This window comes from Oncorhynchus mykiss, chromosome 1 (assembly GCF_013265735.2).
Source record: "Oncorhynchus mykiss isolate Arlee chromosome 1, USDA_OmykA_1.1, whole genome shotgun sequence".
Taxonomy (NCBI): domain Eukaryota; kingdom Metazoa; phylum Chordata; class Actinopteri; order Salmoniformes; family Salmonidae; genus Oncorhynchus; species Oncorhynchus mykiss.
This window is the reverse complement of record NC_048565.1, coordinates 83386552-83530730: the sequence shown is the minus strand read 5'-3', so window position 1 is coordinate 83530730 and position 144179 is coordinate 83386552. Positions and strand designations below refer to the sequence as shown.

The 144179-nt window shown below is 42.9% G+C and overlaps 4 protein-coding genes across 19 annotated transcripts in view; 1 reads left to right on the top strand and 3 right to left on the bottom strand.

The window, feature by feature from the left end:
• LOC110530763 (E3 ubiquitin-protein ligase MARCHF8) overlaps nucleotides 1-19614 on the bottom strand; it is a 156555-nt gene extending 136941 nt beyond the window's left edge. For 3 of the 4 annotated variants that reach the window (XM_036987107.1, XM_036987108.1, XM_036987085.1), the window contains exon 1: nucleotides 19497-19614. The gene's annotated coding sequence lies outside the window, so the exon portion shown is untranslated. Of the gene's footprint in view, nucleotides 1-19224 lie in introns of all 4 variants that reach the window. The other variant, XM_036987094.1, reaches the window with a different exon arrangement.
• Nucleotides 19615-46719: 27105 nt separating this feature from the next.
• On the bottom strand, nucleotides 46720-78483 carry LOC110530741 (AN1-type zinc finger protein 4). Of its 7 annotated transcripts, none has more exons than XM_036987073.1 (10): nucleotides 77958-78393; nucleotides 76515-76824; nucleotides 67842-67917; nucleotides 66810-66877; nucleotides 61526-61715; nucleotides 60934-61087; nucleotides 57972-59234; nucleotides 57650-57701; nucleotides 50817-50934; nucleotides 46720-47570 (listed from the first exon to the last, which is right to left on the bottom strand). In XM_036987073.1, exons 2-10 carry the CDS (start codon nucleotides 76696-76698, stop codon nucleotides 47435-47437), a joined length of 2241 nt encoding a protein of 746 aa, XP_036842968.1. In that variant the 5' UTR covers nucleotides 76699-76824; nucleotides 77958-78393; the 3' UTR covers nucleotides 46720-47434. The 7 variants fall into 7 exon arrangements, with proteins under 7 accessions (XP_036842968.1, XP_036842937.1, XP_036842944.1 ...); XM_036987042.1 differs by lacking the exon at nucleotides 46720-47570 and adding an exon at nucleotides 78400-78483 and having other exon boundaries at nucleotides 49254-50934; nucleotides 77958-78043; XM_036987049.1 differs by lacking the exon at nucleotides 46720-47570 and adding an exon at nucleotides 78400-78446 and having other exon boundaries at nucleotides 49254-50934; nucleotides 77958-78039.
• Nucleotides 78484-88599: 10116 nt separating this feature from the next.
• On the bottom strand, nucleotides 88600-123080 carry LOC110530670 (WASH complex subunit 2). 5 transcript variants are annotated; one of them, XM_036986972.1, is made up of 28 exons: nucleotides 122904-123080; nucleotides 109261-109404; nucleotides 108809-108973; nucleotides 108294-108365; nucleotides 108018-108188; nucleotides 107617-107710; nucleotides 107384-107445; nucleotides 107189-107245; nucleotides 106791-106874; nucleotides 106433-106517; nucleotides 104506-104621; nucleotides 104233-104287; nucleotides 103934-103987; nucleotides 103250-103429; nucleotides 102899-102996; nucleotides 99267-99359; nucleotides 99072-99173; nucleotides 96410-96567; nucleotides 96154-96277; nucleotides 94266-94499; nucleotides 93891-94073; nucleotides 93667-93798; nucleotides 93354-93482; nucleotides 93186-93269; nucleotides 92275-92427; nucleotides 91505-92179; nucleotides 89538-89697; nucleotides 88600-89362 (listed from the first exon to the last, which is right to left on the bottom strand). In XM_036986972.1, the coding sequence occupies exons 1-28, from the start codon at nucleotides 123063-123065 to the stop codon at nucleotides 89214-89216; spliced, it is 3975 nt and encodes a 1324-aa protein (XP_036842867.1). In that variant the 5' UTR covers nucleotides 123066-123080; the 3' UTR covers nucleotides 88600-89213. The 5 variants fall into 5 exon arrangements, with proteins under 5 accessions (XP_036842867.1, XP_036842891.1, XP_021469647.2 ...); XM_036986996.1 differs by lacking the exon at nucleotides 122904-123080 and adding an exon at nucleotides 109851-110219 and having other exon boundaries at nucleotides 106433-106535; XM_021613972.2 differs by lacking the exon at nucleotides 93354-93482 and having other exon boundaries at nucleotides 106433-106535.
• On the top strand, nucleotides 121431-143734 carry LOC110530724 (annexin A11). Of its 3 annotated transcripts, none has more exons than XM_021613980.2 (15): nucleotides 121432-121584; nucleotides 124651-124934; nucleotides 125650-125738; nucleotides 126260-126604; nucleotides 126878-126965; nucleotides 130029-130123; nucleotides 132446-132559; nucleotides 132826-132916; nucleotides 133042-133121; nucleotides 133235-133291; nucleotides 133497-133590; nucleotides 133797-133892; nucleotides 141919-141977; nucleotides 142196-142318; nucleotides 142635-143734. In XM_021613980.2, exons 2-15 carry the CDS (start codon nucleotides 124661-124663, stop codon nucleotides 142692-142694), a joined length of 1665 nt encoding a protein of 554 aa, XP_021469655.1. In that variant the 5' UTR covers nucleotides 121432-121584; nucleotides 124651-124660; the 3' UTR covers nucleotides 142695-143734. The 3 variants fall into 3 exon arrangements, with proteins under 3 accessions (XP_036842919.1, XP_021469655.1, XP_021469663.1); XM_021613988.2 differs by lacking the exon at nucleotides 121432-121584 and adding an exon at nucleotides 121646-122016; XM_036987024.1 differs by lacking the exon at nucleotides 142635-143734 and having other exon boundaries at nucleotides 121431-121584; nucleotides 142152-142293.
• Nucleotides 143735-144179: the final 445 nt, after the last annotated feature.

Genomic DNA, 144179 nt, shown 5'->3' with positions numbered 1-144179 from the left:
CATTTTTAGAATATGTCTGTAACGTAACAAAATGTGTAAAAAGTCAAGAGGTCTGAATACTTTCCCAAGGCCCTGTACACAGTCAGACAGTGCAGAGTTCAAAAATTAGATAAAGGGCTTAGCATGTCCCAGATAGAAATGCGATATAGTCCTCCATAAATGCGTTGAAAAATGCAAGAATTATACTTTTATCTGTGGCTTAACAAAGCCCTGTAGCAATTTGTATTCCTGTTAGAGAGAGAATGAGGAAGTAGCCTACTGCTTGCAAAGTTAGCTGCCCTGACTTGCAAAGAAATGTCACTTTTTCTTTCAAGTGAAACCAGAAAAAAAATGTCATTCTTCTGTACCCTTTATGCTATATTTCATATCACGTCTTAGACAAGCATTTTCTTCTAGCCTTTAAGCTGTGTTTCTTTTCAAAGAAAAGTGTTAAAGACTCAGTACTGGTACAGAAGCCATAAGCTGGTAAAGCTGGCTCAGATAGAGAGACAGATGGTGAGGATTCCAGAACCTTCTTTGACATGTCAAGTCAAGAGGGTTCCTAATGAAGTCACTCCACCCCTCTTCCTCTCTTCCTTCTCTCTCATCCCTCCCCTCATCATTTCCAAGACAACAGAACTGATTAATAAAGAGCGATGTGTGGCAGGGGTTGTTTGAACCACATCCTTATCTCACTGTAGTCAACAAACCTAGCAAATACATTTGTTTAATATCATCATTGACACAGGTCTGTATTGAAGTACAGTAAAATACTTTATAATCACACACGTCTTTCATTATATGTTTCCAAAGATAACTAACTCCTGCTGTACATGTGTATCAGCCTGTAAACCTCATTGATGGTCAAACACAAGCTGGCATGCTTCTGTGTGCTGTGTAACAGGACACACTGTTCAGTTAAGACCATCTTCAGAAAACACACTAAAGCAATAAGGAATGATGATGATCGCTGTTCACACAGAATACCATCTCTGTTTACACTCATAAAGTCACCTTGTGTGCATGCGTGTTATGCTTTGCAGTCCTTTGTACTTTCCTCATTATGGGAATGTTTTTCCGTAGAGGCCTGTAAGAATGGACTTCTGGACGCCGTATAAAGGTCTTTATCGGCAGTAGTTCCAGTCCACATTTCAAAGTTCTGTATGAAGCTCTTTATCTGCAGTAGTTCCAGTCCACAGTGATTTCAAAGTTCTGTATAAAGCTCTTTATCTGCAGTAGTTCCAGTCCACAGTGATTTCAAAGTTCTGTATGAAGCTCTTTATCTGCAGTAGTTCCAGTCCACAGTGATTTCAAAGTTCTGTATAAAGCTCTTTATCTGCAGTAGTTCCAGTCCACAGTGATTTCAAAGTTCTGTATAAAGCTCTTTATCTGCAGTAGTTCCAGTCCACAGTGATTTCAAAGTTCTGTATAAAGCTCTTTATCTGCAGTAGTTCCAGTCCACAGTGATTTCAAATTTCTGTATAAAGCTCTTTATCTGCAGTAGTTCCAGTCCACAGTGATTTCAAATTTCTGTATAAAGCTCTTTATCTGCAGTAGTTCCAGTCCACAGGGATTTCAAAGTTCTGTATAAAGCTCTTTATCTGCAGTAGTTCCAGTCCACAGGGATTTCAAAGTTCTGTATAAAGCTCTTTATCTGCAGTAGTTCCAGTCCACAGGGATTTCAAAGTTCTGTATGAAGCTCTTTATCTGCAGTAGTTCCAGTCCACAGGGATTTCAAAGTTCTGTATAAAGCTCTTTATCTGCAGTAGTTCCAGTCCACAGTGATTTCAAAGTTCTGTATAAAGCTCTTTATCTGCAGTAGTTCCAGTCCACAGTGATTTCAAAGTTCTGTATAAAGCTCTTTATCTGCAGTAGTTCCAGTCCACAGTGATTTCACAGTTCTGTATAAAGCTCTTTATCTGCAGTAGTTCCAGTCCACAGTGATTTCAAAGTTCTGTATAAAGCTCTTTATCTGCAGTAGTTCCAGTCCACAGTGATTTCAAAGTTCTGTATAAAGCTCTTTATCTGCAGTAGTTCCAGTCCACAGTGATTTCAAAGTTCTGCCTAAAGCTCTTTATCTGCAGTAGTTCCAGTCCACAGTGATTTCAAAGTTCTGCCTAAAGCTTTTCCCCATGGATTTAAATTCAAAGGCACAGTACTATGCTGTTTATCAAGTCTACCAGGTCAGTTGTGAAACATTTTAAATAGATTTAATCATTGTATTGTAATGAGGCCAATCTGGATGAATTAAAGTTCAATCAAATAAAGTGTCCACCTATGAATTTACCTTTCAAAACGCAAGTGATGTGTGTTAATCAAATCTTTAAAAAAAAGTGCTATCTAGAACCAAATGGATTTCTTCGGCTGTCCCCATAGGAGAACCCTTCGAAGAATCCCTTTTGGGTTCATGTAGAACCCTTTTGGATACAGGTAAAACCCTTTTGCGTTCCATGTAGAACCTTTTCCATGGAGGGTTTTACAGGGAACCAATAAGGGTTCTCCAATGGGGACAGCCACAGAACCCTTTTGGAACCCTTTTTTCTAAGAGTGTATACATCCACAATGAATGAAAAGGCCTCTGTGTAAAGCAGAACGGCTATTTTCAGGGCCACAAAACCGAAAGCCTGAAACCTTGAAGGAGCACAACGACCATAATGACATCATCATCCAGAGACAGGTAATGTACAGTGCATAATCAAAAAAGAGAGGTAATGTATCACTACTCCCCATCCATTCTAGCTGAGCCAGCACTTCTGCCCAGGTAATCTATGGGGCCTTCAACTTTTTCCAGTTTCATTGCGTACCATTACCATTTCTCTCTCCTCTCAGCTACCATGGCCCATGTTTGGTGAGCATTCTGTCCACCACGCATCACCCAGGTGGTTGCCACACATCGGTAGTGGAATGGGATGAATTATCCCCCATATAGGCATAATGCGAAGTGTTTTCGGGCTTTGTCAAAAGCGCTATATAAATGCAGCCCACTACTGCTAATCACCTCCTGCCTAGCTCCTATCAGTGTGATTCGGGGGGCTGTGCAAACCGCCTTTACGAAAACATTCAGGGACAAAAACTGTTGTCCTACATTCCAACCACCACAGAGTTCTTTCCACTGCAGGTGCTCTAGGGATGCTAGGATAGCGGTTGGGGGTCTGACATCATCCATAGAAAGAGAGAAGCTATTAGAGAGGATCAATATTCACTGTTAGACAGACATAGTAGAGCACAGCAGGGGTAGATTGAGTTACTGTAGAGAACAGTAGACAGGCAGACATAGTGGAGCACAGAGCAGGGCCGGGGATGATTGAGTTACTGTAGAGAACAGTAGACAAGGCAGACATAGTGGAGCACAGAGCAGGGCAGGGGAAGATTGAGTTACTTTAGAGAACAGTACACAGGCAGATATAGTGGAGCACAGAGCAGGGCAGGGGAAGATTGAGTTACTTTAGAGAACAGTACACAGGCAGACATAGTGGAGCACAGAGCAGGGCCGGGGAAGATTGAGTTACTTTAGAGAACAGTACACAAGCATGACATAGTGGAGCACAGAGCAGGGCAGGGGAAGATTGAGTTACTTTAGAGAACAGTACACAGGCAGACATAGTGGAGCACAGAACAGGGCCGGGGAAGATTTAGTTACTTTAGAGAACAGTACACAGGCAGACATAGTGGAGCACAGAGCAGGGCAGAGGAAGATTGAGTTACTTTAGAGAACAGTACACAGGCAGACATAGTGGAGCACAGAGCAGGGCAGGGGAAGATTTAGTTACTTTAGAGAACAGTACACAGGCAGACATAGTGGAGCACAGAACAGGGCCGGGGAAGATTTAGTTACTTTAGAGAACAGTACACAGGCAGACATAGTGGAGCACAGAGCAGGGCAGAGGAAGATTGAGTTACTTTAGAGAACAGTACACAGGCAGACATAGTGGAGCACAGAGCAGGGCAGGGGAAGATTTAGTTACTTTAGAGAACAGTACACAGGCAGACATAGTGGAGCACAGAGCAGGGCAGGGGAAGATTGAGTTACTTTAGAGAACAGTACACAGGCAGACATAGAGGAGCACAGAGCAGGGCAGGGGAAGATTGAGTTACTTTAGAGAACAGTACACAGGCAGACATAGTGGAGCACAGAACAGGGCCGGGGAAGATTGAGTTACTTTAGAGAACAGTACACAGGCAGACATAGTGGAGCACAGAACAGGGCCGGGGAAGATTGAGTTACTTTAGAGAACAGTACACAGGCAGACATAGTGGAGCACAGAGCAGGGCAGAGGAAGATTGAGTTACTTTAGAGAACAGTACACAGGCAGACATAGTGGAGCACAGAGCAGGGCAGGGGAAGATTGAGTTACTTCAGAGAACAGTACACAGGCAGACATAGAGGAGCACAGAGCAGGGCAGGGGAAGATTGAGTTACTTTAGAGAACAGTACACAGGCAGACATAGTGGAGCACAGAACAGGGCCGGGGAAGATTGAGTTACTTTAGAGAACAGTACACAGGCAGACATAGTGGAGCACAGAGCAGGGCCGGGGAAGATTGAGTTACTTTAGAGGAAAATACTGGCAACACCAAAGTTGCCAACACGCACTCACACACACACATACACACACACACACAGAGCGGTTTACAGGCTTTTCTATTGGCTAGCTTTGCTTCCTCACAGTCATCCTGCATACTGAAAGCTACAGTATGTGAATTAATCTGTATAAAAGCACACTGCTTACTTTAGTCAGTTTTGACTCATCTAATGAACTCTTATCACATTATTTTGCCATTTCCAAAATTGCTGAAAACTGTAACAATAGCTGCAAAGAGCCCTAACATACCTAATAGCCCTAACCTAACCCTGAAATGGAAAGAACCCAAACTTAACCCTAACCTGGAAGGAGCCCTAACCTAACCCTAACCTGGAAAGAGCCCTAACCTAACCCTAACCTGGAAAGATCCCTATAACCTAACCCAAACCTGAAAATAGCCCTAACCCTAACTTGGAAAGAGCCCTAACCTAATCGGGAAAGAGCCCTAACCTAATCGGGAAAGAGCCCTAACCTAATCGGGAAAGAGCCCTAACCTAATCTGGAAAGAGCCCTAACCTAATCTGGAAAGAGCCCTAACCTAATCGGGAAAGAGCCCTAACCTAATCGGGAAAGAGCCCTAACCTAATCTGGAAAGAGCCCTAACCTAATCTGGAAAGAGCCCTAACCTAATCGGGAAAGAGCCCTAACCTAATCGGGAAAGAGCCCTAACCTAATCTGGAAAGAGCCCTAACCTAATCTGGAAAGAACCCTAACCTAATCTGGAAAGAGCCCTAACCTAATCGGGAAAGAGCCCTAACCTAATCTGGAAAGAGCCCTAACCTAACCTGGAAAGAGCCCTAACCTAATCGGGAAAGAGCCCTAACCTAACCTGAAAAGAGCCCTAACCCTAACCTGGAAAGAGCCCTAACCTAACCTGAAAAGAGCCCTAACCCTAACCTGGAAAGAGCCCTAACCTAATCGGGAAAGAGCCCTAACCTAACCTGGAAAGAGCCCTAACCTAATCGGGAAAGAGCCCTAACCTAATCGGGAAAGAGCCCTAACCTAATCTGGAAAGAGCAGATATGTTTCAAAGAGAATACTTCATTTCCCAGCTAGACAGAGAGAGAGAGAGAGAGCAAGAGAGACAGAGAGTGAGACAGACTAGACATACCTTGGCCTAAACATCAGCGCCACAGGTAACTTCCACAAAGCTGTGAATGATCTGAGAGACAAGGCAAGAAGGTCCTTCTGTGCTATCAAAAGGAACATAACATTTGACATACCAATTAGGATCTGGCTAAAAATACTTGAAACAGTTATAGAACCCATTGCCCTTTATGGTTGTAAGATCTGGAGTCCGCTCACCAACCAAGAATTCACAAACACCAAATTGAGACTCTGCATGCAGAATTCTGCATAAAATCCTATGCGTACAATGTAAAACACCAAATAATGCATGCAAGGCAGAATTAGGCCGAATCCCGCTAATTATCAAAATCCAGAAAAGAGCAGTTAAGTTCTACAACCACCTAAAAGGAAGCAATTCCCAAACCTTCCATAACAAAGCCATAACCTACCGAGAGATTAACCTAGAGAAGTCCCCTAAGCAGGCTGGTCCTGGGGCTCTGCTCACAAACATAAACAGACCCAACAGAACCCCAGAGCACCAACACAATTAGAACCAACCAAATCATTAGAAAACAAAAAGATAATTACTTGACATATTGGAAAGAATTTACAAAAAAACAGAGCAAACTAGAATGCTATTTGGCCCTAAACAGAGAGTACACAATGGCAGAATACCTGACCACTGTGACTGAACCAAAATGAAGGAACACTTGGACTATGTACAGACAAAGCCTTGTTATTGAGCAAGGTCAACCGTAGAGGGAAAGGGGATACCTAGTCAGCTGTACAACTGAATGCCTTCAATTGAAATGTGTCTTCCACATCTAATCCAGCCCCTCTGAATCATAACTATAGAGAACATACAAAAATGCTATGGTAATACAAAATGCAAGTTTACACACTCCCAGGAATGTCATACATGATGCATCATTAGCTTATACACTAACTTTCACACATCTAGATGGCCGGGCGGGGTGGGTGTGGAGCCAGAGACAGCAGTGGGGTCAAACTGTAGACACCAGTTCCTACATTTGAACATAAAAATGTATTTTATCAAATAAAACTATGCTACATTTTATCTCTGGGACCCTCATGTTGACAAATCAGAGCAAGATTACTTAATGTAAGTACATTGTTCACCTTCAGAGGTGAATGTATCAAACCGGTTGCAGTGATTAGTGTTTTGTTGTCATGCACTCTCCATGGTATTTCACTTTAATAGCTACTGTTAATTGGACATTGCAGTTAGATGAACAATAATTTAAGGTTTCTGCCCGTAGAAGACATGTCTATGTCCCGGACAGTTAGCTGTTGTATACAACGTCACTCTGGTCACATTAACACACGTTAGCAACAACCGTCCCGGTTTAGGGACACCTATCCCGTAGAGCAGGGGTGTCAAAGTCAAATGGACGGAGGGCCAAATAAAAAAATCAGCTACAAGACGAGGGCCGGACTGTTCGAATGTTCATTGAAAAATTTTTAAATGACGCATATAGTCTAGTGAACCTAATTGAACCTACTGAAAACCTAACAAATATATTACAATATGATCAGATAAATAAAGCAATATTTTCTTATGGCTCTGTCAGTAATCTTTAATTTTCAACAGACACAAAAGACAAATTTCCTTTATATAAATATCCCCATAACATGAACATTAAATGAAAGAAACCGGTATTCAAGGCACCATCAGTAGACTATATTTTCTATTTTAGCAAAAGTGGGCTAAATTTACTTCAAAGAAAAAACAATAATAGCAATTTTCTATCATCCACTCAACTGAAATATTTTTAAAATATAATTGGATTGAAATACAAAAAAATAAAGTGCAACAATCTATTAATCAAAAACAACACTTTGTTTAAGGAGAAGTAACATGCAGTGAAAACAAATATTAAATTTTAACTTTTAAACTTGAACTGAGTAAAAACTCTAAATATGTGATTGCACAGTAATGTTCACTTGTTTGAGGTTGAGGGTGATACTTGGTGGTGTCCCATCTTTTCCACAAGTTCATCAATGTTCGGGGTAAGGCTCTGAGCTGAAGAAATCCTCAGAATTGAGTGGAGGTGTTCAGCAGTAAGTCGACTTCTGTGTGATGTTTTGTTCAGGTTCATCAAAGAAAACAGTTGTTCACACAGGTATGTGCTGCCAAACATAGACAACGTTTGAGCAGCCTGGATGCGCAGCTGGGGCATTGTGCCGGGGAGGAAACGGGCGAACTCCGCAGCACCCACTGCCGCATATTTTGCCCTCAGTGCATCATTGCATTGGAGGTCAATCAACTCCATTTGGAGGTTTGGTGGTGAGCTTTCCACGTCAACAGCAAATGGGTTACCGAGCAGTTCCAACCTGCTTTTTTGTGCTTCAAAGTCAGCAAATCGGCGTCGAAAGTCAGCGGCAAGCATACCTATTTTATCAGCCAACTGTGTGCTCGGGAACGCACTGGTAGAGAGCTTCTCTTTCATGGTCTGGCAGCTGGGAAAGTGGCTCAAATTTTCTTTCCGCATCTGCGTCTCCCACAGAGTCAGTTTGGTTTTAAATGCCTTCACTGTACTGTACATATCAGAGATGACACGATCCCGACCCTGCAGCTGCAAGTTTATTGCATTCAGATGACTCGTAATGTCACACAGAAAAGCCATTTCACACAGAAACATTTCGTCTCGGAGTTGTGTTGTGTCTTTCCCTTTGCTGTCCAAGAACAGACAAATCTCCTCACGAAGCTCGAAACATCTTTGAAGCACCTTTCCCTGGCTTAGCCATCGCACCTCTGTGTGATAAGGCAAATCACCATGCTCCGTTTCTAACTCCGTCAGAAATGCCTTGAACTGGCGGTGACTCAAACCTTTGGCTCTGATAAAGTTAACTGTGCGCGTGATGATGCTCATTACATGCTCCATTTTCAAGGCTTTACCGCACAACGCTTCCTGGTGTATGATACAATGATAAGCTGTCAGCTCACCTGTCGCGTTTTCCTCTTGCATCTTTTCCCGTATCTTCGCCACCAGTCCGCTCCTGTGTCCACACATCGCAGGTGCTCCGTCGGTTGTCAAACCCACGAGTTTTTCCCAAGGCAGCTCCATCTCATTTACACATCTTGACACCTCTTCATACAAATCATGCCCCGTAGTTGTGCCATGCATAGGACGTAAAGCCAAAAACTCCTCTGTCACGCTTAGGTTGGAGTCCACTCCGCGGATGAAAATTGACAACTGGGCAATGTCAGAAATGTCGGTGCTCTCATCCACAGCCAAGGAATATGCAATAAAATCTTTTCCCTTTTTCACAAGCTGCTCTTTTAGATTGATGGACAACTGGTCTACTCTCTCGGCAATGGTGTTTCTGCTCAGACTCACATTTAAAAAGAGTTGCCTTTTTTCTGGGCAAACTTCGTCACAAACTTTAATCATGCAGTTTTTGATGAAATCCCCCTCCGTAAATGGCCGGGCTGATTTAGCGATCTCTTTTTTGAACAGAGCCTGTCGAGATTTGAGGCCTCGTTTTAATTCCTCTGCCTTTTGTAGCCTTTGTTCCATGTCCATATTCTTGTTTTTGTCCGCGTGTTTCGTTTCATAATGTCGTCTCAGATTATACTCTTTCAGTACCGCCACACTTTCTCCACACAGAAGACACACAGGTTTTCCAGCTACCTTCGTGAACATATACTCCGACTCCCACCTTGTTTGAAACCCCCGGTTCTCAGTATCCACCTTCCGTTTTGCCATTTTTGATGGGTATCTGAAAGTTAATTTTACTGTGATGCTGACGACTGCTGTGCCAATAAATATTGAAATGAAGCAGCCTACTGCTCGGTGCGTCACCTTTGCATTGTGGGAAATGTAGTATTGGTGCGTGTAAAAGATCTGCGGGCTGCCGGCTTGCTGCGGGCCGGTTCTAATAATAAATCAAGATCATCCCAGGGGCCGTAAAAAACCTTCTTGCGGGCCGGATGTGGCCCGCGGGCCTTGACTCTGACATATGTGCCGTAGAGGATATTATTGCTGCCGCCTCATAGTTAATGCTGCCGCCTCATAGTTAATGCTGCTGCCAGTCTGATCATAGTGGAGAAAAAATAACACATAGCAAATGTCTCTTCATAAAAGCAGTGACATAATCACAGTGAAGACACAGGTTGCATCCAAATAATATCTCCTTTCTCCTGAAGTTTGCACTCGTTCACTACTCCCCAAAAATGTCAAGGATTTAGATTGGTGTAGGCATGGGCTAGAGGGAGTTCCCACCATATTTCTTACATAGTACCAGTCATTTCCTTTCAAATCCATGAAGGGAAGTGAACAAGTGCACACTTCGGGAGATTATCGGGACACAACCACACAGAGGGGTAAGAAGCTGTGTGTGTGTGTGTGTGTGTCTGAGTCAATATTTCTCTCATTGTCTCCCTAAATGAAATCATGGGAGGGGACTGTGGATCGGTCTTTGTTTGACTCACGATATTTCAGACAGCACTGGCCTGATTTTGACGAAACTTGGGTGAAATATGTCTCTTGCCATAGAGATCCGGCATTTACTAAATTACATTGATTGGACAGAGGTGTGACCTATAGTAATTTACTGAAATGTGTGAGTCACACCAGAGAGGAAGAGGCAAAGCAGCAGGTGGCGTTTTTTTCGCTCACCAAGCAAGGAGTTTTTATGGAGGTCAATGAAGTGTCGAATTTGATTAACAAAAAATGTAAATGGCTTATTTGCTACGTGTGGCTTATTTGATTGAATAGAAGTTTCTTGCTTAAGTTGTTTTGAGTGTACTGATGAGTAGGACACGTGACATCAAGGCAACTTTGACAAAAAACACTATATCGGACTTGTGCCTGTTGTTCACAAGCGTACAGTTGAAGTCGAAGTTTACATACACCTTAGCAAAATACATTTAAATTCAGTTTTTCACAATTCCTGACATTTAATCCAAGTAGAAATGCCCTGTCTTAGGTCAGTTAGGATCACCACTTTATTTTAAGAATGTGAAATGTCAGAATAATAGTAGAGAGAATAATTTATTTCAGCTTTTATTTCTTTCATCACATTCCCAGTGGGTCAGAAGCTTACATACACTCAATTAGTAGTTGGTAACATTGCTTTTAAATTGTTTCACTTGGGTCAAACATTTCAGGTAGCCTTCCACAAGCTTCCCACAATAAGTTAGGTGAATTTTGTCCCATTCCTCCTGACAGAGCTGGTGTAACTGAGTCAGGTTTGAAGGCCTCCTTGGTCGCAAACGCTTTTTCAGTTCTGCCCACACATTTTCTATGGGATTGAGGTCAGGGCTTTGTGATGGCCACTCCAATACCTTGACTTTGTTGTCCTTAAGCCATTTTGCCACAACTTTGGAAGTATGCTTGGGGTCATTGTCCATTTGGAAGATCCATTTGCGACCAAGATTTAACTTCCTGACTGATGTCTTGAGATGTTGCTTCAATATATCCACCTAAATTTTCCTCCCTCATGATGCCATCTATTTTGTGAAGTGCACCAGTCCCTCCTGAGCAAAGCACCCCCACAACATGATGCTGCCACCCCCGTGCTTCACAGTTGGGATGGTGTTCCTCGGCTTGCAACCCTCCCCCTTTTTTCTCCAAACATAACGATGGTCATTATGGCCAAACAGTTCTATTTTTGTTTCATCAGTCCAGAGGACATTTCTCCAAAAAGTACAATATTCATCCCCATGTGCAGATGCAAACCATAGATTGGCTTTTTCATGGCAGTTTTGGAGCAGTGGCTTCTTCCGAACTGAGCGGACTTTCAGGTTATGTCGATATAGGACTCGTTTTACTGTGGATATAGATAATTTTTAACCTGTTTCCTCAAGCATCTTCACAAGATCCTTTGCTGTTATTCTGGGATTGATTTGCACATTTCGCACCAAAGTACGTTCATCTCTAGGAGACAGAACGTGTCTCCTTCCTGAGCAGTATGGCGGTTGCGTGGTCCCATGGTGTTTATACTTGCGTACTATTGTTTGTACAGATGAACGTGGTACCTTCAGGCATTTGGAAATTGCTCCCAATGATGAACCAGACTTGTGGAGGTCTACAATTTTTTTTCTGAGGTCTTGGCTGATTTCTTCTGATTTTCCCATGATGTCAAGCAAATAGACACTGCGTTTGAAGGTAGGCCCTTCTTTGGACACTGTGTTAACTAACCTCCAGACGAGCATCAATGACATACAACTCTCCTTCCGTGGCCTCCAACTGCTCTTAAATGCAAGTAAAACTAAATGCATGCTCTTCAACCGATCTCTGCCCGCACCTGCCCGCCCGTCCAGCATCATTACTCTGGACGGTTCTGACTTAGAATATGTGGACAATTACAAATACCTAGGTGTCTGGTTAGACTGTAAACTCTCCTTCCAGACTCATATTAAGTAACTCCATTCCAAAATTAAATCTAGAATCAGCTTCCTATTTCGCAACAAAGCATCCTTCACTCATGCTGCCAAACATACCCTGGTAAATCTAACTATCCTACCGATCCTTATCTTCGGCGATGTCATTTACAAAATAGCCTCCAACACTCTACTCAGCAAATTGGATGCAGTCTATCACAGTGCCATCCGTTTTGTCACCAAAGCCCCATATACTACCCACCACTGTGACCTGTATGCTCTCGTTGGCTGGCACTCGCTTCATATTTGTCGCCAAACCCACTGGCTCCAGGTCATCTATAAGTCTTTGCTAGGTAAAGCCCCACCTTATCTCAGCTCACTGGTTACCATAGCAGCACCCACCCGTAGCACGCGCTCCAGCAGGTATATTTCACTGGTCACACCCAAAGCCTATTCCTCCTTTGGTCGCCTTTCCTTCCAGTTCTCTGCTGCCAATGACTGGAATGAATTGCAAAAATCACTGAAGCTGGAGACTCATATCTCCCTCACTAATTTTAAGCATCAGCTGTCAGAGCAGCTCACAGGTCACTGCACCTGTACATAGCCCATCTGTAAATAGACCATCCAACTACCTCATCCCCATATTGATTTAGTTTTTTTTGCTCCTTTGCACCCCAGTATCTCTACTTGCACATTAATCTTCTGCACATCTATCACTCCAGTGTTTAATTGCTAAATTGTAATTACTTCGCCACTACAGCCTATTTATTGCCTTAACTCCCTTATCTTACCTCATTTGCACACACTGTTTATAGATTTTTTCTGTTGTGTTACTGACTGTATGTTTGTTTATTCCATGTGTAACTCTGTGTTGTTGTTTGTGTCGCACTGCTTTGCTTTATCTTGGCCAGGTCGCAGTTGTAAATGAGAACTTGTTCTCAACTGGCCTCCCTGGTGAAATAAAGGTGAAATAAATACATTTTTTTTTAAATGCATCCACAGGTACACCTCCAATTTTTTTATGTGGTCTTGCCTGATTTCTTTAGATTTTCCCATGATGTCAAGCAAAGAGGCACAAGCAAAGAGTTTGAAGGTAGGCCTTGAAACACATCCACAGGTACACCTCCAATTGACTCAAATGATGTCAATTGGCCTATCAGAAGATTCTAAAGCCATGACATAATTTTTTGGAATTTTCCAAGCTGTTTAAAGGCACAGTCAACTCAGTGTATATAAACTTCTGACCCACTGGAATTGTGATTCAGTAAATTATAAGTGAAATAATCTGTCTGTAAACAATTGTTGGAAAAATGACTTGTGCCATGCAAAGTAGATGTCCTAACCGACTTGCCAAAACTATAGTTTGTTAACAAGAAATTTGTGGAGTGGCTGAAGAACGGGTTTTAATGACTCCAACCTAAGTGTATGTAAACTTCTGACTTCAACTGTATCTGCCCTCTCATTGGCTAGAAAGGTCCCACCTGATCTTGCCTCCTCACAAATGCCTTCCAGTCTGAGCACCAGTCTCTTTATCTAACATTCCAGTCCTTAGCACTTCTTGTCATTGCCTTTCACACTTGATATGGAGTACAGGGAGTGGATTAGCTAAAGAGACTGGTACCCAGGCAAACTGACTTTCAATTCAGAATAGATCTATTATTATTATTATTTTAAATGTTAGAGTAGCCACTTGAGTATCTGGTCAATATAATGGATACTCTGGTCACACGATGGGGTGTCACACGATTGTTTCAATCTACATATTTTTCATGAACAATCAAAAAGGACTGGCTTGAAAGACTAACAGGAGGAATTTGCCCTTGTGTGCACAACTAAGCTTCTTTAGACTGGTGATGAGACACCAGTCTACAGAAAGATGGACAGTGAGAGAGAACAAGGAGAGATACATAAAGAGAATGACTTTGAAAGTGGAAAATGAGGAGAGAGAGAGAGAGAGAGAGAGAACACCCACACAGTAAAACATCTTGTTAACTCAGTTATAAAGACTCATTGACTTTATTAGAGCCTCAGAAAACCCACTGGAAAGTTTTATAGTGTACAACATCCTGCCCTGGCCATGACTTCTGATAAGAGTAAATTCTCTTGATTCGACACAAATTTCATCAGAGCCTTTGAAACCCCTGGAATGTTCCATAAACAATCCTCTCCTGACTAGAGAGGATATTATATAGTCTTCACCTGACTACATTTAATACAGTCCTCTCCTGACTACATTTTATACAGTCCTCTCCTCACTACATTTTATACAGTCCTCTCCTGACTACATTTTATACAGTCCTCTCCTGACTACATTTTATACAGTCCTCTCCTGACTACATTTTATACAGTCCTCTCCTGACTACATTTTATACAGTCCTCTCCTGACTACATTTTATACAGTCCTCTCCTGACTACATTTTATACAGTCCTCTCCTGACTACATTTTATACAGTCCTCTCCTGACTACATTTTATACAGTCCTCTCCTGACTACATTTTATACAGTCCTCTCCTGACCACATTTTATACAGTCCTCTCCTGACCACATTTTATACAGTCCTCTCCTGACCACATTTAATACAGTCCTCTCCTGACCACATTTTATACAGTCCTCTCCTGACCACATTTTATACCGTCCTCTCCTGACCACATTTTATACAGTCCTCTCCTGACTACATTTTATACAGTCCTCTCCTGACCACATTTTATACAGTCCTCTCCTGACCACATTTTATAGTCCTCTCCTGACCACATTTTATACAGTCCTCTCCTGACCACATTTTATACAGTCCTCTCCTGACCACATTTTATACAGTCCTCTCCTGACCACATTTTATACAGTCCTCTCCTGACCACATTTTATACAGTCCTCTCCTGACCACATTTGATACAGTCCTCTCCTGACCACATTTTATACAGTCCTCTCCTGACCACATTTTATACAGTCCTCTCCTGACCACATTTTATACAGTCCTCTCCTGACTACATTTTATACAGTCCTCTCCTGACTACATTTTATACAGTCCTCTCCTGACTACATTTTATACAGTCCTCTCCTGACTACATTTTATACAGTCCTCTCCTGACTACATTTTATACAGTCCTCTCCTGACTACATTTTATACAGTCCTCTCCTGACCACATTTTATACAGTCCTCTCCTGACTACATTTTATACAGTCCTCTCCTGACTACATTTTATACAGTCCTCTCCTGACTACATTTTATACAGTCCTCTCCTGAACATGAGTTCTCATAAGAGGAAATGCTCTTCTACAGACACAAACTAATGTTGAAGATGATGAGGATGAAAAGGAGATTAGGGAGAGATAGGTCAGTATTTAGTGTGTATTGTGATGCCTTATTCCTGAACAATTTAAAAATAAAACATGTTTGGAATCACACTTGAAAAATGACAGTTGACATACATACTCGCTATACACTCCAGACAGAAACACAAGTGGGCATTTTGAAAGACAGCCATAGTTTGACGTTGATTAAATATGACAAGCCAAATATGATTGAAGCCAAAAGAGCTGCAAATGTATGTTGCACCTGGTAAAAATCCATATAAAGATGATTATTATTGAGTGCATTTCCTGAAAAGGCAAGGGCTTTCTAGGAAATAGTCTACTTGTCCTCACTACCCACAATTAATTTGGTTTAAAAACCTACTTCTATTTAAATGAACACAATAGGGAATGAGTGATAACTGACAAATACATCTACTGCTACTCCAAACTCACTTTTAACTGCAAGGACATTCTTAAGAATCACCACCATACTGTGTCACACCTAGGGCTGTGATGGTCATGGAATTTTGGATAAAGGTAATTGGCCATTTTTCCTCTTCTTTCCTCCGCTCCTGACTGCCTGTGCCATAGAAATAGAATGAATAGAACGGGCATCCTCATTCAAGTCAATGATGGAGTAATGGGTGAACTGGCAGCCATTGCGAGGAGGAAGCAGGAAGTAAAAGCATGAAGTGTACCCATCAATATGTGTTGTAATTTGTTGATTCAATGCAACTGACTACAAAAACTACAGTGCATTGCATGACCACATCAGTTAACATAATTTGAATGATCATTCTACATTAACATTGAAATGTTTGCATTATAATACCAGGCAGCCATTTCAAGTGTACCACCATGAGTTTACCAGTCAAATTGCCATACAAATGCCCGGCTGTCCCATCTTCAGTCAGCTATTCATTTTTGTATGATTTCTTTTAACCATTACGATATTTTTGTTTTTTTCATGACATTATTCATCCATAACTATCAGTTACACAGTTATATGGTAACCCTAGTGACAGAGTAAAAAAAAAGGAAGATTAATAGTTAATTGGATAAAATTACTCTCCTCAAAACGCACCTCTAAGAGAACGAATTATGAATTGATTTCATAGCAAACAGTAGAAAGTCGCTTGGCTTTCTCTCTTCTCCCCTGTCGTTTTTTCACCACGTTCATTGACAGATGTGACAGGGCTTTCTCCTGATTTAGCTTCTTAATTGGGAAGCTTAAATATAATTTCTCTCTCTGTCTCTTGACAGGTCTCTCTCCTCTTACGTTTGTAAGGAGGTCTGACAGGTTTAACAAAGATAATCAATTACCAAGATGTCTACCCAATGGAAACCCCTCTGTGATCACACAAGTGTCATGGCAGCTGCACTCATGGACAAACTCATGGACAAACTGCTGCCTAAATTCAAACAAATACAATACAACACAACTGCCTGAGTTTACTTTACTCTGTTTCTTATGGAAGTACTGGCTTGTTGGACCTCTTGGTTTGACTTAAAACCCCTCTGACTATACGGACTGTTGACAATCATCCCAGGATAGATTAGCTTTAACACAACGACAGCAAGCTGATACTGTATGGAGAGAACACACAGCTGAAGAGAACAGCAGAGCAAAGCCAGGCCAGATGGGCTGTTCGCCACCCTTTAAGACCAATGGAATAGTCTCAAATAAATAATGCTATGACCCATTATATAACCATATGCTTTCTGTAAATAGACACAGGACTACATATCCCCACTGCACATTCACACATTTGGTCAAATACATATTTTTAACCAACAGAAAGCAATCAGAAACTCCACAGTGACGGTGTCCACAGTGTTTTGAGAAAGCCAACTACAGTATAGCAGGTATTCCCATGATGACAGATGACAGATAGCAGCAGTATTCGTTCCAGTAAGGCCCCACCACAGGAGACATTGTGTTATGCAGGTGTATGCCTGCATGCTACTCAAGATACAAGAGAGCAATAAGAAAAAGAAAGAGGATTGACACCCACCATCTCAGATTGTTCTGAAATCATTTCTGTAGCTAGAAACAGATCGGATTAACATTCCTGAAACATTTATTTGTTGAAATGTAATTTGATCTCAGAGAGATTAAGATAATTGATTGCACTCAAATTCACCCTTTAAATGTTTAGGATTCACATAATATTCAATAAATATAGTACCCAACATCCGATATTGGCCAAACGTCTTCCTACCATTGAGTAAGAGGAATCCAATAAAATGATCAAAGCCACGGACCCCCACATCAACCCCACCCCAACAACCAGTATACACTATCAGCTCTGTTTGACAAGTAGTATGGAGCTGTGGCTTATAGTATTGCTTCTTCATCATTTGCAATCTATTCCCTGTGAATCTGGTGATGTTTTCCCCCATTCAGAGATATTAGCCATTGAAGTCGCTTGCATTATTTTACCATAAATTAGTGTGAAAGTACCACGGTTTTCCCACTAGATGCCGCTGTTCCTGTTACTGCCGTCACGATGTAACCTGTTGCTGGTGTGATGTAACACACACATACCCTGCTTGTTAAAGTACTGGACTATACTGTACACAGAACACATCAGGCTTGTTCATTAGCCTGTTGCAGTACTGTACACAAAACACAGCGCACACAAGATTGCCCACTCGCACACACTTACACATGACATTCACATTTAAGTAATTTAGTAGATGCTCTTATACAGAGCAGCGACTTACACAGGCACGCATTCACACATGGATGCATAGCCTACACGCGAGCAAACACACCCACCTATCTAAAATACAAGGAGTCTGAGAAATTTGTACAAGAATAAGGATCCAATTGAGGTTGATGAAGTCCAAAGCACTGCAGTAAATGCATTGGTGGGAAATTGAGTTTAGTGGCAGCAAAGAAGAAAAACGGATCCAACCGTTCATCATGATGAAGTGATACTGAAGTAAAAAGGAAAGAAAACTTGAGAGAGAAGATGAGTTCATTTGAGGACATACAGAGAGAAAGAAAGATCTGCTCAGAATAATGATGCCAGATCATAAATGTATCTACAACATTCACTATTTCCTCTCTCACCATTATCGCTCAAATGAAACCACAAGCTAGTTCCTAAACCTGCCCATTCTGCATAAATACTTATCAATGCAATCCAATAGGCTCCTAGGATGTCTAGCAATCCACACACAAATCAAATCACTCTGTGCCCATGAGTCAAGATGGGCTACTACAGCTGCACCCTATCGATCGCATCTCTCTCTCCCTGTTCATTACCTACCGGGGACCCGCTCTCTGTTTATTACCTACTGGGGACCGGGCAGTTTCGAAAGAGACCGGATGGTGACCGGAATGTCTATGCTGGAACCACATGACCAAGAAAAGAAACACACTCATTAGGCTTTTGTCTATTAACTACATAAGGTACACGATTCGCAATAAACATAATAATTGGAGATATGCTAGGTAAAACGTCAGATCTATACAATGAAACAAACCTTCCCTTTGTAGGCTTGGCTATCGCGATCGCGCAACAGCAGCGCAGTTTAGGCTCGCGCAGTTTGTGAAGGTTTGATTACAGATAATGAAATATGAAAATGAAAGCTACATTCTCATCCCTTCACCGTCCCATAGTTGATCTAATATACTTGATGATAGACTAAAGAACAGCGCAATATGATTCATGTTCTCCTATCCTAGAATATTTCATCTGGATTATCTCACGTTTTCACAAATAAAACATTATTCATGTCAACACTGGAATACCTAGTGGTTGCATTCCCAAAGAGGAAATGAATGTGTGACGGAAATATTGTGCAAATTAAATGAAAAACAGCAAGAATACCTATGTAGCCTGGCGCTAGTTGAAATTAATAGCCTATTATGCAGAATAAAGCAGCTGATTCGCTCTGCGTCCACATTTCGCTCATATAATATTTTAAGTAATATCACACCCACCGTATTTGTAATACTTCCGTATGTTGTAGAATTGCTGACAGTTATGTATTTCTGTAGGCTACAGCAGCGGTCGTGAAATGCAGATATTAACACAATTGTATGGTCCAAACTAGTCCATCAAGCCACGCGTCGTCTCAGGAAGAATTATTTTATAAAAGACGCAGCAGTTACAATGTAGCCAGATAATTTACTGAGGTGCTCCGCGGTGATGAAATGCTCAAATCCCAGTTCAAAATGTACGCAACGTGCAGAACAAAACAATGAACACTCACCGCCGCTTTCTCCCGACCTAAATGGCGATGATGTTTTGTTTATTTCATAGCCCCCATCTGCATCTGAATGTACAGTAGACTATATGCGTCACTGACTTCCGCGTTAAAATGGAGTGAAAAAAATGTGACGGGTAGAAAAAAACGTCGTTAAAGGGCAGGCGCTTCAGCAGAGAAGGCGTCAACTCATGTTGCATTGATTGATAAGGGCTGGTCATATTAATGTTGAGATATTTTCATGATGATGATGATAAGGATGATTTTCGTTGACTGTTAAAATGTACATACACCTGAAAACTATCCACACTGACTAAGCAAGATATTATGTATTCATCATACAGGATGTTTCTTCTTCTAAGACATAATGAATACAGACCATGACTAACCTGACAATATCACATCTTATTGTAAACCTATCCACCTAAAGAGAGTAGCTATACTGAATAGTGAGTGAATAACCCTCATCTAAAACTTTATCCCCTGTTGACAGAGAGCTCTTGCTCCATCTCTGTGAGGCCTGTCACTGTGTTTGATGTGATTACTGATTCCCAGTCTGTCTCTGTGTGGTTGGGGGCTGGGGCAGGACAACAGGGCCTCTGTGTGTGTCTGGAGTGTGTGGGCACCTCACGGGGACCGGCGGATGCCAAAGGGAAGCGCGTGTCTGGGCCACTGAGTGAGTGTGTGTGTACGTGTGGAGTGTGTGTGTGTGTGTGTGTGTGTGTGTGTGTGTGTGTGTGTGTGTGTGTGTGTGTGTGTGTGTGTGTGTGTGTGGAGTGAGTGTGAGAGAGAGAGCTTGAGGGAGAGGGGGGAATAGAGAGAGAAGGAGAGAGGGAAAATGAGGGTGAGCGAGTGAGAGTGAGAGAGCGTCATAATGACAGAGAGAATGAGAAGGAGAGACAGCATGATTAAAAACAGTTATTGTTAAGGACAGAAACAGTGAAATCCAAAGATTTATTTCAACAAGCTATCTTTCCATTGAGGGCCTCTTACCTCTCGCTCTCTCTCTCTCTCTCTCTCTCTCTCTCTCTCTCTCTCTCTCTCTCAGACCAATTGAATGACTGCTGTGGCATTTCAAACTGTTGTGGTACACAGTATGACTGTGGTATGCCAATGCTCTTATGTGCTTATAAATCCAGTGCACTTTGAGATGGACTGAGGCATGGATTCTTCTGAGTGTTTCCTTGTATTTCCCTGTTGAATGAATCTGGCAGAGGCATAACACAGTCATGTGTACCACAACAGTTTGATATGCCACAGCAGTCATCCATTTGGTCTGAAGGGCAATGGGGGAGAGAGGGAACAGGAGAGGGACAGGGGGAATGAGAGGGGGAGAGAGGGAGAGGGGGAGAGGGAAAGAGGGAGCGATAACAGTTTGAAATAGGAGTATATACTCTATATACTATAGTCTCTTGTGATTATGTTGAGTTGTCAACCATCTACACACACATCTACACACGTCTACCCACCCATCTACACACACACACACATCTAAACACACATCTACACACACATCTAGACACACATCTACACACACGTATCTACACACACGGAAACCTTCACTTTGTCTTTGGGTATTGTTGTGATGTGGTTAGGCTAGGATAAACCTGTCAGACAGGTTGTGCTTAATCATCTTGTTGTCGTCCCCAGCCCCCCTCCCCCTCCCTCACGTTTCACTTCCTCCTCACGTTAATATTTGACTCAGCAGAGCATGGCACATTCATTCCACAGAGACACATTATCAGTGTGACACACACACTGCCACATTATCCCGGTGTCATTGTACATTTCTAATTCACCGTTAAAAGAAAGGAATACAGCTTTTACAGTCTTTGTGTGTTCCGTCTGTTCCAGCCAGTTAAGAAGAACTTGGCACAGTCATACGGTTGAACAATTCAGAAACAGAAACTAGAATCAAACAAATTCCTGTGTGTCAGTAAATAAACACTGCATTTCTCAGGCGTGGGTCAGCAGCAGGGGACTCTGGGAATGTTGATACATAAAGGGAGACTCATTGACAGTATTTTGTCTTTTGGCACTTGGACGAGTTAAATCAATTATGGCTGTCCGTGGCCTACTCCAGCCCAGCACTCCTATCTGCCTGGCCGTGCACTTCTCTTGACTTCAATTCTCTTGACTTCATTTAGCTGGCTATTGACTTGATGTCAAACAATGCATGTATTGCTTTATTCTCAGGAATAGATTTCTATCAAACTTGTTGGTCTTTTGAGAGGTATGATCAATACACTACGTTGGAGGAAATTTTTGACTGTGATTGTTCAATTTTCTCCAAAAGTTGGAGGGAATTTGAAAGTGTGATGATATAATTACAGAATTCTACTGAACAATAGTAGTAACCAGAACACCAATTGTCAACACTATACTGAAAGCCTGCAGGTATAATGCATTATAATGCAGATACATTATAAGTCTTTCATGAGCCTTTTATAATGTCTTATTACCATCTGATAATGATCCTTTTTTACACAATTGATAAAGTAAAGTCACCCCCACAGAATGTTCTCTATGCAGGCGGAAGGGGCCAAGAAATAGGTAGAGGGAATAGGATGAGGGGTAGGGAGGGACAGTTGTCTCAAATTCCAGCTGCCCTGTTTGAGGATATGTGATTCAACACATTAAAGATTCTGAGTGTCGGAACGAGGCGCTAAATGAGGAAAATAGGACAGCAAATTCTAATGTTATGGCTGAATTACCCATTTCAAGTCCCCGGCCAGAGTTGAGCTCTTCATACAGGAGGCGGATGTTAGGCAGGGACAAGAGATTGGTGTCCGTCCGTCCGTCCGTCCGTCCGTCCGTGTGTGTGTGATGTGTGATGTGTGATGTGTGTGTGTGTGTGTGTGTGTGTGTGTGTGCGTGTGTGTGTGCATGCAAGGGACAAGAAGGAGAGACTGTGGTCCATTGTCACTGCTGATGCCTCTTAAAGGCCACTGATTCTGAGGTCCAATACTAATGAGCACCTCACTTTCTTCCTGCTGGAGCTGGTTCTGTGAACTACGCTGGTTCTGTGAACTACGCTGGGATGGTGAGTAACCTTTGTTCCACACCTGAACATTGTGTTGCTCATGTTAGCTCCCACTCAGAGCTGACATCTAGGTTTTAGCTCAGTGGGCTAGCATGATCTTGAATTCTGCAGAAAACCTTGGCCAAAATGGAGAAACAATTGAATTGTCCAGATCTTTCATATCAGTGTGGATGAAAGGGAATAGACAATAGGAGACTAGAGGAAACAAGCAGAGGAGACAAACAGAGGAGATGAGGATTGGAGACAATAAGAGGAGATGAGTAGAGGAGACAATGAGAGGAGATGAGAAGATGAGGAGAGGAGATAATGAGATTAGATGAGTAGAGGACATAATGAGAGGAGATAAGGAGAGGAGACAATAAAATTACATGAAGAAAGGAGATGAGGCGAGCTGACAAAGAGAGGAGATGAGGAGAGGAGACAATGAAAGGAGATGAGGAGAGGAGCTGAGGAGAGTAGACAATGAGAGGAAATGAGGAGAGGAAATGAGGAGAGTAGACAATGAGAGGAGATGAGGAGATAATGAGAGGAGATGAGGAGAGGAGACAATGAAAGGAAAGGCCTAGAGGAGGCAAATCATTGCTTCTCGACTGCCAAGGCAGTATGTTAACAGTGAAGTGAATGCACTTGTGCTCCACTTCTCCTTTCCTGGTGTGTTCTAATATGACTCATTACAACACAGACAATATACCAGAGAATAGTCTAGTTTAATAATTCTAGTCACCCTATAAAAGGTAGATAACTGGCTGTTAGAATGTAACAAATAAAAGGATTTTCTAAATTAACATAAAATGAAGAAAAGTAGCCTACTCACTCACATAACAAATGAGGTACCTACCTTATGTGCATACCGTGGTACATCCTCAAACAGATTGTCTATCTGTGAGAAGCTACCCAGGAAAGGGCTCAAAATAGCCCATATTAAAATATTGTATGTAGCCTTAGACTCAATAACTTGTTAACATCAGATAATATTCATATATTAGCCATTTCTGAGACTCACTAAGATAATTCCTTTGATGATACAGCAGTAGCAATACAAGGATATAGCATCTATAGAAGAGACAGAAATGCTTATGGGGGAGGTGTTGCTATTGTCGTGTCTTTGGCTATGCCGGATTATGTGATATGACTTGCTATTCTATAAAATAATTTCTCCGTAATTAATATCACCTGATTGAGCTAATCATGTAAATGTTATTGACTAGAGAGTTGGGGCACCACAAAATAATATTTATAGAGCTGATATCTTCCAAATAAACTCTTAAAGACCTAGTAATATTTTACATCCATAGCAGTCAACATTAATCTTCATCTTACTTCAGTCTCATCTGAAAGTTGTAAATTCTTGGTTATCTGCAAGAACCCTGGCTAACAATTTGAATCAGCAATACAAAATTGGGATTAATAATGTATTTACTAAATACCTAACTAATCACACAGAATTACACATACACATAATTAAATCATCACTTGATTACAAATTGCGTCATAAAGTAAAACATCCCTAGTAGGTGGAACAGATATGACAGCTTGTTACACAAAAGAAAAGGGCTGGGTTTGAGTGAAAGAGCGGGAAGACTGAGTAACAAAGGGAGAAGCTGTGCTATCGTAAATACAGTCTCTTGTGCATTCTAAATTACCGCCCATTTGGAAAAGGAAAATGCAATAAATATTTACTCTGAGCTGCACTTCAGTAGGTTGGTGGTAGATGGAAGGCCGTGTTGCCAAACCGAGTCCTTTGAAGAATGCCTCTGGTTGTCAATTGGATACGTTGTAGTTGGATACGTTGTAGTATCAACAACATCGTTCTGCGATAGACGGCATACTATGTCTGTTCCTTCCTAACCTGCATTTGCAGCTGCGGTCGCTAACTCAACAGCTAGGAGCTATCACTTCTGCAGTGAATAAGAGTTCAAAGTTCATACCATTCGCAACCAAAGCTCATGCTGATGTTGGCTTCGTTCTGAACCATTTTGACATAGGATCGTCATCCTACCTCATCGGAACAGGAAGTTCTATTGTCGTCAAGGCTTTATATAGGAAGGGAGAATAGGGCGTGTTTGAAAAGTTTTTTCGCCCATGTCTCTTCACAGAGGGGGGCCACTGAGTGAACAGCCCTAACTTATGAAAACCCACATCTCACATTTTAGAAACTAAAATCACATTTCATCCCATCACAAATAATTTCATATTCAAACATTTAAATTGAACAACAATTCCATGTGAATCTGATAACTCTGATGTGTAGACTTTCCACTGTAGAGTTTATGTCATCTTATCATTGATGAGAATGTCTCAGATGACAACCGAACTGACATCATATTCATTAAGTACCACTGCATATGTTCAATTGTTCGGATTACCATAATATAATTAATTTCCCCCCACCTACTGATGTTCCCAGAATCTCTATGTTAACCAAGGGCTTTTTATATGTAACCTCAGTAGGTTAGAGAGAGGAAAAAGGGGGGAAGAGGTATTTATGACTGTCACAAACCTATCCCCCCAGGCCAACGTCATGACACTATATATACTGTACAAAAATATAAACGCAACATGCAACAATTTCAAAGATTTTACTGAGTTACAATTCACATAAGGAAATCAGTCAATTGAAATAAATTAATTAGACCCTAATCTATGGATTTCACATGACTGGGCAGGAGTGCAGCCATGGGTGGGCCTGAGAGGGCATAGGCCCATCCACTTAGAAGCTAGGACCACCCACTGGGGAGCCAGGCTCAGCCAATCAGAATGAGTTTTTCCCCACAAAAGAGCTTTATTACAGACAGAAATATTCCTCAACATTTCTGGGATCTTTTATTTCAGCTCATGAAACAGGGGAGCAACACTTTAGATGTTGTGTTTATATTTGTTCAGTGTTTATTCAGAGCCATTTCCCTGTAATGCTTAGAGAAGATCTCAAGTCAAGTGTTATTGAAGTGCTGTGGTTGTGGGTTCATCTGCCTCATCTAAAGCCTATTGTTTTGGGGTGTTGCTATAGGCCACCAAGTGCTAACAGTCAGTATCTAAATAATGTGTGTATCAAGGCACAAGGTGAGACCCAAATAAAGACACAGGAGGCAGATGGTTGGAGTCTTACAATGTTTATTAATCCAAAGGGGTAGGCAAGAGAATGGTCGTGGACAGGCAAAAAGTTCAAAACCAGATCAGAGTCCAGGAGTGGCAGACAGGCTCGTGGTCAAGGCAGGCAGAATGGTCAGGCAGGTGGGTACAAAGTCCAGAAACAGGCAAGGATCAAAGCCGGGAGGACTAGAAAAACAGAGAATGCAAAAAGCAGGAGAACGGGAAAAACGCTGGTTGACTTGGAAACATACAAGATGAACTGGCACAGAGAGACAGGAAACACAGGGATAAATACACTGGGGAAAACAAGAGACACCTGGAGGGGGTGGAGAAAATAACGAGGACGGGTGAAACTGATCAGGGTGTGACAGTGTGTGAAATGCGTGATAGTGTTTCCATATACACTACCGTTCAAAAGTTGGTCTTCACTTAGAAATGTCCTTGTTTTGAAAGAAAAGCTTTTTTTGTCCTTTAAAATAACATCAAATTGATCAAAAATACAGTGTAGACATTGTTAATGTTGTAAATGACTATTGTAGCTGGAAACGGCAGGTTTGTTATGGAATATCTACATAGGCGTACAGAGGTCCATTATTAGCAACCATCATTCCTGTGTTCCAATGGCACATTGTGTTAGCTAATCCAAGTTTGTCATTTTAAAAGGCTAATTGATCATTAGAAAACCATTTTGCAATTATGTTAGCACAGCTGAAAACTGTTGTCCTGATTAAAGAAGCAATAGAACTGGCCTTCTTTAGACTAGTTGAGTGTCTGGAGCATCAGCATTTTTGGGTTCGATTACGGGCTCAAAATGGCCAGAAACAAGTAACTTTCTTCTGGAACTCACCAGTCTATTCTTGTTCTGTGAAATGAAGGCTATTCCATGCGAGAAATTGCCAAGAAACTGAAGATCTCGTACAACGCTGTGTACTACTCCCTTCACAGAACAGCGCAAATTGGCTCTAACCAGAATAGAAAGAGGAGTGGGAGGCCCTGGTGCACAACTGAGCAAGAGGACAAGTACATTAGAGTGTCTAGTTTGAGAAACAGACGCCTCACAAGTCCTCAACTTGCAGCTTCATTAAATAATACCTGAAAAACACCAGTCTCAATGGAAAGAGAGAAGACGCGACTCCAGGATGCTGACCAGAAAAACTAAATCAACTCCATCTTTCATCGAATCAGATGGCTTATTCATCACAAAACCCTTTGATGTTGCCTATTTTTTTAATGATTACTTCATGGCCAAAGTGGGCAAACTTAGGCAGGAAATGCCAACAATGAATAGTGAGCCATTTTATTCATGAATAAGTAAAACAATAATGAAAGAAAAGTGTTGTAAGTTTGAATTTTATAAAGTTAGTGTGTGAGAGATGGAAAAATTATTGTTATTGATCAATAATGACAACTGACATGGAAGCTACTTCCAAGAGTGTGCAAACTGTCATCAAGGCAAAGTGACTACTTTGAAGAATCTAAAATATATTTAGATTTGTTTAATACTTTTTTGGTTACTACATGATTCCATGTGTTATTTCTTCGTTTTGATGTCTTCACTATTATTCTACAATGTAGAAAATAGTAAAAATAAAGAATAACCCTGGAATGAGTAGGTGTGTTCAAACATTTAACTGGTACTGTATGTGTTATGGATTTTCAATCTCTGCCATATCGTTTATTCAGATGCTGTCTATCTAATATAACTCAGAGGGTTTTCTTTAATGGAAGCCTCTCTAATGTCAAACATGTAGGGAGTGGTGTACCACAGGGCAGCTCTCTAGGCCCTCCACTCTTTTCTATATTTACCAATAAGCCTGCCAGTGGCATTAATCAAAGCCTGTGTCCATGTATGCTGATGATTCAACCATATACAGTACTGTAGGAATGTATTCAGACCCCTTGACTTTAAAAAAAAACAATTTCCACAGCAATTTACCCACAATACCCCATAATGACAAAGCGGAAACTGTTCTTTAGAATTTTTTGCACATTTTTTAAACACAAAAAACAGAAATACCTTATAAACATAAGTGTCACGCCCTGATCTGTTTCACCTGTCCTTGTGCTGGTCTCCACCCCCCTCCAGGTGTTGCCCATCTCCCCATTATCTCCTGGGTACTTATACCTGTGTTTTCTGTCTGTCTGTGCCAGTTTGTTTTGTTCATCAAAACTACCTGCGTGTTTCCCCCTGCTCCTGTCTTGCCTATTGTTCCTGTTTTTCCCGGTTTTGACCTTTTCTGCCCACCCTGAGCCTGCCTGACATCCTGTACTTTTGCCCCACTACTCTGGATTATCAACCCTTGCCTGCCTTGACCTGTTGTTGCCTGCCCCTGTTGCTGTAATAAACATTGTTACTTCAACACAGTCTGCTTTTGGGTCTTACCTGAAACGTGAGTAGTATTCAGTATTCATAAGTATTCAGACCCTTTGCTATGAGACTCGAAATTGAGATCAGGTGCATCCTGTTCCATTGATCATCCATGAGATGGTCCTACAACTTGATTGGAGTCCACCTGTGGTAAATTCAATTGATTGGACATGATTTAGAAAGGTATACACCTGTCTACACTACCGGTCAAAAGTTTTAGAACACCTACTCATTCAAAGGTTTTTATTTATTCATGCTATTTTCTATAATAGTGAAGACATCAAAACCATGACATTTTTATTTATTTCACTAGGTTAAGAATAAATTCCTATTTTCAATGATGGCCTAGGAACAGTTGGTTGATGACAGATTTGTACCTTGTCAGCTCGGGGATTCAATCTTGCAACCTTTCGGTTACTAGTCCAACACTCTAACCACTAGGCTATGCTGCCGCCCCAAATAACACATATAAAATCATGTAGTAACCAAATGAGTGTTAAACAAATATATTTTATATTTGAGATTGTTCAAATAGCCACCCTTTGCCTTTGTGACAGCTTTGCACACTCTTAGCATTCTTTCAACAAGCTTCACATGTAATGCTTTTCCAACAGTCTTGAAGTAGTTCCCAAATCTGCTGAGCACTTGTTGGCTGCTTTTCCTTCACTCTGCAGTCCAACTCATCCCAAACCATCTCAATTTGGTGGAAGTCGGGAGATTGTGGAGGCCAGGTCATCTGATGCAGCACTCCATCACTCTCCTTCTTGGTAAAATATCCCTTACACAGCCTGGAGGTGTGTTGGGTCATTGTCCTGTTGAAAAACAAATGATAGTTCCACTAAGCCCAAACCAGATGGGATAGAGCATCACTGCAGAATGCTGTGGTAGCCATGCTGGTTAATTGTGCCTTCAATTTCTAAATAAATCCCAGAGTCACCAGCAAAGCATCCCCACACCATAACACATCCTCCTCCATGCTTTACGGTGAGAAATACACATGCGGAGATCATCTGCTCACCCACACCGCATCTTAAAGACACATGGAACTAAAAATCTCAAATTTGGACTCCAGACCAAAGGACAAATTTCTACAGGTCTAATGTCCATTGCTCGTGTTTTTTTGGCCCAAGCAAGTCTCTTCTTCTTATTGGTGTCCTTTAGTAGTGGTTTCTTTGCAGCAATTTGACCATGAAGGCCTGATTCACACAGTCTCCACTGAACAGTTGATGTTGAGATGTGTCTGTTACTTCAACTCTGAAGCATTTATTTGGGCTGCAATTTCTGAGGCTGGTAACTCTAATGAACTTATCCTCTGCAGCAGAGGTAACTCTGGGTCTTCCATTCCTGTGGCGGTCCTCATGAGATCCAGTTTCATCATAGCGCTTGATGTTTTTTTAGGACTGCACTTGAAGAAACTTTCTTGAAATCTTCCGTATTGACTGACCTTTATGTCTTAAAGTAATTATGGATTGTTGTTTCTCTTTGCTTATTTGAGCTGTTCTTGCCATAATATGGACTTGGTCTTTTACCAAATAGGTCTATCTTCTTTATACCCCCCCCCCCCCCCCCACCTTATCACAACACAACTGATTGGCTCAAATGCATTAAGAAGGAAATCAATTCCACAAATTAACTTTTAAGAAGGCACACCTGTTAATTGAAATGCATTCAAGGTGACTACCTCATGAAGCTGGTTGAGAGAATGGCAAGAGTGTGCAAAGCTGTCATCAAGGTAAAGTGTGGCTATTTGAAGAATTTCAAATATAAAATATATTTTGATTTGTTTAACACTTATTTGGTTACTACATTATTCCATATGTGTTATTTCATAGTTTTGATGTCTTCACTATTATTCAATGTAGAAAATAATAAAAATAAAGGAAAACCCTTGAATGAGTAGGTGTTCTAAAGCTTTTGACTGGTACTGTATATAAGATCCCACAGATGACAGTGTATGCCAGAGCAAAAACCAAGCCATGAGGTTGAAGGAATTGTCCGTTGAGCTCCGAGACAGGACTGAGTAGAGGCACAAATCTGGGGAAGGGTACCAAAACATTTCTGCAGCATTGAAGGTCCCCAAGAACACAGTGGCCTCCCTCATTCTGAAATGAACAATGTTTGGACCCACCAAGACTCTTCTTAGAGCTGGCTGCCTGGACAAATTGAGCAATCGGGGGAAAAGGGCCTTGGTCAGGGAGGTGACCAAGAACCCGATGGTCACTTTGACAGAGCTCTAGAGTTCCTCTGTGGAGAAGGGAGAAACTTCCAGAAGAACAAACCATCTCTGCAGCTCTCCACCAATCAGGCATTTATGGTAGAGTGGTCAGATGGAAGCCACTCCTCAGTAAAAGGCACAGGACAGCCCGCTTCGAGTTTGCCAAAATGCACCTAAAGACTCTCAGACCATAACAAACAAGATTCTCTGGTCTGATGAAACCAATGTTAAACTCTTGGCCTGAATGCCAAGTATCACATCTGGAGGAAACCTGGCACCATTCCTATGGTGAAGCATGGTGGTGGCAGCATCATGCTGTGGGGATGTTTTTCAGCAGCAGGGACTGGGAGATTAGTCAGGATTGAGGAAAGATGAACGGAGCAAAGTACAGAGTGATCCTTCATGAAAACCTGCTCCAGAGCCCTCAGGACCTGACTGTGGCGACGGTTCACCTTTCAACAGGACAACGACCCTAAGCACACAGCCAAGACAACACAGGAGTGGCTTCGGGTCAAGTCTCTGAATGTCCTTGAGTGGCCCAACCAGAGCCTGAAAATAGTTGTGCAGCAACGCTCCCCATCCAACCTGACAGAGCTTGAGAGGATCTGCAGAGAAGAATGGGAGAAACTCCCCAAATACAGGTGTGCCAAGCTTGTAGTGTCATACCCAAGAAGACCCGAGGCTGTAATTGCTGCCAAAGGTGCTTCAACAAAGTACAGAGTAAAGGGTCTGAATACTTATGTAAATGTGATATTTCAGTGTTTTATTATGAATAAATAATCAAACATTTCTACAAAACAGTTTTTGCCTTGTCATTATGGGGTATTGTGTGTAGATTCATGAGGGGAAAAAACTATTTATCAATTTTAGAATAAGACTGTAACCTAACAAAATGTGGAAAAAGTCAAGAGATCAGAATAATTTACAAAGGCCCTGTTCCTGTCAGCAACCACAGCTAATGAAGTCACTGAAACCCTAAACAAGGAGTTGCAGTCAGTTTTGGAATGGGTGGCCAGTAATAAACTGGTCCTGAACATCTCTAAATCTAAGAGAATTGTAATTGGTACAAATCATTCCCTAAGCACTAGACTTCAGCTGAATCTGGTAATGAATGGTGTGGCTGTTGAACAAGTTGAAGAGACTAAATTACTTGGTGTTACCTTAGACTGTAAACTGTTATGGTCAAAACACAGATTCAATGGTTGTAAATCTGGGGAGAGGTCTGTCTATAATAAAGAGATGTTGTGCTTTTTTTGACACCACACTCCAAAAAGCAAGTCCTGCAGGCTCTAATTTGGTCTCATCTTAGTTATTATGGTCAAGTGTCACAAAGAAAAAACGAGTAAAGCTGCAGCTGGCCCAGAACAGATGCTCTTCATTGTAATCAGAGGGCTCATATAATTACAATGCATGTCAGTCTCCCTTGCCTAAGAGTTGAGGAGAGACTGACTGCATCACTTCTTCTTCTTATAAGAAACATTAATGTGTTGAAAATTCCATATTGTTAGCATGGTCAGCTTACAGACAGCTCTGACACACTTACCCCACCAGCCATGCCACTAGGGGTCTTTTCACAGTCCCCAAATACAGAGCAAATTCAAGTATTATATAGAGCCATGATTGCGTGGAACTTTCTTCAATCGCATATTGCTCAAAAATGAACAGTAAACCATATAAAAGAAAACTGATAAAGCAACACCTCACGGCACAATGCCTCTCCCCCATTTGACCTAGATAGTTTGTATCTATTGATACTGTAATGTAGGCTGTGTGTGCCGTTTTTAAAGGTATGTAGTTCTGTCCTTGAGCTGTTCTTGTCTATTAATGTTCTGTAATATTTCATGGTTCATGTTTTGTGTGGACCCCAGGAAGAGTAGCTGCTGCTATCGCAACAGCTAATGGGGATCCTAATAAAAAACTGAAAACTCAACACCAAATAGATTTCAGTCGATAGAGAATGTTTCCTACTTTATCTGATATTTTGGAATTCTCCTGGCTTACATTTTCCTTTGCAAATGCACACATACAACATCTAAATTCTGAACTCATGCCAGTAATTAATATGAAACCACTCCTAACAAAGCTCACTTAGGTTACTGGAGGTAATTTATCTATTGTCTTCCTATCGATCTAAGCACAAATTATGGTTAGTCACTTTTCAGTCACAAACTATTGTGCTGGAGGTTGGACATCTTTTATAATGATGCGTCTCAAATGGCACCCTGTTCCCTTTATAGTGCATTACTTTTGACTAGGGCCCATAGGACTCTGGACAAAAGTAGTCCACTATACAGGTAATAGGGTGTTATTTGAGATGCATCATTCTGAAAAACGTGCTTGAGGTTGGACAATGGTTTGTGACTAAAAAGTGACAGTCCAGGGCTGTTCTGACCCGGAGTCCTATTAGAAACAGATTGCCTGCACCCTGCTCTGCATCTGGGGGGGTCGATCAGCCATGTGAATCCATTTATGGAAACAAATGGCCTTTCCCTCATTTTCTCATGAGTGAGATTTGGAGCGGTGTTCTACCTTTCCCACGGTAATCCCTCCTATTTAAATAGGGATTTTGTAACAATAGTAAGTTATATGATGTGAGGTTCACAGGTCCTTTCCTTTTCTCTTGCCTAAAATCGTTTTGATTCTATTTCTCTTACAGACAGACACACACGGCTGTGACAAGTCATTGAGGTCAAGAGTGCATTACAGAGTTCTTATATCCGCAGATAAGCTCTAGACCCTGTAATAAGATGGAGTCTGAGTACAGAAACCTGTTCCCACCCACTGTATCTCTACTCCAAGCCAAAGGGCATATTGCTGAAATCAGTTTCCTGAATGAGTTGGGACTTATTCCACTTTGGGTAAAAGTTTCCCATAATCACAGATCTAGGATTATTTTACCCGTCTCAAATCTTAACCTCAATCATTAGGTGGTAAACACATAACTGAGTTTGGATCACGATGTCCTCCTGTCCTCTTGGATCACGATATTACTCCTGATCTGGGTCAGTGCTAAAAACTGACCCAGATCTAATCTGATTTCAGATTAGAAATATATAATTGCTTATGGATCTCAGTTCAAGACAGTGTGGCAAAACAATGGTCATTAGTCTAATCAAATTGTATTTGTCACATGTGCCGGATACAACAGGAAATGCTTACCGTGAAATGCTCACTTAGAATCTAGATGTGTAATGCCTAGTATAGGGCCAAACTGAACCATTCTCTGCTACGGTGGATGCGGAACCGGGCCAGCCCAGTACAGCTTGGCTTGGCTCTATAGTGTGAATCAGGCACAGCAGTACAGTTTTGTGGTATCCAATTGGTAGTTACAGTCTTGTCCCATCGCTGCAACTCCAGTACGGACTTGGGAGAGGGGAAGGTTGAGAGCCGTGCGTCCTCCGAAACATAACCCAGCCAAGCCACACTGCTTCTTGACACAACCCCCGCTAACCCGGAAGCCAGCCGCACCAATGTGTCAGAGGTAACATCATACACCTGGCAACCGTGTCAGCGTGCACTGCCCCCAGCCCGCCACAGGAGTCGCTAGAGCGCGATGGGACAAGAACATCCCTGCCGGCCAAACCCTCCCCTAGCCCAGGCGACGCTGGGCCAAATGTGCACCGCCCCATGGGTCTCCCGGTCGCGGCCGGCTGAGACAGAGCCTGTACTTGAACCAGGATCTCTAGTGCACAGCTAGCACTGAGATGCATTGCATTAGATTGGCAGGATGAACACTTTAACCTATCTAGGGTATGTCGCTAGAGCGCGAGCATCCAGTGAGATTGCAGAACGCCAAATTCAAATACAGAAATACTCATTATAAAAATTCAGAAAAGACACAACTATTTTACATAGGTTTAAAGATTAACTTCTTGTGAATCCAACCACGGTGTCAGATTCAGATTTACGGCGAAAGCATACCTTACGATTATTTAAGAACATCGCCCAGCAGACAAATCATTACAAACAGTAACCAGCCAAGTAGAAGAGTTACACAAGTCAGAAATATAGATCAAATTAATCACTTACCATTGATGATCTTCATATGGTTGCACTCCTTTTGTTCGATAAAGTCTATCTTTATATCCAAAACCTCTGTTTTGTTCACGCATTTTATTCAGTAATCCACAGGCTCGAACGCAGTCACAACAGACAGACAATAAATCCAAATTGTGTCCGTAAAGTTCATGGAAACATGTCAAACGATGTTTATATTCAACCCTCAGGTTGTTTTTAGCCTAAATAATCGATAATATTTCAACCGTACAATAACGTCTTCAATATAAAAACAAGAAAGGCACTCTCTCGGTCGCATGCATGAAAAAGCTCTGTGACACGGCAGGGTCCACTCATTCAGACTGCTCTTACTCCCTCATTTTTCAGAATACAAGCCTGAAACAATTTCTAAAGACTGTTGACATCTAGTGGAAGGCATATGAACTAATTGAGTCCTAAGTCAATGGACACTGGAATGGCATCGAATAGAAAACTAAAAAAAAAAAAAATAAATTACTTCCTGAATGGATTTTTCTCAGGTGTTCACCTGCCAAATCAGTTCTGTTATACTCACAGACACTATTTTAACAGTTTTGGAAACTTTCGAGTGTTTTCTATCCAAATCTACCAATTATATGCATATCCTATCTTCTGGACCTGAGTAGAAGGCAGTTTAATTTGGGCACGCTTTTCATCCAAAATTCCAAATGCTGCCCCCTTCCCTAGAGAAGTTAAGAAACACCATCTCCATATCAAGGTGTGCTGCAATATGTTCTCCTCTTGACTGCTCTTCCCTCCTCATCAGAATGAATAATAGAGCGAGAGAGAGGTCTTAAATTCCTCATGTTAAAGGGATAATTTTGGATTTTGTCCATTTATCTACTTTCCCAAACAGATTAACTCGTTGATACAATTTTTATGTCTGCGTGCAGTTTGAAGGAAGTTGCTAGCTAGCATTAGCACAATGACTGGAGGTTTTTGGTAACTGCTAGCATGCTGATAGATACCACAGATTTCCAGTCTTTGCACTAACGCTAGTTAATATTGGCTTTCAAAACTACCTTTAACTTCTTTCATACTGGATGCAGAGACATAAAAAATGGTATCCATGAATTCATCAGACTCTGAGGAAGTAGAGAAAGGGCTGCATTGCCAAAATCACAAAGTAACCCTGTAATAAAAGCCTGCTTGTTGCACATCAGGTGGGTCTGGGCAGAGGAAGTGGGTCCGGGCAGGGGAAGTTCTATGTGGCATGAATCAGTTAATGATTTTCTATTCTATTTAAAAAGGAGTGTACTACATAGGGAACAATTTCAAATTTGCTTAAAGATCCTATAATTGACAGAATATAGGATCTCCCTGGCCTACTGTCAGGGTCTGAAATGTAGAGTACTACTTCTGTCACCCTGTTCGCTATATAGTTCCTATACATTGTGTTTTGTTGATGCTTGTGGACTGGTGATATCAACTTCCCTCCTTGGGAACATTTAGGTTCTACTGCAATACTACTACAAGTACTGCACTATTAAAGACCAGAGCCCAACACCCTGTTCCCAATCGTGCACATCTTTTGACCAGTGCCCTAGTAACTAAGCCTTGACTGAGTCAGAACGACCCATAAGGAAGGAGCCTATCTCCTGTTTCTGTAGCGTGTGGCAGCTGGATGTACAAGTACCCCCCCTGGATAATGATGCTAGTCTGTTGCAGGGCACTAACCCCAATCAATATCCCTAATGCCGAGTGCCAAGCAGAATAATCAGGTCCCATTTTTAGTCTTTGGTATGACTTGACCAGGGATCGAAACACCAACTTTTCAATCTCAGAGCAGACACTAACAAGGCCACTGAGTTGGTCACCTAGTAGCTAGTGAACTAGGATAACTGGAGAATACCTGTCAGAGCCCATTGCGTAGGCAATCATCCTCTTATATCCCAGAACGTTCACAGATACATTTTTAGAAGAGAAGAGGCATGTGGAGGACAGAAGGTCCCTTTAGTACTGTTGTGCTTGAAGAACAGGATGCCTCTGGATTGTACTGAGTACAAAACAAAATACTTACAAGACCTCTCAAAGGAGGGTGATAAGAGTAGGCTGAGGGAAAGAGGTATGCTAAGTACAGTAGTGATAAGGGGGTATGCTAAGTACAGTAGTGATAAGAGTAGGCTGAGGGAAAGAGGTATGCTAAGTACAGTAGTGATAAGAGTAGGCTGAGGGAAAGAGGTATGCTAAGTACAGTAGTGATAAGAGTAGGCTGAGGGAAAGATGTATGCTAAGTACAGTAGTGATAAGAGTAGGCTGAGGGAAAAAGGTATGCTTAGTACAGTAGTGATAAGAGTAGGCTGCGGGAAAGAGGTATGCTAAGTACAGTAGTGATAAGAGTAGGCTGAGGGAAAGAGGTATGCTAAGTACAGTAGTGATAAGAGTAGGCTGAGGGAAAGAGGTATGCTAAGTACAGTAGTGATAAGGGGGTATGCTAAGTACAGTAGTGATAAGAGTAGGCTGAGGGAAAGAGGTATGCTAAGTACAGTAGTGATAAGGGGGTATGCTAAGTACAGTAGTGATAAGAGTAGGCTGAGGGAAAGAGGTATGCTAAGTACAGTAGTGATAAGAGTAGGCTGATGGAAAGAGGTATGCTAAGTACAGTAGTGATAAGAGTAGGCTGAGGGAAAGAGGTATGCTAAGTACAGTAGTGTTAAGAGTAGGCTGAGGGAAAGAGGTATGCTAAGTACAGTAGTGATAAGAGTAGGCTGAGGGAAAGAGGTATGCTAAGTACAGTAGTGATAAGAGTAGGCTGAGGGAAAGAGGTATGCTAAGTACAGTAGTGATAAGGGGGTATGCTAAGTACAGTAGTGATAAGAGTAGGCTGAGGGAAAGAGGTATGCTAAGTACAGTAGTGATAAGGGGGTATGCTAAGTACAGTAGTGATAAGGGGGTATGCTAAGTACAGTAGTGATAAGAGTAGGCTGAGGGAAAGAGGTATGCTAAGTACAGTAGTGATAAGGGGGTATGCTAAGTACAGTAGTGATAAGAGTAGGCTGAGGGAAAGAGGTATGCTAAGTACAGTAGTGATAAGGGGGTATGCTAAGTACAGTAGTGATAAGGGGGTATGCTAAGTACAGTAGTGATAAGAGTAGGCTGAGGGAAAGAGGTATGCTAAGTACAGTAGTGAGAAGAGTAGGCTGATGGAAAGAGGTATGCTAAGTACAGTAGTTATAAGAGTAGGCTGAGGGAAAGAGGTATGCTAAGTACAGTAGTGATAAGAGTAGGCTGAGGGAAAGAGGTATGCTAAGTACAGTAGTGATAAGAGTAGGCTGAGGGAAAGAGGTATGCTAAGTACAGTAGTGATAAGAGTAGGCTGAGGGAAAGATGTATGCTAAGTACAGTAGTGATAAGAGTAGGCTGAGGGAAAGAGGTATGCTAAGTACAGTAGTGATAAGAGTAGGCTGAGGGAAAGAGGTATGCTAAGTACAGTAGTGATAAGAGTAGGCTGAGGGAAAGAGGTATGCTAAGTACAGTAGTGATAAGGGGGTATGCTAAGTACAGTAGTGATAAGAGTAGGCTGAGGGAAAGAGGTATGCTAAGTACAGTAGTGATAAGGGGGTATGCTAAGTACAGTAGTGATAAGAGTAGGCTGAGGGAAAGAGGTATGCTAAGTACAGTAGTGATAAGGGGGTATGCTAAGTACAGTAGTGATAAGGGGGTATGCTAAGTACAGTAGTGATAAGAGTAGGCTGAGGGAAAGAGGTATGCTAAGTACAGTAGTGATAAGAGTAGGCTGAGGGAAAGAGGTATGCTAAGTACAGTAGTGATAAGAGTAGGCTGAGGGAAAGAGGTATGCTAAGTACAGTAGTGATAAGAGTAGGCTGAGGGAAAGAGGTATGCTAAGTACAGTAGTGATAAGGAGGTATGCTAAGTACAGTAGTGATAAGGAGGTATGCTAAGTACAGTAGTGATAAGGAGGTATGCTAAGTACAGTAGCGATAAGGAGGTATGCTAAGTACAGTAGTGATAAGGAGGTATGCTAAGTACAGTAGCGATAAGGAGGTATGCTAAGTACAGTAGTGATAAGGGGGTATGCTAAGTACAGTAGTGATAAGAGTAGGCTGAGGGAAAGATGTATGCTAAGTACAGTAGTGATAAGGGGGTATGCTAAGTACAGTAGTGATAAGGGGGTATGCTAAGTACAGCAGTGATAAGCGTAGGCTGAGGGAAAGAGGTATGCTAAGTACAGTAGTGATAAGGGGGTATGCTAAGTACAGTAGTGATAAGGAGGTATGCTAAGTACAGTAGTGATAAGGAGGTATGCTAAGTACAGTAGTGATAAGGAGGTATGCTAAGTACAGTAGCGATAAGGAGGTATGCTAAGTACAGTAGTGATAAGGGGGTATGCTAAGTACAGTAGTGATAAGGGGGTATGCTAAGTACTGTAGTGATAAGGGGGTATGCTAAGTACAGTAGTGATAAGGAGGTATGCTAAGTACAGTAGTGATGAGCTACGTCCAAACGTATGATAACTGCTGAACTTGTAATGGTTACGTTCACATTAGGCATTTATGTTCCAGTCATTTCTCTTCACAGACAGACAACTGACCAGTTATTGTATAAAAAAAAAACACACTACTCATTCAAACATGTTAGCAAACACATTACTGTTTCTGCAACAGTTGTGCAATTAGTAAATGATACAAAATCATGTTTTCTTATGGCAATTGGCAGCCACAAACTGGAATTTTATATGACCGCCGCCCTCCTGCATTACCATAAAGTATAGCCGACAAACGTCCATAAATTATACAATTTGCATACTTATGTGAAAGCTGCACTTGTGAAGGTGGTAAATGACATTTTAATGGCATCAGACCGAGGCTCTGCATCTGTCCTCGTGCTCCTAGACCTTAGTGCTGCTTTTGATACCATCGATCACCACATTCTTTTGGAGAGATTGGAAACCCAAATTGGTCTACACGGACAAGTTCTGGCCTGGTTTAGATCTTATCTGTCAGAAAGATATCAGTTTGTCTCTGTGAATGGTTTGTCCTCTGACAAATCAACTGTAAATTTCAGTGCTCCTCAAGGTTCCTTTTTAGGACCACTATTGTTTTCACTATATATTTGACCTCTTGGGGATGTCATTCGAAAACATAATGTTAACTTTCACTGCTATGCTGATGACACACAGCTGTACATTTCAATGAAACATGGTGAAGCCCCAAAATTGCCCTCGCTAGAAGCCTCTGTTTCAGACATAAGGAAGTGGATGGCTGCAAACTTTCTACTTTTAAACTCAGACAAAACATAGATGCTTGTTCTAGGTCCCAAGAAACAAAGAGATCTTCTGTTGAATCTGACAATTAATCTTGATGGTTGTACAGTCGTCTCAAATAAAACTGTGAAGGACCTCGGCGTTACTCTGTACCCTGATCTCTCTTTTGACGAACATATCAAGACTGTTTCAAGGACAGCTTTTTTTTCCTACGTAACATTGCAAAAATCAGAAGCTTTCTGTCCAAAAATGATGCAGAAATAGTAATCCATGCTTTTGTTACTTCTAGGTTAGACTACTGCAATGCTCTACTTTCCGGCTACCCGGATAAAGCACTAAATAAACTTCAGTTTGTGCTAAATACGGCTGCTAGAATCCTGACTAGAACCCAAAAATGTGATTATATTACTCCAGTGCTAGCCTCCCTACACTGGCTTCCTGTTAAGGCAAGGGCTGATTTCAAGGTTTTACTGCTAACCTACAAAGCATTACATGGGCTTGCGCCTACCTATCTTTCTGATTTAGTCCTGCCGTACATACCTACACGTACGCTACGGTCACAAGATGCAGGCCTCCTAATTGTCCCTAGAATTTCTAAGCAAACAGCTGGAGGCAGGGCTTTCTCCTATAGAGCTCCATTTTTATGGAATGGTCTGCCTACCCATTTGAGAGATGTAGACTCGTGCTCAACCTTTAAGTCTTTACTGAAGACTCATCTCTTCAGTGGGTCATATGATTGAGTGTAGTCTGGCCCAGGAGTGTGAAGGTGAACGGAAAGGCTCTGGAGCAACGAACCGCCCTTGCTGTCTCTGCCTGGCCGGTTCCCCTCTCTCCACTGGGATTCTCTGCCTCTAACCCTATTACAGGGGCTGAGTCACTGGCTTACTGGTGCTCTTTCATGCCGTCCCTAGGAGGGGTGCGTCACTTGAGTGGATTGAGTCACTGACGTGATCTTCCTGTCTGGTTTGGTTCCCAGACAGATTTAGGGTCAGTCTGTTATATCTGGAGTACTTCTGTCTTATCCGGTGTCCTGTGTGAATTTAAGTATGCTCTCTCTAATTCCCTCTTTCTCTCGGAGGACCTGAGCCCTAGGACCATGCCTCAGGACTACCTGGCATGACGCCTACTTGCTGTCCCCAGTCCACCTGGCCGTGCTGCTGCTCCAGTTTCAACTGTTCTGCCTGCGGCTATGGAATCCTGACCTGTTCACCGGACGTACTACCTGTCCCAGACCTGCTGTTTTCAACTCTCTAGAGACAGTAGGAGTGGTAGAGATACTCTTAATGATCGGCTATGAAAAGCCAACATTTGAACATCTTGGCCATGTTCTGTTATAATCTCCACCCGGCCCAGCCAGAAGAGGACTGGCCACCCTTCATAGCCTGGTTCCTCTCTAGGTTTCTTCCTAGGTTTTGGCCTTTCTAGGGAGTTTTTCCTAGCCACCGTGCTTCTACACCTGCATTGCTTGCTGTTTGGGGTTTTAGGCTGGGTTTCTGTACAGCACTTTGAGATATCAGCTGAAGGGCTATATAAATACATTTGATTTGATAGCTAATCTTGAATTAACATGAAAGTAATCTGTTTTCTACACTGAACAAAAATAAACGCAACATGCAAGATTTTACTGAGTTACAGTTCACAAGGAAATCAGCCAATTAAAATACATTCGTTAGGTCCTAATCTATGGATTTTACATGACTGGGAATACAGATTTGAATCTGATGGCCACAGATATCTTTTTTTTTTCAAGTAGGGGCTGGATCAGAAAACCAGTCCGTATCTGATGTGACCACCATTTGCCTCATCCTTCGCATAGAGTTGATCAGGCCTGTGGACTCTTGTCCCACTCCTCAATGGCTGTGCGAAGTTGCTGGAAATTAGCGGGAACTGGAACACACTGCCGTAGACAGCAATCCAGAGCATCGCAAACATGTTCAATGGGTGACATATCTGGTGAGTATGCAGGCCACCAATCGTGTACAGATCAGGGACGCAAACTGCTGAGGGCCCAAAAAGGTGACACGCAAAACATGCAAAAAAATCCATGCTAGGGGGAAATGCAGGTTAACTAATTAAACAACAAAGAATATGATCTACATGATCAGTCTCTGTGTGTAAAATAAAGTGGTTAATGTGAACCCAACTTACAGCTAAAAAATGTTAAGCAAGCAATCCAATGTTATTTGTTGTCTAGACTTAACTGCAAATGATACTCAAGTCTTGAGAAAAAAACAATACACTAATATTTCAGTTAGCCATGACAGCCTTTATAATAGAACACTTGTGACCGCACACATAAATATTGCACTTGGGGAAAAAAACAAAAGTAGAAATAGAATGAAACAAACAGTCATTCTATTTTTGCTCTATTATAGTGTCCACTATAGACGATCATGTTCGCAAGGTACATGTGCAAAAACAACGTTCACTGAATTAAAAAAAAGTATAATCCCCCTCACACACACACACACACACACACACACGTGTGTTACTGTCAAGTTCAACACAACAAAAACAATGTCTTTGGGCAACACTGCACATTATTAAAATTGGACACTTTCTGCCGGTGGACATCTGTTCTGCAATGTGCCAGCAAAAGTGAGAAAGAGGGAAAGTGTGTGGTGTTCCTTTCAGCTCTATAGTGGTACCAGCTTAAGCCAGGCCCAGCTCCAGCTACACTTGATCCCTGAATCCACTAAAAAGCAACGCCTCATTTTCACCTAATTCTCGCAGTCTAAAAAATTAACCATGTACCGTAGAGGGAAAACATTAGTTAACAGCTAGTGGTTAGTTCGTTAACATTTGACAAAGATTGCCGGGGTCCGGGAGCAACTTGAGTCGTATACCAGTTAATACTATGGCGAATTGTATCAGATAAATTGGCAAATTATGCTCAACATTTCTCTGGCAATCTAACAGGGAATTCTGCCTGCACCCGCACGCCTGACTAGCATCACCACCCTGGATGGTTTCGACCTTGAATATGTGAACATCTATAAGTACCTAGGTGTCTGGCTAGACTGTAAACTCTCCTTCCAGACTCATATCAAACATCTCCAATCGAAAATCAAATCTAGAGTCGGCTTTCTATTCCGCAACAAAGCCTCCTTCACTCACGCCGCCAAACTTACCCTAGTAAAACTGACTATCCTACCGATCCTCGACTTCGGCGATGTCATCTACAAAATTGCTTCCAACACTCTACTCAGCAAACTGGATGCAGTTTATCACAGTGCCATCCGTTTTGTCACTAAAGCACCTTATACCACCCACCACTGCAACCTGTATGCTCTAGTCGACTGGCCCTCGCTACATATTCGTCGCCAGACCCACTGGCCCCAAGTCATCTACAAGTCCATGCTAGGTAAAGCTCCGCCTTATCTCAGTTCACTGGTCACGATGGTAACACCCATCCGTAGCACGCGCTCCAGCAGGTGTATCTCACTGATCATCCCTAAAGCCAACACCTCATTTGGCCGCCTTTCGTTCCAGTTCTCTGCTGCCTGTGACTGGAACGAATTGCAAAAATCGCTGAAGTTGGAGACTTTTATCTCCCTCACCAACTTCAAACATCTGCTATCTGAGCAGCTAACCGATCGCTGCAGCTGTACATAGTCTATCGGTAAATAGCCCACCCATTTTTACCTACCTCATCCCCATACTGTTTTTCTTTATTTACTTTTCTGCTCTTTTGCACACCAATATCTCTACCTGTACATGACCATCATTTATCACTCGTGTTAATCTGCAAAATTGTAATTATTCACCTACCTCCTCATGCCTTTTGCATACAAGGTATATAGACTTTTTTTTCTACTGTGTTATTGACTTGTTAATTGTTTACTCCATGTGTAACTCTGTGTTGTCTGTTCACACTGCTATGCTCTATCTTGGCCAGGTCGCAGTTGCAAATGAGAACTTGTTCTCAACTTGCCTACCTGGTTAAATAAAGGTGAAATAAAAAAATATATATAAAAAAAAAAAAACTCAAACTTTCCAGTTTTTTGGTTACAGCTCATGAAGTACACTCCATCACCTTCTCATCCCCGTCTCCGTGGTCAGGCTTCTCACCTAACGTTACCTCTTTGTTATTGTTCAGGGGACACGCTGCTGTAACTGGCAAGCTGACTTTCCAGAACACGCACTGATGCTGTAACTAGTAAATTGGTTGTCTCTTCTTTCTTCAGTCACGTGCAGTGCTGCATTCTGTTGTTTTGTAAATGATTGGCTGAGCCTTGGATACAGCCAGTATTGCTCCAAACGCGCAGCACTCGTTCGCTTACAGCCAGTAGTGATCCAAACCCCTTGTGTTTGTTGTCCATAGCTTTTGCCTGCTCCTACCATAACCCCACCGCCAACATGGGGCGCTCTGTTCACAATGTTGACATCAGCAAACAGCTCGTTCACATGGATTAATCCCAGTTGAAACCAGGATTCATCCGTGAAGAACACCCTTCTCCAGGGTACCAGTTACCATCGAAGGTGAGCAGTTGCCCACTGAAGTCAGTTACGACACCAAACTGCAGTCAGGTCAAAACCCTGGTGAGGAAGACGAGCATGAAACGATTTCTGACAGTTTGTGCATAAAATCTTTTGGTTGTGCAAACCCACAGTTTCATCAATTGTCTGCGTGGCTGATCTCAGATGATTCTGCAGGTGAAGAAGCCGGATGTTGGAAATCCTGGGCTGGCGTGGTCTACGATTGTGAAGCTTGTCGGACATACTGTTAAATTCTCTAAAACACCATTTGTGGCAGCTTATGGTAGAGAAATTAATTCCTCTGGCAACATTTCTGGTGGACATTCCTGCAGTCAGCATGCCAATTGCAAGTTCCCTCAAAACATGAGACATCTGTGGCATTGTGTGACAAAACTGCACAATTTAGAGTGTCCTTTTATTGTCCCCCAGCACAAGGTGCACCTGTGTAATGACCATGCTGTTTAATCAGCTTCTTGATATGCCACACCTGTCAGGTAGATGGATTATCCTTGCAAATGAAAAATGCTCAATAACAGGGATTTAAACAAATATGTGTGCGCAATGAGAGAAATAATATTTTTGTGCATTTGAAAGATTTCTGGGATCTTTTATTTCAGCTCATGAAACATTGGACCAACACTTTACATGTTGCGTTTATATTTTTGTTCAGTGTAGTTTCTCATCAACGGGAAGTGCTATACCCTTTAGTAAAATACGTGTTGTAAAGGTGATGCCAGTATGTACAGTTTCAGTCACAAGTTCACACACCTACTCATTCAAGGGTTTTTCTTAATGTTTTACAATTTTCTACATTGTAGAATAATAGCATCGACATCAAAACTCTGAATCAACACATATGGAATCATGTAGTAACCAAAAAAAAAGTGTTAATAGGGATAGGGGGCAGTATTCGGAAGTTCGGATGACTGACGTGCCCAAAGTAAACTGCCTGATACTCAGGCCCAGAAGCTAGGATATGCATATAATTGGATAGAAAACTCTGAAGTTTCTAAAACTGTTAAAATAAGGTCAGTGAGTGTAACAGACACCTCGTTATTTATCTCCGGTATTGAACACACTATTCTCAGTCTTAATTTGTATCGTTTATTTATATATTAGGGTACCTACGGATTGATTAGAAACGTTGTTTGACTTTAGACTAAGTTTATTGGTAACCTTTGGGATTCCTTTGTATGCATTTTGAACGAGTGGAACAGGTGGATTACTCAATCAAACAAGCCAACTAAACTGACTTTTTTGGGATATAAAAAGGACTTTATCGAACAAAACGACCATTTGTTGTGTAGCTGGGACACTTGGGATTGCAAACAGAGGAAGATCTTCAAAAGGTAAGTGATTTATTTTAAACGCTATTTCTGACTTTTGCCTCTGCTGGTTTGGAAAATGTTTTTAATGCTTTTGTATTTGGGGCGATGTCCTCAGATAATCGCATGGTATGCTTTTGCCGTAAAACCTTTTTGAAATCTGAACAAGCGGCTGGATTAACAAGTAGTTAAGCTTTTAAATGATGTATGACACTTGTATTTTCATGAATGTTTAATATTACTATTTTTGTATTTTGAATTTCGCGCTCTGCAATTTCACCGGATGTTGTCGAGGGGGGCACTAGCGGCACGTCAAGCCCAAAGTTAAACAAATCAAAATATATTTTACGTAGCCACACTTTGCCTTGATGACAGCTTTGCACACTTTTGGCATTCTCTCAACCAGCTTCATGAGGTAGTCACCTGGAATGCATTTCAATTAACAGGTGTGCCTTGTTAAAAGTTCATTTGTGGAATTTCTTTCCTTCTTAATGCGTTTGAGACAATCAGTTGTGTTCTGACAAGGTAGGGTTGGTATACAGAAGATAGTATGGACTTTGACCATATTTCAGCTGTTATTGCCATAGTCATATGAAAAGATAAACGACATGGTCAGTCAATCCTGAAAATGTCAAGAACTTTTAAAGTTTCTTCAAGTGCAGTCGCAAAAACCATCAAGCGCTATGATGAAACTGTCTCTCATGAGGATCACCACAGGAATGTAAGACCCAGAGTTCCCTCTGCTGCAGAGGACAAGTTCATTATTAGCGTTACCAGTCTCAGAAATTACAGCCCAAATAAATGCTTCAGAGTTGAAGTAGCAGACACATCTCAACATCAACTGTTCAGAGGAGGCTGCGTGAATCGGGCCTTCATGGTCAAATTGCTGCCAATAAAACACTACTAAAAGGAGACAAATAAAAACAAGACTGGCTTGGGCCAAGAAACACGAGCAATGGACATTTGACCGGTGGAAATCTGTCCATTGAGTCCAAATTGTAGATTTTGGTTCCAACCGGTGTCTTTGTGAGACGCAGAGTAGGTGAACGGATGCATGTGTGGTTCCCTCCATGAAGCATGGAGGAGTTGGTGTGGTGGTGCATTGCTGGAGACCGTGTCAGTGATTTATTGACAATTCAAGGCATACTTAACCAACATGGCAACCACAGCATTCTGTGGCCTCCGCATTCACTGAACCACAACCCAATTGAGATGATTTGGGATGAGTTGGACTGCAGAGTGAAGGAAAAGCAGTCAACAAATGCTCAGCATATGTGGGAACTCCTTCAAGGCTGTTGGAAAAGCAATCCAGGTGTAGCTGGTTGAGAGAATGCAAAGCTACCATCAAGGGAAAGGGGGGCTATTTGAAGAATCTAAAATATTGTTTGATTTGTTTAACACTTTTTTGGTTACTACATGATTCCATATGTGATACTTCATAGTTTTGATGTCTTCACTATTATTCTACAATGTAGAAAAATAGTAAAAATAAAGAAAAACCCTTGAATGAGTAGGTGTGTCCAACCTTTTGACTGGTACTGTATGTGCCCATAGAAGCAGGGGAAAGGAGAGATGGGTACTGGATATAAAAACATTATGATACAGTAAGACAACAAAAACACTTCATTACAAAAAGAAAAACAGCAGCCTTCCCTCGAAGAAATGTCAAAGTCTAATATTGGTATATAAATATGATCATTCTAAAGTGCATCTCTCAAAGACTGATCTGCAGTCCTATGTTTAGAAACAATCTGATAAAGCAAAAAATATAAAGATATAACATTATACGCTTGGAGTCATGCACTTCTGTTAAAACATGAAATAGACAGACATTCTGCTTTAAAAACTACAAAATGTACATGCAATACTTTCCTGCTATGGAAAACAATCAAGGTTACTGTATGAGGAAAAGCGGATGAACAGTTCGTTCACATTGTCCAGAGCGAAGGAAACAGCTAGCTACTAAAGTTAATTTGCTAATATTCTGTGTTCTCCGTTTTGTTCACACTTGGCGTTTGAAGTCGTTAAGTCAATTTAAAAGCACACAGTGGTGATCATGTTCCTTCTTTCTTTTTAAATCATTCATGTACATCTGTTATTTTCTCTCTCTTCATCCCAAAGAGGAAAGAGGAGTGCAGGGATAGAGGGGGGACATGGGGAGGGGTTCAGATCTTGGGCAGCTTGGGAGCATTGACGATGGGGTTGGTTTCCTGGAGGAAGCGGCGTCCGGCGCTCTTGTAGTTGTACGTGCAGTCGTGGGTCTCTGCATAGCGGTGGGTGGCGCAGAAGTTGTTACCACACCTGAGAAAAATAACACAACAGCCCTATTCAGACAGTATGGCTGTGACTGTTCCATTTTAAACCTCCCAAAGTTGGAGGGGATTTGAAAGTGTGATGATATAATAACAGATTTCTACTGAACAATAGTAATAAGTAGAACACCAATTGGTAACACTTTACTGAAAGCCTGCAGCTACAGTGCATTTGGAAAGTATTCAGACCCCTTGATTTTGTCCACATTTTCTAATGTCACAGCCTTATTGTAAAATTGATTAAAATTGTTTCCCCCTCAATCTACACACAACACCCCATAATAACAAAACATTGTAAAGGGTCTGAATACTTTACGAATGCACTGTATATCTAGCTTTATTCAGACCTCTATCCCTTCTCCATCCCAGAGGAACTGAAATAGAGACAACAAAAAAAGTGTGTGTGTGATGGTTTGTGCTAGGCAGCTAGGGCTAAGGAGTCATCCAAGGGCACAGTATTGAAAGTTGTTGCATCATCATTTCCAGTATTCCCCTTGACTGCTCTATAGTCCTCTCCTCATCTCCTTTCCTTCATCCTAACTCATAACACCATGGGTGCACCATCTCCTTTCCTTCATCCTAACTCATAACACCATGGGTGCACCATCTCCTTTCCTTCATCCTAACACCATGGGTGCACCATCTCCTTTCCTTCATCTGAACTCATAACACCATGGGATGGTGCATCTCATTGGTCTAAACTGGATTCCCCCCCTCAAGTTTAAAGTTTTAATGTCACATGCACAGTGAAATGCCTTTCTTGCAAGAACTAAACCCAACAATGCAGTAATCAATATCAATGTAGTACTAAAAATAACATAAGGTAGAACGAAAACACAAAGAAAAATAAGAACTAGAGAAAGTAAGCATACTATATACAGGGACCCCTTTCCTTGGTCTTAACACCTGTAGAAAAAAAATTGGGCACCCTCCACATTTATTTAACTATGACCAACTATATTTTCAGATCCGTTTTTCAGATGAAACTACAGACTAGGGGCGTGTTACAACGCAACTGTCCTACTTTCAACCACACACACCAAGTGTAACACTATCACAGTTAGCGCTGTGTGATCGAGTCCAAGTACAATTAGAATATTTTGCACACAGCGTGACTCAAACATCAGACGGTTAATTAAGCGTTATGACCAGGAGTTTACACAGCTCCAGTTACTCTGTTGCGTCACCACCACACACTGTGTTCTCTATGCAAGGACAAGGAGCGGGGAGAGGAAGGGAGGAGGAAAAGGAGGAGGGGAGATGGGGAAGAGGGGAGAGATAATGGAGTTGTGGTGGTGGAGACTTAAGCCAGCATGTGATGTGATATCATGTTGATGACACAAACTCCTAGACATGAACAATCCCCCTTCCCCAAAACATGTGTAAATATTGGACTATATAATTGTGCCTTCCTGTATTATACTTATGCTAAAACGTTTATTTTATTCCACTGAGCCATTATCTTTATGTTCATATTATTATCGCATTGTCGAGAAGGAACCTGCAACTAAGCATTTTGTTGGACGGTAAATACCATGTGTATCCTGTACATGCTAGGAATGTGCACGGCTACATTTGTTCAAAAAGACGTTAGTATTCAAATGCCTCTAACACTGAAAAGGCTGTCACTAAATTCAAATATCCATGTGACATACAAGGATATACCATGACATTTCAAATAATGCATTTAATAAAACAAACATTAACATTTTTATGACGTGCATGGTGTGCCCTATAAAAAAAAAAGACGGGTAGCCAACTGGTAGCCTTCACAGTGTGTAGCTTGTTGTTAATGTTGGCCAATCAAAGTGTCAAAGAGGCTCAATGTGTAGCAAGTGGAGAAGGATGTTCACTAATGCAATATGGAATACATTTTTGGAATAAAAAGTTTGCAATTTGAAGGAGTAGGAGACAATGAGCAACCAGCAGGTAGGCTGTTTTATATGAATGGGGTTGAGAGAAAGCACAGGATGTGCGCCTCAATTAGCCTGGCTAGCTTGGCTGGCTAGCTAGCTATAGCTTCTCTAGGTTACAAGACATGCACTATTATATGGGATGATAAATAACATTGTGGCTGCTACTAGTCAGCAAGTCTTGGCTGTAGCCAAATTGCGATGGCGTCTCTCGCCATGTCTGCGCGCTACACACACACCTCCCAAATATAACATCCGGAGCCAGCTGCAGCAATAGCGCACCATCCTCTCTCCCTCATGCAGCAATTCTCAGGTTAAAAAGTACTTTAAAAACAAATAAACCTGTTTTGAATATCCGAATATCTGATGAATGATACTATACAATGTGAAATTTCAAACTAATAAAACGTCAAACTTTAATTCCTGGCATAACTAGTAGTAGGACAGATACACACACACACACACACACACACACACACACACACACACACACACACACAATTGTTTTATGAAGTGGTTTGTGTGAGAAGTACAGGCAGGATGTGTGATAACCCATGTGGCGTTTCACCTCAAGTTACCCTACAGGTACATTATATTCACTGTGTTAATGCAAGTTTTTTGGGACATGCTTACTAAATACAGATACTATATTATTGCTAATAGCATAGCTAATAATATGGACCATGCATTGGCTATATGCATGGTCCAATATGTTAAAGTTGCACTATGAAGAAATCGCTCTGCCATTTCCTGGTTGCTAAAACTATAATAGTTTGCCTAATTTCAGTTTATGTGACAAAATAAGCGTGTAGAGAATCATTGTACCATCATTATGTACCATCATTAACAAACAGTTGTTTCAGCTTGTTTGTCAAAACTGAATGTAAAAGATGCAAAAACAACAAAAACGTACCAGGAAGCATAGAAATAGCAACATAGAACATATCTACCGCTTCGTAGACTTGCTTAAAAGTAGAATGATAGATCTATAACTAACTTTTTATGTGAATTTGATCGGGTCGCCCAACAAGTTATATATTGACACTAAAATCATTTATTGGGCTAATTTCTAGACGTGGAAATCATATTTTAGATGGTGTCAGCATAATTTCATTTTTATTCATTTGGGAGTATAACATCCTTTTAAAAGTCACCAGAACTGAGCTTCTCAATCCTAGTAAATACGACTAATGAAACTAACTTCTGGCATCCATAGGAGTAGGACAGACACACACAAAACAGACTTGATTGAAATACAATGATTAATGAGGGAGAGAGAGGCATGTAGGGGGGGAGAATGATAGAAGAATTGAGAGGTGAACCTGCACTCGTAGCTGGTGGCCAGACCAGTCTTCTTGCCACAGAGGAAGCAGTGTTTAGATTTCTTCTTCTTCTTTGCCAGTGGAACCTTGACTGAAGGCAGGTGATATGCAGGGGGGCCTGGAGGGAGGAGACCAGAATAAGAAGATAGAAAGAACATAACTGAGTAATCAAAATAAAGTAAGCCAAGATCACTGCGGTGATATTAACATCAAATATGTCACTCTTAAATTATGTTTAGTTTTCTAACTATTACCAAGGTAACACAAAAGAAGAGGCTCTCTCAACTGAATGTCCTCCCTTGGGTCCAGTGAGGGAATTGTGATCACAATCTTACACTCCTCGCAGCAGATAGAAATGATTCCCATGTTAATTAAGTTTACGAGGGCCTCCCGCGTGGAGCAGGCACAGCATCTAAGGCACTGCATCGTGTCAAGAAGCAGTGCAGCTCGGTTGGGATTCAGAGGACGCACGGCTCTCGACCTTCGCCTCTCCCGAGAACGTACAGGAGTTGCAGCGATGAGACTAACTACCAATTGGATACCACTAAATTAGGACGAAAAAGGGGTAATATATATATATATATATATATATATATACACACACATATATACATACATATAGATATACACACATATATACATATATATATATATATACACATATATACATACATATAGATATACACACATATATACATATATATATATACACATATATACACATATACATACATACATACATACATACATACATACATACACACACAGTTGAAGTAATAAGTTGCCAAATACATTTAAACTCAGGATTTCCACAATTCCTGACACTTAATCCTAGTTAAAATTTCCCAGTCTTAGGTAATTTTGGGTCACCAATTAATTTTAATGTGAAATGTCAAAATAATAGGAGAGAATGATTTAGTTCAGTTTTTACTTCTTTCATCACATTCACAGTGGGTCAGAAGTTCACATACACTCAATTAGTATATAGCAGCATTGCCTTTAAATTGTTTAAATTGGGTCAACCATTTTGGGTAGCCTTCCACAAGCGTCCCACAATAAGTTGGGTGAAATTTTGGCCCATTCCTCCTGACAGACCTGGTGTATCTGAGTCAGGTTTGTAGGCCACTCCAATACCTTGACTTTGTTGTCCTAAGCCATTTTGCCACAACTTTGGACGTATGCTTGGGGTCGTTGTCCATTTGGAAGACCCATTTGCGACCAAGCTTTAACTTCCTGACTGATGTCTTGAGATGTTGCTTCAATATATCCACCTAATTTCCTCCCTCATGATGCCATCTATTTTGTGAAGTGCACCAGTCCCTCCTGCAGCAAAGCACCCCCACAACATGGTGCTGCCACCCCCATGCTTCACGGTTGGGATGGTGTTCTTCGGCTTGCAAGCATCCCCCTTTTTCCTCCAGACATAACAATGGTCATTATGGCCAAACAGTTATATTTTTGTTTCATCAGACCAGAGGGAAAAAATACAATCTTCGTCCCCATGTACAGTTGCAAACCGTAGTCTGGCTTTTTTATGGTGGATTTGGAGCTGTGGCATCTTCCTTGCTTAGCGGCCTTTCAGGTTATGTCGATATAGGACTCATTTTACTGTGAATATAGATTATTTTGTACCCGTTTCCTCCAGCATCTTCACAGGGTCCTTTGCTGCTGTTTGTGGTGGTTGAAAAACGAGTTTTAATGATTCCAACCTAAGTGTATGTAAACTTCCGACCTCAACTGTACACAAACAACTGTGCGGTTAAAATAGGCAAAGAACAAACACATACATTTCTTTCCACAGGGCCGTGGGGTGAGACAGAGATACAGCTTAAACCCTACCCTCTTCAAAATATATATCAACGAATTGGAGAGGGCACTAGAAAAGCCTGCAGCACCCGGCCTCACCCTACTAGAATCTGAAGTCAAATGTCCATTGTTTGCTGATGATCTGGTGCTTGTGTCACCAACCAAGGAGGGCCTACAGCAGCACCTAGATCTTCTGCACAGATTCTGTCAGCCCTGACAGTAAATGTCAGTAAGACCAAAATAATGGTGTTCCAAAAAAGGTCCAGTTGCCAGGACCACAAATACAAATTCCATCTAGACACCATTGCCCTAGAGCACACAAACTATACATACCTTGGCCTAAACATCAGCGCCACAAGTAACTTCCACAAAGCTGTGAACGATCTGAGAGACAAGGCAAGAAGGGCATTCTATGCCATCAAAAGGAACATAAATTTGACATACCAATTAGGATCTGGCTAAAAATACTTGAAACAGTTATAGAACCCATTGCCCTTTAGGGTTGTGAGGTCTGGGGTCAGGTCACCAACCAAGACTTCACACAATGGGACAAACACCAAATTGAGACTCTGCATGCAGAATTCAGCAAAAATATCAGTGAACAACTTATCAAAATCCAGAAAAGATACGTTAAATTCTATAACCACCTAAAAGGAAGCGATTCCCAAACCTTCCATAACAAAGCCATCACCTACAGAGAGATGAACCTGGAGAAGAGTCCCCTAAGCAAGCTGGTCCTGGGGCTCTGTTCACAAACACAACCCAGAGAGCCCCAGGACAGCAACACAATTAGACCCAACCAAATCCTGAGAAAACCAACAAATTATTACTTGACACATTGGAAAGTTTTGACAAAAAATCTGAGCAAACTAGAATGCTATTTGGCCCTAAACAGAGAGTACACAGTGGCAGAATACCGGACCACTGTGAAACTTAAGGAAAGCTTTGACTATGTACAGACTCAGTGAGCATAGCCTTGCTATTGAGAAAGGCCGACGTAGGCAGACATAGCTCTCAAGAGAAGACGGGCTATGTGCACACTGCCCACAAAATGGAGGTGGAAACTGAGCTGCACTTCCTAACCTCCTGCCCAATGTATGACCATATTAGAGACACATATTTCCCTCAGATTACATAGATCCACAAAGAACTCGAAAATAAACCTGATTTTGATAAACTCCCATATCTACTGGGTGAAATTCCACAGTGTGCCATCACAGCAGCAAGACTGGTGACCTGTTGCCACAAGAAAAGGGCAACCAGTGAAGAACAAACACCATTGTAAATACAACCCATATTCATGTTTATTTATTTTCCCTTGTGTACCCTTAACCATTTGTACATTGTTACAACACTGTATATATACATAATTTGTAATGTCTTTATTGTTTTGAACGTTCTGTATGTGTAACGTTTACTGTTAATTTTTATTGATTATTTCACTTTTTTATATTATCTACCTCACTTGCATTGGCAATTTTAACACGTTTCCCATGCCTTGTATATGAGACAGAGACAGAGAGCGAGAGACAGAGAGTGCCAGAGAAAGTGAGAGCGCAAGACCAGGAGAGAGCAAGAATGAGAGAGAGACAGAAAAAGACAAACCGAGATATAGGGGTGAAGCCCAGGCGTAACAGGACCAATATAAACAGAGGTTAGTGTGACACAGCAGACAGGAGAATCTCCCAACCAGGTAGGCAATGGGCCATGAGATTGGATGTTATGTCCTCCTCACTAATCTGCTCTGATATACTATTACAGTGTGTACTACACCGTTTCTGCTGCAGTCAGTTAGCTGTGGCGCTGTGCCACAGCAAAATCACTGCTGCCACGCTCCCCCAAAAAATGGAATATGAAAAAAAGATTTTTTGAGGCGCACTTTGAGGATGCTAGAACAGTCCACATTTACTTTCCCTCTGCAAACAACACAAGTAATGACTAGAAAAAGCATTCTACTACGGAGTTGTCTGGTGTATCTATTGTCTGGTTTATCTATTTAGTTCAACCACAATATTTGTTGTATTATTTGTTATTTCTTTTCAGGTGGATTAAACTGAAATTGCAAACAACTTTCAAAATAACTACACTTTGGAGATTATTTAGTTTTCAAATACCTGAAAGTGAACAGTTGTAATCTGACTAAAGGGACAAAGGCCATGCGTCAGACTATTTATTTATAGCCACCATGCTGCAAGCATTTCACTACACCCACAATAACATCTGCTTAAATATGTGTATGCAGCCAATAAAATGTGATTGCATCAGTTGGGCTACATGTGATAATGCTTATTGCTAATAGCATACCTAATAATATGGACCATGTATTGGCTATATGCATGGTCCAATATGTTAAAATTGCACTAAGAAGAAGAAATCGCTCTGCAACCATTTAGAAACCATTTCCTGGTTGCTAAAACTCTAATCGTTTATGTGACAAAATAAGCTAGTATAGTGTAGAGAATCATTGTACCATCATTAACAAACAGTTGTTTCAGCTGGTTTGTCAAAACCGAAAGTAAAAGATGCAAAAACAAAACTTAACAGGAAGCATAGAAATAGCAACATACCGCTTAGTAGACTTGCTTAAAAGTAGAAAGATAGATCTATAACTCACATTTTTATGTGAATTTGGTCGGGTCGCCCAATAACTTACACATTGCTACTTTAACAATTTATTGGGATAATTTCTAGAGGTGGAAATTATATTTTAGATGGTGTCAGCATCCTTTTAAAATTCACCAGAACTGAGCTTCTCAGTCCTACATAAAAATTACTCTGGGGAGACCCCAGACCCCCAAAACAAGGGGAGAGGGACCCCTCCTTGGACCGCACCTAGATGACCTTTTCCCCCACTGCTACAAATGTTTCAAGAGGAAACACTGGTGCGTTCCCAAAGGCCAGCCACACTAAGACGAGCTATTTGAAGAGAATCAGTTTGAGCAAATTGAGAAATAGAATCGCTCATCTTGATTACATAATGAGTTGTTATTTCGGATGCAAGGTCATTTGCAGATCAGTGATCTGTGCAGGCCGACTGCAATGTAGCCGATCTCAAAGATGTACTGCAAGCCTGTCCTTGGCTCATTGCATGGTGTGTATAGGACATTGTGTGTGCACAAACGTGTGTGAATAGAAACTCAATAAAAACTAGTTTTTCCCATGGTGCCCCAGGTTTATGAGTTAATAATTGCTTGATTCAGTTAATCGCGTAATTAGAAACATTCGATGAGCAACAGTCGTCACATTAACTAACACAACGTGACGACAGTATATTGTCCCATAATGGGCTATTATAATACTGTACATGGTGTCCAGGTCAGGATAACTAAAACATTTCTTTATTAAAGTCTATTAGAAAGAATGTTGGTATTTGTTGATTTTGATCCAAAGCCATGAATGAGTGAGTCACTCAGCTTTATGTAGATGCCGCTGACTGTGCCATCAACTTGATAATATGTAACGATAATTGAGGTTATTATTATTATTATTTTTTAAAGTGATCGAAACATTGGGCCAATTGTGCACCGCCCTATGGGACTCCCAATCACAGTTGGATGTGATACAAAATTATAATAATTTTTGTTGTATTATATGTTTTGTCTTTAATGGTGGATTAAAGTGAAATTGCAACCAATCACGGCCGGTTGGGATACAGCCAATTTAACTAAGAAATACATTTAACGATAGAATTCTCCCCCTACCCTACTTCTAGGCAAGTATTGTCCAGCTACCTGCTAATAGCCATAAATGTGCTGTACAACGTGACCGTGTGTTTAAAAGAGTATTTTCCAGTAAGCAACAATTTATTTACCTTCATTCGGCAACTTTGATCCAATATTTCTGTAATTCAGTGATATTTATTCCCATAGTAATTCATTATGGATCCATAACTAAATGAACGTCGGCATTTTGGGAAAGTATTTTTATCATCATTTTATTAACGAAAACATAAAGATACCATTATTAGTTACATTGTTTTAGTTTGAACGTGCAGACTGGCACTAGGAACAGCGAAAACGTTTCCCAAGTTTGCGCCATTATTAGTGCAATGCCCCTTAAAGTGTTGCTCTGTGCTACCGAGTGTGGCGGGGTGGGGGTCCACCGCCTCCCCCTTCCTCTCTTCCCCATGGGATAGGTCAGTCTTCTGTGCGCGGCTCTGCGGCCTATCCCGTGCCCCGTGCCTTGAACCTCGTGCGCTTTCAGTGGATACAGCTGGAGAACTGCAAGGCAATCCCACTGTGAGCCACTCGGGAGCCAGGACCAATACATATTGTCCTGCTAATAACAGGGTTAATAATATATCTGAGAATATCCAAGGAGCTTTATATAATTCTAAATTATTAATAAATCACTTTGTTTACTTTGGAGAGGATTTCGTTTTCAAATAACGTAAAATGAGTGACAAAAAGGCCGTTCTTGAACGTGGAGTGAGACATTGTTAATAATTTGTAAATACAGCCTGTTTGTTATTTAGAATGATTTCTGTTTGGAGAGGGAGAGAAACTAAAAACCTACAGTCATCTCATGGGTCTTCCAGTCGAGGCCACCACTCAGGCGCTGTACAACGTGACCAGTGGCCTACAGTACTACAGTAAGAGAAGAATAATCCTAACAAAATAAAATAAAAACCTTAGCGTCACAACAGTTTTAGTAAGTAATACTGAAGTCATGCACAATTATCAGTTTATATTTAGGTTTATGTTGCCCATTCATTGTCAGTTAGAGACACAGTAGGAACCAAAAGCATAATCAGTGCTCTAACTCCCCCTTGCGCTGGTCTGGAGCAATGAAGTACTGACACAGGGTACCGTCCTAACCCACAAATGACCTCTAAGTACCACAGCATAATCACACAACTTTTAGTGGAGCAACCACTGTAGCTCTCTAGGAACAGGGTTGGAGAGGCCTACCCTTGTATAATGCACTACTTCTAATTGGGGCCTCATTTGAAAATGGCATGCTATTCTCTAGTGCAGTACTTGGGACTCCTTTTGAGCAGACCTGGATTCCTGGGTTTTACCACTCACCTGGTCTCCTTATTGAACTGGAGCCTCCAGCTGATCCCAGGCTGTTGGGTGCCTGGAACAATGAGAGGTTTCAGACCAAGTCAATACAAGGATATTGACAACGCCTGGGTATCAGTCTGATTAGCCATCATTCCACTCCTTATCATGCTAAACATTGTTTACGCACAAACTATATAGTGAACAAGAGTACTGTACCTCACAATACAACACACTATCATTGTGCTGCTTTGATTTAGGCAGTTCATCAAGTCCTTATTTGTGGATAGTAACCATTTTCCTGCCTAGCTGGGTTGTATATCAATAGTCTGTTCTCATGACTCACCATGTAAGAGGCGTTCGCTCTGTGTAGTGGGGACATCCGTCGGATCAGGTCCTCCTGGAGCAGCTGGATGTTGGCTTGTAGGGAGGGGGCCGTAGAGCCTAGCATGCCCAGCCTGGAGGCCCCAACAGCGGGCAGCTCCAACCCAAATCCCAGGCTCTGTCCCAGGCCTCCCCTGCTGCTGCTGACTGGGGTCCTGGAGGAAGAGGACAGGGAGGCCAGGAGCTCTGTGTTGCTGAGGGACCCGAGAGGGTACTTACAGGCCTGGTTGGCCAGCTTGGTGATGTCCCGTGCCTCACTTTTACTCATCTCCGGCCGCTTGCCTGGGGAGTCCATCTTGATGCCTCGCAGATGAGAGCCATGTGGAAGAGAGGAGGGGAGAGGTGGAGCAGGGGAGAAGAGAGTGGTGGGGCGGGAGGAGGGGGGATTGGATTGTAGGGTTGGCGTTACTGAGCCTGTGAATTCAAAGGGTTGTGGTAGTTTCCATCTACTAGAGGGGGAAGATGAAGAGGGGGAAGGAGAGTCGGGTAAATGATCAAGGGTGTTGCCTAGTAACTGTGTCCTCTGACCTTTGCAGGCTAACCTATCAGAACCACCCATAGCCCAGTTGTTTAAAGAGTTCATCCCCTCAGCTTGGGAGAGGAGAGAGGGGGTGGAGGAGAGCTCTGCTCCAAACCCCAGGGCTCCTACCCCATCCAACCCCTCCTCTGGCTGGGTAGAGATGTCCAGGATGAGGGGGTCTGTGAGCAGGTTTCCGTACAGAGCTCCAGGCGGTGTGGGCTCCAGCAGGCTTGCAACCTCCTCCAGCAACTCCAGCCCCAGTGCCTCTCCTCTGGAGTCAGGCAGCTCCACTGTCCCCTCAGCCTGCCCCCTGCTGGGGAGTGCAGGGAGCTGCGGATACACACAGTCCCTCATGAGCCTGGTGCTGCCGATGTCCAACCGGGACACTTTAGGAGGGGGCCGGATCGACTTGGGGCTGGTCTCCCATGGCTCCTCTTCCTGAAGCATGTAACAGGACGAGGAAGAGAAATAGGGCGGTGCCTGGCCGCTGATTGACAGGTGGGTGGCGGAGGTAGTAGCAACGGGAGTAGAGGGAGTTGCGGATCCCTGGTCCCTGATTGGAGGTAAGTGTGAGGTGGAGTGGTGGGATTGGTTGATGTGGGGCAGGACACAGAAGAGGCGGTGGTGTCTGGGGAGCCCCAGAAAGTTGCTGCAGGGCTGGGCACTGACAGGTGACAGAGGTTTCAACTTGGCAGACCTCTTAGGCTGGGGGAAGACAGAGAAAGTCATACAGCGCGTTTGAAGGGATCAGTTCGAGCAAGGGGAGGCAGAGAATTACTCATTTTGACAACAAAATGAGTAATTATTTGAGATGCAAGTTGATTTGTAAATCACTGAGTCGTCACCTGGACTTGCATTTTGAAGGTTTAGGTTGCCGTTAAGCACTTTGCCAATAAAATTGTTTGGATAATAAAGACGTCCATTCTCTTCTATCCTAACCATGTGTCATGACGTTGGTCTGGGGGGTAGGTTTATGACAGTCATAAATACCTCTTACACCCCCCCCCCCCCTTTTTCCTCTCTCTACCCCACTGATGTGACATTTGAAAACCCCTTGGTTAACATAGAGATTCTGGGAACATCAGAAGGTGGGGGGAAATGAACTATATTCTGGTAATCGGACCAATTGAACATATGTGGTGGTACTTAATGAATATGATGTCATCTGAGACATTCTCATCAATGATAAGATGACATAAACTCTACAGTGGAAAGTCTACACAGAGTTATCGGATTCACATGGAATTGTTGTTCAATTTAAATGTTTGAATATAAGATTATTGGTGAAGAGATTAAATGTAATTTTAGCTTCCAAATGAGAGATTTGGGTTTTCATAAGGTTAGGGCTCTGCTCAATCAGTGGCCCAGCCCTGTGAAGGGACATGGGCTATAAAACTTTTCAGACACACCCTTCTCGCTCCACTATATAAAGCCTTGACGAAAATGTAACTATCTGTTCCAAGTACGTGAGGTCTGCAGCCTCTGCGTTAAAAGCACTAACATGTCAACTACAGAATTAAGCCAATCTCAGCGTGAGCTTTGGTTGCGAATGGTATGAATTTTTCACTCTTATTCACTACAGAAGTGATACCTCCTAGCCGTTGAGTTAGCAACAGCAGCTGCAAACGAGGGTTAGAAAAGAACAGAGTATCCCGTCTACCACACAACGACGTTACTACAATGTATCCAATATACTTCGAGACATTCTTCAAAGAACAAAGGACTCGGTCTGGCAACACGACCTTCCATCTACCACCAACCTACCGAAGTGCAGCTCAAAGTAAATATTTATTGCATTTTCCTTTTCCAAATGCGCGGTATTTAGAATGCATAAGATGTATTTACGATAGCACAGCTTCTCCCTTTGTTACTCAGTCTTCCCGCTCTTTCACTCAAACCCAGTCCCTTTTCTTTTGTGTAACAAGCTGTCATATCTGTTCCGCCCGCTAGGGATGTTTTCCTTTATGACGCAATTTGTAATCAAGGTATGATTCATTCTTTGTATATGTAATTCTGTGTGATTAGTTAGGTATTTAGTAAATAAATAATTCAACCCAATTTTGTATTGCTGATTCAACTCGTTAGCCAGGGTTCGTGAAGATAACCAAGAATGTATAACTTTCAGATGAGACTGAATTAAGATGAGGATTAATATTCACTGCTATTGATGTAAAACATTACTAGTTCTTTAAGAGTTTATTCGGAAGATATCAGCTCTATAAATATTATTTTGTGGTGCCCCGACTCTGATTAGCTCAATCAGGTAATATTAATTACGGAGAAAGGATTTTATAGAATAGCATGTCATATCAATTAATCCGGCATGGCCAAAGACATGACACATGTTAATGGATAGAGAATAATGACATCCTAAGGAAAGAACTAGGAAGTAAAATCCATCTACCTTCTTGTTGAGGTTCATGTCCTCCATCTTGGCTTTGAGCAGCTTCATCTTGTTCATGGTGATAGAGTTCTCCAGGGATGGCTGTCCCAGAGCCAAGCCCCCCGTCTCGTCGTCGTCCTCCTCCTCTGTGTACATGTTGAACACTGAGCCACCACTGAGACACACATGGACACCAAGACATATATTAACAACTTGGACAGAAAATCACACATAGATCACACATAGACAGGCCTTTTACGGGGGAAGAGATCAACAGCTAACAGAGAGAAATATATCCTGTTCTGAACTGTCCTAAACTACTTTAGTCCACAATGTAGTCACACATTCACCAGAAATTTGAGGAAGAATATAAACTAGGTCTATTTTTAGACTGTCTGTGTAGAACTGTCATTTTAATGACGTATTGTTGACATGCTGGCCCTAACCCTAAACAATTTCACTCCCTATGCTTAACCTTTGGACCTGCCACCTACTCTTCCTAATAAAGCACACAGATCTAAGATCTGTATATCGTCTCAGAGTGGAAAATTATGTAATTGAATTGGGACTGGGAAATTGGTATTGCACTATTCTGAAAGTGGACTGTGCTCACCTGAGTGATTCTGAGACAGGGGTAAGAGTTCCATCCCCTCGGTCGACGACCCGGAAGAAGCTGAGCTGGTCTCCCTCTCGGTACACCAGGAAAGTGACCTGCTTGCTGCCAGGCAGACTCTTATCCCAGCCCTCCTCCCTGCCTCCCTCCATTACCTCCACCATATCCTTCACTGGGTCCTCAACAGGCACTGAAGGAGAGACAAACATGCTTCTACATCTGCATTTCTTGCTGTAAGGGGTTTTAGACTGGGTTTCTGTACAACAGTTTGTGACATCGGCTGATGTAAAAAGGGCTTAATAAATACATTTGATTGAACACGTCAGCCAGCCAGCCACGCAGGCAGGCAGCCACACAGACAGCCAGCCCCACTCACTCACTCACTCACTCACTCACTCACTCACTCACTCACTCACTCACTCACTCACTCACTCACTCACTCACGTGTCAGCCACTCAGACAGCCAGCCAGGCAGGCAGCCACTCAGACAGCCAGCCAGGCAGGCAGCCAGGCAGACAGCCAGCCAGGCAGGCAGCCAGGCAGGCAGCCAGGCAGGCAGCCACTCAGACAACCAGCCAGGCAGGCAGCCACTCAGACAACCAGCCAGGCAGGCAGCCACTCAGACAACCAGCCAGGCAGGCAGCCACTCAGACAACCAGCCAGGCAGGCAGCCACTCAGACAACCAGCCAGGCAGGCAGCCACTCAGACAGGCAGGCAGGCAGCCACTCGGACAGGCAGGCAGCCACTCAGACAGCCAGCCAGGCAGGCAGCCACTCAGGCAGCCAGCCAGGCAGGCAGCCACTCAGACAACCAGCCAGGCAGGCAGCCACTCAGACAACCAGCCAGGCAGGCAGCCACTCAGACAGGCAGGCAGCCACTCAGACAGGCAGGCAGGCAGGCAGCCACTCAGACAGGCAGGCAGGCAGGCAGCCACTCAGACAGGCAGGCAGGCAGGCAGCCACTCAGACAGGCAGGCAGGCAGGCAGCCACTCAGGCAGGCAGCCACTCAGGCAGGCAGGCAGGCAGCCACTCAGACAGGCAGGCAGGCAGCCACTCAGACAGGCAGGCAGCCACTCAGACAGGCAGACAGACAGGCAGGCAGCCACTCAGACAGCCAGCCAGGCAGGCAGCCACTCAGACAGGCAGCCACTCAGACAGGCAGGCAGCCACTCAGACAGGCAGCCAGGCAGGCAGACAGCCAGCCAGGCAGGCAGCCAGGCAGGCAGGTAGGCAGCCAGCCAGGCAGGCCGGCAGCCAGCCAGGCAGCCAGCCACCCAGACAGCCAGGCAGGCAGGCAGCCACTCAGCTAGCCAGCCAGGCAGGCCGGCAGCCACTCAGACAGCCAGCCAGGCAGGCCGGCAGCCACTCAGACAGCCAGCCAGGCAGGCCGGCAGCCACTCAGACAGCCAGCCAGGCAGGCCGGCAGCCACTCAGACAGCCAGCAGCCACTCAGACAGACAGCCAGGCAGGCCGGCAGCCACTCAGACAGACAGCCAGGCAGGCCGGCAGCCACTCAGACAGACAGCCAGTCAGGCCGGCAGCCACTCAGACAGACAGCCAGGCAGGCCGGCAGCCACTCAGACAGACAGCCAGGCAGGCAGGCAGCCACCCAGACAGACAGCCAGGCAGGCAGGCAGCCACTCAGACAGACAGCCACTCACTCACTCACTCACTCACTCACTCACTCACTCACTCACTCACTCACTCACTCACTCACTCACTCAGACAGCCAGCCAGCCAGGCAGGCAGGCAGCCACTCAGACAGCCAGCCAGGCAGGCAGGCAGCCACTCAGACAGCCAGGCAGGCAGGCAGCCACTCAGACAGACAGCCAGGCAGGCAGCCACTCAGACAGACAGCCAGGCAGGCAGCCACTCAGACAGCCAGCCAGGCAGGCAGCCACTCAGACAGGCAGCCAGGCAGCCAACCACTCACTTAGTCAGTCAGTCAGCCAGCCACTCACTCTGCCAGCCACTCACTCACTCACTCAGTCAGCCAGCCACTCAGTCAGTCACTCAGTCAGTCAGCCAGCCACTCAGTCAGTCAGCCAGCCACTCACGTCACTCACGTCACTCAGTCACTCAGTCACTCAGTCACTCAGTCACTACGTCACTACGTCACTCACGTCACTCACGTCACTACGTCACTCACGTCACTCACGTCACTCAGCCAGCCACTCACTCACACACTCAGCCAGCCACTCACACACTCAGCCAGCCACTCACACACTCAGCCAGCCACTCACACACTCAGCCAGCCACTCACACACTCAGCCAGCCACTCACACACTCAGCCAGCCACTCACACACTCAGCCAGCCACTCACACACTCAGCCAGCCACTCACACACTCAGCCAGCCACTCACACACTCAGCCAGCCACTCACACACTCAGCCAGCCACTCACACACTCAGCCAGCCACTCACACACTCAGCCAGCCACTCACACACTCAGCCAGCCACTCACACACTCAGCCAGCCACTCACACACTCAGCCAGCCACTCACACACTCAGCCAGCCACTCACACACTCAGCCAGCCACTCACACACTCAGCCAGCCACTCACTCAGTCAGCCAGCCACTCAGTCAGTCAGCCAGCCACTCAGTCAGTCAGCCAGCCACTCACTCAGTCAGCCAGCCACTCACTCAGTCAGCCAGCCACTCACTCAGTCAGCCAGCCACTCACTCAGTCAGCCAGCCACTCACTCAGTCAGCCAGCCACTCACTCAGTCAGCCAGCCACTCACTCAGTCAGCCAGCCACTCACTCAGTCAGCCAGCCACTCACTCAGTCAGCCAGCCACTCACTCAGTCAGCCACTCACACACTCACTCAGTCAGCCAGCCAGCCACTCAGTCAGACACTCAGTCAGTCACTCAGTCAGTCAGCCAGCCACTCAGTCAGTCAGCCAGCCACTCAGTCAGTCAGCCAGCCACTCACGTCACTCAGTCACTCAGTCACTCAGTCACTCACGTCACTCACGTCACTCACGTCACTCAGCCAGCCACTCACTCACGTCACTCAGCCAGCCACTCACTCACGTCACTCAGCCAGCCACTCACTCACTCACTCACTCAGCCAGCCACTCACACACTCAGCCAGCCACTCACACACTCAGCCAGCCACTCACACACTCAGCCAGCCACTCACACACTCAGCCAGCCACTCACACACTCAGCCAGCCACTCAGTCAGTCAGTCAGCCAGCCACTCACTCAGTCAGTCAGCCAGCCACTCACTCAGTCAGTCAGCCAGCCACTCACTCAGTCAGTCAGCCAGCCACTCACTCAGTCAGCCAGCCACTCACTCAGTCAGCCAGCCACTCACTCAGTCAGCCAGCCACTCACTCAGTCAGCCAGCCACTCACTCAGTCAGCCAGCCACTCACTCAGTCAGCCAGCCACTCACTCAGTCAGCCACTCACACACTCACTCAGTCAGCCACTCAGTCAGCCAGTCAGCCAGTCAGCCACTCAGTCAGCCAGCCAGCCACTCAGTCAGCCAGCCAGCCACTCAGTCAGCCAGCCAGCCACTCACTCAGTCAGCCAGCCAGCCACTCAGTCAGCCAGCCAGCCACTCAGTCAGCCAGCCAGCCACTCAGTCAGCCAGCCAGCCACTCAGTCAGCCAGCCAGCCACTCAGTCAGCCAGCCAGCCACTCAGTCAGCCAGCCAGCCACTCAGTCAGCCAGCCAGCCACTCACACACTCAGCCAGCCACTCACTCAGTCAGCCAGCCACTCACTCAGTCAGCCAGCCACTCACTCAGTCAGCCAGCCACTCACTCAGTCAGCCAGCCACTCACTCAGTCAGCCAGCCACTCACTCACTCAGTCAGCCAGCCACTCACTCAGTCAGTCAGCCAGCCAGCCACTCACTCAGTCAGTCAGCCAGCCACTCACTCAGTCAGCCAGCCACTCACTCAGTCAGCCAGCCACTCACTCAGTCAGCCAGCCACTCACTCAGTCAGCCAGCCACTCACTCAGTCAGCCAGCCACTCACTCAGTCAGCCAGCCACTCACTCAGTCAGCCAGCCACTCACTCAGTCAGCCAGCCACTCACTCAGTCAGCCAGCCACTCACTCAGTCAGCCACTCACTCAGTCAGGCAGCCACTCAGTCAGTCAGCCAGCCAGCCACTCAGTCAGCCAGCCAGCCACTCAGTCAGCCAGCCAGCCAGCCACTCAGTCAGCCAGCCAGCCACTCAGTCAGCCAGCCAGCCACTCAGTCAGCCAGCCAGCCAGCCAGCCACTCAGTCAGCCAGCCAGCCACTCAGTCAGCCAGCCAGCCACTCAGTCAGCCAGCCAGCCACTCAGTCAGCCAGCCAGCCACTCAGTCAGCCAGCCAGCCACTCAGTCAGCCAGCCAGCCAGCCACTCAGTCAGCCAGCCAGCCACTCAGTCAGCCAGCCAGCCACTCAGTCAGCCAGCCAGCCACTCAGTCAGCCAGCCAGCCACTCAGTCAGCCAGCCAGCCACTCAGTCAGCCAGCCAGCCACTCAGCCACTCAGTCAGCCAGCCAGCCACTCAGTCAGCCAGCCAGCCACTCAGTCAGCCAGCCAGCCACTCAGTCAGCCAGCCAGCCACTCAGTCAGTCAGTCAGCCACTCAGTCAGTCAGTCAGCCAGCCACTCAGTCAGTCAGTCAGCCAGCCAGCCACTCAGTCAGCCAGCCACTCAGTCAGTCAGTCAGCCAGCCACTCAGTCAGTCAGTCAGCCAGCCACTCAGTCAGTCAGTCAGTCAGCCACTTAGTCAGTCAGTCAGTCAGTCAGCCAGCCAGCCACTCAGTCAGCCAGCCACTCAGTCAGCCAGCCACTCAGTCAGCCAGCCAGCCACTCAGTCAGCCAGCCAGCCACTCAGTCAGCCAGCCAGCCACTCAGTCAGCCAGCCAGCCACTCAGTCAGCCAGCCAGCCACTCAGTCAGCCACTCAGTCAGCCAGCCAGCCACTCAGTCAGTCAGCCAGCCAGCCACTCAGTCAGCCAGCCAGCCACTCAGTCAGCCAGCCAGCCACTCAGTCAGCCAGCCAGCCACTCAGTCAGCCAGCCAGCCACTCAGTCAGCCAGCCAGCCACTCAGTCAGCCACCAAGTCTTTCATGGACACTGCCCAAGAGAAAGAACCAACCAATCACTTCATGGACATTAGGGTGAGAGTCGAGACTGTTAGGGTAGTGTTCATCAAATCAACATGTTGCTATAGAGGCTTAAAGGACTAGAATAGGTGAATTTACTGTGTGTGAAAACATATGGGTGTACAGCAGTGAAGGCAGAGAAATCACAACACATCTCCCCCTAGCTACCTACCTCTCCTGGTGTTGATTGGTCCTCCTCTCATGGCTAGCACCAGCTTCAGAGTACAGCCCTCAGCAATACTGCAGAAACACAAAGACAGACAACAAGATAAATGTCAGCAATGTTGAAGCTGTCCCAAGTCCCTTGGAAGGATCGGTTAAGCTATCATCTTATTGCTTTGCCTTACAGCTAGCTTGATCGTTCAGGCACGGGTGGTGTTCATTAGGGCACGCAGCGGAAAACGTATCATTATCAAAAAACAAATGTGCATTTCCAGGTAGTCCTTCCCTGTTTGTTGGTTTTCTTACGTTTGGTGCCCAATAAACATCGACTGGGAAAACGATAATTATTCCGGAACAAACATCGTTCCTCAGTCAGTCTGCGCTCCAGATGAACTTATGCACACATCTGGGAATTCCATTGGAATTCAAACGGAACGTCCGTTTTATACAAATCCACCCGCTCTTGCCCTCCATTTCTCAGACTTCAAAAGGATGTTTTGTTGTTACTCAGACCTAACTAAACCTCACCGGGGACAGATCATGTGGAAAATTAAGCGACAAGCATTCATGATGCAACCACCATCTGCAATCTGTAGACTGGGTCTGTATCTAATAAAACTGACAACTCACAAACACATTCAATATGTGACTGTAGCCAATTCGGCATCTTTGGTTCATTGATATCAGGGCTTGGGGAGAAAATGTATTCAATACACGGAGAGTTCATTTCAAAGCATATAGTCAAGTCCTCCACTTCACTAATTTCAATTAACCACTAATTACAAGATCAAAGTTGATGGTTCGTTTAAAGGGCATTGCTATATATGAAAATAGGTCCCAGTTAACTGACCAGAGTTTAATATTATATATATATATATATATATATATATTTTAAGGGTTGTGTTAATTAGGGCACGTAACAGATAACATTTTAAAATGCTTTGGAACATAAAGGTAAAATAACTACTTTTACTTGGTCCAAGTAGACCCTCCCAGTTTCATTCAGTTTGGTGCCATATGAACACGACCTAGTTAAACTCACCTGTAATCATGCAGACAGTACTCATCCTCCAGCTCCAAGTTGTTCCAGATCAGGTGTTGCTGGGCAACAGGGATACCTGGGGGTGGGGGGGCACGAGAGAGCGAGCAAGACGACAGAACAGACAGAGGTGAGTTTACACAAGATCTCCCTCCAACCTCATAACCAAGTAAGGAATTACTGTACAGAACACCCCTCTCATTTCCACCAACCTTTTAGGCTAACCACACAGGAAGAACTCCAGTACAGAACATCCATGAACAAAAGTACTACAAGACACTGAGAAATCAACTAAACTTATGTGGTTAGAAAGTAAAGCAGAGAAAGAAGGTAAGTACCTCATACAAGTACTTGGGAATATGGCTAGACAGTACACTGTCCTACTCTCAGCACAAAGATGCAGGCTTAAAAATCTAGACTATCGTAATCGCTCCTCTTTTACTCCTTCTGCCAAACTAACCCTGATTCAGATAATCATCCAACCTAATCTAGATTACGGAGACGTAATTTATAGATTGGCAGGTAAGGGTGCTCTCGAGCGGCTAGATGTTCTGTATTGTTGTCTCTACCTTCTTGCCCTTTGTGCTGTTGTCTGTGCCCAATCATGTTAAACCATGTTTTGTGTTGCTGCCATGCTGTGTTGTCATGTGTTGCTGCCATGCTGTGTTGTCATGTGTTGCTGCCATGCTGTGTTGTCATGTGTTGCTGCCATGCTGTGTTGTCATGTGTTGCTGCCATGCTGTGTTGTCATGTGTTGCTGCCATGCTGTGTTGTCATGTGTTGCTGCCATGCTGTGTTGTCATGTGTTGCTGCCATGCTGTGTCGTCATGTGTTGCTGCCATGCTGTGTTGTCATGTGTTGCTGCCATGCTGTGTTGTCATGTGTTGCTGCCATGCTGTGTTGTCATGTGTTGCTGCCATGCTGTGTTGTCTTGTGTTGCTGCCATGCTGTGTTGTCTTGTGTTGCTGCCATGCTGTGTTGTCTTGTGTTGCTGCCATGCTGTGTTGTCTTGTGTTGCTGCCATGCTGTGTTGTCTTGTGTTGCTGCCATGCTGTGTTGTCTTGTGTTGCTGCCATGCTGTGTTGTCTTAGGTCACTTTTTATGTAATCTTGTCTCTTGTCGTGATGTGTGTTTTGTCCTATATTTTCATTTTATTTTAAATCCCAGCCCCCATCCCCGCAGGAGGCCTTTTGGTAGGACGTCATTGTAAAGAAGAATTTGTCCTTAACTGACTTGCCTAGTTAAATAAAAGGTTAAATAAAAAACAATTTAAAAAAGAAGAACCATAGCCTGACAACTCAATTCGTCCGCTGCTCTGTCAATCGCTACATACTTTTAGTCAGACTGCCATCATTGAAGACGTCTGTGGTGACGAGGGGCATAGTACAAAACAAAAGCCACCAGCTGTTGGATCGTCTAACCAATCAAGAGTATCAAAGCCAATGACATTTTAAAACCTCCGCAATACCCACACGTGTTCTGGCCCAACCCATCAGTTTGTGGACCAATCAGAAGGTCGCGAATGTGTTCGCATTTGGTGAAATCGTGGAGGTACTCGACTCCAGAGTCATTGCGGAGAAGAAACTAACGTCTGTAGGCGTGGTGTAATTTTGGACCGTAGCAAGGAGTGTGGGTAGCCAGGCAACAAGAAACATACTTCCATCATTTCTAGTATGGCCAGAAAGTGACGACACTATAGAGGCCATATTCACAAAGCATTTCAGAGTAGGAGGGCTGAACTTGGATCAGGTACCCCCTCAATATAATCTTATTCAGTATCTTCGTAAGATTACATTGCCCAATTTCAGGCACTAGATTTCCTGATAATATGTTCACATTACTTGTTTTATGAATTTCCCACCGTCTTCTAAGTCAGAACACAAAAAAGACAGTTCTAGGACACTCAGAGGTGTTGAATAAACGTGTATCTGGCTCCATCCAGTGGGAGGCTGAGTCATTACAATCAATTTTGTCAGGTCAAAGGGGCGAGACCCTTAGAAAAGCAGTTCTAACTTCACTGAACAAAAATATAAACGCATAGAGGCACAGAATAAGTTTGAGGAAAAACAAAAAGAAACGAAGGAACTTATTCAAGAAAGATCAAGTGTAATATATTATAAAATAAAGCGAACTGGATGGAATATGGGGAAAAATGCAAATTATTTTTCAATCTTCAATATAGAAATGCTACCAAAACAAATGTATTGAAACGTGTTACAAATGGAGTCACGCACAATTCACCGAATGATATTTTGAAAGAGGAAGTCAAGTACTAAGTACATTAAGAATATGTTTTCGTTTCAGTCTCCATCTCCACTAACTGAAACTAATTGTATGGATTTTTTAATGTAAAATTAACATCTGTACAGAAAGACTCATGTGAAGGCCAAATTACAGAGGAGAAACCTCTTGATGCAATTAAAGCATTTAAGGCTGGGAAAACTCCAGGGCTGGATGGCATACCAGTGGAAGTATACAAAACGTGTATTTATTTATTTATTACACTCAGAGGACCATTATTAGCATGTTTTAACCACTCCTATATAAACGGTAGATTATCAGACACGCTACAAGGTCTGATATCATTATTACTGAAACAGGAGCCAAGTGGTGTATATATAAAGATCCAGTCCATTTAAAACAATTGGAGACCTCTTACACTTCAGTGTTGTGATGCAAAAATCCTAGCTAAATGCTTGGCACATAGAATTAAAAAAGTATTGTCAGATATTATTCATCCTAATCAGACAGGTTTTTTACATGGACAATACATTGGAGATAATATAAGACAAGTACTGGAAACAATAGAACACTATGAAATATCGAGAACACCAGCCCTGGTTTTCATGGCTGATTTTGAAAAGGCTTTTGATAAAGTATGACTGGAGTTCATATATACATGCCTAGAATATTTACATTTTGGGGAATCTCTTATAAAATGGGTTAAAGTTATGTAAAGTAACCCTAGGTGTAAAATAGTAAATAATGGCTACATCTCTGAAAGTGTAAACTATCTAGAGGAGTAAAACAAGGTTGTCCACTATCGGCATATCTATTTATTATTGCCATCGAAATGTTATCTGTTAAAATGAGATCAAACAATAAAATTAAAGGATTAGAAATCCGTGGCTTAAAAACTAAGGTGTCATTGTACGCTGATGATTCATATTCTTTTAAAACCACAATTAGAATCTCTCCACAGCCTCATAGAGAATCTAGATACTTTTGCTATCCTCTCTGGATTAAAACCAAAATGATGATAAGTATTGGATCACAAAAAAATGCAAATGTTACATTACCATGTAGTTGACCAATTAAATGGTCTGACGGAGATGTGGACATATTCTGTATACAAATCCCAAAATAAAGAAATTCTCACTCCAATACATTTTTACAGAAAGTTAGCAAAAATAGATACGATCTTGCTAACATTGAAAGGAAAAAACCTGTCTATTTGTGGTGAAATCACCCTGATTAACTCTTTAGTCACATCACAGTTGACCTATATGCTTATGGTTTGCCTACACCTAGTGACCTGCTTTTTAAATTATATGAACAAAAAAAAAATATTCAATTTTATTTGGAATGGCAAGCCAGACAAAATTAAAAGGGCCTATTTGTATAATGAATATGAATTAAATGTATTGCTTATAATAATGCTTATTAAAGCATTAGACCTCTCACTAAAGGCATCAGTTATATTGAAATCCAAACTGGTTCTCTAGTAAATTGGTAGGAATGTCTCATCCGATGTTCAAGAAGGGCCTTTTCCCTTTATTCAGATAACACCTGCTCACTTTCAGGTTGTGTGAAAAGGAAATAATCTCCAAAATATCGTTATTTTTTAAACAAGCCTTAGAAAGTTGAAAAGACAGAACAAATAATACAACCAATAGTGGCTAAACTCAAATATACTAATTGATTAAAAAAACATTTTTCAAAGAAATGTTTAATAAAGGTATAATTTGTGAATGATATCATAAAAGGATTGGTGGAGTTGTCACACATGCAGCTAACACAGCCATATGGAAATGCCCGCTCTACCCAAAATTACAACCAACTAATTGCAGCATTACCACAAAATTGGAGGCAAGTAGAAGGGTAAAAAAGTAAGGAACTTGTATGTCGGCCCAGTATTAAAGAACATAAATGGTTAAAGAAAAGTGTGATAAATAAAAACATATACCAATTTAATTTAAGGACCAAAAAACTGACAGCTGTGCCATATAAATTGCAAAATAGTTGGGAAGAGATTTGCGATGTACCCATTTATGAATTGATACGCAAAACAGCGCCGGATTCACAACTTAGAATTTTTCAATTACTATACAAAATTCTTGCAACCAATAGAATGTTATACATTCTGGGGGATTCATTCTTCCCAGCTCTGCAGATTTTGCTGTGAGGAGGCAGAGTCATTAGATAATTTATTTTGGTATTGTCCATATGTAGCTCATTTTTGGTCACAGGTCCAGGAATGGCTGAAGAACTGCAACATTTATAGCAATACTGGGTGATTTGAAAAGACATAATCAATCAATCAATAATATAATAATTATTTTGGCAAAAATCTTTATTTTTAATTTACAATCTGTAGAAGCTATGAGAATAGAAAAGGTTCATCACAGCACAGTTAGAAAATAGATGGCAAATAGAAATCCAAAATGGATGGTGTTGAGAGATAGATGGTGTTGAGAGATGGATGGTGTGAGAGATAGATGGGAGGGGTTGAATGGAGCTGAAGGAAGGACTAATAACAAGAACCAATGTAAAACATACGGGGTCTGTAAAATGTATATAGGTTCAGAAATGTTGTGAAATAGCAGTTACAAATAGAACTCAAACTGGATGGACAAAAAACAAAATATAACTACTGTAAAAAATATTGTGTCTGTAAAATGTGTATATGTAAAAACTGAAGGTAAAATCCTAAGTGTTATTGTTTATGAGTTTACTCCAATTGGGGGAAGGGTGGTAGGGTTTGCGGGGAATAATAAAGGTATATTCTAAAAGAATGTATGTATATATAAGTATGTATGCATGTATATGGATATATCTATATTTACCCCAAAAATATATGGGGGATGGGAAATGATGCAGACAATAACATTGATGGAAGCAACATTAAGCTGATCCACCCCTTAAGAATTTTTTTAAATATATACACACACACACACACACGTGTTGGTCCCATGTTTCAGGAGCTGAAATGGTCCATATGGACAAAATGCTTATTTCTCTCAAATGTGTTTACATCTCTGTTAGTGAGCATTTCTCCTTTGTCAAGATTATCCGTTCACCTGATAGGTGTGGCATATCAATAAGCTGATTAAACAGCATTATCATTGCACCTTGTGCTGGGGACAATAAAAGGCCACTATAAAATGTGCAGCCAGATGGCATGCTGACTGCAGAAAATGTTCACCAGAGCCGTTTCCAGAGAATTTAACGTACATTTTTCTACCATCAGCCGTCTCCAACTTTGTTTTAGAGAATTTGGCAGTACGTCCAACCGGCCTTGTGCCATTCATCCTCCGCCATCACCTCATGTTTCAGCCTGATAATGCACAGCCCCATGTCGCAAGGATATGTACACAGTTCCTGGATGCTGAAAATGTCCCAGTTCTTCCTTGGCCTGCATACTCACCAGACACCCATTGAGCATGTACAACAGCGTTTTCCAGTTCCCGAAAATATCCAGAATCTTCACACAGCCATTGAAGAGGAGTGGGACAACATTCAAATCAAATCAAAGTTTGTCACATGCGCCAAATACAACAGGGTGAAAATGCTTATTCCACAGGCCACAATCAACATACTGATCAACTCTATGTGAAGGAGATGTGTCATGATGCATGAGGCAAATGGTGGTGATACCAGACACTGGTTTTCTGATTCAGGCCCCTACTTTTCTTTTAAGCCATCTGTTACCAACAGCTGCATATGTGTATTCCCAAGTCATGTGAAATCCATAGATTGGGGCCTAATTTATTTATTTCAATTGACTGGTTTCCTTCTATGAACGGTAACTCAGTAAAATATTTGAAATTGTTGCATTTATATTTTTGTTCAGTATATATAATTACATTTGCTGTACGATAAATAATGCGACCTACAGACTTCCTTTTCTTTCTTTTTTTACATCGAGAGATAAAGGACATCAGAAGAACTGAGAAAAAGCACCCTTTTTCACAGCATGTGAAGGCCATAGCTTTCTGGGTGAGGGAAGAATAACCTAAAAGGCTAAACTGATCTTATATCAGCACCCATACTCTGCCGCTTTATAAATATGGATCCAGATGTTTTATTTGGAGGGAAAACATTATGGTTATTTGTTGAGAGGTCAGTTTCACACAGTCAACATGTTCCGCTCTAGCAGACAGCTAGGCTAGGATAAACTCTTTCCAGCAGCACCATCATCACAGACCAGAAAGACGACTCACTCACGCCCCCTACAGGACACAGCATGCTAAAGACAGACTCAGGCCACAATGCAAACTTTACTCTGAAGACCATGAGAGACTAGCACTTGACTTGAGTGTGAAAACACTCACACATTGACATCTCACGACAGATAAGCTGGGCATAACTAGAGAGCATGATACTTGCAGTGCATAAACAGGCAAGAGTACTCTTCTCTCACTCTACAACCATACTAGTTGTGACTTCTTTTCCTTCTCTCTACAGCAGAGATTGGAACCTTTGATGGGGTGGTGGCCACTAAAAATACAAACTCATCATGAGGTGCCGCAGTTGACTCCCCCGGAGAGAAATTAATAAAGTAAATTTTGTGCAATTCAACACATTTCACCATGGGAGAACATTTGGGACACAGCCTCCCTCCCTCTTTCCAGCTCCTCTCCCCACACTGAATACACTCGTTGGCCCAGTGAGTGCTGGAGGGAACCCAGTGTTTGTGAGTGGGCCAGAGCAGTGCCATACTACTCTATTGTGAAGAGGCATGCCAAGTCACGCAGCCCTGACTAACACACCCCCCACTGACTGACTGCAAGAGAGCACAACAGCCAGAGAGAGAGGTAGAAATAAAATGAGTAGAACCACAAACATCCTCAGATAGGGAGCAAGACAAAGAAATACAACAAATTGAACACCTTAGCCCAGGGAATCTCGGCATGGTTGCATCGCTATGGAAATGATAGGCATCTACTATCTAATGATAGTCGACATCCAACCTATTTTCAGATGAGTATGAGTAGGATGAGGAGACAAGCAGGAGGCTACCTTAGACTACTGAGACGCATCCATGGTAGTTCAAAGAGTCTGTCTCCTGACAGAACTGTTTGTCAATCTCAGCTAGAGACTTTCACCTCTCTGTTGTCAGCACTAGTGCCTGTTAGCTATCTCAAACCTGAGATTCCTGTAAATCAAACTTCAGTTGAAAGGATCTAAATGGCTGTAATTAAAGGATAAAAATTTAAGCAAGGCTTGGGAGGTAGGCCTACCACTGAAGCAAGTGGTAAGCAAGAGCTGCAAGGGACTTACGCTTTTTACCAAGCTGTGCGTCATTTTGAACTGTACAAAGCCAATTAGTGGTGATCAATATTGTAAGATATTGCATGATCCTGTCAATTACCGTAGAGCATTAGTCAAATAATGGCTATTGTAGATAACTAAATAAAAGATTGAACATATGTGGACAGAAACTACAAAGATTCTTAAAGAGCATTATGTATAAATAGCCATATCAATAGCATTAAATAGGAACATGATTTGTGAGGCGAATCAGTGTCCACAGATTCAGTTACTGGTACCATTTACCACACCACTGACAACCGTAGAGAACATTTTGACTCCCCTCTGCCTCTTCCGATAGGCTGTCGTACAATATTAAAACCTGAGGAAGAACATGCATAGCTGCATCATAAACGCCTACTTTATTTTTTACAACCGCCATCACTCTACACACAATCTGCATCCCAAACGGCACCCTATTCCAATATGGGCCCTGGTAAAAAAGTAGTGTACTATATAGGGAATAGGATGCCATTTGGGATGCAACCGATGTTCCTCTCCCGAACGCCTCCATCCCCCCCGGCTGTACTTCATCACTACTAAACACACTGGCTCCCAGAGCCTCCCACCTCACCAGGCCCAGCGCAGCTCAGCCGTGGCTGGATTGATGAGGACGTTTGGGGCCTTTAATATCCCAAACGTGCAGTGCTCTATCGAGCTCTCAAGGAAGACGGACGGAGGATGAGGCCGAATAAATGATGAAAGTGAAGTGCTTGGATTAAATAAGGTGTGTGGAAAGCCAACTAGCCAGAGCCCTTGTCTGCTTGGCCGGAGGAGCAGGGTGATATACTAAGTCTGATGCTGTGACTATATAAATGTTTCTACTAAAACAGAAAGCCATTCTTTGCAATGGAATACATTTGTATCCATCCCTCTTCTTGGCTTAGAAATGTATGTTGCATTGCATGAATCATCTTCTGTGCAAGAAGAAGGTGAACATCAACATACCTATTATTCTAGGCAGCCAGGATTAGTATTACATTGAGTCTGAGCTTATTCATATATCATTTTCAATTGCCCATTTTTCAGTGTTAGACAGGGAGGGAGCCTATCCTGCTTAAGTAAAGGAAGGGGAAACAGTACATCCTTGTAGCCTACATGCTGGGTTAGTAAGAGTCACTACTGTACTGTTATATACCGTACCTTCCAGCCTCTGGATCTTGGCCTTGACAGAGATGACAGTCTCGATGGGCGAGACACGCAGCTCAAAGCAGGTCCCCGTCAAAGTTTCGATGAACAGCTCCATGGTCTCGTAGAATGGCAACTTGTACTGGAAGGTCCCCACACTGTCGTCGTTATAGATAGGCGGCTCCTTTCTGTCCGGCATCTTGGTGAGGTCAGGACTGCTTTAGGGGGAGGGGGGGGTGGGAGGGGCGGCGGCCCAGGGGAAGGGAGAGGGGGATGGGTGTTCTCCGTTGTCACCACGGTAACACATCATGCAGGAAGCCCCAAGCTGTGGAGAGAGAGAGGTCTCAGTACCTTCTAAGTCCAAGGTCATCCGTGTCTACCATGAGGCAAGAGACAAAAAGTGATTCTGAGTGGCGTAGCAGTCTAAGGCACTGCATCTCAGTGCTATAGGCGTCACTACAGACCCTGGTTCGATTCCAAGCTGTATCACAACCCAGCCGTGATTGGGAGTCATACAATTGGCCCAGCGTGGTCCGAGTTAGGGTTGGCCGTCATTGTAAGTAAGAACTGTCTTGCCTAGTTAAATAAAGGTTAAATAAAAAATTAAGTTGGGAATGAGGGGTGGAGTTGACATGCCTGTATGAACCTGGTAGGTAAGGAGTCCTTTACTTCCCTGACAACAAACAATCAACTATCAACATGAAACATCTAGGTCCTACATTATGCAAGGAGGCCTCTGTTAATACGAATGAGCAGAATGCAAAACATTCCATTATGTCATTCGGAAGAAATGCGTATTAAAAGATTATCACACCAAGACACACACTGAAATGTCACCAACTCTTGTCACCTTAAATAGGCATAGGTCTATATGAGAGAGCAATAGTTCAGATCAAGAAATTGCAGTACAATTTTAGTGACAAGTGTAAATCTTTATAAGCACCTTCATGAAACATTCTGCAGAGAACAAGGCCCAGGCCACAGCTCCTGGCTGCAATATAGTCAGCTGTTAGCCTATATAAAGCCATTGGGAGGAGTATGTGGTGTCAAACACACAGACAGCTAGCTCTCTGCAGGCACTATGGCAGGCCTCTTGACAGTTAACCCGTATTTTATGTGACTGCAGTAACATTTCATTTTAAAAGCATGCAAATGTAAAGTTGTGGGCTGATTGATAGGCAAACAACTAGAGATCCCTTTCACACCAACACTGTAAAGACCACATTAACTGTATTCCCAATGTTTAGGGCTATTTTAGGCCATTTTAACAGTCAGCTGCCCTAAATGTGTGTCAATCGTGAAAACAAAGGGTCTTAATATTGCCTTTATCAGTGGCTTGCTTGTTACACATGACAAATACTTGACAAAGGACGTTAACTTGAAAGCTATCTAGTTAATACACGACCAGACAGCAAGATTCTCTCTGTCTCACCAGAAACCCTAGCGTTTTGAACTCACCTTAGCAGCATCCCAAGACTAGCTGGCAAGAGTACACCGGCGATGGTTGTCGTCCCAAGACTACAAATACTCCGTATGTTAGCTAGCTTGACACAATAAAATAGCACAAATGAAAGACAGTAGTAGCGAACTAAATGCATTCATTATTTAGCTAGCTAGCAAGTTCGTTAATCTAACTAAATATGTTGCCACTGGCTAGCTAGCTAGCGAGCTAACCAGTTTAGCAACCCAAACAATGGCTACCTTGCTTGGGTCGATGACTGGCTAGCAAGCTGCTTCGCCTACTCTCCTCTTCAGATTCGACATTGTAGATTAGAATCAAAAGGGTCTGCTTATCTTCATGCTTAAATAGAAAAAGGAACTCTTGAAAGCTTCTCTTATTGTCCATGAACTGTGATAGATTGGTAAACCTTTCGGTTTTCGTGAACTCTACTCATCTCACCTGTCAAAAAACAGGAGGCTCCTGAACCAGCCCATTGTGACTCTCTCGATTGACAACAAAGGCATCCAATGACGCAACGTGAAAAGTCGAGGTGAACCAATGAGGAGTACACAGACACGGGACCAATATTGTTTGGTCACGGAGACTGACCCTTTCTGTTTCAACAAGAACACTGGCTTCAGAGTTACAAATAATGGAATAATGCAAACGGTTGTCTCTCTACATTTCAATAACTGGAAGTGTAAACTCTAAGGCTTCATGCCACAATGACTAACACCACAATGACTAACGCCCTGTAGCACTCACATCTGTAATCATGAAGTGCTTTGAACTAGACACACTCCAATTTGCATACCGCCCCAACAGATCAATGGACAACAATGTCAACACTGCTCTCACCTAAGGCGAATATCAATGTGAGAATGCTTTTCATTGACTACAGCCCAGCGTTCAGCACCATTGTCCCCTCCAAGCTCATCACCAATCTTAGGACCATGGGACTGAACACCTCCCTCTGCAGCTGGATCCTGGACTTCCAGATGGCCGACACCAGGTGGTGAGGGTAGGCAACATCACCTCTGCCACGCTGACCCTCGCACAGGGGCCCACCAGAGGTGTGTGCTTAGTCCCCTCTTATCATCACCCAGTGCCTGGGCTTACCTCCACTGTACCCGCACCCCACCATACCCCTGTCTGCGCATTATGCCCTGAATATATTCTACCATGCCCAGAAATCTGCTCCTTTTATTCTTTGTCCCAAATGCTCTAGGCGACCAGTTTTGATAGCCTTTAGCCGCACCCTCATACTACTCCTCCTCTGTTCCGCGGGTGATGTGGAGGTAAACCCAGGCCCTGCATGTCCCCAGGCACACTCATTTGTTGACTTCTGTGATCGAAAAAGCCTTGGTTTCATGCATGTCAACATCAGAAGCCTCCTCCCTAAGTTTGTTTTACTCACTGCTTTAGCACACTCTGCCAACCCTGCCCCAGGGTTCAATTCTTGGGCCGACTCTTTTCTCTGTATATATCAATGATGTTGCTCTTGCTGCGGGCGATTCCCTGATCCACCTCTATGCAGACAACACCATTCTGTGTACTTCTGGCCCTTCCTTGGACACTGTGCTATCTAACCTCCAAACGAGCTTCAATGCCATACAACACTCCTTCCGTGGCCTCCAACTGCTCTTAAACGCTAGTAAAACCAAATGCATGCTTTTCAACCGTTCGCTGCCTGCACCCGCACGCCTGACTAGCATCACCACCCTGGATGGTTCCGACCTAGAATATGTGGACATCTATAAGTACCTAGGTGTCTGGCTAGAATGTAAACTCTCCTTCCAGACTCATATCAAACATATCCAATCTAAAATCAAATCTAGAGTCGGCTTTCTATTCCGCAACAAAGCCTTCTTCACTCACGCCGCCAAACTTACCCAGGTAAAACTGACTATCCTACCGATCCTCGACTTCGGCGATGTCATCTACAAAATAGCTTCAAATACTCTACTCAGCAAACTGGATGCAGTTTATCACAGTGCCATCCATTTTGTTACTAAAGCACCTTATACCACCCACCACTGCGACCTGTATGTTCTAATCGGCTGGCCCTCGCTACATATTCGTCGCCAGACCCACTGGCTCCAGGTCATCTACAAGTCCATGCTAGGTAAAGCTCCACCTTATCTCAGTTCACTGGTCACGATGGCAACACCCACCCGTAGCACGCGCTCCAGCAGGTGTATCTCACTGATCATCCCTAAAGCCAACACCTCATTTGGCCGCCTTTCCTTCCAGTTCTCTGCTGCCTGTGACTGGAACGAATTGCAAAAATCGCTGAAGTTGGAGACTTTTATCTCCCTCACCAACTTCAAACATCTGCTATCTGAGCAGCTAACCGATCGCTGCAGCTGTACATAGTCCATCGGTAAATAGCCCACCCAATTTACCTACCTCATCCCCATACTGTTTATATTTATTTACTTTTCTGCTCTTTTGCACACCAGTATCTCTACCTGCACATGACCATCTGATCATTTATCACTCCAGTGTTAATCTGCAAAATTGTAATTATCCGCCTACCTCCTCATGCCTTTTGCACACAATTTATATAGACTCTTTTTTTCTTTCTACTGTGTTATTGACTTGTTTATTGTTTACTCTGTGTTGTTGTCTGTTCACACTGCTATACTTTATCTTGGCCAGGTCGCAGTTGTAAATGAGAACTTGTTCTCAACTAGCCTACCTGGTTAAATAAAGGTGAAATAAATAAAAATAAAAATGCACGACTCTAACACCATCATTAAGTTTGCAGACGACATGACGGTGGTAGGCCTGATCACCGGCGACGAGGAATACAGGAAACAGGGGGGGGGGGCCTCATTCACATTAATAGGGCTGCAGTGGAGCAGGTAGAGAGCTTCAAGTTATTCAATTAGCATGGGCCCTCAAATCCTCAAAAAGTTATATAGCTGTACCATTGAGAGCATCTTGACTGGCTGCATCAATGCTTGGTATGACAATGCCACCTACCTCAATCGCATGATGCTACAGAGGGTGGTGTGGACAGCCCAGTACATCACTGGGACGGAGCTCCCTGCCATCCAAGACTTCTATACAGTGGCGATTTTAGCATGTAAATCTTGGTGAGGCAAAACAAAAAATGTGGGATGCATGCCAGCAAAGCTACTAAATAATACATGAATTGCACTATAACGGTGACAAACGGTGCCCACAAACTGTTAGGACCTACATAAAGCTATCCCAACAGCAGTCCCAACACCTTACCACTGCTACACCTGGCTATCACCTTTTAAATGTACAGCAACAGAATTCAGAACATGGGACGTTCTAACAGTGTTCTCCCTATACACCAAGTCAGAACCGTAGGATAAATAAAGGAGGCATATAAGCAGACAATGAAAGTTCTTACAATATTTGATGATTACATTTCTCAAAAACAGGTTATATGCTACATGTGTCCTGTTGGATTCTGTGTTTTACATTATAGCCATTACCATATATATGATTGAATATTATCTGCTGTTGGCTTGTATGTATGTGTTATGCAACATAGCTGACTTGAAACATTGTTAACAGTTTCAGGGCCATGGGCCTTTCTCATGATGGAAAAATACAGAGTAGCATGAAGACAGGAACTGTGCAATGAGTTGGAGGGGGGGGGCACATTCAGAGCGTGGTGTTGCGAGAACAAGCGGCCTTTTGTTAGATAACAGGAGCCAGGTGTGAGATAACGTATCGAGCATGAGCGCATGGATGTTCTTCACAGTAACAGTTACATCTATCAACTGAAGCGCTTAGGGGGCTGAGAAGAGCTTCTGCGCCAACAATCGGTTGGGTGAGTCTAAACCACGCCCTCTACTTTGACAGGCCGGTTCGGAAGCAGGAACTACTGTCATCAGGGTATATTATAATATCTTTGTCAGGAACAAGTCAGTTCTCTGTTCTGCCCTGCGTGGTATTACAGTGAGCCCGTATATACGAAAGTTGCATTTGCCATTTATTACTTAGCTAATAAAAAATACATAGTATACAATCGGTGACTCATTGTTATATTTATCCTGATACCAGATTCGAATTTACGTAACCCTAACAGTCCCACCAAGTCAGAACAGTAGGCGAAATTAAGAGGTGAAAATATAACAAATTATTAGGGTGAGGCACATGGGCTACTAACAGCTTACTACACAACATACACTTAGTATTACTTTCTTATCTACAGTATACATATCTCCCTGGAATATTACTTCATTTATGCAGCAGCATACAGTACATTTTTGGACTCACCTTGTGGTGCTGTGCTCACTTGAACCGGAAAGTGGCGCGGCGGTCCTTCGTGAGCAAATTTTATCATCAACATTTTAAATCAAAGTCTGGCATTCTCTGGATTTATGGTGCTTTCAAGACAACGGAACTCGGGGGGGAAAAAAGGTCCAATCATGATGACGTCAGTCATCTTCAGGTCGTAGCGCTAGAAAGAGGCCTGTGTTCCGAATTTACAATTCCGAGTTGGATGAAAGTTCAAAACGTATTTTCCCAGTCGTAGCTCATTTTTCCACAGTTTCCATTTGTCTTGAACTCACTAAAGTCAGATTTTGCAGTTCCGAGTTAACAGTTGTTTTGAGCGCGGCACAAATCATGTTTCATTGACAGCATGGCCGATGTTGAATGTTTATCATTTTCAACTAGGAAAAGAGACCACACATCCACTCCACTGAATAGCAGGATAATGATTGCTTGGCAATGCTTGCAGTTAGCCACACTGATTCCTTCCAAACCACTCGATGTTGAATTTGCGATTTCCAACTTGTTGTGTAATGTTTATGTCCAATGGCCAATGAGCACAGATACGTTTTATCTATAATTTCTCTTCATTATTTCTCTTCATATGACAAGGATTAAAAAGGATTTGCCATTAGACTGTCGACTTGATTCATGATGATGACAGCTAACTAAGATATTGAAAGTATGCTGTTGACATGATCAGTCCAAAACTACAATACATACAGTGGGGAGAACAAGTATTTGATACACTGCCGATTTTGCAGGTTTTCCTACTTACAAAGCATGTAGAGGTCTGTAATTTTTTTAATCATAGGTACACTTCAACTGTGAGAGATGGAATCTAAAACAAAAATCCAGAAAATCACATTGTATGATTTTTAAGTAATTCATTTGCATTTTATTGCATGACATAAGTATTTGATCACCTACCAACCAGTAAGAATTCCGGCTCTCACAGACCTGTTAGTTTTTCTTTAAGAAACCCTCCTGTTCTCCACTCATTACCTGTATTAACTGCACCTGTTTGAACTCGTTACCTGTATAAAAGACACCTGTCCACACACTCAATCAAATAGACTCCAACCTCTCCACAATGGCCAAGACCAGAGAGCTGTGTAAAAACATCAGGGATAAAATTGTAGACCTGCACAAGGCTGGGATGGGCTACAGGACAATAGGCAAGCAGCTTGGTGAGAAGGCAACAACTGTTGGCGCAATTATTAGAAAATGAAAGAAGTTCAAGATGACGGTCAATCACCCTCGGTCTGGGGCTCCATGCAAGATTTCACCTCGTGGGGCATCAAGGATCATGAGGAAGGTGAGGGATCAGCCCATAACTACATGGCAGGACCTGGTCAATGACCTGAAGAGAGCTGGGACCACAGTCTCAAAGAAAACCATTAGTAACACACTACGCCGTCAAGGATTAAAATCCTGCAGCGCACGCAAGGTCCCCCTGCTCAAGCCAGCGCATGTCCAGGCCCATCTGAAGTTTGCCAATGACCATCAGGATGATCTAGAGGAAGAATGTGAGAAGGTCATGTGGTCTGATGAGACAAAAATATAGCTTTTTGGTCTAAACTCCACTCGCCGTGTTTGGAGCAAGAAGAAGGATGAGTACAACCCCAAGAACACCATCCCAACCGTGAAGCATGGAGGTGGAAACATCATTCTTTGGGGATGCTTTTCTGCAAAGGGGACAGGACGACTGCACCGTATTGAGGGGAGGATGGATGGGGTCATGTATCGCGAGATCTTGGCCAACAACTTCCTTCCCTCAGTAAGAGTATTGAAGATAGGTCGTGGCTGGGTCTTCCAGCATGACAACGACCCAAAACACACAGCCAGGGCAACTAAGGAGTGGCTCCGTAAGAAGCATCTCAAGGTCCTGGAGTGGCCTAGCCAGTCTCCAGACCTGAACCCAATAGAACATCTTTGGAAGGAGCTGAAAGTCCGTATTGCCCAGCGACAGCCCCGATACCTGAAGGATATGGAGAAGGTCTGTATGGAGGAGTGGGCCAAAATCGCTGTTGCAGTGTGTGCAAACCTGGTCAAGAACTACAGGAAACGTATGATCTCTGTAATTGCAAACAAAGGTTTCTGTACCAAATATTAAGTTATGCTTTTCTGATGTATCAAATACTTATGTCATAAAATGCTAATTAACTACTTAAAAATCATACTTGATTTTCTGGATTTGTTTTAGATTCCGTCTCTCACAGTTGAAGTGTACCTATGATAAAAATTACAGACCTCTACATGCTTTGTAAGTAGGAAAACCTGCAAAATCGGCAGTGTATCAAATACTTGTTCTCCCCACTGTATGTGATTTGACCTCATTTTATCTGTGGTCAATGATCTTGAGCCTTCTTGGATGGGCACTTCTAATGTAACTCAATGGCAGCATCCAAGGGGCTAGAACTTTCTAGCTCTACCCTTACTTGGAGGTGAGTGTCCTCAAGAGTGACAGAACACTGAGCTAATCACGGCGCAATGCTCCATATTTTCTGCTTGATTGCCCCACCACCACAGAAAGCACTGAACTAGGCTGAAACACCTGCATTTTGGAGCTGCCTTACTCAAGAAAACAAAAAAGAGACCATTTGTATGGGGCTTTATTAACTCAATGATATAAACTCAGCAAAAAAAGAAACGTCCTCTAAATGTCAACTGCGTTTATTTTCAGCCAACTTAACATGTGTAAATATTTGTATGAACATAAGATTCAACTGAGACATGAACTGAACAAGTTCCACGGACATGTGACGATTAGAAATGGAATAATGTGTCCCTGAACAAATGGGGTCAAAATCAAAAGTAACTGTCAGTATCTGGTGTGGGCACCAGCTGCATTAAGTACTGCAGTGCATCTCCTCCTCATGGGCTGCACTAGATTTGCCAGTTCTTGCTGTGAGATGTTACCCCACTCTTCCACCAAGGCACCTGCAAGTTCCCAGACATTTCTGGGGGGGAATGGCCCTAGTCCTCACCATCCAATCCAACAGGTCCCAGACGTGCTCAATGGGATTGAGATCCGGGCTCTTCGCTGGCCATGGCAGAACACTGACATTCCTGTCTTGCAGGAAATCACGCACAGAACGAGCAGTATGGCTGGTGGCATTGTCATGTTGGAGGGTCATGTCAGGATGAGTTTTCAGGAAGTGTACAACATGAGGGAGGAGGATGTCTTCCCTGTAACGCACAGTGTTGAGATTGCCTGCAATGACAACAAGCTCAGTCCGATGATGCTGTGACACACCGCCCCAGACCATGACGGACCCCTCCATCTCCAAATCGATCCCGCTCCAGAGTACAGGCCTCGGTGTAACGCTTATTGCCGATCTTGTGCAGGTGTTGTTACACGTGGTCTGCCACTGCGAGGACGATCAGCTGTCCGTCCTGTTTCCCTGTAGTGCTGTCTTAGCCGTCTCACAGTATGGACATCTGCAGTCCTCATACCTCCTTGCAGCGTGCCTAAGGTTCGTTCACACATGAGCAGGGACCCTGTGCATCTTTCTTTTGGGGGTTTTCAGTCATTAGAAATGCCTCTTTAAACATGCAAAACAGGAAAGCCCCCCCCGCCCCCCAAAAACGTTTTTGTGCTAAAAATGTGTGGTGCAGAACCCTGAATGATGGGTCACTACTGGTTCTCTATCAGGCGGTGAGAATGAAAGGTCTGGAAAATCATTAAAGACTACAACCACCAGAGACATGGACTGTCCTCTCTGCTTCGACATGGCAAGGGGTACAGGTGCATAAATTCTGACACCAACATGCCACAAGACTGTTGTTAAATAGCTAACAAAATGGCTAGAAGGACTTGAGTTGACCCCTGTATTTAATTCTTATTTTGCACTCTCTCTATACACACTCACAGGGCCCTACACAGTTCCACACAGTGATACTCCAACACACATACACTCACAATATGCACATTTATGGACTCTACACACAAACACCCACTCAAATAAAATCATCATATACTGTATGCTGCTGCTACTGTTTATCATATATCCGGATGCCTAGTCACCTTAGCCATATATTTGTAACCTTTATACAGTGCCTTGCGAAAGTATTCGGCCCCCTTGAACTTTGCGACCTTTTGCCACATTTCAGGCCTCAAACATAAAGATATAAAACTGTATTTTTTTGTGAAGAATCAACAACAAGTGGGACACAATCATGAAGTGGAACGACATTTATTGGATATTTCAAACTTTTTTAACAAATCAAAAACTGAAAAATTGGGCGTGCAAAATTATTCAGCCCCCTTAAGTTAATACTTTGTAGCGCCACCTTTTGCTGCGATTACAGCTGTAAGTCGCTTGGGGTATGTCTCTATCAGTTTTGCACATCGAGAGACTAAATTTTTTTCCCATTCCTCCTTGCAAAACAACTCGAGCTCAGTGAGGTTGGATGGAGAGCATTTGTGAACAGCAGTTTTCAGTTCTTTCCACAGATTCTCGATTGGATTCAGGTCTGGACTTTGACTTGGCCATTCTAACACCTGGATATGTTTATTTTTGAACCATTCCATTGTAGATTTTGCTTTATGTTTTGGATCATTGTCTTGTTGGAAGACAAATCTCCGTCCCAGTCTCAGGTCTTTTGCAGACTCCATCAGGTTTTCTTCCAGAATGGTCCTGTATTTGGCTCCATCCATCTTCCCATCAATTTTAACCATCTTCCCTGTCCCTGCTGAAGAAAAGCAGGCCCAAACCATGATGCTGCCACCACCATGTTTGACAGTGGGGATGGTGTGTTCAGCTGTGTTGCTTTTACGCCAAACATAACGTTTTGCATTGTTGCCAAAAAGTTCAATTTTGGTTTCATCTGACCAGAGCACCTTCTTCCACATGTTTGGTGTGTCTCCCAGGTGGCTTGTGGCAAACTTTAAACAACACTTTTTATGGATATCTTTAAGAAATGGCTTTCTTCTTGCCACTCTTCCATAAAGGCCAGATTTGTGCAATATACGACTGATTGTTGTCCTATGGACAGAGTCTCCCACCTCAGCTGTAGATCTCTGCAGTTCATCCAGAGTGATCATGGGCCTCTTGGCTGCATCTCTGATCAGTCTTCTCCTTGTATGAGCTGAAAGTTTAGAGGGACGGCCAGGTCTTGGTAGATTTGCAGTGGTCTGATACTCCTTCCATTTCAATATTATCGCTTGCACAGTGCTCCTTGGGATGTTTAAAGCTTGGGAAATCGTTTTGTATCCAAATCCGGCTTTAAACTTCTTCACAACAGTATCTCGGACCTGCCTGGTGTGTTCCTTGTTCTTCATGATGCTCTCTGCGCTTTTAACGGACCTCTGAGACTATCACAGTGCAGGTGCATTTATACGGAGACTTGATTACACACAGGTGGATTGTATTTATCATCATTAGTCATTTAGGTCAACATTGGATCATTCAGAGATCCTCACTGAACTTCTGGAGAGAGTTTGCTGCACTGAAAGGAAAGGGGCTGAATAATTTTGCACGCCCAATTTTTCAGTTTTTGATTTGTTAAAAGTTTGAAATATCCAATAAATCTCGTTCCACTTCATGATTGTGTCCCACTTGTTGTTGATTCTTCACAAAAAAATACAGTTTTATATCTTTATGTTTGAAGCCTGAAATGTGGCAAAAGGTCGCAAAGTTCAAGGGGGCCGAATACTTTCGCAAGGCACTGTATAACTAAGCAAGTCAGTTAAGAACAAATTCTTATTTTCAATGACGGCCTAGGAACAGTGGGTTAACTGCCTTGTTCAGGGGCAGAATGACAGATTTTTACCTTGTCAGCTCGGGAATTCAATCTTGCAACCTTTTGGTTACTAGTCCAATGCTCTAACCACTAGGCTACCTGCCTACATACAGTATCTACCTCTAGCGATCCAGCATCCCTGCACATTATAAATATGGTACTGGTACTGACCCTGTATATAGTCTGCCGACATATTTAATCTTGTTTTTCTTATACGAGATATAAAAATACAGGTTTTTGTTTCACCTTATTTGTAGTATTACATTATTGCATTTTGAGTTCAATTAAGGCATGTCACTGTACGAGCATGACATTAAAACTTGGAAATTGAAACTTAAATACCATCCATGATAGATTTTAATTGATCAAAATATAGATGTTCCTTATTATTCTAAAATGTAGCAGAATCCTCTAAATGCACCAGTGCAGTTAGTCAACATTTAAAATTTGATTAGAGATGGCAGTGAATCTTATGTATTAGTAGAATTGTTATAAAAGGATAGGGACCGTGGAAATGGGAGTCGCAGTGGACCCGAGTAACAGCTATGTTCCTCTTTTAGCTGCATTAGTAATTCCACAATTCATTATCTTAACAAAATACTTTAAAGTAGTGCTACAGATCTTAGAAACAAACTTAGCACACATTTTACATTTAGCAAAATATAATTTAATTATTTAAAAAAAATAATCTATTGTCATTTATCACAGGCAAAGTTAACAAATGTAACAATTTAATATTAATTGAAAAACAAAAACAAATGATTTCATAACGGTGATATGGCACAGCCCGATGGTGACATGTAATCTCAGAATGGCAATGTTAATCCACATACCCAGAACTCAACTACATGTATAAATCATTGACTATTTCTTTATTAGCAGCTGGCCTAATGATGGCCAAGTCCTGCCACCATGGACATTAAATAAAGACAAATAGTTACTTGTTATCAATCAGAGATGGGTTTAAATCTTTATCCTGGGTTTAAATTTCAATCCAAGGTTATGCCGATCGATGGATTGCTTTTATATAAATAGTCTATATAGAAATAGTCTTTATAAGAACAGTGTTAATATCTCCAACCCCTTTTTCAGTCCTCCAAAACAACGTTTTCTGCACAATTGTACAGTTAGCGACAGCATCCCAAATGGCACCCTATTCCCCACATAGTGCACACCCTATGAGCCCTGGTCAAAAGTAATGAACCGTCTAGTGAATACGGTGCCATTTGGGACAAAGTTTTAGTTAATCAGGAACAGTCCACGGTTCAGTTCCCACCCAGAGCATCGAGAGGGTCGTCGAAGATGTTGCCCAAGCCATCCGCTGCACTGGTGTCCTGGGAGGGAGGGCTTTTCCTGAACTTGGATGGAGGCTGCTTGGCCATTGGCTTCACAGTGCTGGGAGAGAAGACGTCATCTGTACAGAGAGAGCATGTCCAGTAGATGTTTCAGTTCAACCTGGTGGCAATGGCATTGTAAGAATGTGTGTGTAAGTATACCCATGTCTGTGGTAAATTTCAACGTGCATGTTGAAAGTTATTGAGGAACAACGATGCAAGATATTCTGAAATATGTGCTCTGCAAACACCCACCCATATCATCATGAAATATGGACTTAGTCTCCGCCTTCTTGAACTTCTCTTTTGGTTTTGAAGTGGCCGTCAAATCAGCAAAGATGTCAACTTTGTCGTCAAACAGGCTGGTATCCAGAGATTTGTCTTTGTGAGCTTTGGGGGTCGTCTCCGCTTCATCCTGGGACAACAGAATAAGACACATTCAGAAAAAAAGCAGTCTTTACAGTCAACAGTTTCCCATGTGTCTCAAGAATGGTCCAGTACCCAAAGGACATCCAGCCAACTTTACAACTGTGGGAAGCGTTTTTGGGCCAGAATCCCTGTGCTTTTGACACCTTGTAGAGTCCATGCCCTGACAAACTGAGGCTGTTTTGAGGTCAAAAGGGGGGGTTACAACTCAATTAGGAAGGTGTTCCTAATGTTCAGTATACTCAGTGTATGTCTGCTGCAGACAGACAAAAGAGCATGAGAAAATTTGTTTTAATCTGTCACGGAAAGAAAAGTGCTGAAAACAGGTCAACTAAACATTTAAAAAGAAGATGAAAAACTTGCTATAGGATGAAAAATACCTGAGTTTCGGCACAGACACCACCGATTAGTGCTGGCTGATTTTGTAAACATTTTTTTACAACTTTATTTAATCTTTATTTAACAAGGCAAGTCAGTTAAGAACACATTCTTATTTTCAATGACGGCCTAGGAACAGTGGGTTAACTGCCTGTTCAGGGGCAGAACGACAGATTTTTACCTTGTCAGCTCAGTGATTCAATCTTGCAACCTTACGGTTAACTAGTCCAACGCTCTAACCACCTGCCTCACGAGGAGCCCGCCTGTTCTGCGAATGCAGTAAGAAGCTGGTGTAATGATGTGATGTGAAATGGCTAGCTAGTTAGCGGGGTGCGCGCTAATAGCGTTTCAAACGTCACTCGCTCTGAGACTTGGAGTAGTTATTCCCCTTGCTCTGCATGGGTAACGCTGCTTCGAGGGTGGCTGTTGTCGTTGTGTTCCTGGTTCGAGCCCAGGTCGGAGCGAGTAGAGGTAAGGAAGCTATACTGTTACACTGGCAATACTAAAGTGCCTATAAGAACATCCAATAGTCAAAGGTATATGAAATACAAATGGTATAGAGAGAAATAGTCCTATAATTCCTATAATATTGAAGACTCATGTTTAAAGGAACCACCAGCTTTCAAATGTTCTCATGTTCTGAGCAAGGAACTTAAATGTTAGCTTTCTTACAAGGCACATATTGCACTTTTACTTTCTTCTCCAACACTTTGTTTTTGCATTATTTAAACCAAATTGAACATGTTTCATTATTTATTTGAGGATAAATTGATTTTATTGATGTATTATATTAAGTTAAATAAGTGTTCATTCAGGGCCTCCCGGGTGGCGCAGTGGTTAAGGGTGCTGTACTGCAGCGCCAGCTGTTCCACCAGAGACCCTGGGTTTGTGCCCAGGCTCTGTCGTAACCGGCCACGACCGGGAGGTCCGTGGGGCAACGCACAATTGGCCTAGCGTCGCCCGGGTTAGGGAGGGGTTGGCCGATAGGGATATCCTTGTCTCATCGCGCACCAGCGACTCCTGTGGCGGGCCGGGCGCAGTGCGCGCTAACCAAGGTTGCCAGGTTCACGGTGTTTCCTCCGACACATTGGTGCGGCTGGCTTCCGGGTTGGATGCGCGCTGTGTTAAGAAGCAGTGCGGCTTGGTTGGGTTGTACATCGGAGGACGCATGACTTTCAACCTTCGTCTCTCCCGAGCCTGTACGGGAGTTGTAGCGATGAGACAAGATACAATTGGATACCACAAAATTGGGGAGAAAACGGGGTAAAATGTAAATAAATAAAAAATGTGTTCATTCAGTATTGTTGTAATTGTCATTATTACTATTATCAAATCATAAATCGGTCGATATTTCCTCCAACTAGTACGATGAAAAATAAACTAACATTTCAATAAATAATACGGACAGATTGACTTACAATAATGACCAAGAGGTTCTGTTTGGGAGTAGAGTTGCTTCCTGCCTTAGTGACTTTCCTTCCAGCAGTAATTTTAGTAGTGGGAGTAGAGCTCTTTCCCAGCACAAAGATACCCTCTTCATCCTCCTCCAGGAAGGAAGAGGCCTTCGCCGACCTCGGTTTGACCTTCTGGAACAAGTCACCCATGGGGTCGTCAAAAAGGGACGGAGGGGTCGCTTCTTTCTCTTTCTTCGGCGTCAACTCACCCTCCGTAGTCTTTGTGGCGAGTTTGGGGACTGGGGCTAGGGCAGGGACAGACCCAAACAGGTCAGCCTCGTCGGGAGAGGGCAGCACCTTCACCTTGCTTCCCATAGAAAAGTCTCTCTTTAGAGGGGTGTTGGACACTGGTAGTGTTAGAACTGATGGTCTGACAGAGACATCAGTGAGCGGGGGTTGGGAGGGTAAGGAGGCAGGTAAGAAGGAGGGTAAGCCAGTGGTTGGGGCTTGGTTGGGTAGACTAGGCCGGGGCAGGGTTAAGTTAAGTAGTGCCAAACTAGGCTGGGTTGGATGAGGTAGGGTTGGGCTGTGTCCGGCCGGGTCCTCTCCCTGGTTTTTCTGGTCCACGGAGCTCTGTGCTGACATCTGCCGTGCTGCCCTGGTCTGGGGCCTGCGGCGGATGGAGCCTTTAGCTCGACCCTACAGGAAGAGAAGATGCATGAAGTCATAACAGGGGCTGATTAAGGAAGGAAGCTTTAGGTGTGCTTTGTTTCCCCCACACCCCAGTGCCTGACCTCTGACCCTTGACCAACCTTGTTGGCACACTGTAGCACAGCCACCGGTACAGGGCGGTCGAAGCTAAGCCCTCCGTCGCTGGGGGACTGGGTCCATGCTGGACTGGGGCTGAGGCCTGGTAGGAGGGCAACAGGGTTGATCACCAGGTTGGTCTGAGAGTGGGGAGGAGGAACACATTTGTTCATCAACTAAAGTCCTTTATAAGAGAGTGTTTGTCGCCCAGTGAGGACACATGCAAATGGTTATCACATTATAGAATTGGATTTACAAGTAATTTTGTTCATGCAGTTCCTCATGATCATCAGAACAAAGCGGTAGACAGAAAGAGAGAGCCCAAGAATAAAGCCAAAATGCAGACATAGGAATGACATCTATTCATGCAATTTCAGGAAGAAGAAAGGCTGAGCAATCGCTTTCAGTCTGATGGTAAAAAACGAAACATTATGCGAATCACTCGACAGTCACGCTGTCGCAGTTTAGCTTTTAAACCAGCAGTGGAAAAGACGACGTGATTCATGTCAAAGGCTGAGGTTCAAAGATGTCTGGCAGAGAACACATGGACAACATTCCCTTGAAATATATCACAGTGGAACAAGTCTCAACTGAGAGGAGAGAGCATTACTGTCTATAGATATCCTTCAAATTCTCAAACACTTCAATCATAAACACATTGGCAATCACATAGACTGCAGAGCACTAAGGCTGCATTTACACAGGCAGCCCAAATCTGATCCTTAAATTTATTTATTTTTTAAATTGTCTTTTCACCAATCAGATCAGCTCTGAAAAAAAAATCTAATGTGAAAAGATATGATGCGATTGATCAAAAGACCAATTAGTTGAAAAAAATATTGGAATTGGGCAGTCTTTGTAAACCAGCCTTCGTAAGACTTTGTTTCATCAGCCTTACCTCACTCCCTGTGACTGGTTCTGTGACAGAAGGTTTTAGGGATGGCTCGTCTTTACCGGGTTTACTGGGCTTCGCCGATACTTTCTGAGGTCAAATGAAAGACAAGGACTGAGGGTGAAGTCATCAGTAAATGAATAAAGTTGTTATTGTATTGATTGAATAGGGTACCGGCTGAAGAGCTTTGGGATTGACAGAACTGAAGAGGTCATCTTCATTACTAAAAAGTGTTGGGGCTGCCGACCTCACTGAGCTGGGCCTGGACTTCACTGAGCTACTAGCATTACTGGGCCTGAACCTCTGAGACAGGAACACAGCACTTTATCACCAGGAATATCATAAGTACAATTAATCTATCACTAAAAGTAATAGCAGGTAGTACGCGTCAATGTGCATCCACCCTGGTCCTGGTGAGTGCAGGCTTTTGCGCTCGCCCAACACTAACACCTTTCCCATCTCACTGAGTGCGGTCCCTAGCACTCACCACAAACTTGTCAGGCGTGGCGAAGATGTCAACGTCAGGGTGGTTGTCTCTCTGCTGAGTGTGACTGAAGAGCAGTTCCTCATCCTGGAACACCCCGGTACTGCTCTTGGTATGAGGACGCTCCTCTGCAGGCTAACGCACAGACATAGGATTTACACACATATACAGACAGACGCAAGCACACAGGAATTGTAAGTAGTATGAATAAACAAACCCAGACAAACCTTTAGTGTGTTTATGGTAGCTGGTTTGCTAGGTATGGAGATGGGGACAGTCCAGTCAGCACCCTCCTCATCATCAAACAGACTGACGGTGTTCTTCTTCATTTTGGACTCCTTTTCCATGGGGGGCGGGCCCTCAGACAGGAAGTCATCACCATCCGTCTCGTCCAATGGGCTCTTAGTCTGCTTGTTAAGTGACAGGAATATATAAAGAGAGTCTGAGTACAGCACCTTACACTTAGGAGCAGGGCTCCATCTCAATTCACCTTTCCTCTCTCCTTACCTCAATCTCAACCATACTGGAAGAGAATGTCCAAGGTCCGTCCTAGATTTGAGCTTAGGGGGAACTTCTACCCTCAGCCTTATGTAGCGTCTCACCTTGGCTGCTCCCAGTCGGTCTCCCAGCACGTTGATCCCTCCAAACAGACTGACGGCCCCTACTGGCTTCTTCTTACTCTCACTGCACTCTAATAGAGAGGACAGGGGCTGTACCTCAGGACCCGTCGCTGCCCTCTCCTCTGCACGCCTCTTCTCCACTGGGGGAGGTGATGCCGTCACCTCAGGTTTGTCTGTGTGGACCCGTGAGAGGGCTGGGGAGGCCACAGCAGCAGCCTAGAGAACAGGGCAAGGGCACAGGAGACAAGGGGTGAATGACAAGTTGTTTAAAATTCAATAATACATACATATCACTGCAGGGATGTTACCACACATATTTCCATGAAGAGTACAACAAACATGAATAAAAATAGTACTTTACCAAAGAAACTATGAATAAAAACATTTTCATTCTATATTTGAATTGTTTTGAAATAATAGATAAGAGCCTACATCCAGTGCATTCAGAAAGTAATCAGACCCCTTGACTTATTCCACATTTTGTTAAGTAACAGCCGTATTCTAAAATGTATTACATTGGGAGGGTTTTCCTCATCAATCTACACAATATCCCATAATGACAAAGCAAAAACATGTTAAGAAAAAAAAAAAGGAAAAATGACATGTACAGAAGTATTCAGACCCTCAGTACTTTGTAGAAGCACCTTTGGCAGCGATTACAGCCTTGCGTCTTCTTGGGTATGACGCTACAAGTTTGGCACACCTGTATTTGGGGAGTTTCTCCCATTCTTCTCTGCAGATCCTCTCAAGCTCTGTCAGGTTGGATGGGGAGCGTTGCTGCACAGCTATTTCCAGGTCTCTCCAGAGAAGTTCAATTGGGTTCAAGTCCGGGCTCTGGCTGGGCCACTCAAGGACAATCAGAGACTTGTCCTGAAGCCACTTCTGCATTGTTTTGGCTGTGTGCTTTGAGTGGTTGTCCTGTTGGAAGGAGAACCATCTCACCAGTCTGAGGTCCTTAGCGATATGGAGCGGGTTTTCATGAAGGATCTTTTTTCCATTCATTTTTCTCTTGATCCTGACTAGTCTCCCAGTCCCTGCCGCTGAAAAACATCCACACAGCATGATGCTGCCACCACCATGTTTCACCGTAGGCATGGTACCAGGCTTCCTCCAGACTTGACGCTTGCATTCAGGCCAAAGAGTTCAATCTTGGTTTCATCAGACAAGATAATCTTGTTTCTCATTGTCTGAGAGTCTTTAGATGTCTTTTGGCAAACTCCAAGCGGGCTGTCATTTTCCTTTTACTGAGGAGTGGCTTCAGTCTGGCCACTCTACCATAAAGGCTTGATTGGTAGAGTGCTGCAGAGATGGTTGTCCTTCTGGAAGGTTCTCCCATCTCCAGAGGTACTCTGGAGCTCTGTCAGTGTGGTGAGTGTCTTTCCAAATCATCTCCAATCAATTGAATTTACCACAAGTGAACTCCAATCAAGTTGCAGACACATCTCAAGGATGATCAATGAAACAGGATGCACCTGAGCTCAATTTCAAGACTCATAGTAAAGGGTCTGAATACTTAAGTAAATTAGGTATTTTGGTTTATTTTTATATAAATTTGCAAACATTTCTAAAAACCTGTTATCACTTTCTCATCTAGGGGTATTGTGTGTAGATTGATGATGATTTTTATTGACTTAACCCATTTTAGAATAAGGCTGTAACATAACAAAATGTGGAAAAAGGGAAGGGGTCTGAACACTTTCCGAATGCACGGTATTACTGAATTCCATTGTTGCCTCGAAGGCTTTTCATCTTTAGGTTATTATTCATGTCAGTGGCTACTTCCCAAAATTGCAACCTATTCCCTATATAGTGCACTATATAGGGAACAGGGTGCCATTTATGACAGACAGAATCTGTAACCCAGGCTTACTTTAGGGTCAGCTAGAGTAGAGCTGTTGTTGATGGCTGGTGTGAAGACGAAGAGGGATCCCTTATCTTCACCATCCTCAGTCTCATCTTCAAACAGGAGAGACGCTCTCTGTGGCTTCTTCGGACTGCATCAACACAGACATTTACACCCATCAAAACACCACCAAGACCCTAACTAGGGATAGTGATTTCACTTCTTTTTTTTTAACACTACTCAAACATTTTAACGTCTCTTTTGTTGGGGATATAAAGTTTACCTCAACTCCTTGGTAGCAGCAAAGAGATCGTCATCATACTCATCGAACAGGCTGTCGAAAGGATCTGCTTTGACACTGCGTAGACGATAAGGGTTGCTATCACTGGACTTCATCCCTCCAGTCTTTCCTGCACTATGCTTGGAGCTCATCCAATGGTCCTGATGCAGACAGAATACAAAGGGTTAAATAGATAGCAGTTGTTGAATTATTAGCGACAACCTTCACTATCAAGCCCGGTTCAAAATCTACCCCTTGCCCCCTACCCTTCTGGTGTTTGCAGATTTGTAAGAGTAGGATGGTTGTAAGATATACAGTGCCTTGCGAAAGTATTCGGCCCCCTTGAACTTTGCGACCTTTTGCCACATTTCAGGCTTCAAACATAAAGATATAAAACTGTATTTTTTTGTGAAGAATCAACAACAAGTGGGACACAATCATGAAGTGGAACAACATTTATTGGATATTTCAAACTTTAACAAATCAAAAACTGAAAAATTGGGTGTGCAAAATTATTCAGCCCCCTTAAGTTAATACTTTGTAGCGCCACCTTTTGCTGCGATTACAGCTGTAAGTCGCTTGGGGTATGTCTCTATCAGTTTTGCACATCGAGAGACTGACATTTTTTCCCATTCCTCCTTGCAAAACAGCTCGAGCTCAGTGAGGTTGGATGGAGAGCATTTGTGAACAGCAGTTTTCAGTTCTTTCCACAGATTCTCGATTGGATTCAGATTGGATCATTGTCTTGTTGGAAGACAAATCTCCGTCCCAGGTCTTTTGCAGACTCCATCAGGTTTTCTTCCAGAATGGTCCTGTATTTGGCTCCATCCATCTTCCCATCAATTTGAACCATCTTCCCTGTCCCTGCTGAAGAAAAGCAGGCCCAAACCATGATGCTGCCACCACCATGTTTGACAGTGGGCATGGTGTGTTCAGGGTGATGAGCTGTGTTGCTTTTACGCCAAACATAACGTTTTGCAATGTTGCCAAAAAGTTCAATTTTGGTTTCATCTGACCAGAGCACCTTCTTCCACATGTTTGGTGTGTCTCCCAGGTGGCTTGTGGCAAACTTTAAACAACACTTTTTATGGATATCTTTAAGAAATGGCTTTCTTCTTGCCACTCTTCCATAAAGGCCAGATTTGTGCATTATACGACTGATTGTTGTCCTATGGACAGAGTCTCCCACCTCAGCTGTAGATCTCTGCAGTTCATCCAGAGTGATCATGGGCCTCTTGGCTGCATCTCTGATCAGTCTTCTCCTTGTATGAGCTGAAAGTTTAGAGGGACGGCCAGGTCTTGGTAGATTTGCAGTGGTCTGATACTCCTTCCATTTCAATATTATCGCTTGCACAGTGCTCCTTGGGATGTTTAAAGCTTGGGAAATCTTTTTGTATCCAAATCCGGCTTTAAACTTCTTCACAACAGTATCTCGGACCTGCCTGGTGTGTTCCTTGTTCTTCATGACGCTCTCTACGCTTTTAACAGACCTCTGAGACTATCACAGTGCAGGTGCATTTATACGGAGACTTGATTACACACAGGTGGATTGTATTTATCATCATTAGTCATTTAGGTCAACATTGGATCATTCAGAGATCCTCACTGAACTTCTGGAGAGAGTTTGCTGCACTGAAAGTAAAGGGGCTGAATAATTTTGCACGCCCAATTTTTCAGTTTTTGATTTGTTAAAAAAGTTTGAAATATCCAATAAATGTTGTTCCACTTCCTGATTGTGTCCCACTTGTTGTTGATTCTTCACAAAAAAATACAGTTTTATATCTTTATGTTTGAAGCCTGAAATGTGGCAAAAGGTCGCAAAGTTCAAGGGGGCCGAATACTTTCGCAAGGCACTGTATTTGAAGCTGTTCTGAGCCCATTGGATGGAGTTGCCATCACCATATTGGCTATGGGCAATTCCACAGTTACAGAGTGATGCAGAAACTCAGATCTTACACTTTAAAATATATGTCAAACAAAAACCAATGATTGAAAAGTTACGCAAACCATACAACCCTAAGCCCAAGGACAACAATTTCCACAGAAATTGTTACAAAAACTACATTTACTTGAAGAACAGTGCAGATGTAAAGTTTGGTAACAGAATGACGGTTTGTTCCATCTGTACTGTTCTTCAAGTAAATGTGTTTTTGTAAAATGTTCTGTGGAAACTGTTAAAAGTAGTCTTTGTGCATAGAGTTGTATGGTTTATAAAAATAAATATTTACACTACTGGTCAAAAGTTTTAGAACACCTACTATGCCAAGAGTGTGCAAAGCTGTCAAGGCAAAGGGTGGCTACTTTGAAGAATCTTAAATATGAAATATAGTTTGATTTGTTGAACACTTTTTTGGTTACTACACAATTCCATATGTGTTATTTCATAGTTTATATCTTCACTATTATTCTACAATGTAGAAAATAGTAAAAAAATAAAGAAAAAGCCTTGAATGAGGAGGTGTTGTAAAACCTTTGACCGGTAGTGTATATATATTTTTCTACAGAAATGATCACTCAGATACTGTGGAATTGCCCACACACCTGTCCAGTTATTTCAGATCTGTTAATACAAAAATGGGTAGTGGCTACAGAAGGAGGCATTCTTTTCTGAAAGGCTGTTGTTGAACTGAAGTTTATGTAGCAAGGTTCCGTTCCCTCCCATTACCGCGTCATCACTGAAGAGGGCACTAGAGACAGGTTTCTTGACTTGTGGTGTGGCATCTTCAGTTTGGCTTGATTTAGACTTCTTCGCAGACACAAACAGATCCTGCATAATGAAAGAAAGTGGTTAGATACGAAGAGGAAGGTACCAATTCATTATATTTTATGGGCCGATATCAGTCATAGCTCATTTTCTCACCTCATCCTCCTCGTCAACAAATATGGACAGAAGAGCTTTGCTCTGAAGTGTCGGTTCCGGCTTGGACTGACTCTTAGGGATGGTTGGACCTATCTGTAGAAAGACAGGGACAGAAAGTTGAGGTAAAATCTGTGAAACAAAGTGTGCTCCATGATCACCCCGAAAATTCTACAGGGTTCATACAGTGGCAAGTCAAATTCAAGGACTTAAGTACTTTTTCAATCACTAATATTTATTTTCAAGGACCATCAATCTGTAATTGTTCATATTATGTCATTGGGGCGGCAGGGTAGCCTAGTGGTTAGAGTGTTGGGCTAGTAATCGGAAGGTTGCAAGTTCAAATCCCCGAGCTGACAAGGTACAAATCTGTCGTTCTGCACCTGAACAGGCAGTTAATCCACTGTTCCTAGGCCGTCATTGAAAATAAGAATTTGTTCTTAACTGACTTGCCTAGTAAAAATAAATGTATCTAGACGCCACCAGATGGCAGTAAATGGAGGAACCCAATGAAGGGGGGGAAAAAGTAGTTTCATCACTACCTTACAAGTTCTACTCAATAATACGTTGTTTCACTACATACATGAGTGGTATGTCAGTACTGATGAGGTTCTAATTTGAGTAGTGATGAGCAGAGTTTTGCTACATGCCTACTGGTGAACACACATTACTACACAACTCCAGCTTAATGACTGTTGCCATCATCAGTGCAACATGTAATCATGATACCCAAGTCCCCTAAATCAATAACCATGATCACGTATCCAACTTAATATGTAGGTTGTTCACCCATTAATTCAAGGTTTATACAAATATGTCCGTTCAACAGAGAATTGCGTCAGAAAAACAGTAGTCTAACCCCCATGTCGCTACCATAGATGGTTTAAAAGTTAGACAATTTACTCTGAGAATCTAGCATGTTTAGAGTGAATGGAATGTCATCACAGGCATGATCAAAGTGGCCACTGCTCCATAGAACTCTGCTCCGCAGCAGAACATCACTAACAGGCCTCCCGAGCGGCACAGCGGTCTAAAGCACTGCTTCGCAGTGCTAGAGGCGGCATACAGATCCGGGTTTGATCCCGGGCTGTGTCACAGCCGGCTACGACCAGGAGACCCATGAGGCGTCCGGTGTCGTCCGGGATGTCCTTGTCCCATCCCGCTCTAGTGACTCCTTGTGGCAGGCCGGGCATTTGCAAACTGACTTCGGTCGCCAGTTGGACAGTGTTTCCTCCGACACATCGGTGCAGCTGGCTTCCAGGTTAAGCGAGCAGTGTGTCAAGAAGCAGTGCGGCTTGGCAGGGTCGTGTTCCGGAAGACGCATGGCTCTTGACCTTGGCCTCTCACGAGTCCGTACGAGAGTTGCAGCGATAGGACAATTGGATACCACGAAATTGTGGAGAAAAAGAGGTAAAAAGTCAACTAGTGGCTGCAGGTCAAACGAGTGGGAAAAATTGTCTTTTTCTAAATGAAATCTGCAGTATAAAAACAAAATAGGGACTAAATATGCATTTATTTACAAAGCTAACAGACATTTTTAATAACCACCCTCCATGAAGACAATATGTTCATGTTTTCGTTGTATATTTCTGAATCTTTCCCTTTAAATCGGCATAGAAATGCACCTCAACGCAGATTGGTATCAAGTTGATTTTGATTGGTCTAACTTGCAAAAACACCTCCAAATGCCAAATATGGAAGAGATAGAGATAGATCACTGACCATCTCGAATCCCACCGTACCTTCTCCGCTGTGCAATCTGGTTTCCGAGCCGGTCAGGGGTGTACCTCAGCCACGCTCAAGGTACTAAACGATATCATAACCGCCATCGATAAAAGACAGTACTGTGCAGCCGTCTTCATAGACCTTGCCAAGGCTTTCGACTCTGTCAATCACCGTATTCTTATCGGCAGACTCAGTAGCCTCGGTTTTTCGGATGACTGCCTTGCCTGGTTCACCAATTACTTTGCAGACAGAGTTCAGTGTGTCAAATCGGAGGGCATGCTGTCCGGTCCTCTGGCAGTCTCTATGGGGGTGCCACAGGGTTTAATTCTCGGGCCGACTCTTTTCTCTGTATATATCAATGATGTTTCTCATGCTGCGGGCGATTCCCTGATCCACCTCTACGCAGACGACACCATTCTATATACTTCCGGCCCGTCCTTGGACACTGTGCTATCTAACCTCCAAACCAGCTTCAATGCCATACAACTCATTCCGTGGCCTCCAACTGCTCTTAAACGCTAGTAAAACCAAATGCATGCTTTTCAACCGTTCGCTGCTTGCACCCGCACGCCTGACCAGCATCACCACCCTGGATGGTTCCGACCTTGAATATGTGGACATCTATAAGTACCTAGGTGTCTGGCTAGACTCTAAACTCTCCTTCCAGACTCATATCAAACATCTCCAATCGAAAATCAAATCAAGAGTCGGCTTTCTATTCAGCAACAAAGCCTCCTTCACTCACGCCGCCAAACTTACCCAGGTAAAACTGACTATCCTACCGATCCTCGACTTCGGCGATGTCATCTACAAAATTGCTTCCAACACTCTACTCAGCAAACTGGATGCAGTTTATCACAGTGCCATCCGTTTTGTCACTAAAGCACCTTATACCACCCACCACTGCGACTTGTATGCTCTAGTCGGCTGGCCCTCGCTACATATTCGTCGCCAGACCCACTGGCTCCAGGTCATCTACAAGTCCATGCTAGGTAAAGCTCCACCTTATCTCAGTTCACTGGTTACGATGGCAACACCCACCCGTAGCACGCGCTCCAGCAGGTGTATCTCACTGATCATCCCTAAAGCCAACACCTCATTTGGCCGCCTTTCGTTCCAGTTCTCTGCTGCCTGTGACTGGAACGAATTGCAAAAATCGCTGAAGTTGGAGACTTTTATCTCCCTCACCAACTTCAAACATCTGCTATCTGAGCAGCTAACCAATCGCTGCAGCTGTACATAGTCTATTGGTAAATAGCCCACCCATTTTCACCTACCTCATCCCCATACTGTTTTTATTTATTTATTTTTCTGCTCTTTTGCACACCAATATCTCTACCTGTACATAACCATCTGATCATTTATCACTCCAGTGTTAATCTGCATAATTGTAATTATTCGCCTACCTTCTCATGCCTTTTGCACACAATGTATATAGACTCCCCTTTTTTCTACTGTGTTATTGACTTGTTAATTGTTTACTCCATGTGTAACTCTGTGTTGTCTGTTCACACTGCTATGCCTTATCTTGGCCAGGTCGCAGTTGCAAATGAGAACTTGTTCTCAACTAGCCTACCTGGTGAAATAAAGGTGAATAAAATAAAAAAAATTTTTTTTAAAAGACCCAAGAGCAGCGCAGTCGAAACTAGCAACAGTCACAACAAACCAACATTCTTATTTCATCAACACTGTCAAGTATAAGTATACTAAAGTTAAATTGCAGAGAACAATGTAATGATTCATTGTGTGTGATTTATAATGACATGGGACAAAGAAAACCATGTTTTGACACAACTTTCATAGCATCCTCTTGAATTGCCCCGTTTTTCTCTACATTCTAAGGTAGTGAGCGGAGTCCCTATGATACAGTATAGGTAAAAACAATGCTCTGTACACGTGTGTATATTCACCTGTTCTTCCTCCTCCATCTCACTGAAGATGTCACCATCCTCATCACCTCCTCCAAACAGATCCACTGTCGTCTTCTGCTTGGGTTCCTCCTGTCCAGCTGAACACAGGTAACAACACATTATGAGTGTTTGTGCTAAAGACAGTTATAGTGTGGCAAGATCTAAGATGTGAAACTTACTGCATGAACAAAAATAAGGTGAACACTTGATTCACATACCTAAGAGTAACTGATGTATTGGCGTGATGTCAAAGTAAGATTTTCACTGATATTTTACGATCATTGATCTCAAAATGGGATCTCGCCCATCATGCTAGCGAGAGAGAGAGAGGTTACAGTTTGATTGACTTACCTGAGTTGGATTTATTAAGGCTTTCGCCGGTGAAGAAGTGATCCTCCTCATCGTCAAACAGCCCCCCTAAAGCGGTCTTTCTAGGGGCTGATGTCCGAGTCTTGATGGGTTTGACTAGACTGCCGTTCTCTCTACCCTCCACTGAGTCAGAGTCATTAGGAGTGCCAAACAGGCTGTTCTCTATGGGGAAAGAAGAGGACAGGATAGACTCGTCAGACAAAGTCTGGAGAGGATAAAATTGTCAATACCATCACAGAATTGTCAACATAGTACAGTAGACTGTCTGTGGTCATGTATTGTAATAGTATTTAGTATGTATTTAATCAATCCAATTCAGAAAGGCAGGACGGTATCTTCAGAGGCATTATGTTCTCAAGCCACAGAAAACTGTCTCTATCATTTGAGTAACTGTTATTACGGTTTAATCTTTGAAAGGCCTTGGTTGTCCTTAGGGCATGTTTCTATGCTCCCGAGTGGCGCAGCGGTCTAAGACACTGCATGTCAGTGCAAGAGGAGTCACTGCAGTCCCTGGTTCGAATCACATCCGGGCTTGATTGGGAGTCCCATAGGGCGGCGTACAGCGTCGTCCAGGTTTGGCCGGTGTAGGCCGTCATTGTAAATAAGATTTTGTTCTTAACTGACTTGCTAAATAAAGGTTAAATAAATACATACAAATTGTATTACCTGGGAAAATTGGAACAGCCCCTGAAGGAATCTTCGTAGCAGGCTTGACAAGTTCTGGCAGGAACACAAAGATCAAATGAATAAGGTAACCCACGACAAATAAATTATAAACAGTGACCACAGCCATTACACAAAATTAACAACATTCTCAATTCACTTACAAGAAAACATCCTGAAAAGGAAAGCAACCATCTAAACTTGCAGAACAAACAAAAATAAATGTTGATTGCAAAACATCTAGTGTGTCCTAATGAAAACATCCTTGGTGCTTCAACAGATGGTTGTATGGCTATTATTACCTGTGATCTTCTCCTCTGCTACAGGCTGTTTAGGTGGATCAGAGAACAGATCCCCCTGGACAACAAACATCATATTATCAGGGTCGCTATGGTTTCAGACAAAACTCATTTAATGTACTCTTCGGGAGCTTTCAAAAGGCTGTAGATTGATTTGATTCTTTGAACAGTTCACTTATTGATTTCTATCCATCATATTATGTGAAACAACAATGGGTAAGTAACATGTAAAAAGTAAGACATGGAAGCTACAAAGTGGCGTTCATGTGAGCCTACCTCATCAAACAGTCCTCTCCCTCCACTGAAGAGGCCCCCTTTTCCTCCAAACGGAGAGAAGTCCTCGTCCTCCATCTTGGGTGGCCCGAATAACTCCTCGCTGTCATCTTCATCAGCTACAACACAAACAGGTGTCAACAACAAGTCAAAACAAATACTGGTAAACACTGCAATGTCATGACATCTAATTCAGTCCCTTTGGAGCGAGACCGACTCCACTAATGCTCTTCTGACTGAAGTGCTATGAATTAACAGTTAGCTTAGCAGGTACAATATAATTGGATACATAGTGAGAGAGATTAGGTGCTTGTACACAATGCGCAGTAAAGAAGACTCTTAGATGAGTGAACTGCTGTCCTACCCAGTGGCCTCTCAGCCTTGGGCTCTTTCTTTGCTTTACTGTTCTTCTTACAGGATTCAGAGAAGTGACACGGGGAAGGAAACATGAGCATGCAGAAAGAACAATGATATGTAGTGAAACATCTATGTGCTGTTGTAATCTGCCAACATGATTTGCATTATGAAATCACATGTTGTAGTATGGCCTACATTATGTTCAAATGTACCAACTGAAAACACATCTTGGAACGTGTATGGAGCAAATAGTGGCCATAATAATCAAAACAGAGGACAGATACATGAATTTAGGTAGATTGTTATTGAGTGAAGTGTAGGATCATTAGTCTGGGTGCCAGACTGTGTTTCCGCATAGTCATATGGCATATCAAGATGTTATCCTATATTTTAAGCCTGAATTGAGAATTACAGTGGCCGGAAAAAAGTATATGTGAACCCTTTGGAATTACCTGGATTTCTGCATACATTGGTCATCAAATTTGATCAAATCTTCATCCAAGTCACAACAATAGACAAACAGTGTGCTTAAACTAATAAGAAAGGAGAAAAAAAGGCACAGCACACCAACATCAAAACCTCACCCAACTGTAAAGTATTGTGGAAGGAGCATCATGGTTTGGGGCTGCTTCGCTGACTCAGGCCTGGACTCCTTGCTATCATTGACGTAAAAATGAATTCCCAAGTTTATCAAGACATTCTGCAGGAGAATGTTAGGCTGTCTGCCAATTGAAGCTCAACATAAGTTGGGTGATGCAACAGGACAACGACCCAAAACAATTAAATCTTCAACAGAAGAAAATACGCCTTCTGGAGAGGTCCAGTCAGAGTACTGACCTCACCCCGATTGAGATGCTGTGGCATGACCTCAAGAGCGGTTCACAAACATCCTCAAGAATATTGCTTAACTGAAAGCGTTTTGTAAAGAGGAATGGTCCAAAATTCCTCCTGACCGTTGTGGAGGTCTGATCCGCAACTACAGAAAACGTTTGGTTGAGGTTACTGCTGCCAAATGAGGGTCAACTAGTTATTAAATCCAAGGGTTCACATACCTTTTCCACCCTGCACTGTTAGTTTACACAGCGTGTTCAATAAAGACATGAAAACGTATCATTGTTTGAGTGTTATCAGTTTAAGCAGACTGTGTTTGTATATTGTTGTGACCTAGATGAAGATCAGATCAAATTTTATGACCAATTTATGCAGAAATCCAGGTATTTCCAAAGGGTTTACGTACTTTTTCTTGCCACTGTAGATAAAAAATGCAAGCAATTGTCTGAGGATGGTGCTGGACCATCTGACATAAAAAGAAAAGGACATTCTGATGAAAATGCTTTAAATAAAAAGGGTAAAAATCCAGGCATGTCACATTACTGCAAAGACACAGGGCCATACGATCATATGGCGATAAGTTAGCTAAAGCAGAAACACACTGGTACCCAGGCTAGCATATGAGCTCATACAGTTAACCTTCATAGAAACCATGACATGTTTAACATAAACCAAAACATGGTGGAGGTGATAATGGACGTGCTGAATAGTTTGTAATTCAGGTCATATCAACCCAACATACATGTGCGATCTCCCTCTGGCTTGCTGATAGGTTCCCCTTTGATTCTGGCGGCCAGCTCATCAGCAAAGGATGATGGTCTTGGGTTCTGAATGTGACACAAAGACTTCCGTAAAAGAGAGGTGGAATAGAACATCAATATTCATGTAAGGGGACATGCAATTAACTACAAAAAATATTTCACATTTATGTCTACATTCAATAGCGGAGACATGACACAATCATTATGCTCCCTCAAGTCATAAAACAGATGTATTAGCAATGTTGACTTAGCTGGATAAAGGCTAGTTATATTTCAGAAATGATCTGTCCATCATATTATTAGTACCAGTCTCCATCAGCAAACCATAATCAAAAATACCTTTCTGTCATCATCATCTTCGTCTGATTCTCCGAATATGTCTGAATCTCCCTCCTCGTCCTCATCACTCAACATAGACAACTTCTGAAGGGGAAATCATTCAATGTCATCCATGAGGTTGCAAATAAAATCACAGTCCTCACTAAGGTGTAATCATTACCATCATCGCCATAAACATCAGCATGCTTATGGCCAGTGTCTAGAGTGTAGGTAGGATTCAATCAATCACACTTTTCTGTTGTGTTTCATCATTGATTAAATTGGCAAATACCTCAATCATCCCTTGTCAGAATTGTGCACACAGCGATACAATCCTGTACGTTGTTATTGTTATCACAGATATCAACTAACTCTGGGTTTGATCCTCGACCCTGACAGTCAGTGAAATTGACCTTCACCTTATTCTTAATGGTGCCTGGCCCCTCCTCATCCTGGTCGAAGTCATCGTCTGATTGCTGTTCACATAAACACCACAGGGATAATACAGTTATCTAAATCAAATTGTCAGTATTTTCAACTTATTTTGAGGATAACAATAATGCCAACTTCACACTTAAAAAACATTGACTCTTTCTGGATGAAAAAAGATTTACGTTAGCATCTTTGCCATCTTCGCTCACAATGACGGTGTCGCGATCACTGTCGACTGACATTTCTGTGAAGTAAAGAACGACATCAGTTTCACTTTCTCTCTGAGAAACACGGCTAATGTTAGACGAGAAACACTATGCTTGGAAGAGTGTTGAACACGAAGAATATAAACATGCCAAGAATACACACACTTTCCTTCAGTAGAAAGAGTACATGAAGAACAGAGGTGATCTACCTTCACTGGAGAGGTCTCCCAGTCCAACGTCTTCTTGCCCCATAAAGAGCTGAGAGCCAATCAGATATGGTAAAGGCCTGTCCACATACAGGTCCTTCAAACAGAGAGAGGTGGGTTAGAGAAGGAAAGAAGGGGAGGAAGCAGTCAGAGAAAACGTTATTGGTCAATACGGGCAGAATCATTCAAATGATAGTCAACAAAAAATAAACGTGTACATCAGTTGTCAAAGTGCTTAACCTGTCCTACACCCCAAAGACAAATCAAAAACAGTGGCATGGAAACATTGGCCATCCTCCCTAGACTAGACTGGGCAGGTACCACTCCTAACGTGATATCTGGAGGCGTGAATAACTTGAATTCTCTCTCTAATCCTGTATGTTTCCAGATGATTCCAAACTCACCTTGGGCTCCAGTATGGGCTCCACTCTGTCTGTGGCCTCCTCGTCCTCCGAGTCAGAGTTTCCTGCCTTTACGTCTAGCTGCTCAAATGCAGAGTCCAGCACCATCAGACCGTAGTTCACTGCTTCCTGGACCTTAGGAATCAGCTGGGCTTCCTTCTGCTCACGAGTCTTCTAATGCGGGGTAATTGAATTTAACTATCCCCGGGGAGGAACTCGCGTTGTCACAGTGCTATACATGTCACAGCACATCAAGGAAGGAGTAGGTAGATGATTTACCTGCTCAGGCAGTCTCTCCAAGGCCTCAGGCTTTGGCACCGCCTCCTCCTCCACCTCCTCATCATACACTCTCTGATGAGGTCAACAAACACAAATATCAATAACACATCACACAATCAATACAAGAAGAATGAGTTAGAATCTATCAATGTAACACAGCACCTTGTGATAGTGAACAAAAAGAGGCGGCACCATGAGCAAGCAGATCATTAAACACAAGAGTCATCAGTTCCTCATAGTTCTGTACCGTGTAGCACGATTAATATTTTCTTAATTTTGTTAAATGCTTGTGAAGTTTCAAAATATCTGGGAAATGTAAAATACGGCACAACCATCCTCTAAAGAAGAACGGCACAAAGCTCAACAGAGGAACAGACATTGAAGCAAAACAAAGTACATCTGGATTACATATTAGACAAATCAAGGACAGGTAGTCCTTCCCCTGTTTCAGTCCGTTTTCTTCCATTAAAATGCTCTAATGAAGACGACCATTGTATTTCCAGTCCACAACGTACGTTTTCAATGAATTGTGTGTTGGAGAGCATGAGGAAATGGTTGAATACGGTGTGCATGCAACAGTCTGTGGCCTTGGTGTCTCTGATCAGTCCATCCAGCTGCTTCTCTATCTCATGAGTCTTTGACAGCATCCTCTGGGAGAAGTCTTGCAGGAACAGGAAGAGCTGTGGAGGAGGGGATACCAACAACTGTTTAATCTTCATCTATTCAACAGTGTATCTGATTGTTCAGTAACGGACGTTGTCTTTGCCACAGCGAAAAGGATAGTTAATCTGTTGCATTGCTGTTTACAACGCTATGTGAATGCTCTACCCATAACATGTAGAGTTAGAGACTGAGAGCCTGCCTGCCAGTCTGTTTCAGCCACCAGACGATACACTGTTAAATGCATTAGAAACAGCTGGTTATTCAGAAACTGAATAATAACTTGGAGATAATAACCAAAGCCTACTCCTGAGTCTGCAGCCAGGGACCAGTTGGCGCTGGTCTGTCGCATCTCTTCCAAGGTCCAGAGTCTCTCCCACACCTGGCCATCCTTCCCTGTGTGATTGCTCTTGCTGGGGACATTTGCCATGCCAACCGGCAACCCGCTCATCTGAAACAATATTGAAGGATTTATTCAGTGGGAATAACCTGGAGAAAACATTTCAAACGGGCGTTCAGCATGGACAATAACGATTTAAAAGTTATCTACTGTTTAGTGCAAACTGAACGCCATCCATTACCTGATTTGTAAAAAATAAACCCAAATTATATAATTTAGGTAGTAACACAGGCATGTGGTTGGCAAATGCGAGCCAGATTAGCTAGCTAGTTTGGTACCCTAGTTAGCAAGCAAACTAGTTTTCGAACATTGTAGGTGCAATGCTTCATTAGGAAGTCGCAAGCTTTCGCAAAATTGCATTTGGAATGTTAGCTAGGTATAGGACGTTAGTTAGTTGAATAAATGTTGATGCACTGCCAGAGACTGGCTGGCTAGCTAGGCAATGATTCATTGAGAGCATACTCTCGCACTTTAAGGGATATTTTTACTAAACTCACCTTAGTAACTGTTGTAAAAACTGTTGTCCACGTTAGTGAAATATGAGCCCCAAAAGTCGTAAAAAGAGACTCGATTATGCTAAACTCAGCCGTTCCTCAATGAGCTTCTGACAGGTCGGCCATATTCTGTCTGGAGGCAATCAGCTGACGGCAGTCACCTGACTCAATGCAACGTTACCACATCAAATTGGCTATAGTAATCAATACATACAGGTCTTTGTTTGTATGATATGTAATGTATGTTGAATGCATTGTCATGTTATTGAATTGCATGCAGTTTTCCTTAGCTAGAATTGTTCATTTATTTACTCTAGGCCTAGTCTAATCTTTTGAGAAACACTGCAGTTCATTCATTTTTGTGGACTTTCTACCTCTGACGTCACCCCATTGAAGTTGACGATTCAAACTGTCCAAGGTTAAGGTTAGGTAAGGGTTACGGGTAAGGGTAGGAGTTTGTATAGAGACGTCCCAATGATAACGTCTCAAGGTTAAATAAAAGTTAAATTCAATAAAAAATAACCTTTGGTTGTCACTAGTTATCACAAGCACAAAGTCGAAATTGGCTATTTGGTTAAAATGTATGAATAAAAAAACGAGATTTTTGGCCTTTAAGGTTAGGCATTTTTATTTATTTATTTCCCCTTTATTTAACCAGGTAGGCTAGTTGAGAACAAGTTCTCATTTGCAACTGCGACCTGGCCAAGATAAAGCAACGCAGTTCGACACAACTGACTGAAGAGTGGTACTCAGTGATGTGTTACAGTAGCCCCAAACATAATGCTTTATATTCAGAACATACTGTTACTCCGTACAGGCTTCCTTCTTTTTACTCTGTCTTTTATATTAGTATTGTGGAGTAACTGCAATGTTGTTGATCCATCCTCAGTTTTCTCCTATCACAGCCATTAAAAAAGGATCTGACCCTTTTTTTCAATTTTCACCTAAAATGACATGACTCAAAATCACCCAAATCTAACTGCCTGTAGCTCAGAACATGAAGCAAGGATATGCAGATTCTTGATACCATTTGAAAGGAAACACTTTGAAGTTTGTGGAAATGTGAAGTTATGTAGGAGAATATGACACATTTAATCTTGTAAAAGACAATACAAAGAAAAAACACGTGTTTTTTTTGTACCATAATCTTTGAAATGCAAGAGAAAGGCCATAATGTATTATTCCAGCCCAGGCGCAAATTTGGATTTTGGCCACTAGATGGCAGCAGTGTATGTGCAAAGGTTTAGACTAATCCAATGAAACATTGCATATTTGTTCAAAATGTTGTATCAAGATTACCCAAATGTGCCTAATTTGTTTATTAATACATTTTCAAGTTCATAATTGTGCACTCTTATCAAACAATAGCATGTTATTCTTTCTTATTTATTGACTCAAGAGATTTCATTTCTAAAAACATAATTTCACTTTCACATTTATTGTCACGCCTACTCCTGCTCCCCGCTCCAGCGCTCGACGTCGCCGGTCTACTAACCACCTGTCACGTTTGTTGTAAGGAAGAGACCAAGGTGCAGCGTTGTATGCGTACATTCTTTATTTAAGAATGAACACTGAACAAACTAACAAAATAACAAAACGAACCGTGACGCTAATATGAGTAGTGCAGACAGGCAACTAAACATAGAACAAAAACCCACAAACACAAAAGGGCAAATGGCCACCTAAATATAATCCCCAATCAGAGACAACGATAAAGAGCTGCCTCTGATTGGGAACCATATCAGGCCACCATAGACATATAACCTAGACCTACAAACGCACACCTGCTCCCCATCGTTACACACACCGGGACCTCATTATCACCTTGATTACTCTACCTTTATTTAGCCCTCAGTAGCCTCAGTCATCAAGCAGTATCGGTTTTGTTCACGTTCTGTACACTTCTCCTGTTTATCTTCATGATTCTCATTATTAAACTCACCTGCATCCTGACTCCCAGCGTATACGTCACAATTATGGGAGTTTGTGTCTAGATCAGAGACCCAAAATCTCAATTTAATGTGGAAAATGTACTTTATTTTATTTATTTTTTTGTGGTATCCGATTGGTAGTTACAGTCTTGTCTCATCACTGCAAATCCCGTACGGACTCGGGAGAGGCGAAGGTCGAGAGCCATGAGTCCTCCGAAACACAACCCAACCAAGCCGCATTGCATCTTGACACAATGCCCACTTAGACCAGAAGCCAGCCGCACCAATATGAGATAGAACAAGGTCCTCCCTGCCGGCCAAACCCTCCACTAACCCGGACGAACTCGAACCCAGAATCTCTAGTGGGACAGCTAGCACTGCGATGCGGTGACTTAGACCACTGCGCCACTCAGGATGCCCTAGTGTGAATACTTTCTGAAGGCACTATAGCAGCAAGAGGTAAGGGTTACCTAGCGGTGTATGCACCCACTCCACTAGGGGCCTGGCAGTGTTTTGGGCATTGTTTAAAGGGTTAACTATAGGAGATATTTGTGCTGCGGCGAGTTGGGCATAATTTTTGTGATGTTTTATCGCTCGGATGTCACTGCTCCAAGTGTGCATACAGCTGGTACAGGGGAAAGTCACGAGGCAGTGTGCCGCAATACCCAGACTGCCGCATCTGGCAGGGTCAGGTCTGGGCGGTCTGCCATGGGCTGCCTCATTTAGTATCAGTTAGGGTTGGCTTTGGCAGGATTATATTTCCCCTTAGTATGTTGTACCCAATTCGACTGACTGAAAGGGAACGTATAACGTTATGACTATAACTACTGTTCCCTGAAGAAGAGAAATGAGGTACAACACCTGTTTGGCCCCGAGCCACCTCTACCTGGGCTCGGTGAAGAGCGGTATTAAATTGAAGGAATGAATCCGAACCTCGCGCTTATCACCTGTGCAAGGCGGGGCTTCCAGCGAGATGCGGATTTCATTGGCTGCTTCTACTTTTCCAGCACCATTTCTACTTCAACATTTCAACATAAACTAATCACCTATGCTTAGTCTAATACTGTGACAACTAAAATATACCAAAAACGATCTAGTCCAATCAACCTAAGCTAAATATGATGTGGCTGTCCATGGTACTGATGTGTGTGTGTGTGTGTGTGTGTGTGTGTGTGTGTGCGCGCACGTGCATGCAAGTAGAAAAAATATCACTCTACTTATAGAGAAACGCCAATGCCATCCTCCTCTTTCGTGTTGCCTAAATGGTCTATGACTCTGTCACTACAGTACACGCTTTTTATTTGCTCCCTAGCCTAACTTCCTTTCATGGGCAACGATACGCCAGGCCAGCTAGTTAAAATTAGCATAGTACATCTAGCTACATGTTGACATCCATCCTCTCAGGCCAGGGGCACAATGAATGTATGAATTTATGGTTGGATCAGAATTGTCGTTATAATAATTGGCCAGTACTGAGAATTAAGTAAAACCAGAAGTCCAAATCCTTATCTCCATCCATGGCAATTGTTTTGCTAGCTAGCCACCGGAGGGCAACAACAAACCTAGATGCAACAATTCAAGTTTTTTTCTCTCAATAATGGTGATTGGCTTGCGATCTGATTTGCCTGAAGCCAAATCCAAACTAACTTCCCTTGACACTTTCTTTTGGTGCACCAGGACCATTCACAGCTGAGCTCACTCTGTTTAGCTCAACGCTGATTGGCTATTATTTTATTTTTCAAATTATCAAGGGAGGCCAAATGCTAACTGGCTTCCCTTACATTCAATGCTACGGGCGGCAACAATGTCATGCTCTTTCTACCCAGACAGAATCAGATAGATGGCCTACACATACAGAGACAGAGGGGCACTGTATCACTCTCTCTGATGATTTCTCTGGTGAGATACATTCAGCCACCTGCTAATTGAAGGAAATGTATTAAATGTATTAAATGTATTAAAACACACAGAGACGAAAGATAGGGGGGTGCACCTGCAGTCCACAATCAGCTCCTTGGTCTTACTGACGTTGAGGGAGAGGTTGTTGTCACGACACCACACTGCCAGGTCACTGACCTCCTCCCTGTAGGCTGTCCAATCATTGCCAGTGATCAGGGTTCTAAGCTTGGTGAAGCATTAGATTCTTGGGAACAGGAATGACGGTGGTCAGCTTAATACGTGGGGATTATAGACTGGGACAAGGAGAGACTGAAAATGACTGTGAATATGTCTGCCAGCTGTTCTGCGCATGTTCTGAGAATGTACCCTGGAATACTGTGAGGCCCCATGGCCCTGTGATTAAAGACCTTACTCAATTCAGCCTCAGAGAGCGAGATCACCCAGTCCTCTGGGTTGGTGGGGGCCCTTACCCTCAGTGGTGTAAAGTACTTAAGTAAAAATACTTTAAAGTACTACTTGCAATAAGTCGTTTTTTGGGGGGTATCTACTTTACTATTCATATTTTTGACAACGTTTACTTTTACTTCACTACATTCCGAAAGAAAATATTGTACTTTGTATTCCAATTTCATTGACACCCAAAATAACTTGTTACATTTCGCATGCTTAGCAGGACAGTAAAATGTTCCAATTCCCATCAAGAGAACAACCCTTGTCATCTCTACTGCATCTGATCTGGCAGACTCACTAAACACAAATGCTTCATTTTTAAATGATGTCTGTGTGTTGGAGATAGCCCCTGACTAGCCGTAAAAAAAATAATGGTGTCTGGTTTGCTTAATATAAGGTATTTGAAATGATTTAAACTTTTACTTTTGATACTTAAGTATATTTCAAACCAAATACTTTTAGATTTTTACTAGTAGTATTTTACTGGATGACTCACTAACTTGAGTCATTTTCTATTAAGGTATCTTTACTTTTAGTCAAGTATGACAATTAGGTCCTTTTTCCACCAATGCTTGTGCATGGCACGGCGTTGTTGTTGTAGAAGCGTGCATAAAATGCATTGAGTTCGTCTGGTGGAGGAATCGTTGGGCAGATTATGGCTGGGTTTTTCTTTGTAATCTGTAATGGACTGTATCCCCTGCCTTATGTTGCGGGCTTCTTAGCCTGTGTAATATGATTCCACCTTATTCCTATATTGTCCTTTTGCTCATTTGATGACCCTGCGGAGGTCGTAGTGGGACTTCTTGTACTTATTCCTGTCTTCGGCTGTAGCCTCAGGGTTGACTGTGAAAGCTTTGTGTGCCGTAGCACTGTCCTTGTCACGATCGAGTGTAGAGACGGAGAAGGCGCAGCGTGAATGGAGTTCCACATCTTTATTATGTGAAACTTAAAACAAAACAAGAAACAAACAACGACCGTGCAGTACTGAGGTGCAACATGCACTGACTCAAAAACAAGATCCCACAAAAAACCAGTGGGGAAATGGCTGCCTAAATATGATCCCCAATCAGAGACAACGATAAACAGCTGCCTCTGATTGGGAACCATACCAGGCCATTATAGACATAAAACAATCTAGATAACCCACCTTAGTCACACCCTAACCTAACCAACAGAGAATAAAAGGCTCTCTATGGCCAGGGCGTGACAGTACCCTCCCCCCCCCAAAATTGGGGCTGTCTTTTGGGCTTTCCATGTGGCCGCGAACCCCGGCATCGTCGCTGTCTTCCCTTCTCTCCTTGCGTCTGTTTCCACGGAAGACTTTCATCTCCTGCCATAATTCCTCCCAAGTCCAGGATGTCTTCTCCTCCTTTATCTCCTCCCAAGCCCAGGATACCTTCTCCACCTGGGCACGCTGCTTGGTCCAGTTGTGGTGGGATCTTCTTTCTTTGAAGCATACTCGGACCAATGTGCAGCGTGCTGAGTTCCACATCTTTATTTTTGTGAAACTTACAAAACAAAACAAAAACGGACAACGACCGTGCAGTACTGAGGTGCAACATGCATTGACTCAAAAACAAGATCCCACAAAAAAACAGTGGGGAAATGGCTGCCTAAATATGATCCCCAATCAGAGACAATGATAAACAGCTGCCTCTGATTGGGAACCATACCAGGCCAACATAGACATAAAACAACCTAGATAACCCACCCTAGTCACACCCTGACCTAAGCAACATAGAGAATAAAAGGCTCTCTATGGTCAGGGCGTGACAATCCTTTAGTTTAGCGTCAGCCTTTGTGTTAATCCAGGGCTTTTGATTGGGGAAGCAGCAAACCTTCACTGTGGGGCCAACTTCACCGATACATTTCCTAATGAAGCCAGCGACAGTGGTGGTTCAATATTATCGGCGGAGTCTCTGAACATATTTCAATTAGCGCTAGCAAAGCAGTCCTGTAGAGTAATTTCTGATTCTGATTACCATTTCTCAATGTAGTGAATCACGGGTACTTCCTGTTTGAGCTTCTGCTTGGAAACAGGAGTACGGAGTCATGATCTGATTTGCAGAATGGGGGACGAGAGAGGGCCCCGTTTGCTTGATTGTGGGTAGAGTCTCAGGGGTGTAGGACTTTATTGTCCCTAGTGGCAAAGGAGATGTGTTGGGCATCACGTGTCTTAATGACACAGAATTAAAACCACCAGCAACAAGAAAAGCAGTCTCTGGGTGCAAGTTTTCCTGCTTGTTTAAAGCCTTGTACAGTTTGTTAAGTGCCAGCTTGTTATTTTTCTTGTCCTGAGGTGGAATGTATACAACAGTCACAATAGCTGAGAAGAGCCGTCAGCACCGGGAACATGAAGCTGACCACTGCCATTACTACAGCGGTCACAAGAGAGATTAATCAACTTGGGGTTCGTTTTCAACACTCCTCAGCCTCAAGCTCAACCTCAAAGACAAGTTTAGTCACAGCCATTCATACACAGACACACGACAACTCTACACCGTCAAGCCATACTTAATGTATATACAACAACAGGTATACAGAGAACCAGCAGTGTTTGTGACTTTGAAACATATAGTCCCCCTGCTGTTTTGAGACTGGACCAGTATCTGCTGAGAGCAATCCCCAGAATAGGTTGAGAACTGACCTTTGCAAGGTAGATGCATTTGCCTGTATGAAACCCAAACTACAACTGAACAAAATGCAGTCCTAGCAGTTGAACTTCACCCCTGGTGATCTCTTGAATAAAACTCTTACAGCATTCTTAAACCAGACCTGTGGTAAAGCACTCCTAATTAACACAGAGCTGCTTTCTACACGTGAAGCTCTGGCAGACCACCTGCGAGTCCTAGTCTAGAAACATCTGTCAAGAAGATCTCAAAGATGCAACAATATCAAAATCAAACTGAGACAACTGGCCAAATCCAGACAGGACAGAATCACTGCCAGCATACTGACAGAGGCCATCTACCTCCACTTTGTCCACATAGTTCCTTCAAATCAGATGTCCTTCTGGCAGACCAGGAGATGTACATGTACAGTTGAAGTCGGAAATGTACATTCACTTTGGTTGGAGTCATTAAAACTCATTTTTCAACCACTCCGCAAATGTCTTGTTAACAAACTATAGTTTTGGCAAGTCGGTTAGGACATCTACTTTGTGCATGGCTTCTTATGGATCAAATCCCGTTATCGGGATCAATTTGACAACATCCGGTGAAATGGCAGAGCGCCAAATTCAAACAAAATTATTAGAAATATTTAACTTTCATACAATCACAATACACCAAAATAAAGCTTAACTTCTTGTTAATCCAGCCACCGTGTCAGATTTCAAAAAGGCTTTAGGGCGAAAGCAAACCATGCCATTATCTGAGGACAGCACCCCATCAAACAAACACATGACAATCATATTTCAACCCACCAGGCGCAACACAAAACTCAGAAATAACGATATAATTCATGCCTTACCTTTGAGGATCTTCTTCTGTTGGCACTCCAATATGTCCCATAAACATCACAAATGGTCCTGTTGTTAGAATAATTCCGTCGTTATATCCCCAAAATGTCAATTTATTTGGTGCGTTTAATTCAGAAAAACACCGGTTCCAACTCGCCCAACATGACTAAAAGTATCTAATAAATTACCTGTAATCTTGATCCAAACATTTCAAACAACTTTCCTAATCCAACTTTAGGTATTTTAAAATGTAAATAATCAATCAAATTTAAGACGAGATAAACTGTGTTCAATAGCGGATAAAATGAAAGTGGGGTGAACTCCAGGTCACGCACCCCAAACAAAACAGTCCACTTGGCTATACACCCAGAAAGGAAAGGGCTACTTCTTCATTACTCAAAGGAAAAACCTCAACCAATTTCTAAAGACTGTTGACATCTAGTGGAAGCCATAGGAACTGCAAGCATATTTCTATTAAAACAGGCTTGCCATAGAAAACTAGTGGAAAACAGATTGACCTGTCTGTTATACTCACAGACATTACTCAAACAGTTTTAGAAACTTCAGAGTGTTTTCTATCCTGACTCAGTTACACCAGCTCTGTCAGGAGGAATGGGCCAAAATTCCCCCAACTGTGGGAAGCTTGTGGAAGGCTACGCAAAATGTTTCACCCAAGTTAAACAATTTAAAGGCAATGCTACCAAATACTAATTGAGTGTATATAAACTTCTGACCCACTGGGACTGTGATAAAATAAAGTGGTTATCCTAACTGACCTACGACAGGGAAATCGTACTAGGATTAAATGTCAAGAATTGTGAAAGACTGAGTTTAAATGTATTTGGTGTGAGGTGTATGTAAACTTCCGACTTCAACTGTACATGTTGACTGCATGAACTTTAGAAAAACCATGTGATCAAGTCTCCTTCAAGTCGGCTTCTCACTAACTATGCAGCCATCGCCTGGCTAGTGGGAGCATTATTTGTCAACTAATCATTCCGTCTTAACCCCCAAAATATATACACTGTATAGCACTTGACAAAATTGTGTTTGGTATGCAGTGGCAACCTATAAAACTGTTCAGTCTTAATATGCTGTAGCCTGGGTGCGTGCTTGTGTGTGTGTGTGTGTGTGTGTGTCAGAGAGAGAATGAGTGAGATTGTCAACTAAATTAAATGCAAATGGCTTTCAGAACAATTCAAATAAACTCCAAACTATATCCAGTAACAGTCCTTGAACCTTCATAACAATGGCAACTTTGTCTTTATTTACATTGAAGATCAGCCCAAGGTATCTGAATATTGGGAAAAGATGGTTCCCATCCCGATCCTGTTGGGGGTGGCCCATAGGCCCATAGGCATCAATGCATTAGCAGCTTGGTCTAGTCTGCTTATTTCATTATCTGCATTCATTCACCCATCTTTGTGTAATCAGTACTATGTTCCAGCAGAGGGCAGCAGTTCAGCAGTCTTTGGTTAAACTAGTCCATAATTTGTTAGTTGCTGTCTGCCACAGAGAGGCATGTTTACATAATCAGCAGTAGGAAGTCAGTTAAAGACAGTCTTATTTAGATTTGATTGGAAAGAAAGCAGATAATGGGCAGGATGTTCATCCAGCGAGAGAGACTATCCCTGACCTAGTCTATAGAGACTACCCTGACCTAGTCTATAGAGACTACCTCTGACCTAGTCGATAGAGACTACCCCTGACCTAGTCGATAGACTACCCTTGACCTAGTCTACAGACTAACCCTGACCTAGTCTACAGACTAACCCTGACCAAGTCTATAGAGACTACCCCTGACCTAGTCTATATAGACTACCCCTGACCTAGTCTAAAGAGACTACCCCTGACCTAGTCTATAGAGACTACCCCTGACCTAGTCTATAGAGACTACCCCTGACCTAGTCTATAGAGACTACCCCTGACCTAGTCTAAAGACTAACTCTGACCTAGTCTACAGATTAACCCTGACCAAGTCTATAGAGACTATCCCTGACCTAGTCTATAGAGACTACCCCTGGCCTAGTCTACAGACTAACCCTGACCAAGTGTATAGAGACTACCCCTGACCTAGTCTATAGAGACTACCCCTGACCTAGTCTACAGACTAACCCTGACCAAGTCTATAGACTACCCATGACCTAGTCTACAGACACTAACCCTGACCTAGTCTACAGAGACTAACCCTGATCTAGTCTACAGAGACTAACCCTGAGCTAGTCTACAGAGACTGACCCTGACCTCCTAACAAACAGCAGCACATATTCACACTCCCTCTTGTGACATCACAGGGGAATAAGGTAATAGTTATAAGACATCACTAAAGATGGTGGATAAATCAAGATAGTTCACTCAGGCCTTTTACCACTGGGGGAAAAATGAATTTCCTTTCTGCTTAACGAGGTGGCTCTCCCTTAGACATCAATGTCTGGGTCTGGTCTGCTTAGTTCATTGACTTCAATTGATCCACTGTAAATGAGATATGACTTTTCCAGAGTAAATAAAATAGTTCACAATGCTGTGAATGCTGTATTTAAATTTAGGCGGGTCATTATAGGCTAGTGTGGTAATTGGCTAAAGCACATAATGATGCAACTCTGCCTATCCAATTGTACTGTTTTGTGAAAGAACCCAAACTTGTCACACCTTCCACAAGCTTCCAATAATAGATAGGCTAAATCAAATATAGAATATTCGTTACTGTCAAATATTTCTGTGGCTAGAAGGCACAGCAAATTCTGCCCCATCTGGTCGTAGGCCTATTGAAGAACATGGTCGTATATTCATTAGTGCACCTGGTAAAAAAAAAAATTTGCAACGAAAACGAAAACATGGATTTCTTATTGGATAAATTCAGGTAGGTCCCTCCCCTTTTCGGCCCGTTTGCTTCAGTGTGTTTCCAAGTGAATAGCAGCTATCCCAGCATGGCTGTCACTATTATTATGTCATAGACACACCCATTGATATGTTATTAGTCAGTGGTGTAAAGTACTTAAGTACTACTTATGTCGCTTTTTTGGGTATCTGTACTTCACTTAACTATTTATATTTTAGACACATTTTACTATTACTTCACTACATTCCTGAAGAAAATATTGTACTTTTTACTCCAGAAATATTTTCTGACAACGCAAAGTACTCATTACATTTTGAATGCTTAGCAAAACATGACAATTGTGAAATTCGCGCACTTTTCAGGAGAACACGTGGTCATCGCTTCTGTCTTGTGGTCTGGCGGGCTCACTAAACATAAATGCAGCTTTTGTAAATAATGTCTAAGTTTTGGAGTGTGCCTCTGGCTATCCGTACATTTTAAAAACAAGAAAATGGTGCCGTTTGCTTTGCTTAATTAATATAAGGAATTTGAAATGATTTATACTTGTTCTTCTATTTTTGATACTTAAGTATATTTTAGCAATTTCGTGTACTTTTGATACTTAAGTATATTTAAAACCAAATACTTTTAGACTTTTACTCAAGTAGTATTTTACTGGGTGACTTTAACATTTACTTGAATAACTTTCTATTAAGGTATCTGTCCTTTTATTCAAGTATGACAATTCGGTACATTTTCCACCACTGGTATTAGTAGGCCGGGTAAAGTCTAAAAATACACCATGTGAACAAAAATCAACAGCAATTATTGAAGACAAAATTAACAGTTGCCAGTCGAATAGGAAAAAAAAAACGTAAGCCTAAGAGTGTATCATTGTGCTAGCATAGATAACTATACCATATTCCCTATGACTAGGTGAATTCTGTCATCATTTGTCACTTTTTCCCTAACATGTCACTGTCATACGTTGGTCCACTCAATAGTGCTCGAGTGTTAGCACTGTGCTGACTGTGGTGTGTCAATTACTGTATGGTGTGTGCCCATGGGTGTTTCTCAATGGAAAATATGAGTCCCACCCACCTTCCTTATATACATACAGGGGCTGTAGCTTGAAAAAGAGCGCAGCGCAGCCAGGACAAGGCGTCTCGCGAACCAAAAGTAAGTGGCAAACGAAATGCACTTTTCGGTTAAATCAAATGTGACCTAGCCTTGTAGATCAAACATTTCCAAACGCGATCGTGCGCGACTAAGTTTCTTGTAAATGTGTTATTGACACGTCGCTTTCCTCAGAAATATTTAATTTACTAGCGAGCCTTCTTCCTCGAAGGATATGATACGCAATAACAAAATGTCTCACAGAGAACATGATAAAAGTAGGCTAAGCTTCTAGGCCTATCGTTATTGACCTATTTGAAACTATGTTTGCGTAATTTGCCTGACAACGCGAAAGGCGGTCTTCGAGAGCTTCGGTAAATTGGCTTGTCTTCTTCTGATTAGTAGGCCTAGTGCAGAAAACCTTTACAACGCAAAATTACTACGAGGAAATACCGAATTTAACGTTTAGCTGTCGCCTGAAAGTCGACCAAAAAGGTACTGATATATTTAAATGTTTTACCTTGGTTCGATGTTGACTGATGTACAATATTTTGCTTCTGTCTATTTTGACAGTTACTGTGCTGTCATTTGGTGTAGAGGCAGTCAGTGTAAGGCTATTCCGAAAACGTTAGTATAAGCGGCGGCCTATGGCTATTCTCTCGTTAATTCAATGTCGAAAATGACATTTAGAATAAGGATGTTTAACTGCCTACAAGTATTTATTTCTTCAAATATTGTGTAATAGGCCAATCATGTGGATGGAAGTAAGACTTATTTTTCTTTGGGGTCTAATACATACAGCAAAATAGTTGTTTGAACTTTTGGATAGGACTGCCTTAACACATTTGAGTCACTCGGTAGTTATTTTCAAAATATCTATTTGTGTATGAGTTCAAGGCCTCAACAGCCAACACCCATCATGTGTATTGTATTGAACAATCCCATCCCCCCAGCAAACATGGTTGGTGTACACAAGGAACCCAAATGGCTACTTACATTTATACACAGGCCTTTATAAATGTGTATCGTTCCTCACATTTATCAATAGAACAGATGTCACATGTCATTGTAATCTATCAAAGCGATTGTGTCAGTTGGTAGCCTAGTTCTTAAATTAGCCTCTATTTGCCACTGATTTGAGGTTTGGTTATTATACAGTAATAGCCTTTATCGGCTTTAGTGAGTAGGCAGAGCAGGGGTCCTAATCAAATGCTATTTTTGTGTAGATGAGATTTCGCCAGTCACAATTTCACTCCAGTATTATACATGCTTAACGTTAGTTAAAATCTGTAAGCCTCAGGACAAAGATAGAAGGGGAAATACATTGTGTTGAAATTAATATTTTGTACATGGGTTAGATGAGAATCATTCATACGTCTTACTCTTTTCGACAGCGTGGTTGATTCCTGTTTGGACTTTGGCTTTCCCGTCAAAACAGTACGATTTATTATTTCGACATTTTGTGACGTTCGAGCACACATATTTTTTTGAGGCTTGTCTACTGCCGCGTTCACGAGGTAGTCGGAACTAGGAAACTCGAACATTTCCGACTTGTTAACTGGTTGAAGTTAATCACGGGTCGCGTTCAACCAGTTAGCTATAGTTATACAAATCTTTGCCATTGACCCTTCGTCCGTGATTGGGCAACAATGGGAATTCTTCAAGTGTTTGTCATTCAACGACAGACGACTAGTTTTCATGCAGTTTTCCACTTGAGAAGATATCTAAGATATTGCATAACTAAGACCTCGTCTTCACGTCTACTGGCTACAGCATCTCAAGAGGGACAAACAGTACTATTGCCGCTTTTTTCTCGTTTTTCAAGCTAAGGTATTTTAAGGTAATATGCGAAAGTCTACTCGAGTTCTGCAAGGAGTAAACCGAATCTATGGATGGACGCCTTTAGGCTGTAGTTTTATACGCATGCACAGTACATTAAATAGGGGATGAAATTGTAATACCAGTGTAGTAAGTCTTTACATCATAAATATTATACTGTATCAATCAGTGACGTCACTTGCTCTGAGACCTTGAAGTAGTAGTTCCCCTTGCTCTGCAAGGGCCGCGGCTTTTGTGGCGCGATGGGTAACGATGCTTCGAGGGTGACTGTTGATGTGTGCAGAAGGTCCCTGGTTCGCGCCCGGGTATGGGCGAGGGGACGGTTTAAAATTAAACTGTTACATTGATGCTGTTGACCCGGATTACTGGTTGCTGCGGAAAAAGGAGGTCAAAAGGGGGGTGAGTGTAACAGATGTGAAACGGCTAGTTTAGTTAGCGTGGGCGCTAAATAGCGTTTCAATCAGTGACGTCACTTGCTCTGAGACCTTGAAGTAGTAGTTCCCCTTGCTCTGCAAGGGCCGCGGCTTTTGTGGAGCGATGGGTAACGATGCTTCGAGGGTGACTGTTGATGTGTGCAGAAGGTCCCTAGTTCGCGCCCGGGTATGGGCGAGGGGACGGTCTAAATTTGTACTGTTACACTGGCAACACCAAAAGTAACAACAGCAAAGGTTGGGTCATTTGAAATGTAGTATTTCAGTGTACACTAAGGCTTTAAACTAAGGCTTTAAATAGTTATTCTCCCATTTTAATACATTATTTCTCAATTACTATTCGAGATACACACTGTATGTATGTCTTCTTCCAGATGGCATTTCTTTGTGCTAGATTTCTGGAAAATACTCAATTTCATGAACATAGTAGTTCCATTTCACACAGTATTACCCAACCCATAAATTGTCCATGTTAACAATTAAGCCATCAGCTTAGGGAACACAGATTCCTTAAACCTTGGGTCATCCTGAGGAATTCAGCCTTATTTCTCCTCCACAGCTTAACTTCATTGAGGGTGGAGGGGCCCACTGTGTATATGGGCGTGTTTCTAGCTCTGTAGTTGCTATGGACACCACAACACCAACCTATGTGTTCACGCCACAATTTGAGTCATAAAACTTTGTTTTACAACAAACAGATGAGTGGCACTGACTGTGTGTCCAACTGCCATATTGTGTGTCTGTAAGGCAGGAGGTGTTCCTGTCATGACCTGACCAGGAACAGAAAAACTCCTGGCTTTATAAAATGCATTTACACATTAAACAGGCCTTATATTTTGATATTTTTTCTTTATTTCAGACCATAAACCATGAGCTATCCAGGATACCCTCCTCAAGCCGGTGGCTACCCACCCCAAGCCGGAGGCTACCCACCCCAAGCTGGAGGCTACCCACCCCAAGCCGGAGGCTACCCACCCCAAGCCGGAGGCTACCCACCCCAGGCTGGAGGATACCCACCTCAGGCAGGCGGCTATCCCCCTCAAGCCGGGGGTTACCCCTCTCAGGCTGGAGGTTACCCCCCTCAGGCTGGTGGCTATCCTCCACAGCCTGGAGCTGGAGGGTACCCAGCCATGCCCCCAGCAGGTAAGGCCTCAGCTCAACAGATCATGATTGTCCTAAAATATGCAGACACGTCCAGTATTTCTTACAGGTACAAGGTATATGAAATGTAATGTAATCTAAGGGAGACACAGACAGACAGACAGAAACATAAAGACATGGTCAAGAAAAGAGAATAGGGTACTGCTGGACAAACTCAGAGACTGAGTCCTTCTGTCATCCTGTATCCCAGGGCCAGAGATCATCATGAGGTTTAGATGTAATGTTGTGGTGCATGCGTTGTGTTTTCTAAACAACCTCTGCTGTGCTGAGAGACAACACTCACAGACCAACTAGTATCTGACACAGTCCTCCCATTCTGTGTGCCCTGAGAATCATTCCATATCTGCTGACTAGAAGCAGAGGTTAGTCACATACATTGGCAAGTGTGAACAGTTCATTGCTAGTCCTGGTGTCTCATTCCAAAGTCAATGTATTTACCTCTCTGGCCTAGCACAATCACCAGACATTTATTGAAACCTTCCTATGAAATCTTAGCACTTTCTATGTGGTTTCTATGTTGTTTTTGGTAACATAATTTATCGATTGATTGTTTAAAAGCATATACAGCCACAACATCATAGCAAAAGCCGTACATACTACATACATACTATTATAATAATAATCCTATATCAGTTTGTCAGTGATATGCCATAAACTGGTTAGTGACATATTCACCCATCTATGTCACCTGTTGCAGGTAGTTGGGGAGGTGGTGCTGGTTTCCCCACCATAGGTGTTGATAATCTGTCCAACCCTGGATTCAACGCAGGCAATCTTCCAGGCATGGTAAGTTTGGCATGAAAATACATCCATCCCCCCAAATCACACAGAGAATATTCTCAACATGCCTGTACTTCATCCCTCTTCAGATCATTGCGTTAAATATTTCAGTTAGCATGAATTGCATGGCCAATATTGGAAATCACAACCCAATTGTTGACTGGTAAGACTTTTATAAAAAAATAATCTGTTGCAGCTTTCTTGTTAACCTTTCTTCAAAATCTCCCTTGCATGACGAACATAATATGGCTCGTAATTAGCTAAGATACTGCTTCAAAAATGTTATAATTTTCTGCAACCTCCTCTTTCACTGTTGTAATCCTTCATAATTACATGTTTTGTATAATTTCTTTATGTTGCATTGTCTTTGATTTCCTTTGTAATCAAAACACAACAGCAGATGCTGTATTACCTATAATACATGATTGATCATCTGCAAAACAGCTTTTCGTGCATAATAGTTTAAACCAATCAGCGTACTGTCTGTGCAAATTTTTATTGGATGCCCATTTCTCTTCCAATCACAGGCCAACCAGATCTCATCATCCATGGGGGGCTTTAACCCCAACCCTGCCATGTTCACCCCTGGTGGGTACCCCCAACATTCCCCCCAGCCCCCTAACCAACAGCCCCATGGCCTGTACCCACAGCCAGGTGGGCAGATGCCCCAGACTCAAGGCCCAGGCATGGGCTACCCAGGCCAGCCCATGCCTGGCTACCCACAGGCACCCTCACCCAATCCCTCCATGCCTGGTTACGGAGGAGGACCAGCGCCTAACCAGCCCATGCCAGGGTACCCTCGTGCCCCGTCGCCCAACCCGTCCATGCCAGGATACGGAGGTGGAGCCATGCCCGTCGCTCCTGCCATCAACGTAAGAGACACTGGGAAGATTTTATCCTATTGTGACAATAGTACTTCAAAATACTATTTAGGACAGGTATACATCCTGTTAAGTGTCCATACTTCATCCATGGGTTTCAATTTGGATATCTGAGTGTTCTGCAATAATATTGGTATGTTTCTATAGTTTTCTGTTTCTTCTTGAGATGTCAATGATTAGAGATTTGACAGGAGTTTTACTGGCAGCTAACACTGAAAGGGTAAAACAATCTGGAAAATGCCCTCTTCTTCCCTGTTCCTCCAGAGAGGATTCAGGGGAACCATCAAAGATTATCCAGGAGCAGACCCCCTGAGAGATGTGGAGGTTCTGAGGAAAGCCATGAAGGGCTTTGGTGAGTTGGTTACATAGGCCCAATCAAGAAACAGCTCCTTATACACTATAGGGGTCTAGTGAGTAAGTTAGACCCTCTTCAGAAACAACCCCTACACCCTCTATAGGGGTCTAGCGAGTGAGAGACTATGTCCAAATACCCATACTAGTGTACCACATGCTTAAAGTGCACAATATGCACTCCTGACTGGCTTGAGGTGGGGCAGGGCTGAGTGCGGGTGCATTTTCCAAATTCAACGGACATGTCTCGTATTAACCAGCCTGATAATATCTCATTTCCAATTCAATGAATTTCTCTAAACATAATAGGAATTGTTTTAGGCCTACTCAGGCTGGTTATAGTCAGACTATACTGTAGACCATATAGCCAATCTATGCTATCTAAAAAGGACTAAGACAGAAACAGATCATTTGGTTTCATTTCAACATACTTAGTTAATAGGCTGAATCTACCACATACCCAAAACTGGAAATGCAAAATGCAAAACTGGAAAAAGTGACCTATTAGTGAAACCAAAGTACTGTAACATATAAATTACATAAAATAGCCAAGTACACACCAAAACTTTTCAAATGTTGTAATCAATAGGCTATTGCAAATGAAACGTGGACAGTCGGGTGCATCGCAAATTCTGAACCACTGGACAGCAACATAACCACTGATCATAGGGAAGGAGATCAGAATGACTGCTAAGGCTTGATCAATAAATTAAATAATGAAAGGTTCAATATGCAGAAATCTCTCCGCCATTTCCTGGTTGCTAAAATGTTAATAATTTCACCTAATTTCAGTGTTACAAAACAAGCACTCCGTGTAGAGAATCATTGTACCATCTAAACAGCTGTGAAATATATTTTCCAGAACCAATAATATAGTATTTTCAACTGTTTGAAGCTGGTGTACAAAACCGAAAGGAGAAGACGCAAAAACTAAACTTAAGAACCCTCTTTAGACTTTCTTTCAATGCAAAAGACAGATCTATAACTCACATTTCTATGTTAATTTGGTTGAGTCACCCCAAAAGTTACATGTTGCAGCTTTAAATAGGTAGCCTAGCCTACAAAACTAAAACAATTAATATGCTCAAATCAAAAGGCCTGATTAACATGACATCAATAACACAGCCACATCCCGAATCCCAGTGCCGACACATTCACAAATCAAAAGATGGTTTTGTATTTAGTTTAAAAGCTCTGACAAAAACCAAGAGAACAAAAAACACTTCCCAATGAGAAAACAGAAACATTTCTGTTTTCAAAGATGTAGCCTACCATGTAATACTTGATCATTTTAAGAAGAACAAAAACTACAGCCTACATTTGAACAAAACCTCAGAAGCTTCTGTCACGGCATTCATTGGAAGAAGAGGAATCGCCAGACCAAAATGCAGCGGGGTACGTGTTCATCTTTAATATACTGAACACTAAGATACAAAATAGGAATAACCAAAACAGTTCTGCAAGGTGCAACCAACACTAAACAGAAAATAACCACCCACAACTAACAGTGGGAAAACAGGCTACCTAAGTATGGTTCTCAATCAGAGACAACGATAGACAGCTGTCCCTGATTGAGAACCATACCCGGCCAAAACATAGAAATACAAAACCTAGACATACAAACATAGAATGCCCACCCACATCACACCCTGACCAAACAAAAAATAGAAACATACAAAGCAATCTACGGTCTGGGCGTGACAGCTTCGCTATTCGGCATCTTCCCAATTAACATTTTAATGCAATGGTCTAAATCAGCGTCACTCAGTGTTTCTTGTTAGTCTTAAACAAATCTACTTTGAAACAAAAGTTTACACCTCACACACGTGGTTATGGGCCCGGAAGACACATTTCAGTTGAATGCATTAAATTGTACAACTGACTAGGTATCCCTTTCCATGTCAGACATAGAGTTGAGATGTATTACATTTTGAGTTTGCATTCCAATATTACACTATAAACTGTACATCACAGAAGGGCGATTTGGTCATTCCACTGCAGGAACAGGTTTTAAGTAGCCTAGTTTAGTTGTTTGGCTACTTGTAGAGAACTAGGGCCTATCACACGCAGCACACCTCTTCCAATGCATTGTGGAATAGTGTGCATTGCATTTTACTTGATGAAGCTCAGAAATTAGTATACCATCCTGGCATTTAGGGATCCTGAGTGGCACAGCGGTCTAAGGCACTGCATCGCAGTGCAAGAGCCGTCACTGCAAACCCGGCTTAGATCCCGGGCTGTATCACATCCGGCCTTGATCGGGAGTCCCATAGTGCGGCGCACAATTGTCCCAGCATTGTTTGGGTTAGGGGAGGGTTTGGCCGGGGGACTTTACTTGGCTCATCAGGGTAGGCCGTCATTGTAAATAAGAATTTGTTCTTAACTGACTTGCCTTGTTAAATAAAGGTTAAGTAAAATAAATACATTTAAACCATACTCGATTTTGAAAAATAAACTTACTATTAAAAATGGTATTTTCTCATAGTGAAAATGTGCAATTGCGTAGTTTTGCATTATTGGTTGATTTCGGGAGCACATCCCCATATCTGATTATCAACTGTTGTCAAAGCAGAAATTACTATGACATCTGGGCATTTAAAGTATACTAACATTTTTGAAATACATACTATAAAACATATATTTTTTTGCATACTCAAACAGCCTACTATTTCGGATGCAAGTACACAGCCAGTTAAACACCATTCAGAAACCACAAACCTAGCCCCTTATATAGGGGTCTAGTAAGTGAGTTAGATCCAGTCTAATATTGGAACCAGAAACAAAAATTGCAGCTGTTAGAATAGGCCCTGTCCTGAAACAACCCCTTGCCAGTCCCTTATACAATACACACTGTAGATTTGAACAGTTTGCATAGGTATAATCAACACTAGCAGTTATGTTGTCTTCTATTAATGATCATCGATCTTTGAATGACTTAATTATGTATAAGGACCTGGTAATGTTGTGTGCTCAGCTACACTACTTAAAAATTATGTTCTAAATCCACCAAGGGAAATGGATGGGCTGTTTGAATATGTGTTCTGACAGTGGACTTGTCCTACAGGTACTGATGAACAGGCCATCATAGACCTGCTAGGAAGTCGCTCCAACAGACAGCGTGTCCCCATGCTCATGGCCTTCAAAACCTCCTATGGAAAGGTAGCTAATACAGTCATATTGACATTATATTATATTATACTATGTAAGTACAATATACATGTTCTTATAGCTTATTTCTTATTATAGAAAGACAATACAGTGATTATGACCATACATTTTTTTCTTATGCATTCTTTTTTGGAAGGTATTTGAAAGGAATAGGCATGACTCTCACTCCCATTTAAAAACGTGATACCTTATTTATCTAATTAAGTTTTTAGGGAACAATGAAATAATTGTTACAGTGTCATAGAATGGTCTGAATATGTTGCCTTGAAGTGAGAGTCAGAGTATATTCTCTAGTGTGTGCCAGTGATATCTAAACAGCAGCTGTTGGCTCTGCCAGTAAACGACTCGCTGAGGGATCTGATACACTCAGACTTTATTAGCTACAGCCATACCCAGAACACACATGGCACAGCGGTTGAACACACATGGCATAGCAGTTGAACACACATGGCACAGCAGTTGAACACACATGGCACAGCAGTTGAACACACATGACACAGCAGTTGAACACACATGGCACAGCAGTTGAACACACATGGCACAGCAGTTGAACACACATGGCACAGCAGTTGAACACACATGACACAGCAGTTGAACACATATGGCACAGCGGTTGAACACACATGGCACAGCAGTTGAACACACATGGCACAGCAGTTGAACACACATGACACAGCAGTTGAACACACATGGCACAGCAGTTGAACACACATGACACAGCAGTTGAACACACATGGCACAGCAGTTGAACACACATGGCACAGCAGTTGAACACACATGGCACAGCAGTTGAACACACATGACACAGCAGTTGAACACACATGGCACAGCGGTTGAACACACATGGCACAGCAGTTGAACACACATGGCACAGCAGTTGAACACAGATGGCACAGCAGTTGAACACAGATGGCACAGCAGTTGAACACACATGGCACAGCAGTTGAACACACATGGCACAGCAGTTGAACACACATGACACAGCAGTTGAACACACATGGCACAGCGGTTGAACACACATGGCACAGCAGTTGAACACACATGGCACAGCAGTTGAACACACATGGCACAGCGGTTGAACACACATGGCACAGCGGTTGAACACACATGACACAGCAGTTGAACACAGATGGCACAGCGGTTGAACACAGATGGCACAGCAGTTGAACACACATGACATCAGTACTTGAAGTGGACTGAAATAAGTACCTCTACTCATTTGGCCTCTCTAACCCTGTTCTTGGAGAGCCACCCTCCTGGAGATTGTAACTCCAACCCTGTTCCTAGAGAGCCAGCCTCCTGGTGCTTTTCACTCCAACCCTGTTCCTAGAGAGCCAGCCTCCTGGTGCTTTTCACTCCAACCCTGTTCCTAGAGAGCCAGCCTCCTGGTGGTTCACTCCAACACTGTTCCTAGAGAGCCAGCCTCCTGTTGCTTTTCACTCCAACACTGTTCCTAGAGAGCCAGCCTCCTGGTGCTTTTCACTCCAACACTGTTCCTAGAGAGCCAGCCTCCTGGAGGATTTCACTGCCACCCCAGTGGTAACTAACCTGATTCAGCTTATCAAGCAGCTAATTATTATAATCAGTTGTGCTATATTAGAGTTGGATGGTAGCTCTCCAGGAACAGGGTTGGAGGTTAAACCTACAGAACGGTAGCTCTCCAGGAACAGGGTTGGAGGTTAAACCTACAGAACGGTAGCTCTCCAGGAACAGGGTTGGAGGTTAAACCTACAGAACGGTAGCTCTCCAGGAACAGGGTTGGAGGTTAAACCTACAGAACGGTAGCTCTCCAGGAACAGGGTTGGAGGTTAAACCTACAGAACGGCACCTCTACAGGAACAGGGTTGGAGGTTTTAACCCTACAGAACGGTAGCTCTCCAGGGACAGGGTTGGAGGTTAAACCTACAGAACGGTAGCTCTCCAGGGACAGGGTTGGAGGTTAAACCTACAGAACGGCACCTCTACAGGAACAGGGTTGGAGGTTAAACCTACAGAACGGCACCTCTACAGGAACAGGGTTGGAGGTTAAACCTACAGAACGGCACCTCTACAGGAACAGGGTTGGAGGTTAAACCTACAGAACGGTAGCTCTCCAGGAACAGGGTTGGAGAGCCCTGCACTATACTATATAGACTTACTACCAATATTGTAAAAGAGGTGCCAGTCCTCAAGCAGTACAGAAAATGACGGTGTCTGTATTCAAGTCAGAAAATTCAAGGGGCTTGTTCGCTGTATTGCTGAGCACCGGCCCAACTCAAAGACTGCTTGGATAGCATTGAATTATACCAAGCTTGTATCCCCTTACCTTCCCAGGATCTGGTTAAGGATCTTAAGTCCGAGCTGTCAGGGAACTTTGAGAAGCTGGTGCTGGCCATGTTGAAGACTCCATCCCAGCTTGATGCATACGAACTGAAGGAAGCCATTAAGGTTTGTGAAAGGGTTTTTATAATCACTGACATATTCCCTCTTCTTAACATATGTGTGTGTGTGTGTGTGTGTGTGTGTGTGTCTGTGTGTGTGTGTGTGTGTTTGTGTGTGTGTGCATGAAAACTAGTAATATTTTGTTTTGTGTTATTTTTGTGTTATTAACTAGCTAAACTAACTTAAAGAACAGAGAAAGACAAATAATACTTGGTATATAATAATATGCCTGTTATAATTTCCCAGCCATTCTCTGCTGTATGTTCTGACAGGGCGCAGGGACAGACGAGGCCTGTCTGATAGAAATCCTGTCCTCTCGCTCCAATGCAGAGATCAAAGAGCTCAACCAGGTCTACAAGACAGGTGAGTTACATACAAACACTGTTCAGGGAGACAATGTTAACCAGGAAGTTGTATATTTCCTTTCAGAAACACACCACGCCTCTGTTGTATTGGATTGTGGAAGTGGACTGTGTGTGTTATTTCAGAGTATAAGAAGTCTCTGGAAGATGCCATCAGTGGGGACACCTCAGGACATTTCCGTAGACTCCTCATCTCTCTGGCCCAGGTACAGCCTATGGCCCATCGATATAGAAAAGTGTATACATTCTAAATACATATACATCTAGGAACAGTACATATAGATGGATGATTCATTATGTATTGTGTTTGTGCTCTCAGGGTAATCGAGATGAAAGAGAGACAGTGGACATCTCTGTAGCTAAACAAGATGCTCAGGTACCGTGTATTGCCATTTCTTATCTATTACGAACCTTGTGAGGTCTAATCTACATACTGTAGTATGTCTTCAGCATACGTCGGGCCATGAGTTTTTCATGACCACGTGATTTGGGCAGGAAAACTCTGGACTCTACACAACATATTAGAAATCTCTACCTACTCATTGAAAGATGCCTGTGTGTATTGTGTGCCCTCTGTCCAGGCTCTGTATGCTGCTGGGGAGAACAAGGTGGGAACTGATGAGTCCAAGTTCAACGCCATCCTGTGTTCTAGGAGCAAACCCCACCTCAGAGCAGGTAACTACAGGGGAGAGGAATGGTACTGTGACGACAGAAGTTAAATATCTATGAAATATAAATTAAATGTATATGAAATATCAATTTAATGTAGATGACATATCAATTTAAGGTATATGAAATGTCAGACCTCTGGTGCTCTCCGCTCACCTTGACTCGTAGCTAGAACCTTTGCCGCTACCTTATCCGTGTGTGTGTGTGTGTAGTGTTCCATGAGTATCAGCAGATGTGTGGCAGAGACCTAGAGAAGAGCATTGACAGAGAAATGTCTGGAGACCTGGAGAGTGGAATGGTGGCCGTGGGTAAGGGGAAACCTTTTGCTTAATACACACATGCACTGCCATGCCTATACAGGTCTATCTGGTGTCACACCTACACGTTTCTACACAGGCACATTAACACCACATAGCACCCATAACAACGCACACCACCCACCCACACCACTATGTCTTACTATACTTGTGAGGACATTTTTGGAGCAACAATTGATTCCCATTCAAAGTCATATTTTGGCCTCCCGGGTTGCGCAGCGGTCTAAGGCATTGCATCGCAGTGATAGAGGCGTCACTACAGACCCGGGTTCGATCCCAGGCTGCATCACAACCCGGCCATGATCGGGAGTCCCATAGAGTGACGCACAATTGGCCCAGCGTCGTCCGGGTTAGGGGAGGGTTTGGCCGGAGGGGGCGTTACTTGGCTCATCGCACTCTAGCGACTCCTTGTGGTGCGCCGGACACCTGCAGGTTGACCTCGGTCATCAGGTGAACGGTGTTTCCTCCGACACATTGGTGCAGCTGGCTTCCGGGTTAAGCGGGCGGGTGTTAAGAAGTGCGGTTTGGCGGGTCATGTTTCGGAGGACGCATGACTCGACCTTCGCCTCCCGAGCCCGTTGGGGAGTTCCAGCGATGAGACAAGATCGAGAAAAGGGGGGTAAAATATAAATAATAATAATAATTTCCTAACCCTTACCTTAACCCCGAAGCCTAAAATTGCCTTTTTACAAGTGAGGACTGGCAAAATGTCCTCACTTCTCAGAATTTTTGTTGGTTTACTATTCTTGTGACTTCTGGCACTCACAGGTATAGTAAAATGTGTACACACACACGCACCTACAGTACCAGTCAAAAGTTAGAGTTTTTCATTTTTAAACAAAACTATTTTCTACATTGTAGAATAATAGTGAAGACATCAAAACTATGAAATAACACATATGGAATCATGTAGTAACCAAAAAAGTTTTAAACAAATCAAAATATTTTTTATATTTGAGATTCATCAAAGTAGCCACCCTTTGCCTTGATGACAGCTTTGCACACTCTTGGCATTCTCTCAACCAGCTTCACCTTGAATGCTTTTCCAACATTCTTGAAGGAGTTCCCACATATGCTGACCACTTGTTGGCTGCTTTTCCTTCACTCTGTGGTCAAAATCATCCCAAGCCATCTCAATTGGGTTGAGGCCAAATTTATTAAATGTGTTAACACCAATGAACTTGAAAAGTATTGGGACAGTGATAAATGTTTTGTTGTTTTGGCTCTTTACTCCAGCACTTTGGATTTGAAATGATACAATGACTATGAAGTTCCTGTCCACTTTAATTTGGGGGCATTTTCATCCATATCGGGTGAACTGTTTAGAAATTACAGCACTTTGTTTACGTAGTCCCCCAATTTTAGGGAATCAAAAGTATAGGGACAAATTCACTTATATGTGTATTAAAGTAGTGAAAAATGTAGTATTTAGTCCCATATTCCTAGCACGCAAGGATTACATGGAGTTTGGGACTCTAAAAACTTGTTAAATGCATTTGCTGTTTGTTTTGGTTGTGTTTCAGATTATTTTGTGCCCAATAGAAATTAATGGTAAATAATGTATTGTGTCATTTTGGAGTCACTTTTATTGTAAATAACAATAGAATATGTTTCTCAACACTTCTACATGAATGTGGATGCTACCATGATTACAGATAATCCTTAATGAATCGTGAATAAGTGAGTGAGAAAGTTAAGAGGCATAAATATCACACCACCCAAAAATGCTAACCTCCCCTGTTATTGAGGTTAGCATGTCTTATGGGTATGATATTTGTGCATCTGTAACTTTCTCACTCATACAGGCAAGTGATTTTTTTGGGCCTCCAAAAATTGTTTTTGGTCAAAGACTGTAAAATCACCAGAAATTCAGCAAAAAAATTGTTTAATTTAGGAAATCTGTTCCCAAGTCTTCCCACGAAAAAAAAGACGTGATTGGGTAAAATGAAATATTCAAATCAAATCAGATTTTATTAGTCATTATTAGTTGAATACAACAGTTAAATGCTTACTTACAAGTCCCTAACCAACAATGCAGTTTAAAAAATACAAATAAGAAAAAGAAATAAAATGAACAAGTAATTAAAGATCAGCAGTGAAATTACAATAGTGAGACTATATACAGGGTGTACCGGTACAGAGTCAATGTGTGGGGGAACCAGTTAGTCGAGGTAATATGTACATGAGTTATTAAAGTGACAATGCATAGATAATAACAGAGAGTAGCAGCGGTGTAAAAGAGGGGGAGGTGGGGCAATGCAAATAGTCTGGGTGGCCATTTGATTAGATGTTCAGGAGTCTTATGGCTTGGGGGTAGAAGCTGTTTAGAAGCCTCTTGGACCTAGACTTGGTGCTCCGGTACCGCTTGCCGTGTGGTAGCAGTGAAAACAGTCTATGACTTGGGTGGCTGGAGTCTTTGACAATTGTTAGGGCCTTCCTCTGACACCGCCTGGTATAGAGGTCCTGGATGGCAGGAAGCTTGGCCCCAGTGATGTGCTGGGCCGTTCGCACTACCCTCTTTAGTGCCTTGCGATCAGAGGCCGAGCAGTTGCCATACCAGGCAGTGATGGAACCAGTCAGGATGCTCTCGATGGTGCAGCTGTAGAACCTTTTGAACCTTTAGAACCTTTGTCTTGATCACGTTGAGGGAGAGGTTGTCCTGGCACCACATGGCCAGGTCTCTGACCTCCTCCCTATAGGCTGTCTTGTCGTTGTCGGTGATCAGGCCTACCACTGTTGTGTCATCGGCAAACGTAATGATGGTGTTGGAGTCATGCCAGGCCGTGCAGGAGGGGACTGAGCACACACCCCTTAGGGGCCATTGTGTTGAGGATCAGCGTGGTGGATGTGTTGTTATCTACCCTTACCACCTGGGGTGACCTGTTAGGAAGTCCAGGATCCATTTGCAGAGGGAGGTGTTTAGTCCCAGGGTCCTTAGGTTAGTGACGAGCTTTGAGGGCACTATGGTGTTGAATGCTGAGTTGTAGTCAATGAATAGCATTCTCACATAGGTGTTCCTTTTGTCCAGGTGGGAAAGGGCAGTGTGGAGTGCAATAGAGATGGCATCATCTGTGGATCTGTTAGGGCGGTATGCAAATTGGAGTGGGTCTTGGGTTTCTGGTGTTGATGTGAGCCATGACCAGCCTTTCAAAGCACTTCATGGCGACTGACGTGTGTATTACGGGTTGGTCGTCATTTAGGCAGGTTACCTTAGTATTCTTGGGCACAGGGACTATGGTGGTCTGCTTAAAACATGTTGGTATTACAGACTCGGATAAGGAGAGGTTGAAAATGTCAGTGAAGACACTTGCCAGTTGGTCAGCGTAAGCTCACATCCTGGTAATCCGTCTGGCCCTGCGTCCTTGTGAATGTTGACCTGTTTAAAGGTCTTACTCACATCGGCTGTGGAGAGTGTGATCACACAGTCTTCCGGTACAGCTGGTGCTCTCGTGCATGTTTCAGAGTTATTTGCCTCAAAGTGAGCATAGAAGTAGTTTAGCTCGTCTGGTAGGCTTGTGTCACTGGGCAGCTCTCGGCTGTGCTTCCCTTTGTAGTCTGTAATGGTTTGCAAGCCCTGCCACATCAGACGAGCGTCGGAGCCGGTGTAGTACGATTTGATCTTAGTCCTGTATTGAAGCTTTGCCTGTTTGATGGTTTGTCGGAGGGCATAGCGGGATTTCTTATAAGCTTTTGGGTTAGAGTCCCGCTCCTTGAAAAAGGCATCTCTAGCCTTTAGCTCAGTGCGGATGTTGTCTGTAATCCATGGCTTCTGGTTGGGAAATGTATGTACGGTCACTGTGGGGACGACGTCATCAATGCACTTATTGATGAAGCCAATGACTGATCTGGTGTACTCTTCAATGCCATTAATATATTCAATCTGTGCTAGCAAAACTGTAGCTTAATTTTTAATTTTTTAAAATTTTTGCTTGTTAGCAGGAGTGAGAGTGAGGGAGAGCTCTTTGTTACGCATCTCTGTGTGTGGAGTAAAGGTGGTCTAGAGTTTTGCCGACTTAGGACTGGCAACCCTGCTAAAGGGCCCCACTGGACTGAGGGGCAGCTCCGGACTGAGGGGCAGCTCCGGACTGAGGGGCAGCTCCGGACTGAGGGGCAGCTCAGGACTGAAGGGTAGCTCAGGACTGAAGGGTAGCTCAGGACTGGCTGGCGGCTCTGGCAGCTCCTGGCTGGCTGGCGGCTCTGGCAGGTCCTGGCTGACTGACGGCTCTGGCAGGTCCTGGCTGACTGACGGTTCTGGCAGGTCCTGGCTGACTGACGGCTCTGGCAGGTCCTGGCTGACTGACGGCTCTGGCAGGTCCTGGCTGACTGACGGCTCTGGCAGGTCCTGGCTGACTGACGACTCTGGCAGCTCCTGGTTGACTGACGGCTCAGGACAGACTGACGGCTCTAGCAGCTCAGGACAGACGGGCAGCTCTAGCAGCTCTGGACAGACGGGAGACTCTGGCAGCGCTGGACAGACGGGAGACTCTGGCAGCGCTGGACAGACGGGAGACTCTGGCAGCGCTGGACAGACGGGAGACTCTGGCAGCGCTGGAGAGGAGGAAGCACCTGTAGGCAGAAGACGGAGAGACAACCTGGTGCGGGGGGCTGCCACCGGAGGGCTGGTGCGTGGAGGTGGCACTGGATAGACCGGACCGTGCAGGCGCACTGGAGCTCTTAAGCACCGAGCCTGCCCAACCTTACCTGATTACATGCTCCCGGTAGCCAGGCCAGTGCGGCGAGGGAGGTGCGCACTAGGCTGTGCTGGCGTACCAGGGACACCATGCGTAAGGCTGGTTCCATGTATGCCGGCCCAAGGAGACGCACTGGAGACCAGATGCGTAGAGCCGGCTTCATGGCACCTGGCTCGATGCCCACTCTAGCCCGGCCGATACGAGGAGCTGGAATGTACCGCACCGGGCTATGCACCCGCACCGGGGACACCGTGCGCTCCACAGCATAACACGGTGCCTGCCCGGTCCCTCTCGCTCCCCGGTAAGCACGGGGAGTTGGCGCAGGTCTCCTACCTGGCTTCGCCACACTCCCCGTGTGCCCCCCCAATACATTTTTGGCTTCCTACCGCGCCGCCGTGCTGACTCCATTCGCCGGTATCCCTCGTCACACTGCTCCAGAGAATCCCAGGCGGACTCCGGCACTCTCCCTTGGTCGACCGACCACCTGTCTATCTCCTCCCAAGTAGTGATACAGTCCAGATCTCGCTCCCATGTCCAGAAATCCTGACATCGCTGCTGCTGCTGCTGCTGCCCGTTACCACGCAGCTTGGTCCTTTTGTGGTGGGTGATTCTGTCACGATCGTCGTAAGAAGCGGACCAAAGTGCTGACACAAGCAACTAACATAGACAATCACCCACAACCCACAATGACAAAACAGGCTACCTAAATATGGTTCCCAATCAGAGACAACGACTAACACCTGCCTCTGATTGAGAACCATATCAGGCCAAACACAGAAACAGACAAACTAGACATCTAACATAGAATGCCCACTTAGATCACACCCTGACCAAACAAAACCTAAAAACATACAAAGCAAACTATGGTCAGGGCGTGACAGTAGTTTAATCTTCCTTTTGGCTCGTCAATTTAATTTTCCAATGACTGCATGTTAGCTAGTAGAACGGAAGGTAATGGGGGATTATTCGATTGCCTACGGATTCTCTGAGGGCAGCCCGACCTCCGTCCTCTTTTTCTGTCTTCTCTTCACGCAAATGACGGGGATTTGGGCCTGTTCCCAGGAAAGCAGTATGTCCTTCATGTCGGGCTCGTTGGACTCGTTAAGGCAAAAAAAAGCTTTTGCTAGTTCGTGGTGAGTAATCGCTGTTCTGATGTCCAGAAGTTATTTTCGGTCATAAGAGACGATAGCAGGAACATTATGTACAGAATAATTGTAAAAAATAACACTATTTTTTTAAACAAAAACACTTAAAACATCAGCCATCTTCTACGGTGCCATGATACATGTGCCATGATACATGTCTCATTGTAATCAAGGTATGAAATTATTGTATTTGAAAATGATCTATTTTTGAGCTTAGTTGTGGGAAATTTGCAGTGTACAAATTCTTCTGCCCCCCCCGACCATCGTCTCTGACAAAAATCATCCTGCAGCTGAATCTAGTTGTCTACCCCTGCCTTAAGACACTGCATCTCAGTGCAAGAGGCGTCACTGCAGTACCTGGTTCGAATCCAGGCTGCATTACATCCGGACGTGATTGGGAGTCCCATAGGGCGGCATACAATTGGTCCAGCGTCGTCCGGGTTTGGCCGGTGTAGGCCGTCATTGTAAATAAGAATTTGTTCTTAACTGACTTGCCTTGTTAAATAAAGGTTAAAAAATACAAAATAAACATAAAAAATATTAATGCAATACGTTTAAATCAAATCAAATATTATTGGTCACATACACATGGTTAGCAGATGTTAATGCGAGTGTAGCGAAATGCTTGTGCTTCTAGTTCCGACAATGCAGTAATAACCAACAAGTAATCTAACTAACAATTCCAAAACTACTGTCTTGTACACAGTGTAAGGGGATAAAGAATATGTACATAAGGATATATGAATGAGTGATGGATATATGAATGAGTGATGGTACATTAAATTATATTATGTAAGTTAAACATACAAATATTTTAAAACAGTTTAATTACAGTATATATTTTTGACAGATGACTGACATTACTGCCCCCACTACAAGAATGAAATACTTAAATAAATACATGCAATTTTGTCCTTGAAACATTTAATTGAAATACTGTAGAATTCCCGGATGAGCCCCCACTTGTCACGAACCGGCTCAAAGCCCGTAACAAAGGGAGACAACGTGGAGGTAAGGAGTAACAAAAGATATTTATTAACTAAAGCAACTAAGGAAAATATACAATGATGTGTGTAATCAGTAATCAGTAGTGTAAGTGAGTTTTGCGTGCATGAATGTGATAATGCAGGGTGTTGAAAGGTGCCAAAGCAAACAAACAAAAGGCCACCAAGAACCACAACACAATCTACAAAGGTGTCTGCATGGAGAGAGTCTCCTCCAGAATGGGGAAGGGGTGTATTTATCCTGGGAAACACCTGGGCCCAGGTGTTTCCCATGTAGCTGACGACCCTCTCAACTCCGCCCACCGGCATCCTAATAAGGAAACAAGAACAAAGACAAAATACGGCAGACAGAGTGGGAGGGTCGTCACAATTCATTCCTATGGAGGACTGCTCCTACTGGGGAGTGGCAATATGGCTGACCAGTGGCTTCAAAGCCTCTCAATGGTCAATACATAGCATCAGCAATCTAGGGTTTATATACATCATTGGTTAACACCCATAACTTACTCATTGTTATTGTTGAAAGATGTTATAGAAGATGCTTGAACAATATGTGTTGCCACACTGTTGCTGCCTGAATTAGTAATTGTTGTTGTGTTTTTCCCCACTTGGCTATCATTGCTCAGGTTAATGGTACAGTAACATGCTTTTAGATTCATTTGACTGGATGACATTGTTATCTGACTGTGTATGAAGAGAATATGTCAACCTTACACCCTTGTGATGATGTGGTGTGACGTGTTGTGTGCTTCTTCCATTACGCATGTTCGTCCATACAGAAGTCATGTTGATGTGATGTTTGAAAATGTATTTCACCGCTCAAACTACAGTCATATTTTCTCTGTTTTCTTCAACTCTCAAGTTCAGGTTTCAGATAGTACTTTATATACAATATTTTCAGTTGATTCCCTTCCTATCATTTTAAAATGTTTGGTTCGTTTGAGAGTTTCCCTCCCCTCGGATCTGTTTGTGCTCTTGCCAGTTCCATTGCTTTCATCGTCAACCCAAACGTTAGCCATGGCAATGACTGACAAGGAGTTGGCATGCTAGCACTAACAGACTGGTAATCGGGCTATGTTATCAGTCCCTCCCTCCATGTAGTTGGGGCTGGTCTAAGGTTTAGTAGGTGATCAGTACATGCTGGGCATTCTAACCCTCTGCTCTCTCCGTGTTCCAGTCAAGTGTATTAAGAACACACCTGCCTACTTTGCAGAGAGACTCTACAAGTCCATGAAGGTAAGACACGTCTGTCTGGGCTGATTACTACATACTGTACATTCACACAGTACCACAGAAATGTTCACGACTGATAAGTGCACATTGTTTAAGTTCATTACATTTCTACTTTCCCAGTTACAATGAAATGACATTGTTATTACTGTAATTGCTTCTGATAATTGTACTCTTCAGATAAGTTCTTAGGTCCAGCCTGACCTGTGTGTTCGTGTTCTCAGGGGGCCGGGACCAAAGACAAAACCCTGATTCGGATCATGGTGACGCGTTCTGAGGTGGACATGCTGGATATCCGTCAGGAATACGTCAAGAACTACGGCAAGTCACTCTACACAGACATCTCTGTAAGTATCTGTCCTCCTCACCACACACACACACACACACACACACACACACATACACACACACACACACATACACACACACACACATTCACACACACACACCACACACACATACACACACCACACACACACACACACACACCCCACACACACACCACACACACACACACACACACACACACACACACACACACACACACACACACACACACACAAACCTCCAACAATGCTACTGTTATAGAGCAGGTTAGGTATTCTAGCATGATGTTCTAGTTTGTTGATGTGTTTGTGTTGTTGTTTTTGTTGTCTATGACAGGGAGACACCTCAGGGGACTATAAGAAACTGCTGTTAAAGCTGTGTGGAGGGAGCGACTAGAGGGACCATGTCAGCTCTCTATGGGATCTCCTCCACACTATATCCATTTACTGACTGGCCTATAATATAATCATTATCATAATATGTGCCATTCTTCCAATCTGTCTGACTGTCTTCCTCTGCACCACAATCAGCAGTTCTGCATGCCATGCCATCCATTTTATCAACGCAACTGTTGTCACATGTTATGATATGAGAACATCATGTCCTAAAGCTGTTCCTTTTCTATATTTTTATGAGCAACAAAGTATATATTTTTCAATAAGTTTTCCTTTGATTGGTATTATATCTTAGTCTATCTGAAAATGCCCTTAAAGGTACAATGTGCAACATTGATTAGATTTGGAATTTAAATCAATATATATATATTTTTTAAAGATATATTTTAATTTAACCAGCCTGTGCCAATATTATGCGTATCTAATTGTACAAGTTAATTCAGTACTAATTGATTTAGCTGAGCAGTGTTGAATACGTTACTCTGATAAGAATAATTAGCAGCTAAAATACCAAAGTGGTCAGTTTATATTTAAGCAGTTAATGCCCGAGTGGGTGTGATATATGGCCAATATACCACGGCTAAGGGATGTTCTTAAGCAGTACCTGGATACAGCCCATGATATATTGGCCCTATACCACAAACCCCTGAGGTGCCTTATTGCTATTATAAACTTGTTACCAATGTATGTAATTAGAGCAGTGAAAATAAATGTTTTGTCATACACGTGGTATATGGTCTGATATACCACGTCTGTCAGCCAATCTGCATTCAGGGCTTGAACCGCCCAGTTTATAATTGTGTTTATATGGTGTGTGTACACTATCACTGTTGTTTACTTTTCTTTACACTCACTCATGTGTTTTCTTCTGTTTGCTACAAGCGTAAGTTTCAAGTTTTTAATGGTGCACAAGTACAGTGAACTGTATTTTTCTTTGAGCATATCTGTCAATATAACTCCAAACGTAAACCTCATTGCATCACAATTCAGTAACGGTGCTCTGATGATGACTACATCTGAAAATAAATGTTGAGAAACATGGCTGTTGTTTCCCCTAGTAATTCCATCCATGCTAATGTTGTGTTGTGTCATACTGTGTTTTAGTCTTGAGGCAAGAATGAGTACTATTTCCTGTTTCTGCTGCTGTCATGACCCCAGCCCCCTGACATTTTCAACCAATGGCTAGCAAGTAGCTAGCAGGCTTACTTAATTATACACTGAGTATACAAACAATTAAGAACACCTGCTCTTTCCATGACAGACTGACCAGGTGAAAGCTATGATCCCTTATTGATGTCACTTGTTAAATCCACTTCAATCAGTGTAGATGAATGGAAGGAGACAGGTTAAAGAAGGATGTTTAAGCCTTGAGACTCATGAGACATGGATTGTGTATGTGTGCCAATCTGAGGGTGAATGTGCAAGACAAAAGATTGAAGTGCCTTTGAACAGGGTATGGTAGTAGGTGCCAGGCGCACCGGTTTGT

Excerpts from the sequence above, each read along its gene's own strand:
- LOC110530670 (XM_036986972.1), bottom strand. The coding sequence starts at position 123,065 with ATGTTCGAGTTTCCTAGTTCCGACTACCTCGTGAACGCGGCAGTAGAC. Across the intron at positions 108,974-109,260 it reads CCCTGGCTGCAGACTCAGGA|CTCTTCCTGTTCCTGCAAGA; the intron begins GTAGGCTTTGGT and ends CCTCCTCCACAG. Across the intron at positions 94,500-96,153 it reads CTACTCTAGCTGACCCTAAA|GCTGCTGCTGTGGCCTCCCC; the intron begins GTAAGCCTGGGT and ends CCTGTTCTCTAG.
- LOC110530724 (XM_021613980.2), top strand. The coding sequence starts at position 124,661 with ATGAGCTATCCAGGATACCCTCCTCAAGCCGGTGGCTACCCACCCCAA. Across the intron at positions 124,935-125,649 it reads CCCAGCCATGCCCCCAGCAG|GTAGTTGGGGAGGTGGTGCT; the intron begins GTAAGGCCTCAG and ends CACCTGTTGCAG. Across the intron at positions 126,605-126,877 it reads CCGTCGCTCCTGCCATCAAC|AGAGGATTCAGGGGAACCAT; the intron begins GTAAGAGACACT and ends CTGTTCCTCCAG.
- LOC110530741 (XM_036987042.1), bottom strand. The coding sequence starts at position 76,698 with ATGCCGGACAGAAAGGAGCCGCCTATCTATAACGACGACAGTGTGGGG. Across the intron at positions 57,702-57,971 it reads GAGCGAACGCCTCTTACATG|GCACCCAACAGCCTGGGATC; the intron begins GTGAGTCATGAG and ends TCATTGTTCCAG. Across the intron at positions 50,935-57,649 it reads CAGTTCAATAAGGAGACCAG|GCCCCCCTGCATATCACCTG; the intron begins GTGAGTGGTAAA and ends TCCTCCCTCCAG.